Source organism: Cervus elaphus, chromosome 5 (assembly GCF_910594005.1).
Source record: "Cervus elaphus chromosome 5, mCerEla1.1, whole genome shotgun sequence".
In the NCBI taxonomy this organism is placed as follows: domain Eukaryota; kingdom Metazoa; phylum Chordata; class Mammalia; order Artiodactyla; family Cervidae; genus Cervus; species Cervus elaphus.
In genome coordinates this window covers 18,655,312-18,757,306 of record NC_057819.1, presented here as the reverse complement: position 1 = coordinate 18,757,306, position 101,995 = coordinate 18,655,312, and the positions used below count along the sequence as shown (strand labels likewise).

At 46.4% G+C, this 101,995-nt stretch overlaps 4 protein-coding genes, 1 non-coding gene and 1 pseudogene across 9 annotated transcripts; 4 read left to right on the top strand and 2 right to left on the bottom strand.

Moving 5' to 3' along the window:
* The first annotated feature begins 305 nt into the window (after positions 1–305).
* ANAPC5 (anaphase promoting complex subunit 5) lies at positions 306–34,640 on the top strand. The gene is made up of 17 exons (XM_043901892.1): positions 306–633; positions 3,447–3,526; positions 4,107–4,216; positions 5,088–5,280; positions 13,420–13,486; positions 15,956–16,057; positions 17,056–17,246; positions 21,482–21,563; positions 22,230–22,319; positions 23,466–23,647; positions 25,196–25,331; positions 29,659–29,733; positions 31,516–31,637; positions 32,096–32,203; positions 32,286–32,433; positions 33,743–33,905; positions 34,259–34,640. Exons 1-17 carry the CDS (start codon positions 427–429, stop codon positions 34,468–34,470), a joined length of 2,268 nt encoding a protein of 755 aa, XP_043757827.1. The 5' UTR covers positions 306–426; the 3' UTR covers positions 34,471–34,640.
* LOC122695645 lies at positions 8,699–10,318 on the bottom strand (annotated as a pseudogene).
* A 3,975-nt stretch (positions 34,641–38,615) lies between the features above and the next one.
* On the bottom strand, positions 38,616–40,411 carry LOC122693922 (centrosomal protein 43-like). Its single transcript, XM_043901899.1, has one exon. It carries the CDS (start codon positions 40,351–40,353, stop codon positions 39,217–39,219), a length of 1,137 nt encoding a protein of 378 aa, XP_043757834.1. The 5' UTR covers positions 40,354–40,411; the 3' UTR covers positions 38,616–39,216.
* A 235-nt stretch (positions 40,412–40,646) lies between these two features.
* On the top strand, positions 40,647–43,550 carry LOC122693918 (phosphatidate phosphatase LPIN2-like). The gene is given in 4 exon segments (XM_043901891.1): positions 40,647–41,813; positions 41,815–42,076; positions 42,079–43,344; positions 43,347–43,550. Coding segments are annotated over 4 exon segments (2,664 nt in total). The 5' UTR covers positions 40,647–40,745; the 3' UTR covers positions 43,415–43,550.
* Positions 43,551–48,983: 5,433 nt separating this feature from the next.
* Positions 48,984–101,562, top strand: CAMKK2 (calcium/calmodulin dependent protein kinase kinase 2). 5 transcript variants are annotated; one of them, XM_043901893.1, is made up of 17 exons: positions 48,984–50,570; positions 67,057–67,571; positions 71,537–71,584; positions 72,274–72,327; positions 73,038–73,089; positions 75,290–75,423; positions 77,313–77,349; positions 83,767–83,788; positions 83,917–84,005; positions 85,089–85,288; positions 85,951–86,004; positions 88,662–88,735; positions 88,822–88,909; positions 89,996–90,124; positions 94,931–95,031; positions 95,548–95,590; positions 98,365–101,562. In XM_043901893.1, the coding sequence occupies exons 2-17, from the start codon at positions 67,122–67,124 to the stop codon at positions 98,527–98,529; spliced, it is 1,740 nt and encodes a 579-aa protein (XP_043757828.1). In that variant the 5' UTR covers positions 48,984–50,570; positions 67,057–67,121; the 3' UTR covers positions 98,530–101,562. The 5 variants fall into 5 exon arrangements, with proteins under 5 accessions (XP_043757828.1, XP_043757833.1, XP_043757832.1 ...); XM_043901894.1 differs by lacking the exon at positions 89,996–90,124 and having other exon boundaries at positions 50,046–50,570; XM_043901895.1 differs by lacking the exon at positions 95,548–95,590 and having other exon boundaries at positions 50,046–50,570.
* Positions 65,068–65,140, top strand: TRNAG-CCC. Its single transcript has one exon. It is a non-coding gene; the product is annotated as a tRNA-Gly (tRNA).
* Positions 101,563–101,995: the final 433 nt, after the last annotated feature.

Here is a 101,995-nt window from a genome sequence, read left to right as displayed (position 1 = left end):
GCCGAGAAGTCCCTAACTTCGTTGCCTTAATCTCAATCACTTTAAAATTTAATTTTAATTATTTTTAAATTAAATGAACGAATAGTCAGCCTTCTGGCGGTTCAGACCTTCACCGAAAGCGTCGACTCTCACTCCGTGCCAGTCCATGCCGACCCGGAACCTGCTCTCCTGCAAAAGTTTCTGTAGGGACTCAGTCTTTAGGTGCGCCGCCTTTGCCCCACCCATCACAGTATTGTTGGGCATTTTTATTGGCTATAGAGCTCTGGTTTCGTTGCTCTGATTGGTCATCGGCGTGCCGTCGCGAGGATGCCAGTTTCCTGGGGTACGCCGCGGGCCAGCGGAGGCCTAGGGGAGGTTGTGAGGTTCCCTGAGCAGGAACCCGGCTGGGGCGCGCACCGGCTCTCCCGCACTTAGTTCGTGGGCGCCATGGCCAGCGTCCACGAGAGCCTCTATTTCAACCCCATGATGACCAATGGGGTGGTGCACGCCAACGTATTCGGTATCAAGGACTGGGTGACGCCGTATAAGATCGCGGTGCTAGTGTTGCTGAACGAGATGGGCCGCACAGGCGAGGGCGCCGTTAGCCTCATGGAGCGGCGAAGGCTCAACCAGCTGCTCCTGCCGCTGCTGCAGGTGAGGGTCTCCGGTTCATCCAGCAAACCCTTACTGTGCACCTGCTCTCTGACGGGACAGCTCCCTGGGGGCTGGGGGTACGGGGATTTATCGGATACTTTCTCTGCCCTTTTGGACCGCGAAAAATATAGTTATTACCACCAGCTAACACCCACTCGAGTATTCTTGCCTGGAGAATCCCAGGGACAGAGGAGCCTGGTAGGCTGCTGTCTATGGGGTCGCACAGAGTCGGACACGACTGAAGTGACTTAGCAGCAGCAACAGTTAGTACTTACGGTGGACCAGGCACTTTACATGCGTTTTGGGGGGGGCAGGTTTATATCTGACTCCAGCATTTATTAGCTGAGTGACTGGGTGAAGAGTTATTTTCGCAAATCCTCCGTCTTATGTAGAATGAGGCTACATGTAGGCCTGAGCGTTGGAGACACAGGTACAGGCCCTGTACCCTAGAGGACCTTAATAAGTGGTAACAGTGACATAAAAGTAACAGCCAACATTGATCCCTTACTGTGTACTGAGCACTTTATGGGCTTCTCTGGTGGCTTAGACGGTAACGAATCTGCCCACAATGCGGGAAACCAGGGTTCAGTCTGAGTCAGGAAGATTCCCCCCTGGAGAAGGGAACGGCAAGAACCCACTCCAGTATTTTTGCCTGGAGAATTCCATGGACTGAGGAACCTGGCAGCCTACAGTCCATGGGTTAGCAAAGAGTCGGACACAACTGAGCAACTAACACAAGCACTTTACATGTTTTATTTCCCTTTGCAGACTCAGATTGTAACTCTTCTGCTTACCTGCTTTGCGACTTGGGCAAGTTCCATAACATGTTTGGGTCTTTGCTTTTGCTCTGTAAAATGGAAAACAATGATTGAAACTGTCATGTGATGGCTGTGTTAAGTTAGAAGATCCATGAGAACATTTTACAGTTTGGCACATAATAAATGCTCAATCAATTTTAGCTATTTTCATTTTAATCTCATGCACTTTCCCTTAGATCAGTTGTGGTTTTTCCATTTATTCGGGTGATTATATGAGTGACATCTCTCTCCCCTACTAGACTGTAACCTCCATGAGGGCATTACTTTGTCCAGTTCTTGCTCACCTTGTATCCCCAAAGCCTAGTACACTATAGTTTATAACAGGCTTTTTTTCAATTAAGATTTTTTTTTTAAATGTGGACTGTTTTTTAAAGTCTTTACTGAATTTGTTACAATATTGCTTCTGTTTTATGTTTTGATTTTTTTTGGCTGCAAGGCCAAAATGTGGGACTGACCAGGGATTGAACCCACACCCCCTGCATTGGAAGGCAAAGTCTTAACCACTGGACCACCAGGGAAGTCCTTATAAAGGGCTTTTTTAAATCCATCACCTTCTTTGGGGAAGGGGGAGGAGTACTGAGGACACAGATTAAGTGGCTTGCACAATTAGTTAAATGAAAGTAGTAGGGTCTCTAGAACTTGCAGCTCCCAGTCCTATCTACATTCCTGTTATAAGTGTAGAGCCCAAATAAATAAAGTCTGTCACTGTTGCCATTGTTTCCCCATCTATTTGCCATGAAGTGATGGGACCGGATACCATGATCTTAGTTTTCTGAATGTTGAGTTTTAAGCCAACTTTTTCACTCTTTTCTTTCACTTTCATCAAGAGGCTCTTTAATTCTTCACTTTCTGCCAGAAGGGTGGTGTCATCTGTGTATCTGAGGTTATTGATATTTCTCCCAGCAATCTTGATTCCAGCTTGTGCTTCATCCAACCTGGCATTTTAATCAACATATATATAGAATTCATCTAGCTAAGTTCCAGCCTTTACTTATTTACTTATTGTTTGACTTTAAAAATTAGCTGTTTTTGAACTATTCAACTAATACACAAAGATTCATTGTAAAACTTTAATGATACTAAAGTTGATAGAGTGGAAATTTATGGTTCTTTTGTAGACCCTCTAATCCTGTTTCCTCTCAGAGATTATCAGAATTCATATTCCTTCATTCACCTATTAATATTTACTGAGTAACAGTTTAGAATGAATCTTTCTAGACCTTTTGCTATGTATATCTGTATATAGATAGGTTGCTGCATATGATTATAAGTATGTATACTTGTATCCTTTTTATTTAATTCTGCGGTTTTTTTTTTGTTTGTTCATTTTACATAAGTGCTACTTCTATCCTACAGCTTGTTCCTTTCACTTAACAAGTCTTGGAGATCATTCCATGTCAGCATATTTGAGTAGATTTACCTCATCCTTTTTAATGGCTGCATTGTATTCCACAATGAGAAAAGAAGCATAATTTAACTCATACTTTAAAAAAATTAAGCATTTTTTTTTTTTTTTGCTATACTTCAAGGCATCTGGGATTTTAGTTCTCACATCAGGGATTGAACCCATGCCCCCTGCAGTGGAAGCCAGAGTCTTAACCATTGGACTGCCAGGGAAGTCCTTAACTCATACTTTTTTTTTTTTTTTTTTAACTCATACTTTTAATTAATGTTAAAATTTATAGATTATAAATGAGCTCTTTATTGATGGCTTTTTAGATTCTTTAGTTTTTCTTCATTTCAGACGATGCATGGGGAATATACCTTCCCTGGAAGTGGGCTTGCTGGGTTATCCACGACTAAATATGTCCATATATATATATGTATGATTCACATTGTTGTACCCCTGAAACTGACACAACATTGTAAATCAACTACATTCTAATTTAACAAAGAAAGCAGAGAGGTTGATAAATGGACTCATGTATGCAGCTGTTTATCAATCTCCAGCTCTTTAAAATTTTTCTGTAACCTTTCAATCTCCCCTTTACCCAGGGCCCAGATATTACACTGTCTAAACTTTACAAATTAATTGAAGAATCTTGTCCTCAGCTGGCAAACTCAGTGCAGATCAGGTAAGCTCCATTTTCTTCTGTATATATGAAAAGATGTCAAGTAGATGAAAATTAGAAAGTGGCAAATGGTGATTATTTCCTTAAAAAAAGGTATCTTTGTTATTCTAGGTTGTTTTCCTAAGTGCCTTAATTTTTTTTTAAATCCTTAAAAAAAGGTATCTTTGTTATTCTAGGTTGTTTTCCTAAGTGCCTTAATTTTTTTTTAAATGGATAGCATTAAACATACTGCTTCAAAATTTATTATTCTGTATGGATCTACTTTGTTCCTTTTAATTGTTGCAGAGAATTTCATTTTTACTGGCTGATATGCTACTTTGAGAAATTTTATAATCAAGAAAACATCGGCAATGATACTTTTCAGAATATGGGAGTGACAGTTTGGATTTTCAGATAGATTCATTTTAGGTGATTGTCATATCAATGTATGACAAAACCCACTGAAATGTTGTGAAGTAATTAGCCTCCAACTTAAAAAAAAATAATAATAAATAAATAAAAAAGAATGAAAAAAAAAAAAAAGAAATGTGGGAAGATATACATAGGGCCTTCCTAAAATCCTTACCTCATTTTTCTTGTTCAGAATCAAACTGATGGCTGAAGGCGAATTGAAGGATATGGAACAATTTTTTGATGACCTTTCAGATTCTTTTTCTGGAACTGAACCAGAAGTTCACAAAACAAGTGTAGTAGGTATGAAATTCTTCTAAGGAGAGCAGAGAATATTTTCATTGCCGTGAACGGCTCTCTGAGTCACATCTGTTGACTCTGTTAACAGTCACATCTGTTAACTCTGCTGTAGTCTGAGCACACGCAGTGGGGATGTTGGACATGTTTTAGTTTGTATTCATTGCCTTGCCATTTTGATCTGTGTTTAAATAACTGTCTTGTGGAAAAGCATCTTCTGTTTTGTCTACTGTCATCAGAGTATTAGACTGGTTGTGGAGCCTTTCAGGGTTTCTCAGCTCTTTCCCACAGTCCTCTGCTCACTTGTCCACATTGCACAACTAAGTCAGGGTCACCAGCTAAGGTTTTATGAAGAGAGTTAAGAGTAGATTGTTGTTATAGTTTATAAGTCTAGGGTATACATGAAGTTTCCTGGTGCTCTTCTGTTAGCTTTATAGCCATGCTCCATCCACCTGACTTTTCTTTCCTGGTAGTTCTTATGGTATTCACCATCAGTTATTTGTTGATCTTCCATGTGCCAGTTTCTGGACTTGAAGAGAGACTGGAACCTTTCTCTTAAGGCAGATTACATTCTTGTGGTTGTGGGGAGAAGGGCGGGCAGATAGTAAAAAGTAAACAAATAGGATAACTTCTGATAGTTCTAACAGTCACGAGAAGATACGTTGGCTGCATAAAAAGTGGAGTGTGGGTGGGAGGACTGAGCTTTTAATTAAAGAGAAAATCAGCTTCATAAAAGGTGATGAAAGAACATTCTTGGTGGAGGAAACAGTCTTTTTTTCAATTATTTTGAAGGAAGAATTGCAACAAATAGTCATTGACTTGGTGTAGCCCGGATTTTGAGTTACTGCCTTCGCCTGGTCTGTGTCTTGTTTTGTAGGCTTATTTCTGCGTCACATGATCTTGGCCTACAGTAAGCTGTCTTTCAGTCAAGTGTTTAAACTGTACACTGCCCTTCAGCAGTACTTCCAGAATGGTGAGAAAAAGACCATGGAAGATGCTGATATGGAACTTGCCAGCAGAGAGGAGGGTGAAAGGAAAATGGAAAAAGAAGAACTTGACGTATCTATAAGGTAACTTGGGTTTCTCCAGCGTGAATCCCTTTCCTGTGAAATAGCGTCATTACAGGCACAGTAAATCCTCATTCATCCAGAGTTTATGCATTGACTGTCATCTTTTTGTCCCTCCAGATCCAGGAAGTGGACCTTTATAGGCTGCATCAGTTAATTCCTTCCCCTCTAACTTCTGATTGGGAGGCACTGATGGGAAATCCAGAGGGTCAAGGAGAGTAAGGTCAGGGTGTTGATTCATTGGTTTCCTTCCTTCAAGGTCATGGTGGACTGGGTGTAGGGTCACCGCCTCTATCAGTTGGCCTGCTCTGCAGACCTCAAGGGTCTGGTTACTGGGAAGGTTTCCCAGGCTTGGTGCAAAAGATACCCCACTCTTCCCAGCCCTGGGGGTTGTATTACTCACTATGGCTTCTCCATCCCCTGCCACTGTTTCTGAAAGTGGTCCTTTATTAGATTCTTCTCATGTTACCCCATTTGAATATGCCATTTGTTTTCTGCTGGGACCCTGAGCGGTAGTGTAGTGTTCGTTATATCACAGTGAATTAACAATTGATTAATTCCGTGAAAACTTATTGAATGCCTCCTAAAGTTTAAGCCCTGGGTATGTGGTGGCACTGTTCAGCTAGTTGTTTAAGCTCAAAGCCTAGGTGTGTCCCTGGGTCCTTCGCCTCCTTCGCCCCAACAGCCAGTCCTGCAGATCCAGCCAGAACTTCCTCCACAGTATGTTTGGAATCAGTTCACTTCTTTCCGTTGCCCCTGCTTCCCCGATGGTCTCAGTACCTGGTCTCTTTCCTGGATGACTGCTCCAACCTCCTGGCTGTTTTCCCTGCCTCCACTCTTGTCTCCTTACTCTCAGTTTTGCCTGCAACATCCAAGGGAACCATCACGGATGTAAATCACACTACGTGTTCTTATGCCCCAAACCCTCCTTGACTGTCCATGGAATTTAGACAGAAATCGGAGGTACTGGGGCCTTGGTACCTGTCTGATCTGGCCCCTGTCATCTTCCTTACCTCTTTTTCCTGCCTCTCCCTTCACTGTCAGAGTCTAATGGCTCTGGCTTGATTTCAGTTTCTTGAATACGCCCAGCCAGGCTCTGCCTCAGGGTGCCTGGTTTACTCTCCCTGGCTTCTCACCTCCCTCGCTTCCTTTCACCATTCAGCTCCCATGGCCTCACACAGGCCTTCCCTGACTACGTGTGTGAAGTAACCTCCATCCTAAGTACTTCCATCTTCTTTATTTCCTTCAAAACTCTCCTCAGTAAGCAACCTTTTGCATTTATTTACTTACTCATTTATATTTGCCTTTGTACTCCATCAACAGTTAAGACCCTCCTTCTCTGTTATATGTCACCTCCTTTTCCTTAGTGCTTCGCCTGCAGTGTCTGAATACGTGTTGGACAAATGAGAATCAGAACATGTCATCCAATGAGACATGTCAAATGAGGGAATCAGAACATGTCATCCATTGCCCACACTGGTAACTAGCCCCATAAAACACTTTGTGTTGACTCCCTTCCCTTTGCTGTTTCACGTCCCCTCTTCCCAGCTGTTACCTGGGATCACCTCCCAAATAGACCACTTGTGTTTGGAGGGAAAAACGTGTGTGTGTGTGTGGTGTTTCATATTTCCTGATTTCAAGGAGCTCACGGACTGGGGAGGAAGACTGACATGGAAACAGACAATGCCAAGTAACAGTGTATTCAGAGCTCTGAGAGAAGCAAGTCCCACCTACCCTGTGTAGGCTGGCTGACCCCCTTGGGGGCTGGGGGGTATAGCCAGAGAATATTTCCCTGCAGTTCCTAGGAGTGGCCTTTGTATGGTTATGTGATTTGTTCAGCACACACTGGGAGCAGGAAGATTATAGTACCAGTGAGTACTTGGAAAAACTCAGACTTGCTCACAATGCTTCTCGTGGAGTGGAAAGGTTGTACCTTGTAGAGTTGAGTCTGGCTCTGGAGTCAGACCCCTGGATTTGAATTCTGGCTCCTCCACTCCCTCTCTTGGGCAGATCACCTTCTCTGTACCTCAGATTTCTCACCTGCAAAATGGGGCTTGTATCACCTCCTCAGAGGGTTGTTGTGAGAATTAAATGATAAATCTGTATAAAATGTTCAGAACTGTGCCTGATATACAGTAAACGTTGGACAAATATGTGCTATTCTTCTTGAAATGTCTCTTTTAAGAAGCTTCCAGGAAAAAATGTGATCTCTGTCCTAGTCCTAGCTACTTTATATGCTTTTAAAGTAGGAGAATGTCAATTCTTCAGAAATGTTGAAATGCAGACTTTTCTTAATTAGGTTTGACTTTGTCCTAAATTAGTCTGATTTACTTAGGTCTAACTACATTGTTTCGATCCTATTCTAAGAATTCATTTGTGTGTAATGTAACAGTATGTCTAATGTTAAGCTGTATGGTTTCAGAAAATAGTATGCATTCAGTAAACTGAATTTCATCACTGAAATAGAAGAAATGTATTTAAATGTTATTCTAGGGAGTTCCCTGGTGGTCCAGTTGTTAGTACTCGGTGCGGTCACTGGTTGGGAAAACTAAAGATCCCACAAGCTGCACAGTGTGGCAAAAAAAAAAAAAAAAAAAGTCCCATTACAGAAGAACGTGCAGACTGACACTTAGCTTCAGCTTTTCTTTTGCTTATTGTTGCTACGGGGCAGTATTTGTTTCCTGCAGTAAGAGAGGAGGCTTATAGGGTTATACCATGTGGGTTTGCAGCAGAGGCTATTAGTCACTGGAACTACATCTTCTCTGTGCTCCAAAAAGGACCTAACAAAGGTCCTTTTTAAAAAAAAAATTATTTATTTATTTTTTGCTGCGCTGGGTCTTCAGTGCTACATGGACTTTCTCTAGCTGCAGAGAGTGGGGGTGGGGGGGCCTACTCTCTAGTTGCTTTGCATGGGCTTCTCATAGCAGTGGCTTCTGTTGTTGCAGAGCACAGGCTCCAGGGCCCGAGGGCTTCGGTAGTTATGGCTCCTGGGCTCTAGAGCACAGGCTCAGTAGTTGTGATACACAGGCTTAATTGCTCCGTGGTATGTGGGATCTTCCTGGACCAGGGATCAAACCTATGTCTCCTGCATTGGCAGGTGGATTCTTTTTTTTTTTTTCAATTGCTGTTGCTCAAGCATCTCTGCCCAGATAAAACAGAAACGTGAACCCAAATTATTGAGGTTAGAGAGAATACGAAATAACAATGCTGAGAGCTGGGATGGGGAGAGGAGGCACATCCTTCTCAGACTCGAGCCACCTGTGCACCCTGCCTCCTGCTGTCTGTGGAGTTTGCTTCCTCCCACTGTGCTGTGGCTTTCGGGCCTGAAATCCATTCTCCACTGGGTGCCGGCAGCTGTGACCACTGCTGTCGGCTGATGAGGCTCGCCTGCTGCCCTACCGAGGAGGTGCAGGATGGATCTTCAGTACCATGAGTCCGCCTGCTGCTGCTGGTTGTAAAGCTGTAGTTTGATCTGATCTTTGATCTGACTCACAAGGTTCATGAACAACAGGATTTCCACCAGCTGCGGGATGGCCAGACCCAGTGCTACACCACCAAGTATGAAGAGGTTGCTTTGTATCCAGTTGACCAATCTGTCAATACAGCCATGGGTGCAGATGACTTGACTAGCTTCCAAGTAGTCAAAGGCCTGTGTACCTTAGCCACACATGGTGTTGATCACTGCCTGGTTGGGGGGTAGGCAAGCAATAGGAGTAAGACCCAGAACAGTGCTCACGGCTGGGGTTGTCTTCTGAACAGTTGAAGTACATGTTCAGGGGCCAGTCGTAGGAAATCCCTCCATAGCAGCTGAACTCCTCCTGGCCAAAAATCTATGAGGTTCTGGAGGTCCAAGTCATCTCGGTAGTGCACGATGGCATTATTGATAATCTCACTCACTTTGCCCCGCACCTTGTCTGAGAAGATGAAGCCCAGGACCCCAGCTGCCAGCTGTAGCAGGAACACGACGGTGAGACAGAGGGAGAACGTCTGCAGGAGATGTTCTCACAGAGAGATCATCTGATGCAGCCGCAGAAGGTGAGCAGGAGCATGAGGATGCCCACCATAATCAGCAGGATGGCTGGGTCCATGGCCAGGCAGGCCAGTGCTGCCTCAGGGGGAGCGGCTGCCTCTCTATTTGCACTGGTGCCAACTGAACGGGGTACCCCCAGAACTGTCCTCCTCCCCTGGGGGGGGCTCTCCTGGTGTGGACTTTACCTGGTGTGGCTAGGTAAAGGTTACAGGGAACAGAACTGCCCTCCCACGGGGAGCACACCAAGGGCCCAGAAGGGTCTGTGGCCTTTAATTTGAGGAACTAACAACTTAAGAGCCTTTATTCCCAGGCTTGAGAGAGGAAGAACCATTTTCACTCCAGAAAAGAATTAGAATGGCATTAGGCTCACTGGCTTTTGCCGATTCTATTTCCTGGAGATTTTGTGTAGAGGAATAGGAATGGAGGTTGAGTTTCTCCAGAACAGAGCGAAGGGAGGGCTGAAGCCTCTGGTTAGTCTTTGCACCCAGAAGCCTACCTTCTTCCCTAGACATGCCCTAAGCCTAAAATGCAGGTGGATCTCAGAAGATTCGTGGGAGCTTGGGAAAATCCAGGTGAACTGGCTTGGGTGGCCAGGCAGAGTAAACCTCCAGGATTTGGCTAGGGGGTAGCTCTTCCCTTAGCTGCATAGCTTCTGTGGGAGGAGGGCTGAAGGACCAGGGGTGAAAGGGGCTGGCAGGCTGGTTCTTCACCATTGAACCACCAAGGAAGCCCCAAAAGTCCCTTTTAACTAACAAAAATTTCTATCAAAAGTAGGAAGTCTTTGGTGTTTCTTCATTTGTCAATGATTTAATAAAAATCTCCCAACTTCATTAATTTATTCAACAAATGCTTATTCAGTGCTTCTGGTGCGCCAGGTACCATGTTAGGTGCTGCGCTGTCAGCCCGGAGGAGAAAGTCCCGGTCCTCGTGGAGTTTACCTGGCTGGGGAGGGTGAGACGGGAATCGAGAGGTAACTACGTTAACAAGTAATGTAACTTCAGAGCCTGCCATGCGGGAAAGGAACACCTAGTGCTCCAGGATACAGAGTAACTGTGGGATGCTGTCAGGAAACGGCCCTTTAAGACTGGGAGCTTGCTGACAGAGGAACCAGCCCTGAGAAGAGTTGTCGGAGCACATGCAGACTCACAGCTCCCAAGACAGGACAAGCTGGCATACTGGAGGGACGGAAGGAGGACAGTGTGGCCTGAGCACATGAGGCCAGGAGGAGGGGCTAGGTCACCCCTCCGGTCACATCCCTCCAAGCGTTCAGGTCCTCATGGCCTCCTTGGGTGTTTTGAAACTGTTCCCTGTCTCAGTCCCTCCCCTCCCCTGCTTTTGTCGCTACCCTGCTCAGAAATCTCCAGAGACAGAGTCTCCCAGCCTGGTGTCTGAGGTGTTCCCCAGTTGCCCTTTCTGACCTCAATTTCTGTTCCTCAACATGGGTCCTTTACCCCAGCCGTGCAACTCTGCTCGTATCCCTCCAAGAGGCCGGGCGTTTTCCCATTCTGCATCTTTTGTTTTCCTTTCCTAGAATGCCTTCTTCCATCCTCATCATTTCTCCACTCCTTCCCCACTTTTAAAGTCCTCACTACTCCAAGTGGAGTGGTTTCTCCCGTTTCTAATGCAGAGATAATATTCATTCATTCATATTGTTTACTGCCATCATGCCACATGGGCTGGACTTAGCCTTCACCAAGACCATGAGCCCATAAAGACATTGTATTTTCAGGGACCTAGACTTGTGTTTTATGTGTGCCCCTGGCCCCATTTGTTGATGGTTTAATCCTGTTGTATTTTTAAAATTTCAATTATAGTGGGTGATTTAGGCACTTTAGAGTAGTTTCCAGAGTCCTTTTGAAAATCAGATGAATGCCATGTACTATCCTTGCATTAAAAATATGTGTTTTGCTTGCAGTTTTACAAGGTTCATGGGCTCCTAAAGCCCTTCATAGGCCCAGGTTAAATGCCTTTGATATACAGCCACTTGTAAGTCTAAAATTCTGTCTCAGCTGGTAATTGGATTCATAAACAAATTTATTTGAATCCTTTTCCTAAATGAATAACACCCTTCCTAAACTGAATACCTTTGTGGCTTGTTAAGAGTTACTTTCTCTGGCATGTATTTGAGGCCCTGAGGAAGCACAGGAGTCAGTAAAAGGATGGTTTGGGTGGTGGTATTCTCACTTGCTTTTCCCAGCCTTGTTCACGTTGGCCACTGTTGCCAACTTTTCACTGTTGTGAAAAGTGAAAGTGAAGTCGCTCAGTTGTGTCCAAGGCCAAACTTGATCTTTATTTATAGTAAATCTAATTGCCTTTATTTGTAGCTTTTTTGCTTTGTGTGATTTTGGTTCTATTTTATTAATGCTTATTGTTCTTGTGTCCTTTATTATAAACTACCTCAAATCTTTTTTTGGGGAAAGGGTTAAGTAAATAAAGCATCTGGTGACGGTGAGCATCATGGACCTCAGAGGAGGGTGGGCCGGGAGCAGTGTATCCCATTTCATACAAATCCTCATTGTCCTCTAGCCTTTTTGTGTACTACCGTATTTATTTCAAGACTTGGGCTTACTTTCTTTGAGGGATATGTTAAGAGAAAAGGGCATCTTATTGCCCAGACACTTCACTCTTTTCTGAGAACCTGGCCTAGGAATTTTCTTTCCACTTCCCTCTAGGTCACTGTTGTTTCAGTGATCTTTGTTGTACCAGGTCAGGGCTGGTTCTGGGCATCTCTGATACCTGCAGAATCTGATATACTTGCTGCCTTGTGAAACCAAGAGAATATTAGAGCAGCTTTTCCCAGAGTATTTTCTATGGGATGCTAGCCCTTCTTGATAGATGTGAGGAAAGAATTCCTCGTTCAGATGAGTTTGGTAAATGGTGCATTAAACAAAAGTGAATAAAGTGTCTCTCTGTTGGATTTATTTAATATGTGACTTGAATCTCCAAGGAGGAGAGGGTATACAGCTGTCCCCAAGTGATTTAAGCTCAGCAGCATTTTTTTTTCTTTTAGAATACCCATTTCCATATTGTTTGCATGAAACAGTTTGAGAACTGCTGTATTAGAGTGCTTATAGAGATATTGTTGAGTAAATATTAATTTTTATATTTATTATAATCCTGTATAGAGAAGGCATTTCTTCAGAGTCATGTGGCAAAAGGGTATTATTCATACCCTGTTCTCAAAAATAAGACTGTGCATGCATAGATTTCTCAAGTTTAGATTTTTATCAGTATATATCTTGTTTATTTGTTCTGTGTAATCTCAGCTTCTAGGCAAATGGTTATTTCTTAGATGAATCCTCTTTTTCTTATTCTTGAGCACAGCACTGTCTTATATCTGTAGTGAGGCGTGTGAAATTATTCATTTATCTCCCAAACTCTGAGTGCCCGTTGTGCGCCTGGGTGTTGATGTACGAATATAAGAACAGCCAGTGTGATGGTAGTAGATGCTGTGACCCATGTTTCTGGGAGACAGTGGGAGCTCAAATGAGAGATGTCAGGAGTGATTCTTGGAGGATATGGCACTTCAGGTATTCTTGAATGATGGATGGTGCAACAGTCCAACAGTAGATAGAAAAATGGGCATTGCAGGTCAAGGAAGTGGCAGGTGTGCATCTTGGCATGATAGGAAATTGTAAGGAGTTCATCAGGGCTGGGGTGTAGATGAGAAGGCAGAAGAGAGAGGTAGGACCACTCAGGAAGTGTTACACCTGCCCTGCTAAGCAATGTGGGCTTTATTCTGGAAGGTAATGGGATTCCCCAGAGGGGTTTTAAATCAGGGATGATATACTTGCGGCATGTGGGATCCTGGTTCCCTGACCAGGGATCCAACCATCATCCCTTGCATTGGAAGCAGAATCTTAACCACTGGACCACCAGGGAAGTCCCTAGACTTGCATTTTAGAAAGGTCATGCTGGAGGCTGTATAGAGTTGAGATCTGCTTATTAAATTGTGTAAACTTTATCAGGTCATTCAGCATCATTCCTGAGAAGAGAGAATTAATTTTAAAAGTTTTTAAGCTTTTCTGATGAAGAATCTATTTTACTTTGTAAGCATTACCATTTTCACTATTGTGTAATTCTGTATTGTTTTTACTTAATTTTTTTTCCAGAGAAGAAGAGGTATCTTGCAGTGGGCCTCTGTCCCAAAAACAAGCAGAATTTTTTCTTTCTCAACAGGTAAGTTGGTTCTGTGATTTGTCATAATTTTTTTCTTTTTAATTCTGTGACATTATTTGTTGTTGCTGTTCCGTTGCTCAGTCATGTCCGATTCTTTGTGACCCCATGGACTACGGCACGCCAGCCTTCTCTGTCCTTCACTGTCTCCTGTCATGACATATGTTTGTTATGTGAGTAGGTTTATTAGTAAAGTGGCATTATTCTTACTCTTGGTCCTTTTTTCTTCACTAACAATGCAACTGTAGCTATATGTCCCTCCCTATTTTGTATGTGATTTTATTTCTCTATTAGAGTCGTAATGCATGTTCATTTAGTAATGGTGTCTGACTAACTCAGCCCCAAAACGTGATTTGGAAGACTTACTACCCTTTTCCCAACTTTTCATCAAGGACATTTTTAAGCAGAAATAAAATTGGAAAGCATTGTACGGCAAATACCCACATCCCCATCATCTGGGTCCTACAATTAATATTTTGCTCTGTTTATCATATATCAACCCATCTAGTCACCATTTCATCTTATTTTTTGGATACATTTCAAGTTGCGAACACCAGTACACTTTAGCTCAGACATTTCTTACTGGTGTTTTCGAACCTACTTTAGAATTTTTTTTATTTGGTAATATAGGCTGAACGTTTTTCTTTCATGTTGTTTTCAGCAAAGAATTTTGATTTTTGCTCTATTTTTAAGTTTACTCTAATTTTATTATTAATTTTCTTTCTGCCAGAAGATGTAATGTTTAGATCTAGATGCAGATAATAGAGTCACCCCTGCAAATGAATTTTAGACAGATTAGAAAAACCCATCTAGACAATTGGTTACCTGTAGAGGAGAAAATAAAGCTGGACCCTCACCTCATCTTTGCACCTCAGTACTTTCCAGGTGGATTAAAGGCTTCGCTGTAAACATTTAAAGTTATAATTAGACTAGAAGGAACTCCATAGTAACTTTTAACTGATCTCTGGGTGGGGAGCTTTCTAAACATAAAAACTGTGGAAGAAAACATGTGGGAGATCATTTGATTTTTTTCAACATAAAAATGAAAAATGTCTGCATGTTAGTACATGTTCTGACAAAATTAAAAGTCAAACAACAAAATGGGAAAAGGATTTGCAATACATATGACAAAGAGTTGATACTTTTGCTTTAAAAATGGTATTTTCAAAGACCAGTTGATGATGAGACAAATGTATATTATTAAGTGAAAAGGGCAGATAGTAAAATGATATATTCTAACTTTGTTAAAAAGGTGTGCATGCTGCCTCTGCTGCTGTCACTTCAGTCGTATCCGACTCTGCGGCCCCATAGACGGCAGCCCACCAGTGTATATGTATAAGCACATACACACACAAACACACATACATATACACACACATAGAAAAAAGACTGGAATAGGATACACTGACATAAAAATGGTGTTATTTCTGGATGGAGGAGTAACAGATGATTTTCTGTGTGCTTTTCTGTTTTCTTCTATATGCTTTTTCATATTTTTGGAATCTTCTATAATGCTACAATGAATTAAAATAGAGTTAGAAATTATTGTTACTCAAAGAAAAGTTTGTCTAGGTAAAATTGAAGCGTCTATAACCCAGTTAAGTACTAATCATTAATTTAGAAGTAGTTTTCTATGTATTTTATATAATCGTTGCTGGTAACGTCCATATGAAACAGATAACCAGGAGAAGGGCAAGTGTGTGCCAGAAGGCTCTCTGCCAGACTATGAATACATACTTCCTGCCTTGAAGGCACTTACAGTCTGGGGTTGGGGTCAGCTAGCACTTTTAATATAATGTAGTAAGTACTGCAGGAAGGGTTAGTGCAGGGGGCTTATAGGAGCATGTAGGTGCTTATGGGAGAAGCAGGTGGCTGAAATCTAAACTGGGCCCTGAAGGCCGAGCAGGCGTTTGCATGCAAGAGTATGTGGGTGGGGTTGGTGGTTGCGAGACACGTAATTCCAGGAAGAGGAAACAGTGTTCTGCAAGGTCAAGAGGAGAGTGTAGGAGCTTTCTTGGTGGCTCAGTGGTAAAGAATCCGCCTGCCAATGCAGGAGACACAGGTTTGATCCCTAGTCCAGGAAGATCCCACTTGGTGGGGAGCAACTCGGCCCATGTGCCATAACCATTGAGCCTGTGCTCTAGAGGCCGGGAGCCATAACCACTGAGCTCATGTGCTGCAACTGCTGAAGTGCCCTAGAACCTGCGCTCTGTGACAAGAGAAGCCACTGGAACGAGAAGCCTGTGCACCGCAGCTAGAGTACCCCCCCCTTGCTGCAACTAGAGAAAAGCCCGCACAGCAACGAAGACCCAGCACAGCCAAAAATAAAGAAATGAATAAAATTGTTTTTTTTAAAAAAGAGGAAAGTGTAGGTGCAGAAAAGAAAGTAAGCAGGTGATGCTATTTAGTATATGTGTCCATATGTTTATTGGCCATTTCTTCCTACTGAGAGTTGTCATTTTTAACTTTCAGGCTTCTTTGTTGAAGAATGATGAGACCAAGGCCCTCACTCCAGCTTCTTTGCAGAAAGAGTTGAACAACTTGTTGAAATTTAATCCTGATTTTGCTGAAGCGGTGAGCCTCTTCCAGAATCTGTTCCTAAATTAGAAAGCAGGGACAAGACTGTTGAATAGTTGAGTAAATGTGGATTGGCCCGCTGACCTGGGTTCTTGGAAGGAAATCCTGCGGTTGGCACGTAATTGACTTAGCCTAGGCTCCTCCCCAACCCCGGGGCCCAGGAGGGATTTCTTCAATCTATTGATGTTCTCTTTCATTCATCATCTCTCTGATGTTGTGAATTATGGACAGGAGATGAAGGAGATGACAGACTGATTTGTTTTTTTTAAGTTTGAGGCCCCAAAATTCTTTTCTCCTCTTTTGTAAATGTTTTTGTTGTTGTTGTCTTATATATTTTTTAAGTTAAAATAATTCTATTCTTTATTGAATTTTTATCCTGAGAACTTTCTTAATAGCACCTGGGTTTTGCCATCTGACTTTATCCACGTATAGAAATACATCTGCTTTGCTCCTTAGTAACTGGGATCTGCCTGCTGGAGGGAGTTTTAATTCAGTGAACCAAACAAAATGAAAATAGTGTCAAAATAGAAGATAATTAACTTCTAAAACTAATAAACTAGTAAAAGTCTCACTGGGTTTTAACTTGGACATTTAGAAAAATTGGTTTTATATTTGTATGAATTCAGGTTTTAAGACCTTTTTTTTTTTTTTTAATACTTACCCAATTCCTTAATACCCAAGCTAGGTGATTCCCCCTCAATCCTCATGTATAATCCATGGATCCTAATATAACCATGGATGAATATTTAGGACAAAACTCTGACACCCATGCTGGTGGAATTCCCTTTTTTTTTGTTTGGGGACACATTCTGGGGAAGAAACCAGCTAATGTACCTTAAGTCTATTTTATTCTGCCTGTGGGGAAGAGATTAAGCTAAACTGTGACTTAGGAGGGTAGGGGATACGTGGATGTCTACAGCCAGTGGACCTCTCTGAATTAATCTGACACAAGAGGAACAGAACATTTAAAATATGTTGAATGTTCCTCCTTTTAGCACTACCTCAGCTACTTAAACAACCTCCGAGTTCAAGACGTTTTCAGTTCAACACACAGCCTCCTTCATTATTTTGACCGCCTGATTCTTACTGGAGCCGAAAGCAAAAGTAACGGGGAAGAGGGCTATGGCCGGAGCCTGAGATACGCGGCTCTAAACCTGGCCGCCCTGCACTGCCGCTTTGGTCACTAGTAAGTGTATAAACTTTTGTCTATGTAGAAATTGAAGAAATTATCTCTCAAATGTTAATTGAGATGTGTTTTTAAAAATAGGCTGTATTTGACTTAGAGAATGAACTTCATGGTTAAGGGTGGGGGGTAGGGATTGACGTGCACACACTGTTTTTATATTTAAAATAGATAACCAGCAAGGACCTACTGCGTAGCAAAGGATCTGTTCAATATTACATAATAATCTAAATGGGAAAATAGTTTGAAAAAGAACAGATACATGTATTTAATAGATGTATAACCAAATCACTTTGCTGTACGCTGAAACTAACACAACATTGTTAATCAACTCTACTCCAATATAAAATAAAAAGCTTAAAAAATATGCTGTATATTTTTTAAAAAGGAGGAGGAAGGGGAAGAAAAGAGAAAAAGAGATTGTTCAACCTGACCTTGTCAATAACTTGCAAAGAAGGAAGCTTTTTGCACTGAACAGAAGATGATGAAACCCTCTGCCTAAAGAGTCTGCCCCCTGGAGTCACTATTTAGCATTGCCGTCTAAGTGCTTGGCCTCTTGCATTACTTCTAAGAACAACCGGCACTGAATTAAAAGGAAATTAGGTCATTAGGCCAGAGATTCCCAACAGGATTTTTCAGAGGAAATAATGCGTATGTAAAAGTTATTTTCAGTATTTGAAAAAGCCAAAAGGAAGCTGTGCCTTTATTTGACAAAAGACTATGTGGCTTGCCGAAAGTCACGTTTGTGTTTTTGGTTGGAATTCAGGGGGCTCAGTTAGGTGACACTGACTTATGCCATTATTAAGGTATGCCTATGATTTTAATAAATAAAAATAGGAAATTGATCAGTTATTTTATTAATATTTAGTAAATAGAGTTAACAGGGTAAAGTCTTTCAAAATATGGGATCTATTTTGAAAATAATGAAATAACGTGAATAATGGTGAAAAGGTAGGAAATTACTAACTGATAGAGTCTCTCCGCCTTCCTGTGGCTTTTTCCCATTTAAGAAAAATTGGTTTCTGACACAGGCATCTTTGAGTCGAGACTAGAGTGTATTTCTAGAAGTGTAGTGTCCAAAGTTCAAGAACTGAGACTTCTACACCTTGCTCTATGGCCCAGGCAACAATAAGGAAATTCTATTAACTTCTGATTGTCACATTTTCAAAGGGACTTAGACAAGCTGGAGCTTGCCTGGGGGACAGTCTCACTGGAGGCATTCAAAGCCATTCCATGTAAATAGTGTGGGAAGGATGTGAGACTGTGTAGCCTGGAAAAGAAACAGTTTAGCCAAGCGTGTATTTGACATCTTTCTGTAGTGAAGGTAGTGTGAAAAGTACTTAGATTGATCAAGGGTGTGACTACTAGAGGAGATTGAGAGCTGGTAAGTGCCAGTTAAAGGGCAGAACAGTTTTGCTGTTTATGAGGAGGAGATTTCTTTGTATAGAACCTTCTGAGAAAAGTGTCAGCAGAGTGCTAAGGTGTGCAGCGGGGGTGACATTCAGAGAATTCAAGCCTCAGATTGATACTTGAACCAAAAAATGTTTAAGGCTACTCTGAACTCCATGATTTTGTGAGATTCCATGTTCTAAGAATCAACTTCTTTTTGTCTGCCCAGCTTTAGTAACCTCTTTGATCACAGCCTTTCATGTTTTACGTACTCGTAATAAATAGCAACATCATTTGAATATTTGCCAATAACCTGTTTCTGTGTTACACACAGCTTGCCCTTGCATTTGGAAGTTTGTGTATAGTCTGGTAGATACAAATAATTAGTCTGTTGATGTATAGAATTTCTCCATGTTTGCAATATTATCAATGGATAGGCAGCTAACTGTACGGAATTAATTACTAGTTAATTTCTGATTTACTCAACTCCAGGCTTCTTTATTTTTAGTCCTGGAGCTATGAGACTGTATAACTGTCACTGAGCTAATAGGATTGTGATAATTTCTTAAAAATCTTTATAGTTACTTTTTGAGTGTCTGTTATGTACTAGGCATTGTTCTAGGTGCTGAGGATACAGCAGTGGGAAAAAAAATGTGCTCTGTTCTCATGGAGCTTGCAATGGGAGAAATAAATAATAAATAACACTAAACGTAATTTATCAGGTAGTGATAGATCAGGATAAGGGATTAAAGAGAGATGATAAGTGTTATTATTTTCATAAGTAACACTCTTCTTCCAGATAATTGCACAGGTCTTAATCTTCAACCTTTGTTAATATTTGAATAGAGATTTAAAGGATTTGAGGCAGTGAGTAATCTGTGTGTGTATCTGGAGAAAGAGTATTCATATCACCTAGGACAGCAAGTACAAAGGCCCTGAGGCAGGATTTACTTGGCATGTTTGAAGAGGAACAATGACAGAATGACTTACGGTCAGAATGACGTAAGTAAGGGGGGAGTAGAGGAGAATGAGGTCATAGAAGTGGCAGAGGTCAGAGCATTTAGGGTCCTGTAGGCCTGGAGAATCCCAGAGACAGAGGAGCCTGGTGGGCTGCTGTCTATGGGGTCTCGCAGAGTCGGACACGACTGAAGCGACTTAGCAGCAGGCCCAACTAAGGACATTGGCGTTTACTCTGAATGACATAGGAAGTAGTTGTTAGAGGCTGCAGATCTTTCTGCTCTGGCATTTTGCAAACAGTATGACAGCCAGCATGTTTCAAATATTTCAACCAGTTTGCTTCTTGCTATTTAATGAAAATTTTTATCAGAGGCTTTTCTGATTAGCAGCAATGGAAAACCATTGATTCTTCAAGGATTTGCCAGAAACTTTGAAGTTTCTGTGTTGGTAATCTACTTTTTCTTCCTGTCTGGGAAAAATAATCTTTCTTTAGTTCTGTTTTAGCATCCTATCTGTACAATTCTCCCAGAAGACTTTTTCTAAACATAATTTATTTGGTCATCAGATGTTCAACAAAGTTACATCGACTGGTATATATAAGGGGCCTCTGTGTGAAGATGTGCTTCCTGCCTTCAAATAGCTTATATTCTGGTGCATCTAAGCATTAAAAGGGATTTAAAAGAAATATAAAATAGGTAAAAATGTGTCTTTATCCAAACAGGTAGTATTGAGGAAGAATTCAGCTCTCCCAGTTAAAATTAATAAAATTAATATTGCTCTTGTTGAAAGAAAATTTTGCATAAAATTTTCCCTACATAAGTGATACCCATAGAATTTCTGATTCTATTTTGAGATCTCAGTGACCCAGCATTTACAGAATTTTTGTGACTTGCCACTGGGGAACCCCAAGTTTAAGACATTGCTGGTGCCCCCTGCAGGTTAAAGAAATAAAACTAACATTAAATAGAGGGTGATACAAAATAGTATTAATATTTAATTAAGTACTGCAAGTAGATACTTTTTCTATGGGCTTTTTCAGAAGTGAAGGCTCAGTGGGGCCAAGAATAGTTGACTGAATTTCCACAGAAGTTGCAAGGTTAGGGGAGACATCCCAGTTGGAGAGGAGCCACATGAGCAGAAAAAAGAAATCTCAGAAGTGAAAATCTTCCAAATACTTTTCAAAACTAGTTTTGAAAAAATTTATAAAAGTATCAAATACCATAGTTCACAAAATTTTTCAAATAATGCCGAAAGGAAGGTGATGAAAAGTAAAACCTTACATCCTCTCCTTGTCCCTCCCCTCGGCAGAGTGTGTGTGTGTGCGCGCACACACGTGTGCACATGTTCATGCACTTAGTCACTCAATTGTGTCCAACTCTTGCGACGCCATGGACTGTAGCACCCCAGGCTCCTCTGTCCATGGGATTTCCCAGGCAAGAATACTGGAGCAGGTTGACATTTTCTTCTCCATTGGATCTTCCCAATTCAGGGATTGAACCTGCGTCTCTTGCATCTCCTGCATTGGCAGGAGGATTCTTTTATTTTTATTTTTTAATTTTTTTAGGAGGATTCTTTTAATGCTAAGCCACCTAGGAAGCCCTCAGCATTAGACAACTAAAAAAAAAAAATCTTAGGAGCTGAGATAGGGAAAACCAGTACTTCAGATCCCTTTTAGTAGAACTCCACCTTAGAAGGGACATGTTCTGTGTCTCTATTGTAACTGTTTCTTTTGCTTCTGGGATGGGGGTGTCTGTGAGGACTAAGCCCACAGTTTCAACTTCCAACCCAGAGGCCTGCACGCTGGTGAATTACCATACAGATGACTTCCTGTTACCGTTGCTTACACATGTTTGCGGTTGTTAATGAGTTATTAATGTTCAGTCTGTCGTTAGTCAACAGGCAGAGCTTGCCCTGCAGGAGGCGATTAGGATTGCCCAGGAGTCCAACGATCACGTGTGTCTCCAGCATTGCTTGGTGAGGCCACCCTCCTGTCTTGGAAGTTCTGCCTGTGGGTTGGGTTGTCGGCATCTGAAAGGCCCCATATGAATTAGGTTGTTTTGCAGTTGGAAGGTCCTCAGTGGTGATGGTAAACTAGTTAGATGGTCAGGGGGATTCAGGAAAAGCAACCCAGCTGTATTTATCTTTCTTAATTCTTGATGTCCATTTTGTTTGGGGGCATTTCTTGTCTACAAATTTAAATGCAGCTTGCCATGCAAAACTGTCACACTAGACACTGGCATGAAGGAAATGTGTCTGCAGCACCTGGTAACTGGATAAGAGCTTGTGCTGTCAAAGCGTCATCACCAAGCACATCATCAAACAAGTAGAACCCAGTTCAGCAACCACCTGAGAATTTCACTTTCTCACTTCCAAGGCTTCCACAGGCCTCATGTCTTTTTTTTTCTGGAACATTTGCCACTCACGGCTCTCAGAGGTGAAGAAGATAAATGGCTTGTTTATTTCAGTCTGATGGTTTTAATGTGTTAGATGGGTTTCATTTCAGTTCATAATTTGTGAAAGTGTGTTTTAGAGGGCTTATTTTGTCCCTTGTTAATTTGTTCTTATAACCATGCTGATGCTTTCAGTAGAACATTAGCCATTATCGTTGTTTTGATACATTTTGATGACTTCTCTTGCCAGAGCTGGCTTTACGTGCTGGGACAGAAGAGATCTGATAGCTATGTTCTGCTGGAACATTCTGTGAAGAAGGCTGTACATTTTGGGTTACCAGTAAGGCTCATCTTTCTATGAGATTATTTAAACAATTAGGGTAGTTTTATTCTTGGTAGTTTCATGTGACCTTAATTATTAATTAAACCACTAAATTCTTTGAATAGATTTCCCTCTCCTCCTCTTATCCTAATAACATCCGTGAAAGTTCCATTTATCAATTTGATGAGATCTTTGTTTAGTGTATTGATCAACACTAAGCTACCACATCTTTATTTAGAAAATTTTTAAGAAAGAAAACCAGTGACTGGCAAACTCTATAGCCTACAGGCCAAACCTGGCTCTCTGCCTGCTTCTGTATGGCCCTCAAGCTAAGAATGGGTTTTACATTTTTAAATAGTTGGGGGGAAAAAACAAAGAAGGATATGTGGCATAAACCAAATGTGGCCTGCAAACCCTAAATTATTTACTCTCTGGTCCTTTATAGAACAAATTTGCTGATCCTTGTTTTAAGTACTAAACAAAGCCACAAACCAGTAAACCTATATTCTCCAATGACAGATACTGAGGGGCATTGAAAGGGCACAAGTCCTACACATGAAGTTGTAATGACTGTAGAATCTAGATTGCTATTGCTCTAAGAACCTTATTCTGTCTCAAAAAAAAAAAAACAGATAGACTTTATAAGCACAATTTTTGTTATGGATTTGAGTGGACTTTTTTTAGTTGAGCTTTCATCCTTGAAAATTATACCAGAAATTAATGAAGAAATAGTTATGCTCCTAATATGCATTTTTTCCCTTAATCTCCTACTACATAATGTACCCAGCACTGTTTGACATATACTATGTCATTTTAATCCTTAAAATAAGTCTGCATGATAGGTTTGATGCCCATTTTACAGATGGGCTTGTGTAAGAAGCTAAGTGACTGGCCCTAGGTCACACAGTCAGCAGCAGAGGCAGTGTTTAAGTCCAGATCCATTTAACTTCAGAGCTGGCCCTTCTCACTGTACCATTAGCTTCTCTTCCATCCTCTAGTTTTTCAGGAACATTTCTCATATGGGTTAGGGTCAGGCTGCAGGTACTTTCTTTATAAATAGTGATGTCATTGAGCACGTGTTGAAATATCCCAACTTTCTGAAGAGCAAAACAAATTCTGTCTTGTCATCTCTATCTTGAGTTGTGCCTATGTCTGTCTCCTTAGTACCTCGCCTCCCTAGGAATACAGTCCCTGGTTCAGCAGAGAGCTTTTGCTGGAAAGACGGCAAACAAACTTATGGATGCCCTAAAGGACTCGGACCTCCTGCACTGGAAGCACAGCCTATCAGAACTCATCGATATCAGCATCGCCCAGAAGACAGCCATCTGGAGACTCTATGGCCGTAGGTGCGTCTTCAAGCCCATCATCAAGGCTGCAAGGACACAAGTCCTCTTACAGATGAGCGGAAGCCAGAAGACTGGTGCTGTGAGGGCCAAATGGATGGAGGTTGTTTTTGTAGGGGGTTAAAGAAAGTACTTTAAAATTTTTAAATATTTTCTACTTTGTACACAGACTTTGCAAAGGTTTTTCCTATGCCCATTTTTTTTTTAAATCTACTTCTTTTTAAAATTAATTAATTAATTAGTTTATTTTTGGCTTCACTGGGTCGTCGTTGCTGCGTGCAGGCTTTCTCTAGTTGCAGCAGGCAGGCCTACTCTCTAGTTGGGGTGCACAGGCTTCTCATTGCAGTGGCTTCTCTTGTTGTGCGGCCTCGTTCTCAGACACGCGGGCTTCAGTAGTTGTGGCCCAGGGGCTGTAGAACTTGTGCTCTGTAGTTGTGGTCCGCAGGCTTAGTTGCCCTGAGGCATGTGAGATCTTCCATGATCGGGGATTGGACCGGTGTCCCCTGCATTGCAAAGCAGACTCCTAACCACTAGATCACCAGGGAAGCTCCTTCTCTGCCTGTTTTTATTTACTCCTCCCAACTGCTCTGGGAGGTAACTGGGGGTGATCTCCATTCTCGGATGCACAGGACAAGGTTCACACATCTGATCTGCCCCAGATAACAAATGAGTTAACAAGTTAACAAGCATGGACCTCCACACTCAAACTGAGGTCCTTGGACTCCAAATACCACGTCCCTGTGCTCTGAGATGCCATGGGTCACTCAAGTTGAGCACCCTCTTAACCCCAAAGCTGTTACATAATGAAAGCTGCTTCCCTGTTAACCAGGGTGTGTTCTCTGGACCATCTCCGGCCTGGTGTGTAATTCCCATTTATCCTCCTTTGTTGCTGTTCAGTTGCTAAGTCATGTCTGACTCTTTACGACCCTGTGGACTGCAGCCCGCCAGGCTCCTCTGTCCTCCACTCTCTCCTAGAGTTTGCTCAAGTTCATGTCCAAGCTTGGAAGTAAATTCTGAACCAGATTTTTAATCCTGAAGCCCTGTCGCTACCTCACCTCTCACCTAGACAATCTGCTGTTTCTAGGAATTCAGTGATGAAAGGAAGTGCCTATTGTATCAGTCTTGTTTTTGTACTTGAAATAATTTTTGGCACAGTGTGGTGTGAAACAGATGCAGACACTGGCCACTGCTTCCACTGTCAGAGCAGCTGGTGCCAAGATGGCATCAGGTCTGAATTTACTGTGAAAGCTAATTAACATGCTGTTTCCCCAGGGAAGATTAGAGGTGGGGGTGGGGGGAGGTCTGGAGCTTGGAGCTCCCAGTTGTGTCATAACCACCACGTGTTTCCTTTGAGGCCACACCTTTGAGGCTTTCCTGCTCTCCTTGTCCCGAGGACAGGAGGCCCAGCATTGGGAGACAGCTACTCTCACGGAGCCAGAGCTTGCAGAAAGGCGTCACCTCCTCCATTTCCTCTTGGGGTAACTGTAGGGTGTAGCTGAGGGGCACCTGGATCTCTTGACTGACAGGGATGCCTTTTCGTCCCCTCCCCAGCACTATGGCCCTGCAGCAAGCCCAGATGTTGCTGAGCATGAACAGCCTGGAGTCCGTGAACGCAGGCGTGCAGCAGAACAACACGGAGTCATTTGCTGTGGCGCTCTGTCACCTCGCTGAGCTGCACGCAGAGCAGGTAGGCAGGTGACCGGGCCAGTGTGCTTCCGGAGCAGTGCAGGCTCTTCCATTTCTCTCCTCTAGTGCTTGAGAAAAGCACAGACAGCTCTGGTTGGATGGAGGTGGCGGAAAGGGTGAAATCCCATGAGTAGAAATGGACTGGGTATAGAGTCTGCAAGGTTTGTGGAGCTGAGGACCTCTTCTGGCATCGGGGAGGGGACTAAGAGATCAGCTATTTCTAGGTAGCAGATGGAATAAGAAGGAGTCTTTGAAATTTAGGGTGGAAGAGCTGTGTGTTTGTGGGAAAGGGAAGAACATAATAAGAACACAGCTAAAATGATAACAGCTAAGGTATGTCATATATTTGTTCTGTGCCGGGCTCTGTGGTCAGTGATTTCCATGTGTGATCATTCAGATCCCTCACAGTAGCTCCATCAGGTCAGCTTTGGTATCATCCGATTTCACAGAAGAGAAACTGAGTTCCCAGGAGCGAAGTCCCAGACCCACGACCAGTGAATGTCAGTGTCAGATCTTCAACCCAAGGCTTACTGATTTAAAAGAAAGACATTGGGAGTATGGCGTAACCTTGACTTACAGCCCAAGTAATTTTACATAAATCTCTTTATAGGGGATTGATGCAAGGGTTGCTCATGTTGCTCTTGGCTTTCTTTTCCCTTTGCTCAAAAACGTCTTTCATCAGAAAAGGTCGGGGAACGCTCTTATCTAGAGCCAGCTCTAACTGCTGCCTTGCTGTAAGTGCATTTCCTTGATCATATTATTTTCTCCACCTCTTTGTGGTATAATGATCGCTAGGTTGCATCACAGCACTCAATATTCTTTAATCCGCAGCCTGAAGATCCTTGAGTGGTTTCCTCCCCTTTCAGAAGTCTGTAAATACTTCTCTCTACTGGACATATTTTAGCATTTTATGATCCTCTAACTAGCTGTGGAAACAGCGTGAATGGACTCTGGCCATGGCATCTGCCTGCACCTCCGTCAGCTGCTTTCTTCTTGTACCTGGGAAGCATCACCCATGCTTCCTGACATCAAAACAGGCCAGCTGCTCTTGCCGTTTGCTTTCCTCCAGGAATGCTGCACATTAATCACTTTCTCCTTCTTGTAATGGCACTGGAACCTCTTTAACATTGATTCTTTTCCTCTGCTGGTGCCTTGGTTAAGCGGAGCATTTGTAACAAATGAGTCAGGGCGCATTCCGTTAGGTATTGGTATAAGCTTCATGTTGACTTTTTTCCCCCACAACTTTATTGAGATGTAATTCACATGCCCCACAATCCACCCATTTAAAGTGTCCCCTGGTGACTCTTTAACATAGGATTCTCCCTACTCTTGTTGTTATTTAGTCATTCAGTCATGTCTGCCTCTTTGTGACCCCATGGACTGTAGCCCCCCAGGTTCCTCTGCCCATGAGATTTTCCAGGCAAGAATGCTGGAGTGAGTTGCCATTTCCTTCTCCAGGAAATCTTCCCAACCCAGGGATTGAACCTGCGTCTCCCGCATTGGCAGGCGGATGGATTCTTTACCGTTGAGCCACTTGGGAAGCACCTTTCTCACAAGCCTTAAACAGTGAAATAGGGAATTCTTTGGCTGTCCAGTGTTTAGGAGTCCACGATTTCACTACCGAGTGTCCAGGTTCAATCCCTGGTTAGGGAACTAAGATCCTGCAAGCCAAGCAGCACAACCAAAAAAGTAAAAATAAACAGAACTTCCCTTTGGTCCTTTTTGGGTTATGTATGGTAGAAATTATTTCTTTTCTGCTGGAATGGAGAACTACTTGACAGAAATCTGGTCTTGGCTCACTTCTTTAGCTTTAACACTTTCTCCAAGGCCAGTTGTTAATTGTTCTGTGATTTTTACTGGGGGTTAGACTTGAAAAGTAATCTCGCTCTTTGATTCTGTGTTAATCTTTCCATCTCCCGCCCCTGCTTCCATCTCTGGGCTTGTGTGAAAGCCCTCATCATCGCCTGATTCCATTGGAAGCCTCTAATTGCATAGCTAAAAGAAGGTGGCTGCTTTATTTCCATTCAGTCCCTTTCCCCACCGCTCCTCAACCTGCCTTAGAAAGACTTCTCTAATGTTAGAACATCGACCATGTAGATAAACCCACTGGGCTGATGACTGTCACATTTTCAATTACACAGATTAGATTTACACCTATGAAATTAAGCTTGGCCAGCTACAGAGAAGGCTGTTTTATCACGAGTTTCTATTTGCTCTTTTATTTCCTTTGTGTGTGCTTCAAGTTGTATCCTGAAATTGATCTCCAGATAAACTGGATGCTGCCCTTTGGTATATGGTAGTTGTCTGGAGCTTGGGTGAACCTGTAGAGAAGTGATGGGGCCTGAGCCGCTGTTGGCGAGCTTCCTCCTACAGCCCAGAGGAGGTGTTAAGAGAGCTGGCCCCCTTTGCTCTTTCTGTGTAATTCTGATTCACTGTGTCACGTTCCTCTCCCGGCCTCAGGAAGTGACAGGTCATGATGGGAATGTTTTGGGCGAGTGTTGCCAATTGTGCACTGTTCCTTCTTCTTGGCCTGAAGGTTTGACAGCCGTCTACATCCACATGCCCAACTCCGTAGGGTAGTCATGAAAATAACTGGCAAGATTAGCCAATTAAAATCACAAAAATAAAAAGATTAATGATCTTCTATTGTAATTCAGTGTACTTTCCATTTCATCTACTCAAATAGAAGTTCACTTGTGGTCTTACGTGAGCTTCTTTATAGACTGAAGATACATTACCTAATCAGGGTCTTCCCTGGTGGTCCAGAGGCTAAGACTTTGTTCTCCCAACGCAGGGGGCCTAGGTTTGATCCCTGGTCAGGGAACTAGATCCCATGTGCCGCAACTAAAGGTCCTATATGCCACAGTGAAGATGGAAGATCCTGCGTGCCCCAGCTAAGACCTGGCACAGCAAAATAAATAAACATTTTTTTTTTAAAGATAAATTACTTTATCAAAGGATTGGGATAAATTGGAAAGCTTTTTGGTTAATAAGATAAATAGCAATTTAGCAATGTGAAAAAGACATGGACATGTGTTCATAGAAAAAAACATAAATGATTATAAAACATGAAAAAACTTCAATCTAGTCATTAAAGAAGTTAAAATTAATACAGTGAAATAACCAGTTTCACCAAACAAGTAGGCAAAGAAGCTTAAACATAAGGGGAGGAGAAAGGTGTAGGATGCCGGTGTAAAAGTACTTGGTATATTTCTGAGGGAACTTCCCTGGCGGTCCAGTGGTTAGAACTCTGTGCTTCTACTGCAGGGGGCATGAGTCTGACCCCTATTTAGGGAACTGGGATCCCACATGCCACGCAGCCAAAATGTAAGACAAATAAAAACAAAAGAAAAGTATTTGGTACATTTCTATATGGTAATTTAGTAATGTGTGTGTGTGTTAGTTGCTCGTCGTGTCCGACTCCTTTGTGACCCCATGGACTGTAGCCCACCAGGCTTCTCTGACCATGAAATTTTGTAGGCAAGGGTACTAGAATGGGTTGCCATTCTCATCTCCAGGGAATCTTCCTGACCAAGGGATTGAACCCAGGTCTCCTGCATTGCAGACAGATTCTTTAACGTCTGAGCCACCAGGGAAGCCCAGTTTAGTAATACATGTGTCAAAAAGCGTAAACGTGCCTACCACTTAGCCTAGCAATTCTACTTCTAAGGTATTATCCTAAGGAAATAATTGGGCAAGTATGAAAAGATATATGCAGTAAGATAATCATTCTAGCATTTTTAAAATGGAAGAAATTGGAAGCAATCAAAATATTCCAAGCAAGGAGATGATTTTGGTGGACTATAATTTATTCACCTAATAAAATACTATGGTGTATAGATTTGAGCTTGTTGACACTGGAAAGAGTCATTCATTCAAAAAATATTTATTGAGTGCCTACTGTGTGGTAAAGAGTTCTATAGGCAATGTTTAAAAATGGTGAATAAACCTATTTTTGGAATACTTACATGTTTTATATTCATGTGCATATGAGAAGTTCAGAAGGGTATGTGCCAAGAAATTACTATGATTATCTTCTGTGAGATTAAAAGTAATTTGTGTTTTTCTCATTGTTCACATGTATTTTGTAAGTTTTTTTCCTAGAGTGAACATGGGTGACACATGTAATTAAAAAAAAATTATTTTAAGTATATGTGAAGTACGTTAGAGCCTAAAAAAAAAGACCCTTTGATATTTGCCAGTCTCCACCTAGGGGCATCCAGGTTGCTGCACCAAGAACAGGTGAGTCAGAGCAACATCCTGTGAGTGGGGCAGCAGGTCGGGCATCAGCACAGGTGTGCTAAGCAAACCATGGCTTTCTCTTTCAGGGCTGTTTCGCCGCCGCTTCAGAAGTGTTAAAGCACTTGAAGGAGAGATTCCCACCTAATAGTCAGCATGCCCAGGTAACCTGCTTTTTGTGTGTCATCAATTTATTTTTGAAAAGACCATTTGTACTGCATTATTATCAAAATGGAATACTGTAGCATCTCCCCTCCCTTCCTTTCTGTGACGTCTGGTCAGCCTAGGAGACTCTGTAAGATGTGTTCAAGGTTGAGAAATTAACTCTGAAAAGAGACTATAGTAGGATATTTTTTCATTCCTGTCTTCATGATTTTAAATGAATATTCCTTATATCTCTAATTGATTGTCCTTTGATAGATCGAGAACTAGGTCTCCATTTTGTTACTCTGTCTTCTCCTTGGCAGCTCCAGCTGCCAACCTTTTTGGCAGATGTTGTATCCAGAGGGAAGGAGCTTTATAAAGCAGTCCTAGGCTCTCTGTTCCTTGTTGCACCGATTTCCATCTCTGATGGGGCCAAGAAAATCTATTACGAGGGTCCTCTTTCTCTTCCTCCCCTTATCCAGTTTAGCCTTCAGGTGATAAGGGAATTTGAAATCATAAGAGGCCATGGCCCGAGGATCTCCTACCGTTGGTCCCTAGAGGAAGGCTCCCAGTCATGTGGGTTGTTGGCCCCACCTCAGTAGATATGGTGTGGATGCCCATCTGCTTATACGCTGTGCTGGGATCTCATTGCTGCTTTCAGCAGACTGTGAGCTAAATTCAAAGTACCCAGACAGAAAGGCGGTGAGCAAACTAAATAGAAGCTTAGCACCCAAGGATGCTGTGGGGAATAAAGAATTAAGCGTGGTTCTGTGGTAGTGCTCATGGTTACCATTCTAGCCACTTTTAAAGAAGGTGCACAGTAAAGAAAAAGACAATTTAACTCACATTCTACAAAATACATCTATATAGGGCTGATAAATAGATGGAAAGGTACTCAACCTGGCTATTGATCAAGGGAAATACAAATGAAAAAACAGTGAGATATTTCATACCCATCAGATTGGCCAGAAGTAAAATATCTGACACCACTGATTGTTGGTGAGTGTGTGAAGCAATAAGATATCATACACTGCCAATGGGGAGTGTAAACGGCCATGACCCATTTAAAGAACAAACGGGCGCTGTGTTAAGGAGAAGGTGCATATATCCTACAGCCCAGCCTTTCTGCTGCTTGCTTGTACCCAGGGTAAGTATTGCACCCAGGTGATGTAGGAGAGTGTCTGCTGCAGCACTGTTCAGAAAAGTGAGAAATTGGAACTACCATCAACACGAGAATAGATAAGTTGCCATGTTTTCATACAACTGAAAACTGTTCACCAGTGAAAAGAAATTAATTAGAACTACTTGTATTAACATGCATAAGCACCCCCTGAATAATGTTGAGCTCAAAAGCAAGTTGTCAAAGAATGCATACAGTATGATTCTGTTTATTTATACAAAGTTTAAAAAAATGTAAGGTCATACTATGTATTGTTTCAGGATGAGTAGTTATTTTGTAAAAGTATAAAAACATGAATGGGAATGATAACAAATCAAATGTTTCCTTTGAAAACAGAGAGGAGAATGGAATTTTCAAAGGACCTCAACGTGTAACAGTATCTAAAGCAAATAAAGCAGAATGTTGTGATTTGACAAATTGATGGTTGCCACACATGTGTTTATTTTATATAGTGCTTTTTCTTTAAATACTTGAAATATTAAAAAAAATTTTTTTAAGTCTAAAAAAAAAATGTGTGTGAATTGCAAGGATATTTGCTAAGTGAGCCAAAATACTTTTGTTTCTATTGAATAATGAGGTGAACATCTGTCATTCTGTTTTTGTTTTTTTTTTTTCTCATTAGTTATGGATGCTGTGTGATCAAAAAATACAGTTTGACAGAGCAATGAATGATGGCAAATATCATTTAGCTGATTCACTTGTTACAGGAATCACAGCTCTTAATAGCATAGAGGGTGTATATAGGTAAGAAAATTTGAAAACTCAACCCCAAAATGAAATAATTCTCAAATGGCTTTATTCTTATTTGTTTTGTCTGTGAATTAATTTATTAACTTTGGCCTAGGAAAAAAATTTTTTTTTTCTGTTTATTACCTGTTTATTACAGGCCGTTAGAAAATCCAAATAAGCAAAATGGAGAAAGTTAAGTTATTCAGAGATAATCACTAACATGCTATCTCATTCCAGATTTTTTTCTTGTGTGCATGTATATGTGTGTGTGTGTGTTCACATATGTGCTCACAGAGACACACATACACTTTTTTTTTCTCTTTTAACACAAACTATATCAGATGCATTTATTCCCCTTGGGAGGTTTACATTCTAATTGAGGAAGCAGCAATTCTAACCCTGAAGCTGACTCTACTTACAACCCTCGCAAAACAGTGACATAACCATTCACATCTATTTTCTTTCTGTGTCAGAAAAGCAATTGTCCTACAGGCTCAGAACCAAATGTCAGAGGCACACAAGCTTCTACAGAAATTGTTGATTCATTGTCAGAGAACCAGGAATACGGAAATGGTGATCAGGTAAGGGAGGGCTTTTGTGCGTCTCCCCTGGGAGGTGCTTTGTGCTGGTTATCCTCACACGTGCCTTCCTCTTTGCGGGCAGTGTCCTGCTGTCTGTGGCGGAGCTGTACTGGCGATCTTCCTCCCCGACCATCGCACTGCCCGTGCTCCTGCAGGCCCTGGCTCTCTCCAAGGAGTACCGGTTGCAGCATTTGGCCTCTGAAACGGTGCTGAACTTGGCTTTTGCCCAGGTAAACTGATTGCTGTTTGTATAGCACATGTTAGTATTCGAGAACTAGTGAATCTTTTACTACTCTTTGGTTTTGAAAAGGATCCTAGTGAGCTTTTTTGCTTCTCAATATTGAAATCTGGGTATGGAGTCTCACTGTGCAAGCCTTCCATGGAAGTCTGGAGTTGTGAACCTGGTGACAAGCTGATGCCTCCCAGTGGCACTGGCTTTACAGAGCTGTGTGTTTACAAAGGAGGATGCGCCTCTTCACTGAGGATATTGCATGGCATTAATGACTTAGCCGGCCCAGAGCTGTGCTCGATTTAAGAAGAGAACAGATAAGGAAATAAGGAAGTCATGTGTTCAGTGAAATGTTTTGGAAATTAAATTGCATTTTGCGTTTGTTTTCCATCTCCCCCTGTAGAATGTAAAGACCGTGAGAGAAGGGACTGTTTCTTCCCTGGTATATCAACCTGGTATGATCCACATATTGTTGTTGCTTAGTCGCTAAGTCATGTCAGACTGTTTTGCGACCCCATGGACTATACCCACCAGGCTCCTCTGTCCATAGAATTTCCCAGGCAAGAATATTAGAGTAGGTTACCATTTCCTTCTCCAGGGGATCTTCCCGACCCAGGGATTAAACCTGCATCTTCTGCGTCTCCTGCATTGGCAAGTGGATTCTTACCCACTCTGCCACCAGGGAAAGTGAAAGTGAAAGCTGCTCAATCGTGTCCAACTCTTTGCAACCCCATGGAGTATATAGTCCATGGAATTCTCCAGGCCAGAATACTGGAATGGGTAGCCTTTCCCTTCTCCAGGGAAATCTTCCCAGCCCAGGGATCAAACCCAGGTCTCCCACATTGCAGGTAGATTCTTTACCAGCTGAGCCACAAGGGAAGCCCAAGAATACTGGAGTGGGTAGCCTATCCCTTCTCCAGAGGATCTTCCTGACCCAGGAATTGAACCAGGTCTCCTGCATTGCAGGCGGATTCTTTACCAACTGAGCTATGAGGGAACCCCGGCCCCTGGGGAAGTCCTCCCTTATACAGCTACTTCAGCCTTTTTGGATCATCGATGTAAAAGATTTTTGTAGAGACAGAAACCTTTCTATGGTATAAATAACTACTCCCGCCTTTATCTATTGTAGTCTGAAATCAGATGGTCACGCATTCTGTTCTCTAAGAGTGTGGTACACATTAAAGATAGCACATGTTAGAGAGAAAGTAAGCCAGACGTTGCAATTCAGGAGAGAAGAGCCAGAAAAGAAGCCCTTCCTGCAGTGGGCAGTGGGTGTGGGTGTGTGTAGCACCATGATGTTTCTTTTTCAGCTCATCCTTGGAATCCCAGAACAGGCCTTAAGTCTTCTCCATATGGCCATCGAGCCCATCTTGGCTGACGGGGCTGTCCTGGACAAAGGCCGGGCCATGTTCTTGGTGGCCAAGTGCCAGGTGGCTTCAGCAGCTTCCTGTGAGCCACTGAAGAAAGCAGAAGGTAGGAAACCATACAAAGATCTTTAGGCAATAAATTCTGTTACAGAAGACTGGTAAAAGTTTGAGTGTTCACAAATCCATGTGAAAATTTCATGCAGCATTTAAAGTCCTTTCCCTTGAGTGCTTGCATGAAGGTTGAAGGCAAGTGAATTGTTATTTTAACCCTGCAGAACTAGGTGCCAGGCTGGAAAGCAGGACTAAAGACCTAGGTTGTTTTTTTTTTTCCTTTCTCAAAGAGTAGAATGTAAAAGTTTCTGGTACATGCTAAATCAATAAAAATAGATATGAAGTTCTGAAACCTACATGTGAAGCATTGAGTTAAAGATGTGTGGTATTTCCCCCACTTTCCAACAGCTCTGGAGGCCGCCATTGAGAACCTCAACGAAGCCAAGAACTATTTTGCAAAGGTCGACTGCAAAGAGCAAATCAGAGACGTCGTTTACTTCCAGGCCAGACTCTACCACACCCTGGGGAAGACTCAGGAGAGGAACCGGTGTGCGATGCTCTTCCGGCAGCTGCATCAGGACCTGCCCTTTCACGGGGTGCCCTTGATAAATCTTCTCTAGTGAGAACACCCCCGCTGGATGCCTGTGTAGGGTACAAGATTTTGGACTCGTTCATGCTCCCTCCCTCCACATAAATGATGTATTCGATGGTCTGTCTTACCAGTAAACTGCATTCTGGTTAGTCTTGTCTTATTTTGTTGCTAAAATAAACACATTTATTTTCCCTTTTCTTTCTTTTGAAAAGATAGAAAGGATACTGACTTTTTCTTGATAAATGCCTGGTTTATTGCTAAATTAGTGCAAATGTTAAAGATTATATTCTCTCTGGGCAAAACTGCCAATATCTTATTAGAAATTGTGCACACTCTCCACCACTGTGTAAAATTCATCTTGCATCTGTGCTCAGACAAGAGCTCTTGTGGTTATTGGTAGACCTCTCAAGGGGCTTGAGGCCGGTTTTTCAGAGGCTTGAGTTTTCCTTCGAGGCTGCCCTGCTTTGTTCTGCTGGACATGTGCTCGTGGTGGGCCTGCGTGTGCCTGCTAGCACATGTCAATCCCTGACTGGAGATTAAGATGGAAGAGGTCCTTTTATGGGTTTTTGGACCCATGACAAGAAGCATATTTCAGTCACTTTCTGGGTGTTGACTTTCTCATCTCTTCTGCATGAGTATGTTTTTTCTTTACTTAGTAAATGAGGGGTGAGAGAAGAAATTCCTCATGAATAAGGTGATTATAAGTTGAGAAAGGGTCTGAAGCTCAGAGGTGCGTGGATGCTATCACTCAAATATGCACTGTATCTTATTTACATATATCAACCCTGCAATTAAGCAGAAGCCGGTTGTTGTTCTTCAGCAATTTGTGAATTTGTGAATTTGTCTTCAGCAATTCACAGAAAAATCCCTGTGTTTCAAATCCAAAACAGCAACAAGGAACCAACCAAATCCTGCCACTTCTATCATTGGCTCTTTCTCTGTTAAATTTAAACCTTCCGATGGGAAACAATTTACCCCCAGAGCTCTTTGAAACTGTAAAACAACTCCCACTCATGAGGGTGCGATTGTTCACTGGCCAAAGACAGCTGCTGTGAAAATAAAAGACTCAGTGTGGATAGAGACACTAATTGGTATGTTGATGTTTAAAGATCTTAAAATTATTTGAAAGGTTATATATGTAGACAGTAAAATATTGTTAGAGACTGTGTAGTAAAATGTAATTCTTCCTCCCAGGAAGTAACCACTATTATCAGTTTCTATTCTTCCCATGTATTCTCTCATCCAATGTCATTTTTGGTCATTGTACTTAAGCTCCTTCCAATCTAAGAAGGGATCTTTCTGCCCTTAGTGTACAAAAGTCTCTAAGAGGTAGGGTGATAAAAACCAGACATCATTACACCTGACCAGGACCAGCTACATAAACTGTGAGGCCCAGAATAAAATAAAAATATCAGGCTTATATTTTAAGCAGAGTGTTAAACCAGGTACAGGCCCGTCTAAACACAGAGCCCTGTTTGACTGCACAGTTGGCACCCCTGTGAAGTCTCCTGCCTGACCCTGTTCTCAGCTTGCTGCACGTTCACCCTGCCAGGCCTGCATCCAAAGCTAATAAAAAGAGTCTGCGGCTCCCGGCCGTCTGTGACTGAGATTGGCTGACTGGAGCCTGGCTTCTTCAGGAAGGAATAGTAGGTTAAATGGAAATTTGGAAACATCCGAGTGACCCCCAAACTCGTAACTGTCTGGGTTACAGCTAATTAGTTTTTTTTTTTTTTTTCCTGGTGAAGCATTTGGGAATGAAGAATCAGAACAGTAAAATTCCAGGAGGTTTAATGTAGAGGTATAAGACTCAATGATTTGCATGGATGGACCTGGAGATTGTCATGCTGAGTGAAGTAAATCAGAGAAGAAATATTGTATGACATCCCTTATATGCAGATCTAAAAAGAAACGATGCAAATGAACTTATTTACAAAACAGAAACAGACTCACAGTCTTAGAGAATGAACTTCTGGTTGCTCAGGGGAAGAATGGGGAAAAGGGATAGTGAGTGTGGAATTGATATGTACACACTGCTATTTTTTAAATGGATAACAAACAAGGACCTACTGTATAGTGCAGAGAACCCTGCTTAATGTTATGTGGGAGCCTGGATGGGAGGGGAGTTTGGGGGAAAATGGATACATGTATATGTATGACTGAGTCCCTGGGCTGCCCACCTGAAACTATCACAATGTTAATCAGCTATAGTTCAATATAAAAGAAAAAAAGAATTAATGGTTTGGTTAAAGGAAGAAGACATTTGAGGAGGAGAAAACTAAAAGTAAATAGCCAATGGGCATTTGGGTCTCTACCAGAGACCTGAGGATAGATCCTCAAAGGGAAAGAGAGGAGTGGGCTCATGACCCATGCCAGGAGCTTGGAACGGTGGGAACTCTCCCCAGCAGGTATGGTATTGTGTTTTCAGTCCTGGGGCAGGTGAGAACAAATAGTCTGACACTAACAGAGTGTTGTTATTTTCATTGACTATGAACACAATCTTCACAACTGTCCTAAGAGGTAGGCAATAATAATAATCTCATTTAATAGATGTAGAAACTGAGGCATGAAGAGGTTAAGTCACTCACTACCCAAACCGATAACAGCCAGTAAGTTGCAGCGCTGGGAACCTTGCTGTTGTGTTACCCTACAGCTGTCTGCCCCAGACTTTTGAAAAATACTTTACTGTTTGGGAGAACATTCTGTCTGTTGAATACATAATTGATCAAATCAGTTGTCATTTATCTAGTACCCAGTATAGGCCAGATGCTGAGCTAAGTACTTTCACACATACCGTTTCTAATGCCTGTGAGCCAAATACCATTTTACAGGTGAGGAAACTGAGGCCCAGAGACTTGACCTGACTCAGCCCCCTAGGGAAGGCCAGTCAGAGTTCAGTGCAGGTGTGATAAGGTTCTCATTCCTTCTCATCAGGCTGCCTTTGTGCTCATCTGTGTGTGTGCATGCCTCAGTTGTGTCCGACTCTGCGACCCACTCGACTGCAGCTGGCCAGGCTCCTTTGTCCATGGGATTTTCCAGGCAGAATACTGGAGTGAGTTGCCACGCCCTTCTCCAGGGGATCTTCCCAATCCCGGGATCAAACCTGCATCTCTTAAGTCTCCTGCATTGGCAGTTAGGTTTTTTATCACCAGCGCCACCTGGGGGGCCCTGTGCTCATCTGGGTACCTTGAATAATACTACTTGTTCAGAGTGTTTTATGTTTTGTCATTTTTGGATGGTCAGGCTAATTAATTATCTTCTTTCTCAAAATACATAGAAGGCAAATGAACTTCATCTGTGCTCCTGCTGATGACTTTCCCTTTTATACTGTTGTTTATGTTTGGGACTAACACACATATTAATCTCACTGCCTGTTGAAGAAAACCAAGAAACTTCTCAGGGTCCTCTTCCTTCTTTCCTTCCTTTCTCTCTCTTTTTCTGTCATGCATGTGGGATGTGGGATCTTAATTCCCCCACCAGGGATGGAACCTACACTTTCTGCATTGGAAGCTTGGCATTTTAACCACTGGACCACAAGGGAAGCCCCCCCCCCCCCCCCCCCCGCCACCCCCTGCCAGTGTCTTTTTTTTTTTTAATCCCAGCATTTTCCTACGGTCTTATTGAATGGGAGAGAATTCAACAAATAAGGTACATTGGTGCGATTAATTCTGCTGTCTCTATCTGGATGTTCAAGGTTTGGGAGGTGGAACATTCCAGTGGACAGCGTGAGTAGAACACAGAACAGTTTAGAAAGGAAAAGACAAAGTCTTGGCAGGAGTTTGACGCCTTCCTAGTGGGCGAGATAATTTTAAAGTCTTGCTTTTCATCCCCTCCCTGTACTGTCCAAGTTTTCTTAAAAATAAGATTCAGATGCTTTGTTTACTTATTTTCTTGGCAATCTGTGTTGTCAAGACAACAAGAGCTGTTTGCCTGGAATAGGTTTCTCTGGTGTTCTTAGAGAAGAAAACTCAAAAAGCAAAGCCAATTCTTAATTTCATATCTTTTTTTTTTCAGATGCATTTTGGTATTTAATAATATTTCAAAGCATCTTTACAAATAATAACTGCAATGAGGAGAACCTGTGAATAAAACTGCTTACACAGACCCAGGATGGTGACCTCAAATGCATTAGGGACAATTCCACAAATAAAAAATCACAAGCACCTCCAGATTTTAAATCTTTAAAACGAGCAAAACTAAGAAGGACACACACGAGGATTTTAATATAACCTTAATGGTCTAACAAACCTCCCAAACGGAAGGAAATGCAAAGCCAAGTCAACCTATCAACTTACAGTGACAGGCTCCAGACTGCAGATCTTCCAGGCCACGGGCCAGCTCCCTGTAGAACCACCCACCACCGCCCCCTCCGACTGCAGATGCCCCTCCTGCTGCCGAACGCCTGAGCCCTGGTGCCGGCCCGCAGGCAGGCAGGCAGGCAGGCACGTGGAGCCGTGAACCTACAGCTCTACTGCCGCCTTCGCGATGCGCTTAATACCAGCACTGTACCGGCTCCCTCCTTGTGATAAATTTGAGCCTAATCAACTTTCATAGAGAAGCATGTACCTAGACCAAATTAGGAATATTAAATCTTCCACACATGGGCTCAAATAGGAATTATTTTGTTTAGTATAATGAAAAGTTACTTTTTTAAAATATCTGTAATCCTTTGAAACACAAGGCACCAACAGGGAGCAGACATTCCAGCAAAGAGTGATTGTCTGGAGGGAACTGATCCGAGTCCCGTCCTCTGCCGACAGCGCCCTGCCGCGCGGGCCTAGGCCTCGTCTTCCAGGTAATCGGCGACGTCACTGAGCTGCGACACCGTCAGGTCCCGTGTCAGATCCTCCAGTTTATCACTGGTGTGGGCGTCATCCATTTCCACAGAGAAGTCCTCCTCAATCTCTTCCCCAATACTCAGCTCACTCTTCTCTGAGCGATGGCTGGTGCTATTAAAATCATCAACATAGTCATCTTCTCCAGTCCCTAATCCAAGTGATCCAATTTTATCGTTGACCAATTTAACATCTTTTAGAATTGGGTTTCCCCTTTTACTTTCAGACTCTTTCAATGAAGGGGCTCCAGCAAGGGAGCTGAGTCCACTTTTTAGGGGGGGCGCATCAGAGAGCGATGCAAGGCTTCCTGCTTGCTTACTGGGTTCACTTCTCCAACGGTACGCTGCTTCTGGTTTAGGAACGGGGTCATCAAAGAAAGACTCCCCTTCCAGGTCATCTTGATCTGGACCGGGACGCGCTTTGGCATTGACATCGAGACTGTTGTTGCCTAACAAGGACCCGATTTTAGCTTCGTGGGCCAGTAAGTGAAGACTACTTCTGCTCTTTGGCTCTGATGATGAGATACTGGTATCGCTGTGACTGGCATCATTGCTGGCCTTCTTACTGGGAGGAGTGTGTGCACCTGTTTTTCCTTCTGGTGACTTTGATGGAGAATGTATATCAGACAGGTCCAGTGCACCTTCCCCACTGGTTGACCCTTTTTCTTTCTGTTGACAGCGTCTGATCACTTCTAATAATAAGGGTCCACCCACAGTACCTTCGGCTTCAATAATTCCTAAATCTCGGGCTAAATTCTCTCGACCTTCAAGACCTTGAAATGTGCTAGTTTCAGGCTGAAAAACTGCCAAGGTAAAGTCAAGATTAAAAAACTGAAGAAATTCGGCAACGAGACTGGCCACCAGCCGGCCATCTTTTGTATTTAAAAACTTTTTCAGGCTCTCATTAACTAAAGGAGTTTTGTTCTCTACTTTTTCTTGCTCCTCTAATGCTAAAAACACCGCTGCCCGGAGTTCAGCCTTGATGCGGTTCAGGACCCCGCTGTTCTCCAGCGTCTGCACCAGCAGGTCCCTCAGCTCCGTGTCCTCCTCCGCCACCACCGCGGCAGCCGTCGCCGCCATCTTGCTTCTCCAAGACAACCCCCCAAGCCGCGCCAGCGGCCGCCGGTCGCCTCAGCCCGCAGGGCGAGAGGCCGAGACCACTTCATATCTTTTAAGAAGAAAACAGTTCCCTTGAGTGGGATGACTCCTATCATAAGAGCGGCTAAGGCCGCCCCGCCGCCGCGTCCCATTCATGAGGGCCGCCCGGCTCGGCTGCTGCCCAGGCGGCTCCCCAGGCAGCGGCGGCGGCGGCGGCGGGCTCCCGGGCCCCGCGCGCGCCCCTGGCCGGCCCCGCCCCCTCGGCCGCCCGCGAGCGCGCCCAGCCCGGCGGGTCCTCGCCGAAGCCGTCCGGCCGCCGCCTGCCCTCCGGGCGCCGGCGCGGGCCGGGAGCGGAGTCCCCGCAGTCTCAAACCATGAATTATGTGGGGCAGCTGGCGGGACAGGTGATCGTCACAGTGAAGGAGCTCTACAAGGGCATCAACCAGGCCACGCTGTCCGGTTGCACAGACGTGGTGGTTGTGCGACAGCAGGATGGCTCCTACCAGTGCTCACCCTTCCACGTGCGCTTCGGGAAGCTGGGTGTCCTGAGGTCCAAGGAGAAGGTGATTGACATAGAGATCAATGGCGACGCTGTGGATCTCCACATGAAGTTGGGCGACAACGGGGAAGCTTTCTTTGTCGAGGAAACAGAAGAGGAGTATAAGAAGCTCCCTGCTTACCTGGCCACCTCACCAATCCCTACTGAAGATCAGTTCTTTACAGACATTGACAGCCATTTGGTGAAACCAGGTGGAAATGAAAGACCTCCTCAGAGTTCGCATGTTGCCCACATCCTGGAAGCAGAGACAGTCTTCACCCCCAGTTCTGTGAAAAAGAAAAAACGAAGAAGGAAGAAATGCAAACAGGACATTAAGAAGGAGGAGCAGGCCGTGTCGCCCCCTGCCGAGGACACCATGGGTGTGGACCTGAGCTCCGACGATGACAAGGGGGCCCAGTCGGCAAGATCTTCAAATGCTTCCTTAAAGGAAGAAGAACATAAAGAGCCCCTGCTCTTCCATTTCGGAGACCACTACCCCTTGTCTGATGGAGACTGGTCCCCTTTAGACAACCCGTACCCCCCAGTGGCCTGTCCTAAGAGTGACTCAGAGCTGGAAGTGAAGCCCGCCGGGAGCCTGCTCAGATCCGAGACCCACATGGAGTGGACCTGGGGCGGGTTCCCGGAGTCCACCAAGGTCAGCAAATGGGAGCGGTCTGAGTATCACCCCAGGACAGCGATGATCACGCCGTCAGAAAACACCCACTTCCGGGTGATCCCCAGCGAGGACAGCCTCCTGAGTGAGGTCGAGAAGGATGCTTCCATGGGGGAGACGGTCTGCACCATCGTGAAGCCCAAGCCGCGAGCCCCAGGGAAGCAGCATGGCGGGGTAGCCTCGGCAGCCAGCCCTCGGGAGCCCCCCGCGGGGTTGGATGCCCCCCCGCCTGCCTCCCTCACCCCCCTTCGAGGAGGCGCCCTCGGAAGCTCGACCAGCTGCTAAGATCGACTCACCCTCCAAGAAGAGAGGTGTCCACAAGAGAAGCCAACACCAGGGGCCTGATGATATTTACCTGGACGACCTGAAGGCGCTGGAACCTGAGGTTGCAGCTCTCTATTTCCCCAAAAGCGAGTCGGAGCCTGGCTCCCGGCAGTGGCCCGAGTCCGACACGCTGTCCGGCTCCCAGTCCCCCCAGTCGGTGGGCAGCGCGGCGGCGACAGCGGCACCGAGTGCCTCTCGGACTCCGCCATGGACCTGCCCGACGTCACCCTGTCGCTCTGCGGCGGCCTCAGCGAGAACGGAGAGATCTCCAAAGAGAAATTTATGGAGCACATCATTACGTACCATGAATTCACAGAAAACCCTGGACTCATAGACAATCCCAACCTTGTGATACGGATATATAACCGTTACTACAGCTGGGTGTTGGCGGCCCCCATGGTCCTCAGCCTTCAGGTCTTCCAGAAGAGCCTGCCCAAGGCCACAGTCGAGTCCTGGGTCAAAGATAAGATGCCAAAGAAATCTGGCCGCTGGTGGTTCTGGCGTAAGAGGGAGAGCATAACCAAGCAGCTGCCAGAGGCCAAGGAAGGGAAAGTGGAGGTCCCACCGCCCAGTGACCGGCCATCAAGCGCGAAAAAGCTAGCCAGCGGCAGGTCGGCCGAGGACGACTCATCGAGTGAGGAAGGGTCCCAGGAACTGGGAGAGTCCATCAAGGTGGACTCCGCCCCCACAGAACCCCCAAGCCATAGTGGCACAACCTCTTATAAGAAGTCTCTTCGTCTGTCCTCAGACCAGATCGCGAAACTGAACCTCCAAGATGGCCCAAATGATGTCGTGTTTAGTATCACAACCCAGTATCAGGGCACCTGCTGCTGTGCCGGGACCATTTACCTGTGGAACTGGAACGACAAGGTCATCATTTCCGACATTGACGGGACGATAACCAAGGCTGACGCTCTGGGACAGATTCTTCCGCAGCTGGGCAAAGACTGGACGCACCAGGGTATCGCGAAGCTCTACCATTCCATCAACGAGAATGGCTACAAGTTCCTGTACTGCTCGGCCCGTGCCATCGGCATGGCCAACATGACCCGCGGCTACCTGCACTGGGTCAACGACAAGGGCACCATCCTGCCCCGCGGCCCCCTCATGCTGTCGCCCAGCAGCCTGTTTTCTGCCTTCCACAGGGAAGTAATAGAAAAGAAGCCGGAGAAGTTCAAGATTGAGTGTCTGACTGACATCAAGAATCTCTTTGCCCCAGCTCAGCAGCCCTTCTCCGCTGCCTTTGGGAACCACCCAAATGACGTCTATGCTTACGGACAAGTGGGTGTCCCAGACTGCAGGATCTTCACCATGAACCCCAAGGGCAAGCTGATACAAGAAAGGACCAAAGGAAACAAGTCCTCCTACCACAGGCTGAGCGAGCTAGTGGAACACGTGTTCCCGCTTCTCAACAAGGAACAGAATTCCGCCTTCCCATGCCGGAGTTCAGCTCCTTCTGCTACTGGCGAGAGCCGATCCCTGAGGTGGACCTGGAGGACCTCGTCTGAGGCGGCACCCCTGGCGGGGGGCTGGATCGCGGCCCCCACAGCAGGGGAGGCGACCGGCCTTCTGCTGGACAGAGGATGCGGGGACCCTCCCGGCCACAGGTGTGGGACGGCGCGCTGCCCGCCGGGCGCCGGCAGGAATGGGCTGGGGAGCTGCCGGGGCCAGACACGCCCCGCTGTGCCCTCCCGGACCCAGGGCTGCCGTGTGGTGCCGACAGCTGGCACAGCGAGGGGCTCAGGCCCGAGGCCCGGGCTCTAGTCACCAGCCTGGCCTCCCACATGCTCTGTGTCGAGTTGCGTGCAGGGTGCTCCTTTAATTGCATAATTTAAGAAGAAGAAAAGAGAAGCTAAGAGTGGACCAAACGTTGCACAAAGTAAAGTGTTCTAATTTCCACTGGGCAGTTGAGAGTGTTTCTCTCTCTGAGAGGAGGGCTTGCTTGTAGGGAATCAGGGTCCAGTTATTGATGATGTCTGAACCGCCTGCTCACTTCTCCCACGGGCTCCTCCCTCCATCTCCTACTCCACGGAAGAAGGATGCTGGCTCTGGCGCCTGGGGCTTCAGGGGAAGGAAGGACCATCGCCTCCTCACCCTGACCGTTCCTTGGCAGGGACTTGAACTGTTGTGTCTTGGACCCACCGGAAGGCACGGGTCTAGCAGGATGTGTGATGTCGTGAGAGTGGTCCTGGCAGCAGGAGTCGGTTAGCCAGCAGGGAAGCTCAGTTCTCAGGGAGGCCTAGAGATGCAGACGTGTGCTTGTGCCAGGCCCCGGGAAGGGGTCTGTTGCCCCTCCCCCTGCCTGCAATTGAGCAAGCCACTCAGGAAGGGTCCCATCCACACGCCCCTCCGGGGCTGTGAGCACGAGCCTGCAGAGATGAGCTGGTGCGGACAGCCCCCTCGGGCTTAAAATCAAGAGAACTGTTAGAGAGGAGGCCCTCGGGACCAGTGGTGACCTCATGCAGCCCCGTGTTGGGTGAGAAAGCAGTGAGCAGGTTCCAGAGTCGGGGGAGAGGGGGGTGATAGTGAAATACTGCAGAGCGGTGCTCACCCCTACCCCCACCGTGGTTTCGGGTCCGCCTCTTGCTTTCCCTGCTAGTTTTGGGGGCACTCCTCTTTTCAGTTTGCTCCACCAAGGTACTGTTCATGTCGAGCTGGAGAAGTGGGGGTGGCTGCTCTCCAGAGTGGAGGGTTGAAGGTCCCGGACTCCATTGAGCCATGTTGGAGGCAGAGCCCGGAAGCCGTGTTCCCAGAGAAACCAGACATGCTTCCCCCAGGGCAAACCTTCCCACCGCAAACGGTTCAAGGATGCATCATTTAAAGACCTATTCACGGACAGCAGGTCAGGAAGCTGGGTTGTGTTCATTGTGTGAGGTTCTGCCCCGTTAGTGACATCCTAGTCGCCCGTGATTCCTTCATCTCATGGCTGCTGGGGACGGCCTGGCCTTGTGCTGGGTGCAGGCCCTTCCCTGGAGCCGCATAGGCTTGTGTGTGGTACGGAAAAGCTTGACACATACCTTCCTGTCGTCCTTCATTGGTTGTCCTTTAAAGAGTCTCTCATGAGACAGCTTCTCCTTGATGAGCTCTCCTCTCGGGATGGGGGCATCTTAGAGGGTCACGACTGGGAACCTGCACTGGGGCGGCCGACCCCTCCGCCCAGTGTCCTTCAGTGCTAGAGTATGTCATCCTGTCCCTGCACATTGATCGGCGGGTGTCACCGGTCCGCTGGGTACACAAGCTGATCAAACTGAGTGTTCCTCCTCATTTAAAGGAGCCCCTCTTGCTGAACGTAGATGACGACGATCGCTTGAGTGTCACAAAAGTATTGTTTGTGATGAAAATCCATTGCCATTTGGTACAAATGACATTTGTTCTTTCTGTGAAAGAGAGATGCCCTCAGTGTGTTTGTACACAGACCTCAGGAGGAGAGCTGAGGAGGAGCAGTGGCCGCTCGCTGCCCTCGGGGGCGGGCGACATCTCAAGGAGCCGCCTCTGGGTCACTCTCTCCGCCAGTGGAATGGCCGTGGCCCCTTCCCTCTTTCCGTCCCTCCCGACTGTATCCATCCAACTGTACACCTGCCTTGGTGTCTGCGCAGAAGCTCATGCGGCTGTGGTGTCCACATCTGTGTCTCTGCGGGGCTCAGGAAGCATGCTCAAGGGCCCAGAGCAGGCAGGCTCCGCCCTGCATGTGAGGACCACATCTGCTGTGCTGTAAGACATCACCTAGTTTTCAGCTGGAAAAAGGAAAAAACTTCCTAGCATGATGTGAGATAAAAGCTGCTGACAATCCAGGAGTGATAGCCACCCACCGGAGCCAGAAGTGTTCGTACCCCCGACTGCACATGGCCCTGCAGATGGAGTGTGTCCTCAGAGGTGCCGGCCAGACCCAAAGGAACAGGCCAAGAGCAGACTTGAGTTGTTTGCAGGTTGGTGAAAACAGACTCTCCCAGGGGATTTTGTCATCTTTTCAAGTATCGTCAATAGTTAACTCTGGGAAGCCTTGTTTTCCCGCTTTAGAGAATGCTGGGTATAATGAAACAGGTGAAAAATTGAGTTTTGGTTTAAAGTAAGTGCTCTTTCCAGGTGAAAACTACTTTTTTGGGTTTGTTTTAAAGGTAAGAAAAGGAAGAGGAAGGGGAAATGTTGCTCTTTTATTTTAATCATTACATTCGGTCTATGATGACATTTGATTATTAGACACAGCAGTGCCACTAATATGTTTCTTGAGTTGTCAGAAATTGTCAACATCATTACTTTATGGCAAAGATAACTGTCTGAAGATAAATGGCTCATATTTTGGTGCAGTGTTTGATGTTCAAAACAAAATGTTACAACAATAAACAAACGTGAACTCAAAAAAAAAAAAAAAAAGAGCGGCTGAATGTTAGTGAAAGGCAATTGTGTTTGCTCAGCTCTGTTCTAATTCACTTTAATAAGCATTGTACCTAACTGATGGGGTTTTTAGCTCTGTGCTAAGTATACTAATAGTACCTTTGAGCACTTTAGTGCCAGGCACTGAGTTATTATCTTTTATTTCTGAGGTAAAATAGTTATGTAACATTATGTTTCAGGTGTACAACATTATGATGTGACGTCTGTGTGCATTCCACAGTAATAATCACCAAAAGTCTAGCCATCAGCTTACATGTGATTCCTTTTACTCATTTCGCCCATCCCCAACCCTCTTCCCCTTGGGTAACCACCAATGTGTTCTCTGTGTCTATGAGTTTCGCTTTGTTTTATTTGTTTTCCTGTTTTTTAGATTTCGTATATGAGTGAAATCATATAGTGTCTTTCACCTTCTGATTTATTTCGCTTAACATAACACCCTCCTCGTATCTTCCAGCTACATTGTTGCAAATGGCAAGATTTCATTCATTTTATGGTTAAGTAATATTCTGTTGTGTTTAAATATTATACATCTTTATCCATTTATCTATCAATGGACCCTACACACAATATTGTATCTAAACCTCAAGCCAAGCCTCTGAGTTAGGTTTATTATCCCCATTTGACAGCTGATGAACCCAAGGTCACTCATCCAAGGCTCAGTTCAGTTCAGTCACTCAGTCATGTCTGACTCTTTGTGACCCCATGGACTGCAGCACGCCAGGCCTCCCTGTCCATCACCAAATCCCGGAGTTTACTCAAACTCATGTCCATTGAGTCGGTGATGCCATCCAACCATCTCATCCTCTGTTGTCCCCTTCTCCTCCGGCCTTCAATTTTTCCCAGCATCAGGGTCTTTTCAAATGAGTCAGTTCTTTGCATCAGAGAGCTGGTAACTAGCGAAGCTTTGATTTCAGCTAGGTCTGACTGACTCCAAAGTCATTGCTTTCAACCACAATGTTCACAGTAAGCAAATGTTTCATTGTGGTATCTACCTGTACTCCAGGAATGTATCGCTCTATTGGCAAGTCAGAAGGCAGAAGTGAAAAGTAAAGACTAAAGAAGACACAGTGGGAACTTCCCTGGTGGTTCAGTGGCTAAGACTCTGTGTTCCTAATGCAGGGGGCCTGAGTTCAATGCCTGGTCAGGGAACTAGATCTCACATGCCACAACTAAAGATGCCAAGTGCCGCAAATCAGACCTGGTGCAGCCAAATAACTAAATAAACATATAAAAGAAAAAGAAGACACAGTTGCTGAGCAGCAAGTAAGTGGGCCAGTCCTTGCTGTAGGAGCTAAGAAAGGGGAGAAGTCAAGGAGGGTGTGGGTCATAGTATTTCAGGAAATTCTTCCAGACAGAAGTGGGTCTTTGGTTTGAATTTAGATTTGAATGGACATGTTTCTCACATAACTAGCTTCTTACTTTACATAGCTGTCCCTGGTGGCTCAACAGTAAAGAATCCGCCTGCAATGTGGGAGAACTGGGTTCGATGCCTGGGTTGGGAAGATTCCCTGGAGGAGGGCATGGCAACCCACTCCAGCATTCTTGCCTGGAGAATTTCCATGGACCAAGGAGCCTGGTGGGCTACAGTCCATGGGGTTGCATTGAGTTGAGTTGCAACCATGGGGTTGCAAAGAGTCAGACACGACTGAGCGACTACCATGCACACAGATATATCTGTGTTTGCCTGTATTAGCTCAAGTGTTTTACTAAAATACAGACACTTGAGTAACACAATGTAAACACAGAATTGCATATTTTAACAAGCAACAGGGAAAGATCAATATTTATTTTGGTTTCTTCAAAGCAGGAGTTGCTAGACTATTGCCCAGGGGCTGAATCTGCCATGCCACCTATTTTTATATGCCCCTCTAGCTAACAATGGTTTATACATTTTTAAATAGTTGAAGAAAAATCAAAACAATAATATTTTGTGACATTGAGAATTAAATGAAATTCAACTTTCAGTGTTCATAAATAAAGTTTTATTCAAACACAGCCATGCCCATTCACTTATTTTTGTCTATGGCAGCCAGAATGTTAGAGTTGAATAGTTACAAGAGAGACCATAGAGCCTGCAAAGCCTAAAATATTTATTACATGGTCCTTTACAGAAAAAGTTTGCTGACCCCTGCCATAGAGTCAGACATGTTCAGAATGCTCCCCATAAACCCCAAGAAATATATTTTTTTGAGACAATAGAAAAATATAGAACCATGCATCTGCCATTCAGAATTGACTGTTAATTAATTTTGCCATATGCTTCAAATTCATTTGTAAGTAAAAGGCATGACATCTTACAAGGGCTTCCCTGGTAGCTCAACTGGTAAAGAATCCGCCTGCAATGCAGGAGACCTGGGTTTGATCCCTGGGTTGGGAAGATCCCCTGGAGAAATGATAGGCTACCCACTCCAGTATTCTTGGGCTTCTCTGGTGACTCAGCTGGTAAAGAATCGGCCTGCAATGCGGAAGACCTGGGTTGGAACCCTGGGTTGGAAAGATCCCCTGGAGAAGGGAATAGCCACCCACTCCAGTATTCTGGCCTGGGTGGCAAAGTCAGACAGGACTGAGTGACTTTCACTTTCACATGACACTTTACAACATTCTTTATGCTTTCCATGTCTATTTTCTATCCTTGCCTCCTTATCTTAGTGGCAAACTCATTTGCAAGCATCCCCTTTGCCTTTTTTTTTTTTTTTTGCTTTTATTCATTAATTTAATTGGAGGATAATTACTTTAGAAAATTGTGAGGGTTTTTGCCATATATCAACATGAATCGGCCACGGGTATACATATGTCCCCTCCTCTTTGCCTTTTAAAACACTTGTATGAAAAAATAAAACAAAGAAAAAACCACTTGTATGTAGGGAATGTGTCTGTGAACAACAAAGACTCTGTCCTGCAACCTGCTCTTTTACTCAGCATTTTGTTCTGAGCTCTCCCCCTGTCTGTACAAATAGATATGAGGCATTCAGTTGAACTATTGCATCATATCCCATCAAGTGGCTATAACACGTTTCATTGATCCATTCTCCCGATAAACATTTAGGACAGTTGTTCCCAGGTTTTTATTCTTACCAACGAACGCTGGCATGTTGAATAACACCAGAACGGGCGGTCATTTTAGTGGAACGCTCTGAATTGCTTGTGAGCGCTTCTGCTGCGTGAAAATGCCAGAGGAACTAAATTGAAAGGGACATCGAACCTTTAATTTGGACCTTGAGTCAGGACTGAGTTTTGCAACCATCCAAGGACAGGCGGCGTCAGGCAGCCCTTGTGAGGTCTTAAGCCCCTCCCCGGAGCGCTGTCACCCAGCTGGGAGACTAAACACTCTCCAAGGGTTCCAGCGAAGTCAGGCGCCAAAGGGGTAAAATGTTTGGGAAGAATATGATGTATGTCACAAAAAGCATCTCAAGTAGTCTTTGGGAAAGCCAGAACTTCATTGGTTTTCCTGTAGTTCGGTACATCCAGGTGGAGTGGCGGTGGGAAAGGAACACAGTCCCCAGTCTTTAGGGCGGGCCCCGAGCAGCGGTCTCTGGGGAGGCGGGGGCGGAAGGGGGGTCCCCCGAACGAGTGGTGACCCGAAATCCAGGCCGCATCCACCGCCGGGCGCCTGGGGCAGGGGTAGCAGCCGGGCACGTGAGCGGAGCCTCGAGGCGGGGCCGCGGGTGACTCGCAGGCTTGGGGAAGTTTCCGAGGCTCAGCCACCGCCCCGCAGTCCCCGCGTTTGACTAAATGAAGCGAGCGCAGCCGGCACGTCCGGCCTGCGCGAAGTGCCGCGGCAGCGGCGGGGAGAAGCCTGGCAGGTGACGCCGCGGGCGGAGGCAAAGTTGCAGCGCCGCCTCCCGCGCTCCCGCTCCCCGGCAGGTCTCTTCCCTCCTCGCGGGTCCGCAACCTCTCCCGACCCCGCTCCAGGCCCTGCCTCACCTCCCTCTCCTCCGCCTCCTCCCCTATCTTCTCCCTGCCCTCAGCCTCGCCGCTACTTTCGTCTCCTCAGGCTCCCGCCTCCCTCCTCTCCTCGGCGCGCGGCCGAGCCCTCGGGGGCGCGCGGCGGGCGCGGGTGGCTCCGAGCCGGGGTTTCCAGAGGCCGCAGCCAATCTCCGCGCAGCCCGCGGCCGCGTCGCGCCCGAGCCGGGACCCGCCGGCTCCTCCCTTCCCGCCCCCCGCGCGCCCGTCGGGGCCGCGGAGAGGAGCGCGCGGCCGCGCCGAGCCGAGCGGAGCCGAGCGGGGGACGCAGAGCGCGGGAGGAGGCGGCGGCGGCGGCGTGGAGCCCAGGTGAGCTGGCGGGAGCTGGGCCGCTGGCGGGGGACGCGGCCGCCGCAGCCCCGGCGGGCGCCCTCGCCCCCTCAGGGTGCGGGACCACGGCCGGGATTGCAGACAAAGCCCTGAGGCCGACCCCGGGTTCCCGACGCCGAGGGGACCCCACGTGCGCCGCCCCACGCCCCGCCACGTGGGGACGCGGCCCCCGGCGCCCCTTCCCCCGCGTCTTCGGGGTGCAGGGGGCCTGGAGGTGGCCGCCTCGGCTGGGCCGCGCCCGGCCCGGGGTGGCAGGGGCGGTCCCGGAGTTTGGAACCGTTGTCACCGGCGGTCGGGGCAGTTCGGGATCTCGGAGGCGGCCTAGGCCCACCCCCTCGCGTTTGACAGGTGGCGAAAGCCGGGGCGCGCAGGCGAGCTGAGGGCTGACAGACTTTGAGCGGCCCATCCCCGCTCCCCTCTTGTCTCGGGGGGGTGCACACCGGCGCCGTGGTGGGTTGGACACCTGGCGGCAGGACCCTGGACCGGCTGTTGTGGGACCGGGGGCCCCTCAGCCTCTCCTCTGTCGGTCCTCTCTGCCCCCGCCCCCTTCTCTCAGCCGGAACCTCACAGGCTTGGTCTTTTTTGACCTAAATTCACCTCGGGGCCGCTGCATACTGTGAACAAGGGGAGGTGCCTTCGCCGGTACCCTCCACCTGACTCTTGCGGACGCGGGGATGTTGGGTCCGGTCCCCGCTCAGCTTTGGCCTCGGTGCCTGGGCTGCCCGCTCCCCCGCCCGCCCCCGGTTCCAGCCTTGCGCTTTTCCTGGCTTCCCCACCCCCTGCACTGCCCAGTTTGGGAAGCGGGGTGTTTTCACAGCTCTGCCAGCGGCCCTGCTGCTCTCACTTGGCGCTGAAGAGGTGGCGCCGAAGCCCCTCCTATCTCCTTGCTAAGGTTGGGGCAGAGGGATGCTGCTTGCAGGGCCGGGGATCTCGGTGCCCGCAGTAAGAGGGGCACGCTGGCCCGGGGTGGGTCATGCAGTGCCCTCCTCCTTAGGGGCAACTTTTACCTTCCTCAGTCAGGAAGTTCCCACAGTCCTAGAGATAGAAACTTCTGTGCGTTAGAGCTTTGCTGTCATTTGCCACCCCCCTCCTGTGGCTCTCCCCCAAGGGAGAGAGAAGTAGATAGCTGCGGCCCCATAGACCCCCTTGTTCCTAGGGAGAGGCCGGGGCAGCAACACTGGGAGGGCTTTGCGGGAGTTACACCCGCCCCCCGCACCCCCCTCCAACCCCAAAGTGCCTCACAAAAACATTCAGCTTAAGAACAAACTGTGCATGCTATGCAAAGTGCAGCTTCGTGGTGGGTCCTAGAACTCCTTTCCGGACCGCGGGTCCTAAACCCTTCATCTATAGAGAACAGCCTTTTGTAGGGAGAGCGCACAGACTATTTTTGTGATAAAAAGTAATGCCCATCATTTGATGGGCCCCTAACTTGGATAATAATAATAATGTTCATAACCAGCATTTATGGAGTTCTTACTATGTGTTAGATGGGCTCCGCAGATGGCTCAGTAGTAAATAATCTGCCTGCCAAAGCAGGTTTGATCCCTGAGTTGGGAGGATCCCCTGGAGGAGGAAATGGCAACCCGCTCCAGTATTCTTGCCTGGAAAATTCCATGGGCTACAGTCCATGGGGTCACAAAGAGACAGACATGACTGACTGACTGAGAGCGTGTGTTAAATACTATACTGTGTGTTGCAGGCATTATCCCATTTGTTGCCTACCCAAATCTTGTAAGGTGGGGATTTTTATCTCCATTGTAGTAGAGATGAGGAAACTGAGGCTAAAAACAATCCTGCACTTTGCTAGGAGTTAGCCCATTTTATAGAAGGGCTCAGGGAGGCTAAGTAACTTGCCCAGGGTCACACAGCCAACTCTTGACCACCTGTTCTAGAACAGAGGCCTTTGCAAGGCTGCCCTAGGCTTCTTGAGGAGCCCAGAAATGTTTGCTAAAACAGCCTGAGGTGCCACGGTAGTGATGCTGATTGACTTGGGCTTGTGTTTGTTTTCAAGTTGTTAGTGGGCTGGTAGACAAGTATATTCACTAATAACTATGCAGTAGTTCTCATTAGGGCTGTTTCCACCTTCCTGGTGAGCATTTGGAGAAGTGTGGGGGTGACTTTTGGTTGTCAAAATGAAGCTGAGCACTTCTGACTTCTGGTAGGCAGAAGCTGGGGGTGCCAAATATCCTGCAGGCAGGCCAGATTCACAGCAGGCGTGAAGAATTGCCCTGCCCTAAATGGCTAAGAGTGCTCCTGCTGAGAAATACCAGGAGGAATAAGTGCTGTGGGAATGAGGAAACAGAGGGCAGTGGGGGTTCTGGAGAAATCCCTTCTGACTGGTGTGAATACTGGAGGCTTCCTGAAGGAGGTGTCATTTGTGCTGAACTTTGAAGGATGGGCTGAAAAGTGGAGATTGGCTAGGAGGAGGGGAGGGGAGTAGGATGGGATGACCTAGCAGAGGAAACTTTCTGGAGTAACCTGGAATCCCCTTCTTGAGAACTGCATCCCAGATGGGCTGGTTGGTGGGGAAGCGCCTCTCTCAGGAGGAAGGGATGGGCGGGTGGGGCAGGCCAAGCCTGTTTTCAAGGCTTTTCGGCTGAGATTTTAACGTGGGCCACAGAATCGCCCTGACCGCATCATGAACCCATTTCATGGATGGGCTTGGAGAGGCTGAGTAGCTCGTTCAGGATCATGGTGGTTGTGGGAAGCATATGGTTCTCATTTCCTGATGCCGGGGATTTCGGGCAAATGCTATTTCAGATTTTCCTTTGGGTCAGAGGGCCTTGTTTTGCTATTTTGCACAGATGTTTTGCTTTCCCGGTAGCTCCTCCCCTTTGGACCGGGCCAGATAACCTAGATGTGGGCTTCACTGGCTCCATGGAGCTGCAGTGGCCTTTGGCCTCACTTCTGTGCCTTCTTAACTGGAAAGTTGAGGAAATCGCCATTTCCCTTTTGGAACTGACTTTTCTTCCTTCAGGCTGTGCTTGTTATATACTGACCTGTTAGGAATATAGGACCTATTGTGTCTGGCTTTCATTGAACATAATATTTTCAAGGTTGACCCTTGTTGTAGAATATATCAGTGCTTTCTTTCTATGACTGAATAATCTGTGTATGGATACACCATATTTTGTTTATCCATTCATCTGTTGACTGACACTTGTATTGTTTCTGCCATAAGAGCTTCTTCTTTTTTAAATTTTAATTAATTAATTTACTTATTTTTGGCTGTGCTGGGTCCTCATTGCTGCACTTGGGCTTTCTCTCGTTGCCGTGAGCAGGGGCTGCTCTCTAGTTGGGGTGTGTGGGCTTCTCACTGCGGTGGCTTCTCTTATTGTGGAGCATGGGCTCAAGAGCTCCCGCTCAGTAGTTGTGGCTTAGTTGCCCTGTGGCATGTAGAGTCTTTCTGGATCATTGGTAGGTGGATTCCCATCCACTGGACCACCAGGGAAGCCCCATAAGAGCTTCTTAAAGCCTTTGTACTTTCTTTAGCTTCTTAAACTTCTTTGTACTTTCATTTGCCTCCGCAGCCCCCAACTAATAAACTTCTGGGTACAAGACATTACTTTGTCACTCTATTTGCAGGGAGAAAGTGATGGAAGAAAGGTTCTCCAAAATCAACTGGAGACCAGCTTCCTGGAACAAGGAAACTCCCTTACTTTTCAAAACTCTCTTACTTCACCCTCCTAGCTTCAGTCTAAGCCCATCACTTCCCAGGTCAGCTCACAGTGTGATTTTCAGGGAGAGCCTGGATTTTATTGAGTTTCATTCAGTTCAGTCATGATGTGTTAAATGCAGGTTCCTGTGTGATTTTATTGGTATACATATTGTGAGATTGTTTTCCAGGTAAGGAAATCCACAAAGTAGAGAAAGCCTCACCAGACAGATGGTGCTGGCACCCTGTGGCCAGGCATGGAGTCAGCTCAGGTCCTGATGGCTTTGCCAGGAAAGCCCACCAAGAACATGGAAATGGAGTGGTATGATCAGTGAGCTGGAAGGAAACCCAGAGAATTCCAGCTCCTCAACCCCTCCTATATGATGGCTGGGAAAAGTGGAGTGCAAAGAAGGGAGAACGTAGTCTTTTTAGAGAGAACATTGCTTATGGGCCATGTTGTATGCTGGGCACTTTTCTAGAAGATTGACTCTACAGCTACCCTCTAGGTAGGTTGCTGCAGCTCCATTTTACAGATGAGAAAATCAAGGCCGAAGTCCCCTGAGATCTGTATAGTTTCCTGACATACCTTCTCATCCTGAGCACTAGTGTCTCCCTTGGCCTCCTTATGCTGCCAAATGCTGCCCATGTTCTCATGGAGTGGAATCCACCTTCCCCAGGAGATTATGGTGTGGAAATGATTTCCAAATGGTTGTGCTCTCAAAAAAAAAAAAAAGATTTTGAATGGTTACTTTTTCTTCCTTCCCTGATTGGATCCCTTCCTTGATAAAACCAAAAAGAAGGGCATATTTAAAAGGAGCGCTGTTTGACTTCACAGGAAAGACCTCTGGCATTCCCTGCTGCGGGATGCTAGTGACCAAAACAGGGAAGGAATTATTTTAGCTGCCAGTGTTTTCAGTTTCAGTCATGTGTGTAGTGTTGCTGCTGAATTTTCCTCCTCAATTATGAAACATTTTAAGGATAGAGGGGAAAAAAAAGTGGATAGAGGAAAAAAAAATTGCATTGTTGACTGGCTTATGGTTTTGGAAGGCTGGAAGGAGGCCCGGGGCAGAAATGGGGCAGAGCAGGGTGCTGGTGATCTTTCACTGAACCCACACTTTTGGGAGGGGCTGGTGACAAGCTCCGTCCTGGGAACCAAGGAACGCTGGGACTTGATCCTTGTCCCTAAGGAGTGCCTGAGTGAGCAGTCTGGAACTGTTGAGGATCGGTTTGGAAAAGATGAACAATTCTAGCATTTTTCCGTTTTGAAAAGCACGGAAGAAAGAAAATGGGAAGATCTGTTGTGCCCCTACCCTCCTCACCCCCAGAAAGCTGCTGAGCAACTATTTTTATGTTGTCCCTTTTTATCCCTGTTGGCTTCTGTAAATAGTTGAGGGATGGCGGTTGCAGAGATAAAAATGCTAATTCCAACCTGGAGAGGAGACATTGATAGTCCCCCAAGGAATTGGGGAGGGAGGCCGAGGTCTTGCCCCTCTGCCCCTGCTGCTTGGGCATGGGGTGGGAAGTGAGTGGGAGGGGGGGTGGGGAAGGCACACAGTGGGAGGTGCCTGAGATAAGCCTCTGTTGGAGAAGTTTAAATGGGGAACCAGTGGTTTGGTGGGGGGGGCAGGGTGTGGAGGAAAGGACACCTCCCTTGTGAGTTTTTAAAGCCGCTTAGGGATTTTGCCATTAAGGCCTCTGGCAGAGATCGTATTTAGATTTTTTCCAGACAATTCTACTGCCCTCTGGGTTCAAGGGTGGGGGACAAGATTGGACCCCCAGAGCCAGCTTCCAACCCTTCTTTGCCCCTGGCTGGGGCTGCTTTGTGCTGGAAGCTGGGAAGGGAGGAAGCTAGATTTAGCATCACCTCCAAACAGCAGGGAAGAGGAAGGGAGAAGGGCTGTGGGTGGGCGAGGCCTGGATGCCTGTAGATTCCCAGTCGGCCCCCTCCCTCTGATTTGTCAAGCTGCAGAATGGTGGAGTCAAGTCTTTTTCTTTTCATTACAAATTGAAATTTCAATTGTTTCCCACTTCTTCCTTGTTGTCGGTTAGTCATGTCCAACTCTTTGGGACCCCATGAACTGCTGCACTTCTTCCTTAGGTTCAGTGAAAGACTGGGAGGGATTCAGTGGGAGAAGAGGAAGTAAGAGGAAGTAAGATGGACCTCACCTTTCTAAATACCCTCAACATCCACACCCACACTCACCCATTCATTCATGCTCTTCAAGGCAAGGACCATCTGCACACACCTGGCCTTAGGTACCTGGCAAGAGATGGGGGATGCTCTCTCTTTCTGTGATACTTCCTTATTGACCTAACAGTAGTTGTCTAGAAACTCTTAAGACAGTGGAGGTTCTTACTCCGCCAGCATCCAGGGCAGAAGGGGACACTGCAGGGGTCAGGGGTCATACCCTGGCCTAGCCTGGACCTGCTGGGCTGCCTAGGAGAGGTCATCTCATCTCCCTGGTCTCAACCACTACTTTTGTAGCCCTAGTGTGTTGATTATGAAAGCTGTGAGAGCGTGTGCAAAATTCTTGACACAGATAAGCAAGGATGCGAAGTTATAGGAACACTGCTTTTAATTTTGTAAAAAGTGATGCATATGGATAAGAATTAGAAGGGAAGATGGAAAGAGTTAAGTTAGCATAGTGTGATTAGAAAAAAATTATTTTAATATAAATTAAGGGGGCTTGAACTTGATAGCCACTGAAGTGCTTTCTTGGCAACAACTTCTATTTAGGGAGCACTTGCTGTGTGCAGGGACCTGTGTGGTGGTAGGTGAGGTCGACATTGTTATCCTCAAGGTTACCAGCTAAGGAGAAGAACTGTGCCCTTGATCACAAATGCTACCCCCTCTCTCTGGGAGCCTTTGATTTCACACCTGTACTTTCCCAATTCACTGTGTGATTTGGTACAGGACACTCAGATTCTGTGTTTCAGTTTTCCTTATCGGTGAGGTAAGCATGATAATAGTACCTAACTCATAAGGTCGTTGTGATGGTTAAATGAGATGATACATGCATGGTGTATCATGGTGTAGCGCCTGCCACTCGGCCAGCACTATAGACTAGTTATCACTGTTATTGCATCTACAACTACTATGGTTGCTGCTATAGTGATGTCATTAAAAAAAATATTTTAATTGGAAGAAAATTGCTTTACAATGTTGTGTTGGTATCTGCCTACAACAACGTGAATGAGCCGTAATTCTGTATATATCCCCTCCCTCTTGAGTCTCCCTCCTCTCCCCACTTCCCACGCCTCTAGGTCATCACAGAGTGGCAGGCTGAGTTCCCTCTGTTATATAGCTCCCTCTGTTATATGTCAATGCTACTTTCTCAACCTGTTGATTCTTGTGTTAAAAATACTAGTCAGTTTCTTCCCTTCATTCCATCCTGTTGATAAGCCCTTTCCTTCCCTGTTTTTGATTTTTTTTTCCCCTGTTAAAATTAAAAAAAAATTTTTAAAGCAATTTGAAAATGTTGATGTCTGCCAAACTGTCAATGTGAAGGCTGTCAGGGGTTTCAGCTGCTTGGCAGTTTGGCCTGGTTGGGAGCCTTAAAGTGTAGGGAACTGATCATCTGTCAGGAAGCTTAGTGGAGAAGCTTTTCTGTCAATCAACTCTGTATCATTTGTCTGTTAGGACTTTTGGTTGTAAATGTCAGAAAACCAACTGCAAACTAGCTTATGCAATAAATGGGAATTATTGGCTCATGTAGATTAAGAACTCCTAGGGATACATGGGCTTCAGGCAGGGCTGGATCCAGGTGCCCACACAATGTCTCCATCTTTAATTCTTTTCTGTCTCTCTCCTCTCTCTGTCAGCTTCATTCTAAGGAAGGGTTCTTCAAGCCCCAGGTAACTCTAGAAGTACATCTTCATTGCTCTGTGTTCCACAGAAAGAGACATTCTTAATACTTCCATAAAATCCTAGAATAAGACTAGTAGACTGACTTGGGTCACACATCCACTCTTGAAACAATCACTTGAATAGAGCAGTTGATGCCCAGTTGACCAGACAGCACGGCCAGCTCCATGGAGTCCCCTTTGACACACAAGGATCGGTTCCAGACGTGACTCATACTGTTATCATGTATGTTATCATACTAAAGGAACTTGGATGGATTCAAGGCCAGCTAAAGAAAGCGTCTGACCTTCTGAGTGGTCTTGGGATGAATAAAATAAACAGTGACCTCTCGCCAGTATTTATTGAGTGCTGGCAGTGTTCTAGAAAGTTCTAGGTCCTGGAGTCCAATAAACAAGAAAGGGAAAGGCAACGCTCTCACAAGTTAAGTCACACTGACATCTCTGTGCCCGTGCACATCTTCCCGAGCATTGTAAGACACCACACCTTCACATTCTCACTTCTCACACAGGTTGGAGTGTCAGGGAGGCAGAGGAATGGGCTTAGATATCCCTCTTTGTTAGAGATTTTGGCTCAGCCTGGACTTCCTTCTGGACACAATATGTGGACATTGCAAGGCTGTACCTGTCATTTTTAGCCCCTTTCTGAAAAACTCAATCAGTTTTAGCCCTGCTTGGAACTACTGCGTAACTTTGGACAAATCAGTAAATCTGTCTGAGCCTTCCTTTTCTCATTGGTGAAATGAAATGATTGGAATAGGTGATCACTGACGTGTGCCCTTTATAGCACTAAGGCCCAATGCATCTCAGAGTAGGGCCTGTAGGGGTGAGATAGGTGATGAGAGGTGGAATAGAAGGAGGATGGGTAACATGGCACTCAGCCTGTCCTTGGCGTTGGGAAGCCAAGGGGGAGCAGTGAGGACTGTGGTATGCAAACCAGTGAGTCTACTGTCCAAAGCTACAGGGAGTTGTTGCCAGGAAAGAATTCAGGCCTAGTGCTGTCAGTGTTCAGTTTTTCAAGAGACTGGACATTTTGATTTTTTATCTGAAATCTCCTGGCTCTGAAATATTGGCATCTCATTCAAATAGTTTTAAACATAGTGTAGGCCAAGCAAAATATATCGGGTGGCCAGCCATCCCACGAGAGGGACTTTTGGCTCTAGGGACTGTGATGGGGATGGAGTCTGTTCACTCCAAAGCCAGCACTTCCACATTCCCTGGTGGTCCAGTGGTTAGGGCTCTGCACTTTCACTGCCCAGGGCCCTGGTTCAGTCCCTGGTCGGGGAACTAAGATCCTGCAAGCTGCACAGCGCAGCCAAAAATAAATAAATAAATTATAGATTAAAGAAAGAAAAAAAAAAAAAACCCAGCACCATCCCTCATGTCCTCTGTCAAGGAAGGACCCTTGTCTCTGGGGGAAACGATCAGTTTCAATGCCTCCAAACTAAAGACTATACAAGGAGAGACAGTTTTAAGAGTGTGTCACTGAGTCTGATAAAGACTGCTTGGTTGGGCCAAGGCCCAGAATCTGGAATATTCCAGCTGACATCAAGTCTCAGCATTGCATCAGCTGCTACAGCCGAGCCCCCCAGGTCTCCCCCTTAAGTTCTGGGAGACACCCTCTGCATCGTGGCCTCTGGGGCAGCAGGCTTGTGTGATTGGGTGGGGAGCTGTGTTAGTTTGCTAGGATTGCCATGACAGAGTACCACAAACTGGGCAGCTTCAACGACAGAAATGCATTATCTCACAGTCCTGGAGGCCAGAAGTCTGAGAGGCCGGAGGTTCCGGAGGCTGAAAGTCCCAGAGGCCTGAAGTCCCAGATGGAGGTGTTGTAGGGCTGGTTCTTCCCAGGGCCATGAAGGAGAATCTGTTCCTTGTCTCTCTTCTGATGTCTGGTGGCTGTTGGCAGTCTTGAGCGTTCCTTGACTTGTAGGTGCAGGACCCCAGTCTCTACCTTCACATTCTCATGGTGTTCTCCATGTGGTGTGGGTCTGTCCAGATTTCCCCCTTTTCTTAAGGACAGAAGTCATATTGCATTAGGACTCTGGCATATCTTTTTGGGGGGACACAATTCCATAACCCATAACAGGTGCCGAGTGGGGCCTCTGTGGCTTTGCCTGGGCCACCCCTCCTGCTCCTCTCAGCTTCCGACAAAAATCTTGTGCTCTGGCCCCTCCAGCTGCCCACTGTCCTCCGACCCCATTCAGTTCCAGGGGTCTTCTTTCTGTTTCCTCCCCTCTCCCACCTCTTTCCTGGTGCAGGGCTTTCTCAGAAGCTCTTTTCTCCTCCTGGAACAAGTTGCTGCCCTCTTAGCACCAACTCACCCTGTTGGTCTCAGTTTAAATATAACTGCCCCAAGTGAGGCCTCTCTTGACCCAGACCCTCCCACTCAGACCGCCCCCCTCCCCAGGTCCCTGTGTTGTTCTCTTTGATGTTATCCTGGTTTTCTCCTACAGCTTGTGCTTATAGAGTCACTTGTGCGCCTGTTTTTCAGAAATTACTTTTATTCTGTTTATCTGGCACATAGTAAGTCCCCAGTAGTTTCTTGTTGAAGGAAGGAATGGATGAGTGAATTTCCTTTTGGACTTCCCTAGGCCTCAGTTTCCTCAGGTGAGAGAGGATGTGGCTGGCCAAGCCTGTTATCCCAGGGAGGACGTCGTCTCTGGCCTTGGCAGCATCCGCACAGCTATTTTTGGGCCCCTCTCTTGTCTCGGGGTGTCTGCTGGGACCTCAGGGGAGCCTGCAGAGGACCCTGTGACATGGGTCAGGGCATATCCCTGGCTCGCTCTCTGGCTACGTACTGTGCTGAGCAGGGCAGGTTGGAAACTGCCCCCAGGAAACGGGAGCGCGTTTCCTGGAGGCCCGTACACTTGGCTTCCTGGCAGAGGAAGGAGCGTTCCCTTCATCCTGGCCTGGAGCCCCGTCCATCTGCTCCAGGAAGGTTCTGGTCCTCTGTTTGAGCCACCTGTGAGAGGGGAGGGAGGGGAGAGAGGGCTTGCCAGCCAAGGGCGGTAGGGAGGCTTCAGGGCCTGGGGCAGGACCCGTGGATTGGGCAGGAGGCTCAAGGAGGGGACTTCTGGAATTTTGTCAAACCTCAGCCCTTCCCTCCGCCACCCAAAATCAAATGCTTAGCTGTCCCTCTCTCAGAGGGCCTGTGAGGATTAAATGATAACCTAGACAGAGCCTTAACCGTAATTGGTAAAGAAGTGCTCAGTTGAATGTAGCTGTTATAACGCAAACCATTGTCTTTTGTGTGAATCCCCGCCCCACCACCCCCAGAGTGTTGGTACCTTTCATCAGCTCCTTTAAAGGCTGTGACCTCAGAGGATATGTGACCTTAAAACCAATCAGACTCTGGCTTAGACTCTATGGGGTCAGTGGTGCTGAATGGCCAAGGCCTTGCCTGCCAGGCCTTGCTGCAGACCCAGTGAGTGGCCTCCAGGTGGCTTTGAGGCACTGAGGTTTGTGTCCCTTGGGGCTCTTTCTTGAGACCTGGACACACCTGTCCCTCCAGCACAGAGGTCCCCTCTTCCATCCCAACTGCTGCCCCTGCCCCAGCAGGTGCATTTTCCCCCCTTCTTTTTCCTCCAGGCCTCAAGGGCCAAGGCACAGGCCAGACACTAGCTTGTCACGGAGACTGATTAAAAGCAGCTTTGCCGGGAGTGGATGGCTTGGTGTCCTTGGCCTGGAGTGGCGATCGATAAGCAATTGTTTTCCTGTTGGCAAGAAAAAAAAATTCTCCATTAATTTTCTCAGGTGCTGCCGGACTAGTTTTCTTTTCAGGAACTCTGCAGCCCTGTCAGAAGTGGTCCTGGGAAGGAGGACGGGCCTGTGGAGGGGAGGCAGGTCCTCGATGCCAAGGCTACAGCACACACACAGGAGGAAGAACATTCTGGAACACAGCCTGGCAGGTCGTGGGCATTCAATAGGTTTTTGTTGGAAGAGGAGGTTTTTGAGCACTTTAAGCATGCACCAAACATGAATATTGAGTTCTTAGCTCAGTTAATCCTCATGACTTGGGTGAGTGCCCATTTTATAGGTAAGAAAACCGAGGCTGCAACCCCAGGCAGTCAAACTTCAGGGGCTCTGCTTTTCCACTCCTGGGAAATAAGGATGATAAAAAGGATATGTAAAGTAACAGCAACTGGGACTATGCAGAACATTGAACTCAGGTTGTGTTCTTTCACTGAAGAGAAAGCCAAGACAGGGGACCCATTTAATGATTTTTTTCTCAGATACAGCCAGAGTGGGACAGAAGGTTAGGAGACAGGGTCAACTGTTTCCTCCTCCAACTGCTCCTGCAGTCAGGCCTGATCATCCTAATTCCTCTTGTGGTTACAGTTACTTTCTTTTAAAAATTCATTTCTGAATAGTTACTATTTGCATACTTACTTTTATAGGATTAAAAGTAAATACAGTGAAAATTTAGTCCCTCCCACCCTGCCCTTCCCCACCCACCGACTTCTGCAAACCAGTTGTCTTCTCTTGAGGCCACTGTTATCATTTTCTTGTGTATCTTTTCAGAAATATGCTGTGCATACTCAATTATGTACGGATGTATGGTCCTTTCCCGTTGTGCCAACAGCAACATGCTAGTGCCTTGGTTTTTTCCCATGTAACAGTATGTCTTGGAGCTAATTCATATTAGGATGTATGGAGTCATCTCTTTTAAAATAAATGCATGATTTTCTCCTGGGCTACATGCATCTCATTTTATTTACTCAGTCCACCATGGATAGTCATTTCAAACCACACTACAAACATAATCTTGTACATATATCATTTTTTATATGTGAGATTGCTTATAGGCTAAATACTCAGGTACAGAATTGCTAAGTCAAGGTATGTGCATTTGGAATTTTATTAGATAATGGTGAATTTCCCTTCATAAGGATGCTACTAGTTCATTTGTTGTTGTTCAGTCGCTCAGTCATGTCTGACTCTTTGTGACCCCATGGACTGCAGCACGCCAGCATGCCAGGCTTCCCCATCCCTTACCATCTCCCAGAGCTTGCTCAAAGTCATGTCCATTGAGTCAGTGATGCCATCCAACTATCTCATCCTCTGCTGCTTCTTTCTCCTTTTGCCTTCAGTCTTTTCCAGCATCAGGGTCTTTTCCAAAGAGTTGATTCTTCATTTCAGATGGTGCCAAAGTATTGGAGTTTCAGTTTTAGCATCAGTCCTTCCAATGAATATTCAGGGTTGGTTGCCTCTAGGATTGATCATCCTCCCCATGAAAAAAAGTGCTGATACTATATTTTTTGTCTTTGCCAGTCTGATAGTTGGAAAAAAGGTATTTTATTGTAGCTTTATTATTATTTTCTTAATTTTGGTAAAATATATATAACATAAAATTTACCATTTTAACCACTTTCAGGTGTACAATTCAGTGGTCCTGTTTACATTCAGAATGTTGTGCAGCCATCACTGCTAATCCATATCCTGAACTTTTTCTTCACTCCAAACAGAAACTCTGTACCTCTTAAGCAATGACTCCCTGTTTCCCTCTCCCCTAGTCTCTGGTAACCTCTATTCTAAACTTCCTGTCTCTCTGAACTTGCCTGTTATCTAAGTGATGTATAGTATTTGACTTTTTAAATGTTTGGTTTGTTTCACTTAGCATGTTTCCAAGGCTCATCCATGTTATAGAATGTGTCAGAATGTTACTCCTTTTATCACTGAATGATATTTTATTGTCTAAACAAACCACATTCTGTTTATCCATTCTTCCACTGATAGACCCTTGAGATGTTTCTAGCTTTTGGCTATTGTGAATAATGCTGCTATGAACATGGGTGTATAAGTTTCTGTTTGAATCCTTGCTTGCAATTTTTTGGGGTGTGTGTATGTGTGTGTATATACATATATATATATACACACACATACACACACATATATATGGAATTGCTGAGTCAAATGCTAATCCTACAGTTAACTTTTTGATGACCCACCAAACCATTTCCTTGTAGTTTATTTATTTTGGGCAGTGCTGGGTCTTCGTTGCTGCATGTGAGCATGCCTAGTTGTGGTGAGCAGGGGCTACTCTCTAGTTGCATTGCTGAGGCTTCTCATTTTGGTGGCTTCTCTTGTTGCACAGCACGAGCTCCAGGGCACACAGGCTTCGGCAGTCGTGGCTCATGGCCTCCAGAGCGTGGGCTCAGTAGCTGTGATGCATGGACTCAGTTGCCCCACAGCATGTGGGGTCTTCCTCGACCAGGGATCGAACCAGTGTCCCCGGCATTGCAAGGCAGACTCTTAACCAGTGGACCACCAGGGAGGCTCTCCTTGTAGTTTGAATTTGCACTTCTCTTACTGTAACTGAGGCTGAGCATCTTGTCACATGATTGGGTACTTTGTCATTCCTTTACACTGAACCCTGTGGGTTCATAAATCATGCCGTGTCTGGGCTGGGATGCTGTTTTTATTTCCTTAATGCCTCTCCCAGTGGTCTTTTCCTGCTCTCCAAGGGACCCCCATCTGTCCAGTCATGGTCCAGATTGCATACATAGATGCTATTCATAAATACCTCTCACAGGGCTGTCCCAAAAGAGAAGGTGGCATTTCTCTGGCTTCAGCCAGGCCCTCCAGGAAGCACTGGCTTTCTGCTCCCATCTGTACTTTCTTCTCCACGACCCACCACCACTGTCACCCAGTGTCTTAAAGAGATATCATTGTATTCATTCATAAAATCTCTCTCCTCAGTCCCCACTGTTTTCCTGGCACCTCCGTGACACGGGTGATCAGTGTGGAGCTGCCGTCTGTGGATGTACTTCCTGAATTCGGGTGGTACCTGTGACATTTGTCCAGCAGAATTTGTCAAACATACGAACCAAAGGTTAATATTCTGTCCCAGAGACAGAAGGAATTGACAGTCTGAGGGAGTGTCAATCTTTTTTTTTTTTTTTTCCTAAATTCATGTAACATAAAATTAATTTTTAAAAAATGTACAATTCAGGGACTTCCCTGCTGGTCTAGTGGCTAAGACTCTGCTCTCCCAATGCAGGGGGCCCGGGTTCGATCCCTGGTCAGGGAACTAGATCCTGCATGCTGCAAAAAAGACCTGCTGCAGCCAAATAAATAATTAATTATTAAAATAAAAAATAGTTTAAAAAAATATACAATTCAGTGGCATTTAGTCCATTCACAGTGTTGGGCAACCATCACCTCTGTCTAGGTCCAAAATATTTTCATCACCCCCAAAGGAGACCCCATACCCACTGGCAGTCACTCCCCATTTCCCCCAACACCTCCCTACTCCTAGGCAACCGCTAATCTACTCCCTGTCTGTATGGATTTGCCTGTTCTAAAAACTTCATATATAGAATCATGCACGTGTAATCTTTTGTATCAGGCACCTTCCCCTTAGCGTCATGTTTTTGAGGTTCCTTTTTAGTCATATTCCATTGTGTAGACAGACCAGTATTTGCTTATCCATTCATCTGTCAGTGGATGTGTAGGTTGTTTTTTTTCCCTTTTGGCTGTTGTGAGTAAAGCTATTTGGGTACATACCTAGGAACAGAATTGTTTGGTCATATGGTAATTCTCTGTTTAATCTTTTGAGGAACCACCAAGCTATTTTATATTAACATTTTTCGTTTTTAACCTCATGTTTGCCTTTCATCTTGCAGGTACTAGTTGGGGGCTGAACTAGGGGAACATTAGATCATAGGTATGTGGAGCCTGACTCCTCACACAACCAAATCACCCAGGCTCACATACTCTCTGAGCACCTGTTCTTCCTCTGGTATGACCCCTGACCCCTCACTCCTCAGCTGAGAATTGTTGGCCTGAGATCAGGCCGGGCGACTGGACTCCTGTGTGCATGGTCTTCACATTAGGAGACCTGGACAAATCCCTCTCCCTTTCTTGAGCCGCAGTCTCCCCATTTACAAAATGAGGTTATAATGGCAAACCAACAACGTAGAGTGCCTGTGAAATTATCCTGATGTGTGGAAGATATTTTATAAACTGTAAAGTGCTGTCTGAATCATTGCTGTTGTGAAATGATGCAGCCTAGAGGTCACCATGCAAAAGTGTTTCATTTCACCTACCCAAGTTTTTAAAATATTTAAAATAACTGCTGATTTAAACAAACAAACAAAAAAAGAGATCTCATTTAACATCCTGGCTTTAGAGCTTCTCTAAAAAAAAAAAAAGAGAGAGAGAGGTGAGGAGGTAACCAGACAATTCTAGGCTCCAGTCCTTGATTAACAGCAATTGGCTTGAACTAGAAGTAGCTGCCACCTCTGTAAGGGGTGTGGGTGCTCAATGTTGGCGTTTTCTCGTATTTGGTTTCTACAGGAATTGAATTTGGGATTCTTGTTTTGTGTGAAGAGGAGCTTTTAAAATAAGGAAATGTAAAACAAGGGCCTACTGTATAGCCCAGGAACTAGATTCAGTATTCTGTGATAAGTCTTAGGGCTTCCCAGGTGACAGAGAGCCCGCCTGTCAATGCAGGAGACACAGGTTTGATCCCTGGGTCAAGAAGATACCCTGGAGGAGATTATGGCAACCCACTTCAGTATTCTTGCTTGGAAAATTCTCTGGACAGAGGAACCTGGCAGTCTGTAGTCCATGGGGGTCTCAAAGAGTCGGACACAACCAAAGTGACTTAGCATGCACAATAGATCATAATGGAAAAGAATATAAAAAAGAATGTATACAATATATAACTGAACCACTTTTGCGTACAGCAGTAACTAATGCAACTGCTGTGTAAATCACCTATACATGGAAAAAAAAAAGGATACATTGAGGAAAAGTGTCCTAAGCTCTTCTATATAGACTCAAAAGATATATGATCACACAGTTTTTTAAGCTTTTTTTTTTTTTTTTAAGGATGTCAACTCAAAGCAGTAATGAGGTATGGGCCTGGGCCGGCAGGAGAGACCCCTGGTGGCTAGCCCTGCTGCCCAGGGTGGGGGCTGCTGACCCTTCCTCTCCCTGCAGGTGGCGCTGCTGCCGGATGGGAGTGCCCGGGCACATCTGTGTCGCAGGAGGTCTGCACATGCACCATGTCATCATGCGTCTCTAGCCAGCCCAGCAGCGACCGGGCCGCCCCCCAGGATGAGCTGGGGGGCGGGGGCAGCAGCAGCAGCAGCGAAGGTCAGAAGCCCTGTGAGGCCCTGCGGGGCCTCTCCTCCCTGAGCATCCGCCTGGGCATGGAGTCCTTCATCGTGGTCACCGAGTGTGAGCCCGCCTGCGCCGGGGACCACGGCCTGCCCCGGGACCAGCCCCTGCAGGCCCATGGCGGAGAGATCACCCTTGACACCTCTGGGTCTCAGGCCCGGCCCCACCTCTCCAGTCGCAAGCTCTCTCTGCAGGAGCGGTCCCTGCTGGATGCCAATGGGCGCTGCGTCTGCCCCGCGCTGCCCCACTCGCCAGTGGGCTCCCCGCAGTCCTCGCCGCGGCTGCCCCGGCGCCCCACGGTGGAGTCACACCACGTCTCCATCACTGGGATGCAGGTGCGTGAGCAGCGGCCCCTGGCGCCCAACCCTGCACCCGGATTGTCTCTGCCTTGGGCTGGGGTCCCCCAGAAGGATCCCGGTGCAACCAGTTGATTGGAAAGGCTACCCTAGGAAACCCAGAGAGATGTCAATAAAACATACATGATGGAGCCAGTTACCACTGTGGACAACTAGGCCCCCCCCCACTCTGGGCAGCCCTGTGGGACAGTGTAGGACAGGAGCCCCAGGCTTATTCCACTTGAGGGCGAGGGAGCTGGGCCTTTTACACCAGCTGCTGGCAGTCCCTGGACAGAGCATCTCCCGGCCAGAGAGAGCCTCTAGCAAAGAGACCCTCATGATGGCAGTTAGAAGTTGTGCCAGGGACTCTGAAATGGGGCTGATGGGTCAGTGAGAGTCCCCGGCACTGTAAGTGCCCTTCTCCCATGATTTTTACCATAAACTTCTGAGAGGTAGGTTGAAACTCAGATCCCCAGCTGGTTCACAGGGCCTGATCCACCCCTACCCCACCTCCTGCCCCAACTCCTACCTTTGTACTGCCAACTCAGGGCTCCAACCTTACCCACTTCTTTGTCTTCCTCAGATGTCCAAGCTCATTCGCTCCCTTAGGCTTTTACCTTCTTGTGCCCTCTGATTGAAACCTCTCCCTCCTGCAAATCTCTTTAAGGCCATCTCCATCTGGCTTCCAAATCTCAACTCAGCTGTCACCTCCTTGGAAAGGCCTCTCAGACACCCCCTCTAAGCAGCCTTCAGCCCCTCTCTGTCCTGTTGACTGTCCTTCATAGCACTTGTCACCATCTGATTATCTGTGTGTCTGTTAAGTTGTTTATTGCCTGTCCCCCTGCCGCCCCCAGCTAGGATGTTAGGAACAGTCCTGTTCACCACAGGGTCCCTAGCACCTGGCATGGTGCCTGGTGCATGGTGGCTCAAAAATATTTGTTGAAGGAAGGAATAAATTTAACTGGGAGAAGGCTGGAAATCCGGAATGACATTCTAAAGGAGCTGATATTTAACTGCCTTCTGAGGGCTAGGTAGAATTTTCTCAGTTGGAGATGGGTACACACTGAGAGTTCACTGCAGGGGACTGAGCACAGCATGAGCAAAGACCCCAAGGGAGAAGGCCATTCTTAAATTGTTATTGTTTGTTTCATTTCCTAGTTTATTAACTGGCCACAGGCCACCTAGGTGACAGAGGTAGTCTCTTTCCTCTAATATTTTAGTTTTAAAAGTATGATTACCATAATCCAGCTAAGTACCAGCTATGTACACCAACATATTTCTTTTCCATAGAATTCAGGATAGGTTGGGGATTCAGTTAGTGAGAGTGTGGGAACCCAAAGGGGAACACTGTGGCAACAAGGTTGGAGGGAGAATTTCAGTTTGTATCAGCTTAGAGAAACAAATTGTGGCTTTAACACAATAACGCTTATTTATCATGTAAAATAAATGCTTAGGGCTAGGCACTGGGTATTGGTGAGATGATTCTGTTGTTGCTTTGGGCCTTAAAACCTCATGATGTCAAGATGGCTGCTGTGGCTCAAGCCTTCACAGCTGCATTCCAGGCAAGAAGAATGAACAGGGAAGAAAGGCATACGCTGTCTGCCTCCTGAGTCAGTCCTCTTTCTTGGAAACTCTACCCAGCAATTTCTGCCTGTCTCACAGTAGCCAGAACATAGTGACATGGCCACCTTAGGTGTAAGACAGGCTGGAAAATGTAGTTTTCCAGCCTGGGATGTTGCCACCCAGTGTTCCAGTTATAAGGAAAAAAGGAGAGACTGGTATTTGGTGGGCAACTAGGTATCTCTGCAAGGTCAGAGCTTTTGAGGGTCTGAAGGCCAGACCATGAAGTCAGGACTTGACCCTGGAAGCAACAGAGAGCTGGGCTGATGTGGTCAGAGTGGATTCTTGAAGATGAATTCAGCAGTATGTGGGGGTTGGATTCAAAGGCAGTGAGACCCCCTAAGACAGCTCTGCAGGGCCCCACCTCTGCCTGTCACATCCCTTCAGTACTCGGGGGAATGAAACAGTACTGGAGAGAAACATGAAACAGACTAAAAAGCCCACCAGTTAGGGGAGAGCTCTGTGGGCCTGACCTGGCCAGGTCAAAGATACAGGTCTGACGTGGAACTACCTCCAGTTAAAGGAAGTTGAGAGCTGATTTAGCGTAACACTGTTTAGGCCTCCCCCAACCCCATCCCAAAACAGTACTCTGTATTTTCTGCAGGTGCATGTATGCGTGCATGTACACAGAAAAAGACCTGGAAGTTTATACATCAAACTGATATCAAGGTTCGGGGAGAGGGATAGAATTGGGGCTTGGGAGGGGGTTCAAGGGAAAGTTGGGCTTCTCTGCAACAGTTGATGTTTTGCTGTCTATCATGTTTCTCTTCCCAGTTTCCTGTATCATGTAACATTTTCCCCCTAACTCTACTGAGGTATAATTGAAGTGAGATAAAATGCACATATTTCAGATGTGCAGTATGGTCAGTTCTGAGATATGTATACATCTGTAAAACCATCACCCCTATCAAGATCCCAGACCTTTCCAGCACACCCAGCAATACATCCCTCCCCCACTTCCCCTTTCCCAGGTACCCGCTGACTTGCTTTTGATCATTATAGATTAGCTCTCAAGTTCTGGAATTTTATATATGTGGAATCATTTAGTATGTACTCTTTTTTTTTTTTTTTTGCTTAGCTTCTTTCATGGCATAGTGATTTTCGTGATTTATCCATGTTTTTGCACATACCAGTAGTTCGTTCCTTTTATTGCTAAATAGTATTGGACTGTACGGATATACCATGGCTTATCCATTTACCTGTTGATGGACATCTGGATGGTTTCCAGTTTTTGATTACTACAAATAAACCTGTTGTGAACATTTGTATACCCGTCTCTACATAGACACGGGTTTTCCTTTCTTTTGAGTAAGCACCTGGGTCATATGGGAAATGCCTGTTGAGAAGTTTTGCCAAACTGTTTTCCAAAGAGGCTGTACCTCTTAAATTCCCACCACCAGCCTCTGAAAGTTTCATTTGCCCTACATTCTAACAATACTTGGTTTGGTTAGTCTGTTTCACTTTAGCCAGTTTGGTGAATGTGGTTTTAATTTGCATTTCCCCGATGAGTAATGATGCTGAGCATCTTCTCATGTGCTTATTGATCATTTGTGTATCTTCTTTAGAGAAATATCAAATCTTTAGCCTTTTTTTTTTTTTTTACTGATGAGTTATAGGAGTTCTTTATATATTCTGATTACCAGTCCTTTGAATATATATTCCAATTCATTTCTCTCAGTCTGTGGCTTGCCTTTTGTTTTCTTAGTAGTGTTTCAAAGAGCAAAAGTCTTAATTTTGATTGAAATCCAATTTATCATTTGTTTCCTTTTATATTTTTCACTTTTTGTACAAAAGAGACCCTTTCAGAAACTGTTAAGAAACCTTTCTCTGCCCTAACGCCATTCAGATTTTCTCCTCTTGTATCACTTTGCATTTTTTTTACAGAATAGCACAGTTATGGATTATTGTTTAATTTTAACTTAACTTTTAAAAAATAAGTAAATAAAATGAACTTTTGAAAAGTGGGAAGAATCTTTAAAATGAGTATTAAATGAGTACATACTATATGATTACACTCTCATAATGTAAAAAAACTGTGCTGGTAGAGACTTCTCTGGAGGTCCAGTGGTTAAGGCTCCATACTTCCAGCTGGCACAAGTTCAGTCCCTGGTTGGGGAACTAAGCTCCCACGTGCTTCGTGGCATGGCCAAAACAAAAACAACTGTGGTGCTAGAAGTCAGGATAATGGTCACCCTGGACAGGGGCCAGCATATGGCAGATGCTTCTGGGGAGCTAGGAATGTTCCCTTTTTTGACTTGGATTCTGGTTAAGGCATTTGTTTGTGAAAAATGTATCTTGCTACGAATTTACAATTCATATTCTTTGCGTTTCTACTTACTTTCCAGGACTGTGTACAGCTGAATCAGTACACACTGAAGGATGAGATTGGAAAGGTAACTATCCTAGGAGACAGGCTGGTTTTCCATACCTACCAAGGATGTCTTGGATACTGTGGCTCTGCCCCACTAGAACTGGGAGTGAGCGAGGAATCCCTGGAGAACAGGCTGGGAGCGGGAGGGTTTTGTTGTTAACCATCCGTTTGTTTTGGTTTATTTTGTTTTATTTTTACATCAGACTGTGTTTCTACAAAAGCTCACAAAGCTTCCAGAGTAATTCTGTATCACCAGCATTGGTGTTGGGTTTTTTTTTCCTTCTTAAGGTATTCTCATATCTGTTTTTGCTTTTACATCAGCATCAAAAGTATCAAGTGGACAGTATCAGTGGACAGTATCAATGGACAGTATCAAAATTCAAAAACTCAAATGCCAATAGAGAGCAAGTGAGGTAATATAAGTGAAAAAAACATGCTAAGTATAATACAGTAGGGAGTGGTGAGGACTGTGGCAAACTGTTAGCACATGGAAATGATTATGACTCCATATCCACATCAGAATCTGGATTTTTATATCTGAAGTGTTTTAAATGTTGACCATTAATTCAAACATTCTAAAAACCAGGGTTCCAACACAATACAGGGCAGATTTTGCCAGTAGGCTACCAGTTTGTCACCTCTGTATTAGGGTCCTTATTTTGTGGATCATAATTTCTAGATACTGTGTCACAGGCCTCTCCCTTTCTCCAGGGCTCGTATGGCGTGGTCAAGTTGGCCTACAATGAAAATGACAATACCTACTACGTGAGTATCCACATCTTCCTCCTGACCCTCCTCCTTGTCCAAAGAAAAGGCCTCCTATCCAGAACTTGGTTTTCTGGAAGGTTTTCTTAGCTGTTGTCTTATTCTATTCTTAGGTCATGTTTATTTTGTGCATTAGGAAGGAAGTGGGGAAGTGGGGAGGTGAAGTGATTGGCTCAGGAAGATTGAGTGAATAAATTCAGCAAATATCTCATATCCTTTCTCTGGGCTGCCCTTTCTACATCCTCCATAGCACCAAGAACTTAGTGGTCATGAGATAAATTGCCCTTGTTTCTGAGGCTTTGGAATCAGTCCAGTGTGGGTTCATATCCTGACTCTCCCATGTGCCAGTTGTGTGACCTTGGGCAATGACCTAAATGCTGAACATCAGTTTCTCCACATATGAAATATCCCTTCCCCATCACGCCAGCTCACTCATGTCTTGATTCAATGGTAGCCAATCCCAGGGCTTGTGGTCTCCCAGCTGGGAGAGCTGATCTGGAACCTTAGAAGTACCCTCTAGGCTAGAGGGACCCCGAGAGTCCAGCCTCCACATAACCCGTGGAGTTGACCCATTCCAATGGCAAGGTGCTCACTACATGGTCCCAAGGCTGCTGATGCGCCGAGAGCTTGGGCAGGCTCAGGAGTGGAAGGAACTCTCCCTCCATCTTCCTCTCCATTTTAATCAGGATGTGGGGTCTTTTCTCCCACAGGCAATGAAGGTGCTGTCCAAAAAGAAACTGATCCGACAGGCGGGCTTTCCACGTGAGTTGTCGGGCCAGGGCCTTTGTTTTTAGGGGCAGAGGCTGGGGCAAGACAGGGGAGACTCACTGAATGGTGTCCTCTGCAGAGTGTGCCCTGGGTGGATTCCCCAAAGACAGTGCTGGGCCTCCGGCTGAGGTTTTTTAAAATTCATTTTCTTGTAAAAACATTTATGAAAGGAATATAGGTTTCAAGTAAAAACAAATCCGTTAGAGGAAAACAGTCTGGCGGTTCCTCAGAAAGTTAAACGTACTATTACCATATGACCCAACAATGCTACTCTCTGGCATATATACCCAAGAGAACTAAAAACACTCAATCACACCAGCTCATACATGAAGGCTCATAGCAGCATGATTCAAACTAGCCAGAATGTATAAGCAATCCCAAATGTCTGTCAGCAGATGAATGAGTAAACAAAAGGTGGTCTGTCTAGCCAATGGAGTATTAGCCATAAAAGGGAAGAAATTCTGATATATACCTCAACACAGATAACTTTGAAAACATACTAAATGAAAGAAGCCAGACACGAAAGGCCATATATTGTATGATTCCACTTACATGAAATGTCCAGAATAGGTAAATCCAGAGACAGAAAGCAGATGAGTGATTTCTAGAACCCGGGGTTAAGAGGGAGTTGGATATGACTGATGATAGATATGGGTTTGTTTTTTTTGGGGGGGGTGGGGAGCCGTTGAAAATGTTCAGGACTTAGTGGTGATGGTTGCAGAACCTTGTGAACGTACTAAAAAGCATTGTATTACACATTTTAAAATGCTGAATTTACAAAGTTTAATTACCATAAGGTGTTTCAGTTATATCTACAACATATAAAAGAACAGAAGGATGTATAATGGAGGTCACAAATTTCTTGCTGTACTCCTCCCTCTCTCTATAGGCACCCCACCCACCACTTTTAGCTCTTTTAGGAGCTGGTAATTGCTGCATGTGATCGGGTGTAGGTGAGCATATCAGAGGCGGCTCCAGCATAAGCTCCCTGCCAGTGGAGCTGAGCAAAATGTCTGCTTGAGCCAAAAAGAGAAAGTAGATAAATGTAAATCCCCCAACCCCACCCTGTCACTACCAGGACCCTGATCCTGCTTTACCTGAACTCTGAGCCAGATAATATCCTTATGTCATTATTTCTTGATTTATTAATTTGTGACATTTACTTCTGACTTCCTCTGAGGACAGCTTAAACCAGTCCTTTCTCCTCTCTCTTCCCAATTGGGCAATGAGGTGATGCCAGGATGTTCAGCTCCCTTGTTGTCACTCCCATTGTCACTTTCCTTCTTGTTCCAGCAGATGCAGCAGGTTTCTTTCCTTTGAACTTGCCTTTCCTTGGTCCACATCCCACTTCTGATGCCTGTACCTCGGCTTTTACTTTTCAAGGCTGACACATCTACATTCGGTTCTGTTAGTCACATTTAGATCCTTACTTACATGTAATAGGGCTTCCCTGGTAGCTCAGCTAGTAAAGGATCCACCTGCAATGTGGGAGACCTGGGTTCGATCCCTGGGTTGGGAAGATCCCCTGAAGAAGGGAAAGGTTACCCATTCTAGTATTCTGGCCTGGAGAATTCCATGGACTGTATAGTCCATGGGATCCCAAAGAGTTGGACAACTGAGCAACTTTCACTTTCACTTTTCACTTACATGTAATATGCACTGTAAGTGTTTTCACTGTGGACCTTTCCATCATTGTGACCTTCTGACTATCAGTCACTACTGGGCCAAGCAAGTTCTTTTTTTTCCTCTCATCAGTTCTTACTTCTTTTCCTATCCCTGACTTTTTTATCTCCTCTATTTCCATGTGAGTTGTGGAGGCAAGGGATAATATTTTTGTTCCTCTTATGGAGTGGGAATACCGAGCCCCAGAGAAATGTTGAGATTCCTCCACTAGGCCCCAGACTTCTTTTCCTTGTACCTCAGTGAACTTTTAATGCTCACTGTGACCTGGAGCATGGGACAGGAAGAGAAGAATTAACTGAAGGCTGGGCAAGGGAACTGGGTCTCCAGCCTTATTAGTTTCCAGCATCAGAGAAGACAGATGAAAAGAAGGCTGATTAAAGCCCCTGGTGGCATCAGCCACTCCAGTCTTTCTGAGACTGACCCCCCCCACCCCAAAATTGTCCTGCCTACAGTCCCCCGCTGCAGAGGAATCTCTTTGTCCTGACTCTGGGATGGTTCATGTTTCCTCCAGGTCGCCCCCCTCCCCGAGGTACCCGACCAGCCCCTGGGGGCTGCATCCTGCCCAGGGGCCCAATTGAGCAGGTGTACCAGGAAATTGCCATCCTCAAGAAGCTGGACCACCCCAACGTAGTGAAGCTGGTGGAGGTGAGATGAGGGGGACACGGAGGAGGGAGGGAGGAAGGGGGATGGTCCAGCCTTGGCTCTGTGATTACCAAAGTGCGACACCACTGGTTCCCAGGGAGAGCCACGTCACATCCAGCAGCCTGTCACGGCGCTGAGTGGTGGTTACTTCTCCAGGCTCCTTCACCCTGTCATTGCGTGTAATCCTCGCCCCTTGCTTAGACTATTTATTCCTCCCATTTTACAGATGAAGGAATTGAGGCTCAGAGGAGTACTGAGACTTGCCCTTTACCCGTTTATCTTTTTGGAGCTAGTTCTTTTTCTACTACACAAATGTGTATAGTCGTAGCATAAAAGCAGCCGTTTGAAAAAAAAAAAAAAAGCAGCCGTTTGCCTGTAAACAAATGTGCCTGGCTATGTTTTGATAAAACTTATAAAACTGCTCTAGATCAGCATTTCTCATGCTTTTTGGTCTCCAGACCTTTTTATGCTCTTTTTTTTTGAAGCATTTTTTTGAAAATTTATTTTTAATTGGAAGATAGTTGCTTTAGTCCATGCAGTCACAAAGAGTCGAACACGACTGAGTGACTGAACTGAACTGAATTGCTTTACAATGTTGTATTGGCTTCTGCCATACAACAATGTGAATCAACCATGAATGTTTGTATTCATGAATGTATGTATTCACATACAACAATGTGAATCAACCATGAATATACATAAAGTCCCCGCCCTCTTGAACCTCCCTCCCACCCCATGCTCTTAAAAATAATTGAAGGTTGCAAAAACCTTTGCTTATGGGGGTTATATTTATTAATATTTATCACATTAGGATTTAAAATTGAGAAGCTAAAAAATTATTTTTTAATTCATTTAAAATCAACAATAATCCTATACATTACTGTGATTTTTTTAAAAAGAAAAATAACAGAACTCTAGATAGGCAAGTGCCTGGGTCTGACTTTTCCTGGAAGGGCAGGGCTTAGAGGTTCCAGGTTGGCTGTCCCGCGCCTCTGCCTCGGGTGCATCCCTTTCTCAGGGTTCTTGTCCTATGACTCTTGGGTGACTGGAGAAGTTGAGTATGACGTGTCAAGAGGTGGGAGGATCAGTGTAATCAGGAGCCTGCCTTTGTTTCTTCCCAAGAGGAGAGATGGCAGTTGCAGGCCATCTCCATCTGTCACAACAAACTCACAATTTCAACCCGTGGATGCTTGAGTTGCCGTCCTAGAGAAAACCCACGGGCGCTTGGTTGGTGTGTGTGTTGGGTCTTGGTGGGATCTCCTTTCTCCTTCATGCCTTGTGGTGTGTGGGCTGCCAACAAGACCCTCTGACAGCTTGCCTGTTCGTTCACTCATTGACATTCCCTGAGCATCTGCTAGGTCCCTAGTCGTGTACAGGGCACCATGGAGGCAGCCGAGGTGGATGCAACCTGGTGCCTGCCCTTTGAAGAGAGGAAGATAGAAACTGTGATAAGGTGAAAACAGGAAGGCTGTGAAAGAGAGAAAAGGCACTGCAGCAGTTCCAGGCAAGAGGACATCATTTCCTGCTAGGGCAGGGGGATGGGGACAGAATTTGAATTTTGACAATTCTGACAGCCGATCCAGTGGGATTCTTATTCAAGCTGAGACATTTTCCAGGGGAGGAATCTGCCCCCTCCCTTATGTAACCTCCTTTCTGGGTGCTTTGGACCCTTGAAGATTGGGCTAGAAAGCGCTTCTTTTCCAGATGGCCATTTGGATCACACTTTCCTGTGCCCTTCATCTTAACTGGGAAAAACAGTGGAAAGCGCAGCCCTCCCGTTGGCAAGTGCAGTCATGTGGATGCTGCTTCCTCCCTGCTCATGTCTTTTTTTTCTCTCTCTTCCTCTCCCCTGCTCCTCATCTCCGGCCTGTTCCATGCGGCTGTGCCAACAGGTCTTGGATGACCCCAATGAGGACCATCTGTACATGGGTAAGAGAGCTCTTGCCTTCTGCCACCCTTGCTCGGGCAGCTACGCCTCCCAAAGCCCAGGGGTACTCTCCATCCAGCCCCTGCGCCTGGTATCTCCCACCCTTTTCTGCTCCAGCGGGCCCCACACAGAAGGCTGCACCCTAGATTTAAAGCAGGAGGTGGAAAGGAGTTCTTGCTGGGACTTTATCTGGGTGTCCTGTTCATCTGTCTTCTGATATCTGTTGAGTACCTACTGTGTGCTGGGTACCATTCTAGGCACTAAGGATGCAATGATGAGTAAGAAAGATGAAGCTGGTGTTCTGATCAGGGAAAACAGCCAGTCAACAACTATAGTTGGCCTTCTGTGTCTGCAGGTTCTGCATCTGCAGATTCAACCACCTGTGGATCAAAAATATTACAAAGAAAAAATTCCAGAATGTTCCCCAAAGTAAACTTGAATTTGGCATGCACTGGCAACTATTTACATAGCATTTATATTGTATTAGGTGTTATAAAGTAATCCAGAGATGATTTAAAGTATAGGGGAGGGTGTGTGTAGGTTATATGCAACTACAACACCATTTTACATAAGGGACTTGAGCAACTGTGGATTTTGGTATCCACAGGGTTCCTGGAACCAATTCCCCACGAATAGCAAGGAATAACTGTAAACAAAGCAGATGATCAATTTCAGACTGATGCTCTGAAGAAGATTAAACAGGGTGATGTGAGAGAGAGAGATGGAGGGGCCACTGCAGATAGGAGGTGAGCATTTAGCACCTGAATGTCGAGGACTCAGCCCTGTTACTTCTGGGGAAGAGCATTCCAGATAGAGCAAACAGCAGGTGCAAAGGCCCCAAGACTGGTGACAGCTTAGTGTTTACAAAATGTGGCTGCAAAAAAAAAAAAAAAAAAGTGGCTGCAGGAGAGAAAACCAGGGAGGGAGGGAAGGTGAGGTGAGGATCGAGGGTCTGGGGTGGGGGTGGGTGGCCGTGGTGGGGCATTTGGAGCCTTGAGGAGCTGTTGAAGGGTTCTGCACACAGACCTGGAAGGACTCAGGTATGTCCTCAGAGACCTCATTTTTAAAAAATGATAGGGACACAGGACAACGCTCAGCTCTCAGTCTAAGCACTGATAAGGGAGGGAAGAGTAAGACTACTGCAAAGCTGGACAGCAGACTATCAGGCCCACTTGGGCATGACCAGCAGGTCACGTGTCCTAGTGATGTGTGGCTGGGGGAGGCATTCAGACAAGCTTGTGTATTTCGAGTGGGTACAGATGACAGTCAGGAGGGGTATCAAGGAGATGAGTGGTGTGGGCAGGGCCAAGCCCAGCCCGGGATCCAGATGTCTCGTGGATGAGCACAGCACGATCCTTTGCTGCACAGGGAGCGATGAATCATAAAGTAATGGGTCTGGTTCGGAACTGGAGCTCAGAGCTCAGTTTCCCCTAAAGTAGTTGCTATGGTTTCATTCCAAGGATGCTGTTGTTGCTTAGGACATTTTAGTTCTCTTGCCCCTACCCAGGTATTTTTTGTTTGTTTGTTTTTTAAATTTGGCTGTGCTGGGTCTTAGCTGTGGCATGTGGAATCTATCTAGTTCCCTGACCATAGGGTTGAATCTGGGCCCCCTGCATTGGGAACTCAGAATCTTAGCTACTGGACTACGAGAGAAGTTCCCTCACCCAAGTTTTATTGTGAAAAATGTTAAAACTGAAGGAAGAGTACAGGGAATACCTGTTTACCTATCACCCAGATTCAATAGTTAGTAACTTTTTGTCATATTTGCTATTTGCATTTGTCATATTTGTCTCGTCACCCACCCATCCATTTCTCTATTTTTTTTTCCTGAACCATCCAAAAGTAAAGTAGCAGACATCCTGACACATCAGTTCCTAAAAATTTTAGCCTGCATCTCCTAGTCACTTCAGTCATGTCTGACCCTTTGCCACGCTATGGGCTGTAGGGACTTCCCTGGTAGTTCAGTCGGTAAAGAATCTGCCTGCAATGCCAGAGACCTAGGTTCGATCCCTGGGTTGGGAAGATCCCCTGGAGAAGGAAATGGCAACCCATTCTAGTATTCTTGCCTGGAAAATCTTAGGGACAGAGGAGACTTGAGGGCTACGTCCATGGCATGTTGCAAGAGTTGGACATGACTTAGCGACTAAACCATCACCACCATGAACTGTAGTCTGCCAGGCTCCTCTGTCCATGGGATTCTCCAGGCAAGAATACTTGAGTGGATTGTCATGCCTTCCTCCAGGGGATCAATCCAGGGGTCGAACCCACATCTCTTACGTCTCCTGAATTGGCAGGTGGGTTCTTTACCTCTCGCGCCACCTGGGCAGCTCTCACAATACCACAATACCATTATTGCACCTGAAAAGTTAATGCCCATTCTTTAGGAGCATCTAGTGTGTAGGTCGTCTTCAAATTGTAGAACTTTAAAAACCTTCCTTTAGAAACATTTTAGAAGTACACAATAAATACTATCAGATATGAAAACTTTAAAAAATTGTGAAACATTCATATAAAAATATGAACATCACAGAGTCACAATTTCTCAATGTGGTACCCGCACCACTTTAAATATATGACAGGAACTTCCCTGATGGTCCATTGGTAATGAGTCTGCCTGTTGGTGCAGGGGACACAGGTTTGATCCCTGGCTCTGGGAATGTCCACATGCTGCAGGACAACTAAGCCCATGTGCCCCAACTACTGAGCTTTTGCTCTAGAGCACGTGCTTTGTAACAATAGAAGCCACCACAATGAGAAGCCTATGCACCGCAACGAGCAGTAGCCCCCGCTTGCTGCAACGAGAGAAAGCCCGCGTGCAGCAATGAAGACCCAACACAGACTAAAATAAATAAAATTTTAAAAGAAAGATGATTTGAAAAAAATAAATATATGAGATCATTTTAGGCGGTATATGGACAACCATTTTTAAAACTTTTTTTTTTTTTCATTTTTAAAACATTTTTTAGACTTATTTTACCATTTGTTTAGGAAAAACTATAACCAGCACACTAAACTCATGATTTCATGGATTTTATTACCTGAGATAAGACTAAAAGTTTTCATACTAAATCAATTTAAAAGTGTGAAATAAATGATTGTTTACATAGTATATAGATATAGCCTGATTATAACCGTGGTAGGCAAACGAGTGAAATTTGGGGGAACACAGAAGAAAGCACAAAATATAAAAGGTCATTTGGGGCCCAGAATGGCACCCCCAGCACCTGAGGCCCCGGACCTGACTGAATGGCTTTGAGCTGTTTTTGAGGAGGTGGGTTGTCCATTCAACAAACGTCACGGTTTGTCAGGCCCTGATCTAGGCTCTTCAGGGAATGAAAAATCCCGGCCCCACACCCTCAGGGCATTTTAGTGCTCTGATGGGGGCAGATGGATACACTGGACCTGAGTATTACTAGGCATAGGCTTCAAAGGTGACAGCTATGCTGTGTGTTTAGTCATTTAGTCATGTCCAACTCTTTGTGACCCTGTGGACTATACAGTCCGTGGAATTCTCCAGGCCAGAATCCTGGAGTGGGTAGCCATTCCCTTCTCCAGGGGATCTTCCCAACCCAGGGATTGAACCCAGGTGTCCCACATTGCAGGCAGATTCTTTACCAGCTGAGCTACCAGGGAAGCTCGAAGGTGACAGCACCATGGACAAAAGCTAACCTGAGCAGGGTCAGGGGAGTCGGGAGTTCCAGGTTGGAGGCTTGGAAAACAGTGGCTCCTGGGATGCTTCACAGAGGTGAGACCTGTGCAGGACCCTGGGAACCAGATGGCAGAGGGCATTTCACATCATTGTAAGACTTTGCCTTTTTACTCTGAGAGAGAAGGGGGCTCTTGGAGGACTTGTTTTTTTCTTTTTAATATTTATTTATTTGGCTGTGTTGGGTCTTAGTTGTGGCCTGCGGGCTTCTCTAGTTGTGGCACGTGGGTTTAGTTACTCCACAGCACGTGGGATCTTAGTTCCCTGACCCCCCGGGTTCCCTGAACCCGCATCCCCTGCATTGCAGGGCTGATTGTTAACCACTGGACTGCCAAGCATGACCCCCTTGGAGGGTACTGAGCTGAGGAGTTGAATGAGTATGTAAAGAACATGACTCAAGCTTCAAAGAGGAGTTGCCTAAGCCATTTGGACCAGGCAGCTTCATGGACAGAGTTTTTCACTTCTTGAGGTGGCAAAGTGGGAAGGAGCCATGTGGTTTTGGTGTGTTGATTCCAGTGATTTTGAAACTATCCTGATACTTTATTTTTTAGTTTCCAGCCATAGCTGTGTGGCTAGGACAGAGTGGGCAGCGTGTGAAGCCAGTTAGCAGATATCGGCAAGGGTTCTGTACCTGCAGGCCTGACTCTCAGGGTAGAGAACACGATCAGTATTTCTCGGGGTTAAAAACTTCCCACCTGCCACTCAGGCCCAGGAGGGGTTAAACTGTGAACGACTTGAAAATACACCTGTTTCAACAGGCCAGCTTCCCTCATGCCAACCGAGTTTTGGTGCTTGGGAGGAAGCATTGAAATTCATGAAGCAGCTCTTGAAAGTTAAGTTTACAAGGTGGGAAAGCAGGAGCTGAGGGGCCCAGCACTCCTCTTGGTGGGAGCCTTACCTTCAGAGCCTTTGCCTTTGCTTCTAACCACAGCCTGAGGCCACAGCAGATTTGCCCTAACTCAGGTTTGGCCATTGCTGGTTGATGAACCTGAAAACAGGGTGGGGCCCTGGGGGAGTTAAGTTCCTTTTCTGATCTGAACCTTTAAGCTTTCTTTTTGTCTGAGGAGCTGGCTCTTTCCCTTTGGCCGTCTCAGCCCTTGGACAGCTTTGAAATACCCCTTCTTCCGTAAGAAGCTCCAGTGTGTGCTTCTAGAAAACAGAAAACTCCAAAATCATTTTCCATGGGACTTTGAAATCCACTGTGCTGTTTTTTTCATTTCCTAAAGTACAGCTTCATAGTCCCAGTTATATCTGTTCAAGCAGAACAAAATTAAAATAACTACGCCACATGACCTGACAATTCCACTCCTAGGTACCCCCAAAGAATTGAAAACAGTCACACATAAACACTTATGCAGATATGCATGAATGTTCATAGCAGCATTATTCATAATAGCCAAAATGTGGAAATAACCCAAATGTTCATCAGCTGATGAATGGGTAAACAAAATGTAGCATATCCACATTGTGGGATATTATACAGCCATAAAAAGGAAGAAAGTACTGATACATGCTACAATGTGGATGAATTCTGAAAACATGCTAAGTGAAAAAGCATGTTACCAGGGGTCACATATTGTATGAGTCAATGTATATGACATGTCCAGAATAGGCAAATCTATAGAAACAGAAAGCAGATTAGTGGTTGCCAGGGGCTGTGGGAAGGGGTTTGGGGAGTGACTACTAATGGGCACAGGGTTTCTTTTTAGGGGACTGAAAATGTGCTGGAATTAGATAGAGGTGATGCTTGCCCTGGAGGCAGTGGACTGCCAGATACCACTAAATCATGCACTTTAGAATAGTTGTATGTTCTGAAATTTCACCTCAACTTTTAGAAATGCAAAAAATACTGCCCCCCTCCAACAACAAAAACCCCATGCATTCCCATCAAGTATTTAATACTTGATGGTGGGGTGGGGGATCCCACATACACAGGGCTGTGAGGAAGCTAGCAGGCAGTGAATCAAGAAAGACCCTGTTTAGGAGGAACAGAATCAGCTGGGCTTTGAGGTGGTGGGGAGATCACCATCCCCACCTCTAGCTCCAAGTCTTGATTTGATTCGAAGTCACAGGTTTGAGGGCCAGCTGGCCACAGAGTGCTAAAGAGCTGGAACAACATTATCCGACAATTCTTGGTTTACGTAGCCTGACACAGCCTAGCAGCTTGGAAAATGTGAGGGCGGTCATTGAAACTTGTTCTTGAACTGAAACTTTGCTAGGGTTCAGAAGACCCCAGGGCTGCTGATTTTGTGTCCACGTAAATCCACATTTGGGCTATTGCCCCTTAGACAGGTTCTTTGGCTCAGGACGTGGATGAGTGACAGGACATAGTTTAGCATCAGTTGTATCCCTGGGACTCCCCTCCCACACCCAGGTATGAGAAGACAATGAAAGAGGCTGTCCCCGCCTGTTTCCAGTCTCCCTGCTTTGTCTCCTCTGGCAGAGGGTCGTCAGCTGTTTTGAGGACCAGATGTATAGCCAGCCTGGGGTCCCAGGGACACCAGAAATCTCTGACCCCTAGCCTCCTGATGGGAACTTAGAAAAGCAGAACCTTCTGTGGTTTTGGTTCAGTGGACTGTTCCCCTCCCCAGCCCCCATGTTAGTTTCAGTGCTTCTCAGTGTTTCTAGGGGTGGTTGGGAGCTGGGGAGGAGGGGAGGAAGATGGATTTCCATTTTCCCAGTGTAACCATTCACCCCCTTCTCTATCCTACAGTGTTTGAACTGGTCAACCAAGGGTGAGTGTCCCCATCCCCAGCAGGTATGAGGCCCGAAGCTTCTTGAGCTGCAAAGCTGAATGAGGTGGTAGGAGGGGGCAAAGGCTGGTGTGTCTGGTTTGCTTTTCATGCGTGTGTCGACCTTTCAGGCCTGTGATGGAAGTGCCCACCCTCAAACCACTCTCTGAAGACCAGGCCCGTTTCTACTTCCAGGATCTAATCAAAGGCATCGAGTACTGTAAGCGGGGCCCACAGGAGGTCTCTCACCCAGGGGGTGGTTAACGTTCCCAGATAGTGGATGGAAAGTGGAAGGTTTCTTACTTCCCTCCTGGAGCACAGGGAGGTGGGCAGGAAACAGAACTGCCCAAGCTATGGCGACAACCCCTCCAAGCAGAAACCCTTCTTCTGGCCACACAGAAAAACTAAGAGCAATAGTGTTAGTGACTGTTTATCCAGTTCTTTCTACCAGGCACTGTTAATTTCCTAGCATCACCCCTTATCCCCAACAACCCTGGGATCCTGTTAACTTCCGGGAACCTTAGTTCCTCATCTGTAAAAAAATAAAATATCTCTCACAAGGTCTGAAATCAGCCAGGACATCAGTGTTCTGATTGGCAGGGTGTCCTTTCTGCTACTGGTTGTTAAACATTTTAACTCGTACCCTTTGCCTGTTATTACACAGGATTGTTGTGACATTGAAATGGGGTGAATGGGAAGCACTTAACACAAGGTGAGGGCCCAGACTGGGCATTCAGTAAAAGCACCTGCTGCTCCTATTCCCAGTATCATCATCATCATCATCATCACCTCAGAAACGCAGTTGGGTCTTCCAGATTGTAGGATTGTCCTTGCCCATGGGCGGACACCTAGGCAGGAACCATTAGCCAAGTCCCAGCCCTGCTGTGCTTCATACTTCAAATCGGACCTGCTCCAGTCATTGTTGGTTTGGTGAACAGGTTGTGAGGTGGCATTAATAAATGAAAACAAGCTTGACTGTCACAAGTTTTGAGGCTTCTAGCTGGGAGCCAAGCTCAGCAAAAACTCTCCATGCACACATGACTTAGACTGTGGCAGGCGGTTACCAATTACTATTGGCAGTCAGTATTTCACTTCTCACTTTGGAGGATGGGAAAGCTTCCTTAGAGACATTTCCCTTAACTTTCAGAGCTGTGGGTGTTTCGCAGGTTTGGGAGGGGAAGGCTGGGAAGGGCCTGGGACCCTGGAAGAACAGAGGGCCTCCTGCCTGTGTCTCTGGGCTGTGTGGGCCACATGGAGCTCTTCATGTGGATTTTCTGTCCCCTCTCTCCCATCCTGCCCCCAGTACACTACCAGAAGATCATCCACCGGGACATCAAACCTTCCAACCTGCTGGTGGGAGAAGATGGGCACATCAAGATCGCGGACTTTGGTGTGAGCAATGAGTTCAAGGGCAGCGATGCCCTTCTATCTAACACTGTGGGCACGCCGGCCTTCATGGCTCCTGAATCGCTCTCGGAAACCCGGAAGATCTTCTCCGGGAAGGTAGGTTTGGACCTGCCTGAGATGTGCAATTCTGCCTGTGTTAGGGTCCTTCTTGTTGTAAGTAGCAAAAATCTAACTCACTGGCTTAAAGAGTGATTTGTGGATGAGGAGTGGGGTTCCTTTGGTCTCAGGCTTGGCTAGATACAGAGGTTCAAAGAGGAATCTGTCTCTCTATCTCTCACCTCTGTTTTCCTGAATTGGTTTCCTCCCCATGTGAATGGTCATTAGCGACTCTAGGTTATTTTCTACCAGTTTACAAGCCTCAGTGGAAAGAGCATTTTTCTTTCTGTAGGACTCAAGTGAAAATCCTAGGATTGGCTGTAATTGGCCCAGTGTGGGTCATATGCCCATCCTTGAACCAATCACTGTGCCTGACGAAGTGTTGCTCTGATTGGACAGTTCCGGGTCATGTGCCCATCCTTGAACCAATCATACTGCCTGGGGAAAGTGTCGCTTTCATTGGCCAGGCCTGAATCATGTGCTCAGTCAGATTTGGGGTTTGATGGGCAGGAACAGCCTCATTCAAACTCCCATGGACTGAGCAGTCAAAAAGTGGTGCTTCCCCAAAGGAAAGCTGGAGGATTGGATCCTGGACAGGTGAAAGAAGGTTATGCCCTTTACTGCCCCTTGCCCCTTCACACTGGGCTCTCTTTTTCTTGCAGGCACTGGATGTTTGGGCTATGGGTGTGACACTGTACTGCTTTGTGTTTGGCCAGGTAAGGTGGGGTGTCCTGTGTCCTGGGCGTTGTGAGTGGCTCCCTTGGACTAATAGTTACCCTTGCAGGGAGATAGAACTTACTCGTTTAAAAGTTATTTCATTTTATTTCCACAGTTAGATCTGCATATGAAAAAGTGTGCCTTCCCAAATGTACATAGCTGTACATAACAGTCATATCTGTGAAAAGACAACCTGCTAAAACAGGATTTTGGTAGAGGCTCTAGAGGTCGTAAATACAGTGGATGAATTTAGGTCAAGGACAGCAAATGTGCACCTCTTTCCACTCCTAAACAGGAGATAGGCATCACTAATCAATAACTGCAATCTTTATTTCTGAGCCCGGTACTGCTTTGATGTTCTTCTCACCAATGTTCCTAGAAGCTGTTGTTGGAAGAATAGAATTGGAATGGAATTTAAAACATTTGGCATTATTGATTTAGGGAGTGCTATTTGTATTCATTTTGTTGTTCTTTTGTTATTTTTATATTACTCATATTTAGGGGCTTCTATTTTTAATTCTAAAGTTCAGACTGATTATGTGAGCAGTAAAGGTGAGAATTATTCCTTCTCCTGAGCTTTTTTTTTTTTTCATTTATTTTTATTAGTTGGAGGCTAATTACTTTACCTCTCCTGAGCTTATGCTCCTGTTGAGGAAAGCTTAAGAAACTCATCCCATAGAAGTAAAGGCGTTTATAATCTCCTCCCCACAACCCAACATTTGATTAGAAAATTTTCAATCCTGTAGTCAAGTTGTAAGAATTATACCTTCTTACATATGCTTCAGAGTGCAGTCATGAGCCAGAGCTCACTATCTGTGGCTTTCTTTTTTTTCTTTTGGGCTAAAATTTACATATCAGGGAATCTACAGATGTTAAAAGTGTACCATTTGATGAGTTGTCAAATGGATACACCTGTGCCATCCTGACATCTCAAGTTATTGTTTTGCATGGCATCCTTTTCCTTGAACAGGAGTAGACAAGGTCACTTTCTGTGATCTTTTGCAGCCTTTTGAGCACTCCACATAAAGGTTTCTTTTTCCGGAACAATGCCTGAGCTCCTTCTGGGTCAGGCCCTTCCCCCTGTGAGAGGATCGATCACCTTGTCACCCAGGAGGTGGTGCGTGAACAGGCTTCAGAGTACAGTCTAGGCTTAAATCCCAGTTTCATGCTTCCTAGGACATGGCACCTCTCTGAGCTTCTGTTTTTTCTCTTCTGTAAAGTGAGAATGATATTTACTATTTTAAAATTTATTTATTTACTCATCTTTGGCTGCCCTGGGTCTTCGTTGCTGTGCGCAGGTTTTCTCTAGTTGCGGTGAGTGGGAGCTGCTCTCTAGCTGTGTCACATGGGCTCAGCAGTTGCAGGACGCTTTCTCTAGAGTGCAGGCTCAGTAGTTGTGACTCACAGGTTTAGTTCCCCTGTGGTGTGTGGGATCTTCTTGGACCAGGTATGGAACCCAGGTCTGCTGCATTAGCAGGCAGATTCTTAACCACTGGACCACTACGGAAGTCCAGTATTTACTATTTTTTATGGCTTCTGAGAGGATCAGCAGAAATAATTCAAGCATTCATTGATTCAGCAGGTACTTTCTGAGCCCCTACTTTGTGCCAGGGATGTTCTTGGGCACTGGGTGTCAGCAGTGAGCAAGACAGACAAAAATCCATGCCCTCTGGGAGCTAACATTCCCGTGCAGGAGTTTAAACAGTAAATAAACACATATGGTTTTATGTTTTGGCCACACCATGTGGCATGTGGGATCTTAGTTCCCCAATCAGGGATTGAACCTGTGTCCCTAGCAATGGGAACGCAGAGTCCTAACCACTGACCACTGGGGAAATCTCCCAAATACATACGGAATACAATGTCAGGAGGGGAGATGCGATGGTGAGAAATCATATGGAGGTGGAGTGGGTGTCCGTTTTTAGACAGGAGCTCTGGAAGACCTCCCGGAGAGGTTGAACTTTGATCAGACACCTAAATGATGGGAGAAAACAAGCCATGCAGATACTGGTGTGAAGAACATTCCAGGCAGAGGTAACAGCCAAATGAGATGTTGGTCCTGAGAAACCTCAATACAATGCCTGGCCCAGGCTGAGCCCTCACCAATCACAGCTACGGCTGCTTTGTCTTTTGTATTATTCTTTGTATTATTAATGTTCACAGGGCAGGTGGGTGAAATGAGTGTTTGCTTTTGGTCTTTGCTGTATGGTCTTCCCTGATGGCTCAGATGGTAAAGAATCTGCCTGCAGTGGGGGAGCCCCAGGTGCAATTCCTGGGTTGGGAAGATCCCCTGGAGAAGGGAATGGCTACCCTCTCCAGTATTCTTGCCTGGAGAATTCCATGGACAGAGGAACCTGGCGGGCTATGGTCCATGGAGTCACAAAGAGTCAGACACGACTGAGTGACTAACATTTTATGTAGGTAAATTAAAGCACAGCTACAGGGGAAAAGTCAGTGTAGTTAGGAAGGCTCAAACTCTTCTGGAAAGACACTCCTGGTCCTTTTAGATCTCTGGGGAATGGGAACTGCCTCCTCCCCGGACTGGGCCGCTGGGCTGTTTCTTTCTCTGCTGTGACCTATGTGGAGTGCCACCCGCCCTTGCAGGACAGCTGTGGCAGCCCTTGATGGCTGCTCTGTCCCTGATCTCTCTTCGCAGTGCCCATTCATGGACGAGCGGATCATGTGTTTACACAGTAAGATCAAGAGTCAGGCCTTGGAATTTCCAGATCAGTGAGTATCCTCCATGTACTGCAAGTCGCTACCTTCTCCAAGCCCTTGGTGACGTCTCCTACCCCTGATGTATGTCCTCCCCCCAGGCCTGACATAGCCGAGGATTTGAAGGACCTGATCACACGCATGTTGGACAAGAACCCTGAGTCGAGGATCGTGGTGCCAGAGATCAAGGTACCTGCTGCCTCTTGGGGCGTGTGCCAGGGGCTCAGCCTGTGTCCTCTGCTTGGGATTTTTTGGCTCAACCCTGCCTCAGTCAGGCCCCAATTCCTGTTTACAGCGCCACAACCTTTTCTGCACCACTGCCCTCCCATGCCCTGGGGCCTCTGGGGTGCTGGGAGCTGGTGGGGGAGGATTTGGGACTTGTGTTCACTGTGATTGTGGAAGTGGGATCTGCTACCAGCCGGGCACTTGCTCCACTTGGCTTGGATTGATGGCCTCCACCTCCCCAGACCAGACCAGAGTCTCTGTATGCTCCATGTGGCTGCCGAAATCTTGGGGTCTTTTCTTTGACCCTTCCTATCCCTTTGAGAAAATACAGTGGGTGTGAGAGGAAGTTAGTGAGCAGTTTGACCCTCCACCTCTGACCCTGGCCTGCTGAATTCTGCTATGTTGCAAGAGCAGCATTAGATAAGATCCATACTGATCCCTTACAGCCACGTGCACACACATGGACCTTTCAGAAATCTAGAGATTTTCTTCGGGAACTCCTAGGCACTCAGCTAACTAGCAGTTGAAGAGGGGGCAGCCCAAAAGGTTACAGATAAAGGCTTGGGTCCCAGGGGCAGGTAGTTGGGCAGACCTCTGCCAAAGTCCCCTCCCGATTGTGTTCTTCTCAGTGGTCTCCCTGTCCCACCCCGAGCATCAGTTTCCCTTTCTGTAAAATGGGAAGGATGCTGCCTGCTCTGAACTGAGCTTTCCAGGCATCAGAGAGAGTTGCAGAGGAGTGTTGGGTGCTCCTCGGACAACCATGCAAGGCAGATGGCAAATTTCAGGCTCTTCTGCCAAGACACGGGGCGAGATGGAGAATCCGGTCCGTCTCACATTCTGGCCTCGCAGCTCCCTCCCGTTCTCCGTCTGTCTCATGTTTCCTCCCACCTGGCTCACCCCCGCCCTCTGCCTGCCTTGCCTGCTCTCTTGCATCCCTGACCTCAGGCCACTGCCTCTCCCCTCCCGCGTCCCCTCCCTGGCTCTGCTCACAGGCAGGGTCCCTGAGAGCCAGTGGCAACAGCCCCTCACCCCTCCTGTCCTTCGTTGAAGCTGCACCCCTGGGTCACGAGGCATGGGGCGGAGCCGCTGCCATCGGAGGACGAGAACTGCACACTGGTCGAGGTGACCGAAGAGGAGGTCGAGAATTCGGTCAAACACATTCCCAGCCTGGCAACCGTGGTAAGGCAGGATGAACCGCTGCTCAAGAGCAGGGCCAGAGAGCCACAGGCGGCCTGACAAGGACGAACCAGGACACGGGCGGGCAACTGAGAAGCAGGTGTTGGGCCTGAGAGTCAGGGATTGGCCAGGTCTGCTCCTCACCCACAGCTCCCAGCCCCTGGGCCTTGGTCACGTGGCAGGCCAGGTGGCCCCTGTGTCTTCTAGCTTGAGTTCTCTCTGCAGCCGGGTCCCAGGGTACTTAAACAGGGTAGCCCCTCTCTGAGGATTGTCCTGCCCCTTGTGGAATTCCTGCTTTCAGAGCGTGTCCAGGGGAGAAGGAGGAGCTTTAGAAGGACCAAGGCAGGCGCCTGGGGGAGCTGGAGCCAAGGTCTCTTAAGAGGGGCTACCCCCTGACTGGGTCTCCTGTTCCCAGAGCAGACGGCTTAGCTCCTCCCATCTCTGCAGTGTGGGCAACTGCCAGGGCGACTCTTCACAGCTCCTGGAGGAGGGTGTTTGCCCAGGGGCTACTGGACCCCCTTTTATGGCCTTAAATTTGGGTCCTGATCCAGGAAGATGGAGCTAGAGAATCACCTTGGAGACAGAGAATCGCCTGCTTGCCAAGGCTGTGCCCAGAGGGTGTCTGACTCCAGGAGGGAGACTCTCAGGGGGCTGGGGGCTGGGCAACAGCCCTAGGGGAGGAATCCAGTGGGCTGCCTTGCCATGGCCACCTGGGGAGTCCTGGGTGTGTTCAGTCAGCACCAGCCCCGGCAGCAGGGCCCTGGGCTCTGTGGGGGGACCAGATACTACATGCAGCCTCGAGTGACCTTAGGAGCCCCAGTGCCGGCTCCTTCGCCCAGCTTCGCACCTCGCCCTCTGCTTCCCCACATACTTTCTCTCTCCCTCTAGAACCTGAGCCCTGGGGGATCCATTCACATCCTCCTCCTCCTCCTCCTCCTCCTCCCCCACTAGGGGCTTCTGCATGATCTTCACTGTTGAACACTCACCCACGCCCATCCCCTCCTTCTAGTCCACCCACCGCACCCATGTCCTGAGCCTGTGGTGGGGAAGGCAGCTGACGTTGGGCTCCCAGCACCCACCATGGGTTGTTCTGTTCCTGTTTGTGAATATTCTTGGGAGAAGGCGTCTGATCCTAGAGGTCTGAAAGAGGCATTGATTATTCAGGAAATACTTCTTGAACATTGAGTGGTGTCTCAGGCCTGTGGTGGAAGCAGGGAACACAGAGGTGAATAGAACTGGTATGGTGTCTGCGGAGGCTGGGCAAAGAACCAAGAAGTAAATGTGCAGGTAACAGAGGGGCTGTGAGGGAACCTCCTAGGGGGGTTGCAGCCCAGGTAATGGGTTGGAGAAGGCCTCCTGGAAGGCGTGTGCTGAGAGGATGGTGGGGTGTTCATCAGGCCGAGATGGTAAAGGATGGGGTGTTCCTGAAAAGGGAGCAGCAAATGCAGCGACCCTCTGTTGGGAGGCGGCTAGGCCCACGAGGAACCTTAGGAAAGTCAGAGCAGCTGAAACAGGGCAAAGGAGGTGGAAGGAGGGTGGCATGAGGCTGGACAGGAAGTGGGGCCAGAGCGTACAAGTCCTGAGGCCACAGCAGAACTTTAAATCTTGGTCCCAGAAGTGTGGGAAGCACCTGCAGGGTTTGATTCAGGGGAGTGGCATGATCAGTGTTGGCCTTGGGAAGGTCCCATGTGGAGACTGAATTGTGGGGGACAAGGAGGCTGTGGGGGCTTCAGCTGTGTGTGCCAGGCACGAGGTTACAGAGATGAGCACGGGACAGTGCCAGCCCTCATAGGGCTCTTGGCCTCTTGATAAAGATGAACCTGGAAAGAAAGGATCACCCTCTGGTGCCATTACACGCTGAGTGTCCGCACAGTGACAGGCCAGTGGGGAGAGGCGCGGGAGTGGGAGGCTTCGCAGGGTAGGAACCCCTTCCGCTGGGTCCTGAGGGCTGGCCAGGCTCACTGGGGGAGCGAACCAGGGTTCTTGTGTTCCAGGAACCACAGAGCACGGGCCTTGGCAAGGGAGGCACCACGCGTGCTTGTCAAGGGGCACGGCCTTTGTCCTGTATCTCAGCATTTTTCTTTTCTTTCTTTAAATTGAGGTCAAATTCTTGTAATATAAAATTAAGCTTTTTGAAGTGAACAATAAATACAGTGGCATTTAATACATATACAGTATTGTGCAACCATCACATCTCTAGTTCTGAAACATTTTCATCATCCCCAAAAGAAAACCCATACCTGTTGATAGTCACTCACTCTTCCCTCCCCAACCACCCCCAACCCCTGGCATCTACTAGTCGATATTTCCTGTTTCAATAGATTTGCCTATTCTGGACATTTCATGTAAATGGAATCGTACAGTAAGTGGCCTTTTGTATCAGGTTTCTTTCACTCAACATGATGTTTTCAAGATTCATCCACATTGTACCCAGTCATTCCTTTTTAGGGCTGAATAGTGTTCCATTGTAGGGACAGAGCATATTTTATCTATTCATCAGTGGATGGAGATTTGGTGGTTTCCACCTTTTAGTAAATCAGTGGTTTTTAAAAATACTTCCCCTTACTCTTTTAGCTTGAAAATCTTTTTTAAAAAAGTCCAGAGGCTTAGTATATGAAACAGCTTGACGAGACATCATACTTTACTTGGAAGGGAGGCCAGAGCCTTACAGGTGTTGAGGCCACTTTGAAAATTCCTTTATGAACTACAGTAGCCAAAAGCATCACCATGAACCTTCCATGGCTCCGTGGTCCGTAACAGGTTAAGTTCCAAACTCATATGGGTGAGAGATACCAAGTCAGGGCGTGAGGGAATCAGGTATGGGTTTCAGAAAGGATAGGGCGAGAGACTTCTCTGATGGTCCAGTGGTTAAGAATCCTTGCCGTGCAGGGGACACGGGTTCAGTCCTTGGTCAGGGAACTAAGATCCCACATGCTTCTGCAGCTAAGCCCTTGTGATCCAACTACTGAGCCCACATGCTCTGGAGCCCATGAGCCCCAACTAGAGAGTCTGTGCACTGCAACAAATGATCTCACATGATGCAGTGAAGACCCCCTTGAGCCACAACTAAAGATCCAATGCAGCCAAATTAACTTTTTTTTAAAAAAAGAAAGGATGGGCTGAGGGGCAGACTGGGAGGCAGAGGGGAGAAGCTGAGCAGTGCCTGAGGGACATGATGGAGGGATATTGACCCTTTCCTCAAAGATCCCCTCCTCTGGCAGGTGTTTCACAACCAAGCTGCGGACCCTGTCTGTCTCCCGGTGGGCGGGATAGGGGACACCAAAGAGTTCTGTCTCACGGCCGTGGACGGGCCGGCTCCCAGCGCCTCTCAGGCTTAGAAGGGCTTTCAGGACCTCTGACCTCTCTTGCCCTCACATCACACCAACCTGTGGATGGGCCACCCTCCGTATCCTGGGATGTCTCTCAGCTCCTTAGACTGGGACCAACGCTTCTCATCCTCAACAAAAATGCAGCCCCCCGTGAGGAACTGGTACCCTTTTGTATTGCTGCTGGGACTGTAGAACGGTGCAGCCGCTGTAAGACAGTCGGGCAGCTCCTTAAAGTGTTACACAGAGAGTTACCAGATGATCTAAGAATTCCACTCCTAGGTGTACACCCAAGAGAAATGAAAACATTTTGTGTGGAAAGTATGTCCACACAAACTCTTGTACACAGATGTACATAGTAGCATTAGTCACAATAGCCCCCAAGTGGAAACAGTTCAAATATCCACCAATGGATGAACAAATAAGCAAAATATGGTGTATCCACACAAAGGATTATTACCAGGCCATAAAAAGGAATAAAACAATGCAACATGGTGGACCTTGAAAACATCATGCTTGCTGAGTGAAAGAAGCCAGACCCCAAAGGCTACATACTGAATGATTCCATTTATACGATATGAAAAAAGATAAACCCATAGAGACAGAAAGTGGATCAGTGGTTGCCAGGGACTGGGAGGAGGAGCGGGGGTGGCTGCTAATGGGTACTGGGTTTCTCTCGGCAGGGATGTAAATGTTCTGAAATTAGATAGTGGTGATGTGAATATACTAAAAACCATTGAACTGTACACTTTAAAGCGGTGAATTTTAAGCCGTGTGAATTACATTTAAAAGTGCAGGGAGGGGGGATTGGGATGGGGAACACATGTAAATCTATGGCTGATTCATGTCAATGTATGGCAAAAACCACTACAATACTGTAAAGTAATTAGCCTCCAACTAATAAAAATAAATGAAAAAAAATAAATTAATTAAAAGCGCAGTGGTCCCCCTCCCTCTCAGATTATACCTGGGAAGCAGTAATTGGTTGCCTGTTGGGGTGGTTGTAGACGGCTTTCACCGACAGTAAAAGCCTCGCCTTGGAGAGGAGACAGGTTGATGGGCCAGGAGGGCACGTCCAGCGATGGCTCAGGTGAGACAGATGGTGCCACGGACACTGCACAAACGGTGCAGGCCAGCTCTCCTGCAGTCGGGCAGGCCAAGACTAGATTGACAGGCTCTGGATGTCAGACTGCGGAGCTTAGACCTATCTTGTTGACAGCCAGGGAGCTGTGGAAGATTCTGGCTGTGGGCCAGTGAGACTTGGTGATGGCTTTGGTTCCTGTATCCTGGGTGGGTGTTTCTCAGAGGCTCGCCATCGGCAATCAGTCCTGGGAACTGGCCGGGGGCAGGGTGTGTGTGGGGGTGGGGGTGGGAATGAGGGGAGGGGAAGGGAAGAAGATGGGAGAGTCGTGCTCTGGCACGAGGGAGGCTGTTGCCTGGAGTCCCCCCACCCCCAGGTGGCTGAGCCTCCTCTCCTTTCCAGATCCTGGTGAAGACCATGATACGAAAACGCTCCTTCGGGAACCCGTTTGAGGGCAGCCGGCGGGAGGAGCGTTCCTTGTCAGCGCCCGGAAACTTGCTCAGGTGAGTATCCCTGGGGTGGGGAGCTGGAGGCCGCCCTGCCCTGCCCTCTCTTGGCCCATTCTCTCAGCAGCGGTGTCCAGACTCAGATCAGCCCTGCTGGGCTCTCTTAGGGGAGTCAGAGCAAAGCTGCTGGCTTTGGTTTTTGCCTGACCCTGGACCCAGCCTGCCTCCTTGACTGACCACAGGGAACTTTTACCTTTCTCCGGGGGTACATGCATTTTAACAGGGGTGGAGAATGGTTGATTATCAGGCTGTTAGACCCCAGAGCATGCATGCTTGATGGTGGGATTGTGGCCCCATGATGAGTGAGCAAAGCCAGTCTCACTCATGGGACCACCACCCCCCAAAACGTCTCACAGTCGGGGGGGGGGGGTGTCCTGCTCCTGACCACCCTGGCAACAGCTCCGTGAAGCTGGTGTTTGGGGTCTGAGTGTCTCTGGGGGTTGGGGGACCGGCATGCCATGGGTGCCAAGTGTCCTTCTCACTTCCCTTTTCCCTCCCCTCCGGCGATTCCAGCAAAAAACCAACCAGGGAGTGTGAGCCCCTGTCTGAGCCCAAGGTAACGCCTGCCTGCCTGTGCCTTCGCCTCTGCCAGGGCCTGGGGGCGGGGGCAGCCGCAGAGCACGGGGCATCTGCACCCAGGCGGACCTTCCTTCCAGCCTGGGGCCTCCAGACCCAGGAGGAAAACGGGGCATCTAGGGGCTTGGACCCGGCAGCGGGTCGTGCATGTGGGCTGGGGCTGCGGGTGCATGGCGCTCCACCCGGAATGCCTGTGAACTCACCCGGGTCTTAGACCTAGTCTGGCACCCACCTAGGCTCGGTGCACGTCAACCGCCTTGAAGCTATGTCATGGGCCGAGGCCGCCCCTGATCTGGGCTTGGTGGTCAGAGCCTAGAGCAGGCATGCTGTGCTCAGGGGTTTCCCCCCTGGGGCTCTCCAGCATCTGCCCCTTCTTCTCTGATGGGTTAAGACCTAGAAAATAAGTCCCCATCCAGTCTGTTGCAAATGAGTGTGAAAGCTCCCCTGGTTGGGAGAAGGATCCGGACCTATTCCCCGAGTCCGCCATCCTCTTCCAAACACATGCCCAGCTTAGCCGTCCCAGCACCTCCTAGGACAGAGGAGCATTTCTGTCCCCGCAAGCCTGAGATGACACGATGATCCTTCCCCACCCCGTGCCTGTGACAGGATAGCAGTCCTGGGACTCTGCCCACTGAGCCCAGCTCACCACCTCATTCTCAGTTGGGAGCTCCAGGCAATCATTTCCAAGTCTTAAAAGCTGCTGTGTTGAGCTATAAGTCACATATCATACACTTCACCCATTTAGAGTATATAACTCAATAGAGTTTAATATATTTGCCGAGTTGTGTAACCATCACTGCAGTCAGTTTTAGAATATTTTCATTAGCTCAAGAAGAAACTCTGTACCCTCGTCTCTCACCACCCAACTCCCCCATTTCCCAGCCAGCACGAGGCTACTTGCAGTTTCTATAGATTTACACATTCTGGACATTTCATGTAAATGGAATCATACAGTATGTGGCCTTTGTGTCTGGCTTCTTTCACTCAGCTTAATGTTTCTGAGGTTCATCTATGGTGCAGCATGTGTCAGAACTTCATTCCTTTTTATGGCTTGATCATATTCCATTGTATGGATATACCCACACTTTGTTTCTCCATTCATTTGATGATGAATACACTTTCCCCTTTGGGGACTGTCATGCATGAATAATGCTGCCCTGAACGATGCCTGTGCAAGCGGCATTTGTTTGTTAGGAGTTGGCTTATGAGATAAAATTTCTTGGCCACCGTAGGAGCCAGGTACTTATACAGTAACGTAGGAAGACCATCTGTGGATCATTTATGCTCTTCCAGAGCAGAGAAAACAGCAGTTATCCCTCAGAACCGATCATGGACAGCCTGTGAAGGCTGCCTCCGTCCCTGCCACAGTGTTCTCAGGCGTCTCTACAGCTGTGTGATGAGGTGGCCTCACTTACAATGTGAGCCTTACAAGGTCACAGGTTGAAGCCTAATGGGCTGGCCTGTGCTTGTCCCTTCTCTTCGTAACCTGTTTTACAGTTTGACTTCCTTTTTGTGCAAGTCTGTTTATTTCATCTTCTGTTTTTAATGAGATCAAAGTTGCAGGACACCAAAGACTTGAGATTGGCCCAAAAGACCTTACTGCCTCTCTCTTCCCTCATCTCTGACCCAGAAGCACCTGGGGATTACCTGCCCTTGCCCTTAGCCCACGGATGGATGCTTTTGCTTGTCCCAGTGGTCCAGCACTCTGGAGCTCCTACGGCTTAGGCAGTCTTGGAGGCCTTGGGCCCACGGCCTGTCAGCAGTGAGACCAGCTGGTATGAGCAGACAGCTGTTGGGCCTCCCTGGGTATCCAATTACATCTCTCCTCTCCAGAGACTTGACCCTTTCTTCTTTGGCAGAAACATAATAGTCAATGTGTGTGATTTTTAAACAAAGAGGAGTTTCTTCCTAGGAATGTGTGGACATCATGCCCTTGCCTCATGCACAGGACAGTTCCCCTTCTGGCCAAAGGCATGCAAGAGATACCAGTCCTGTGTGGCAAGCCCAGTGGCTCTCCTTAGGACAGGCATTCTTTGCTTAATGTTGGTAAAGGGTTTGGGCCTCTCCTTAGGGACTTTCCCTCACATTTCCCATCATGTGGCCCACGTCCGTCACCCCAGGCAGCTGTAGCTGGGGGCACTTCGGGGTATGGCCTCTTGGGGACATGGGGACACTTCCCACCAACCTAGTCTCTTCTGCTCTGGTTACACATTGCCAAGATGAGGGCCCTTCTCTCTATCGGAGGCATCCCTTGGGCCTGTGTGCTCAGCACATTTCTGTTGATAACCATGTCCTGAAGGCTGGCTTTGTGCCAGGCCAAGTCGGGTGGTCCTGCTTGTGTCCCCCGGGAAACACACCTGGAGACTGAAGACAGTCACGGTTCCTGCCCTGCAAGAGCTTAGAGCCTAAAGCGGGGGAAGCGAAGATGCCTACATTCTGTGTGAACAGGCCCCAGTGTGGAGCCCACACGGCCTGTGCTCTGTGCCACGGTTTTAGGTGTCAGGCCCACAGGTTCGCGTCTATGTTTATAGTTTATATCCCTTGCTATTTTTGGCACATGATACTGGTTTTCCATTTACCAAAGAGATGCAAAGTCTCCTTCGAAACTTTCACAAGAGCAAGAAAAAAAGGGGAGAGACTCTAAAAGCAGACGTAAATAATGGTCCAGGCAGTGTAGGACCGCCAGAGACATTGGTTCAGGGCCCTGCCCGCATCACCCCAGGACTTAATGTGGTTTTTTTGTTTGGTGAGCAGGAAGCAAGGCAGCGAAGACAGCCTCCAGGGCCCCGACCCGGCCCCCGTAGAGGAGGAGGAAGTGCTCTCATGAAAGGCGGCCCTGGCGTGGAGAGTTGGGGGGTCCCAGGCCCCGGCTCCGTAGAGCACACTCATCCTGCGTGGCCGGACGAGGTGATGGAGTAGCCGCCGGACCGCCGCGACTGCGCATGCACGTCTCACCTCCGCTGGCGGCGCCCTGTGTTTCCATAGCAGCATGTCCTACGGGAAACCGAGCACGTGTGTAGAGCCTTGACCGTCATCTCTGGTTGTTTTGTTTTGTTTTGTTTTTAGTTTGTTTGATTTCTTTCTTATTTTAAAGGGGACAAAAAAAAAAAAAGACGACTCCATGACATCGACTTTGGCCGCTGGCTGGCTGAATGGGCGGGTGTGAGGAGTTGCAGACCCAAAGCCACGTGCATTGGGGGACAATTGCTTTTTAAGACGTTTTTATGCCAAAAATCCTTCCTTGTGAACTCAGAATGGTGTCAAGTGATACCAAGTGAATGTGTGTGAGGTTTGAACGTCGGGAAGAACTGGCAGGAAACTCTGATGGTGTGGTCCGAGGCCACACTTGGCTGCATTTGAAAGGGAGAGGAAGGGCAGGTGTGACTTCATGCAAAACCCCAAACCGTGGCACCTTCTAGAATGTGGATTCATGGAGTCAGGACAGGGCTAGCCCTCAGTATCAGCTGCAGCCTGATTCGATGCAACTTATTCCTAAGAAGGACTATAAATTTTTTTAATGAGTAGAGCTGTAATCAGGAAAACGGAAAGGGCTTGATACATAAGAGCTTGGCAGGGGGCAGATTTTCCATTGCCAGAAGGGCATTCGGTGGTTATGGTGGGAGGTCTCCCCTCAAGGATTAAATAAGTGTGTTTATGACAGCCACTTAGAGCTGAAACTTTTCTTAAATAGTTGAAGGAGCTCTAGTAAATCTCTTGTTAAATTACAGAAACTTCAGGGTGACATTAAATCCTACACTTCCATGTACGTTACATGGCTTAAGAATAAACAACAACAAATACTTTCAATTTTCTAACTAGTCTGAACTCTTGAGCAGTTCAGAAATCATTTCGAGCTTCCAGGAGCTATCCCATGGCTTCAGGTGTGTGATCAAGAGTTAGCGCCAATGACATCTATCCTGTGTATTAGCAGCTCAGCTTGCTTATAACCTGTGTATTCTAGAGGCTGCTAAGATTCTGTTTTCTTCTTCAGCACTAGCTGATTGTTGTAGTCAGTGAAACAGTTATCCAGTTTGTGGAGGGCTAGTTAGGAAATACTTTCATTCAGCTGAGACATAAACGATCATCCTTATTGGCAAAGCTCTGTTAGGATCTAAACAATAACTGTAGGGCACCCTTTTAGAGAAGATTCTTGAAACCTAGAGCAGTCTTCAGGTCCAAGGCAACCAGGGCTTGGCACAGGAAGTCCCCTTTTGTAGCCAGCAGTCCAGAAAGAAAAAAGTGTATGTTTTTGACTTCCAACTAACATTGGGAAGTTCGATTGCAGTTCAAGTGTGACTTCTTCCAGAGTCCCGTGTGGGTAATTGTGAGGTTCAAGAGGGAGGAAAATTGGAAGGACTTGGCCTGGGGGATTCCCAGTGCTTTGTGGAATTTGCCTTGAGGAAAAGTGTCGGTAATTGGGATCAGAAGCATGAGCTCTTCTGTAGCTTCTGGCTGATCTGTGTTGAAAGGGGCACTTTCTGCAGACAGAGCAGCAGGTCTTGTGTCTGCTGCCAAGTGTGTTCACAGAGCTTCCGCAGATCTTCGTAAGCTCTTGACTGTCGTTTAGCCAGACTCTTCTTTCTACCTTATAAGCAGTACAGTTAGAGAAGGCTGGTTTCCAAGAGTCAAGGACACCCATCTGATGGAGGGTCCTCTGGCCTGCTTTCTTTCTGTAATCTAGTACTTCTTCCTCCTGTGCTTGTTTAAATCTACAGGCTCCACCCCTCCTGGGAACAAATGGGTCTGGTTAGTTTGCAGTAAGCACCTTGCAGTGGTTCAAGTCAGCCTGCTCTTCGTCTTAGTCCGTGTGGACGCTGACCTGGTAGTGGGGGGCTCGCCCGGAGAGGCAGGGGCTGATAGCATGCATAGCCTCTGCAGAACTCCTCCTGTGTTTACACAACTGCATCGGGCGATGCCATCTCTCCCGCCATGAAATCCACTGAAGATTTCACATGTGGAAAGCCAGCGATCAGGCAGCACTGAACTGTTCAGGCAGGTGGGTTGGGGGAGGCCCATGTTCATTACTGTTTTTTTTTTTTTTTTTTTTTACACTAAGAAACACCAAAGAAAGCTGTGGAAAAGAACCACCCCACCGAGAAAAGGATGAGCAGGGAGGGCTGTAACAGAAAGCATTAGAGCTACTTGGAGCGCAGACTCTTGGGGTTTGTCTCCACTCTTAGAGCACAAACACTGATTTTTTTTCCCAAAGCCAACTCTGTCAGAAAAGGGCAGAAGCTGTTATGAGCAGCTTTTCTACGTAAGCAAAAAGGATGCCTATCCTTCTCTTCCATTACTGGCTCATCTGTGGGACCAATTTTTAAGCAAGCGGTGGCCTGCGCCTGTGGCCTTGAAGAAGCACATGTTCTCTATCCATCTTTCTTCCGCCCTGTTTCACTTCCCCATCTGTTCCACAGCCTGGCCGGTGGCTCCCATAAAGCCTTATCTAGCCCCTTGCTGGCACTTGGGGCCGGAGAGGCCATCTACCCGCTGGTCTGGCCTTTCTCGTAAGCTAGGGCTCTCGTCCTCCAAGCCTTTCAGGATGAGGCAAAGAACTGTGCAATTTAGACACATAGGCTCCACCTGTCGCTCTCACCCATCTTCCAAAGGGGAGCTTCACATCACCAGGGGGAAGAACCAAGACCTCCACTCGCTTCCAAGGTGCTAGGGAAGGTTTCAAGGTCATTGATTTCAATCTTCTCTCCAGCTTTACAGGCCGAGTTTCATGGGACTACTGACTTTTCTATTCTGTGGTTGATTTCATGCCCGATGCTTCTGTTTTATTCCTGATCCTTTCTACTATGCATTTTCCTTTTATCAGGTGTACAAAGTTAAATACTGTGTATTTATCACTGAAAAGTACATGAACTTAAGAGAAAAATAAGCCTTCAGTGTTTTTCCACAAATGTTTAAGCGTCTCTGTAAACTTGAAATAAACAGCAAAATGGTGCAAAATCTGGGCCTCTTTGGGATTTTTTTTTTTTTTTTTTGGTTAATTAAGTCAGTGGTCTTGAGGTCATCTGTCCTAATGTCTGTTTTCCTTCTTTAGACTGACAGCAAAATTGAATGCCCAAGTCAGGGCTGATGTACTCAGCAAATCCCTAATTTAAGCATGTCCTGGTACCTCCCTGGGTCTTCCTAGGTGGCGCAGTGGTAAAGAATCCACCTGCCAGTGAAGAGGTGCAGGAGATGAGGATTCAATCCCTGGATCCAGAATATCCCCTGGAGTAGGAAATGGCAACCTGTTCCAGTATTCTTGCCTGGAAAATCTCATGGACAGAGGAGCCTGGTGGGCCACAGTCCATGGGGTCAGAAAGAGTCGGACACGACTGAGCACGAGAGTACCTCCCTACTGAGAGGGCGGTCCCCACGTCAGCAGTATCAGCGT

Excerpts from the sequence above, each read along its gene's own strand:
- ANAPC5 (XM_043901892.1), top strand. The coding sequence starts at position 427 with ATGGCCAGCGTCCACGAGAGCCTCTATTTCAACCCCATGATGACCAAT. Across the intron at positions 5,281-13,419 it reads GAACTTGACGTATCTATAAG|AGAAGAAGAGGTATCTTGCA; the intron begins GTAACTTGGGTT and ends TTTTTTTTCCAG. Across the intron at positions 21,564-22,229 it reads TGTGTCTCCAGCATTGCTTG|AGCTGGCTTTACGTGCTGGG; the intron begins GTGAGGCCACCC and ends TTCTCTTGCCAG.
- LOC122693922 (XM_043901899.1), bottom strand. The coding sequence starts at position 40,353 with ATGGCGGCGACGGCTGCCGCGGTGGTGGCGGAGGAGGACACGGAGCTG.
- CAMKK2 (XM_043901893.1), top strand. The coding sequence starts at position 67,122 with ATGTCATCATGCGTCTCTAGCCAGCCCAGCAGCGACCGGGCCGCCCCC. Across the intron at positions 75,424-77,312 it reads ACGTAGTGAAGCTGGTGGAG|GTCTTGGATGACCCCAATGA; the intron begins GTGAGATGAGGG and ends CTGTGCCAACAG. Across the intron at positions 95,032-95,547 it reads GCGCCCGGAAACTTGCTCAG|CAAAAAACCAACCAGGGAGT; the intron begins GTGAGTATCCCT and ends CGGCGATTCCAG.